This window comes from Hirundo rustica, chromosome 3, assembly GCF_015227805.2.
Source record: "Hirundo rustica isolate bHirRus1 chromosome 3, bHirRus1.pri.v3, whole genome shotgun sequence".
Classification (NCBI taxonomy): domain Eukaryota; kingdom Metazoa; phylum Chordata; class Aves; order Passeriformes; family Hirundinidae; genus Hirundo; species Hirundo rustica.
In genome coordinates this window covers 84,006,387-84,150,565 of record NC_053452.1, presented here as the reverse complement: position 1 = coordinate 84,150,565, position 144,179 = coordinate 84,006,387, and the positions used below count along the sequence as shown (strand labels likewise).

Below are 144,179 nucleotides of genomic sequence, written 5' to 3'. Positions count from 1 at the left end.
CAAGGGTTGCGAGGCTGAGTTAGGGGCAAAGTCAGTAGCCCAGCTGAGGTGCCCATATACCAATGCACACAGCATGGGTAACAAACAGGAAGAGCTGGAGGCCATGGTGCAACAGCAGAGCTGTGATGTAGCTGCCATCATGGAAACATGGTGGGATGACTCACATGGCTGGAGCACTGCACTCAATGGCTACAAGATCTTCAGAAGAGACAGGCAAGGAAGAAGAGGTGGAGGAGTTGCCCTTTATATTAAGCAGACTTTTGATACTGTAGGAATTGAAACGAAGGAAGATGGAGTTGAATGCCTATGGGTAAGAATTAAGGGGAAGGCCAACAAGGCTGACATCCTGCTGGGAGTCTGTTATAGTCCACCCAACCAGGAAGAAGAGGTGGACAACTTATTCTATAAGCAGCTAGGTAATGTTTCAAGATCACCAGCCCTTGTTCTTGTGGGTGACTTCAACCTACCAGACATCTGCTGGGAACTTAATACAGCAGAAAAGAGGCAGTCCAGGAAATTTTTAGAGTGTATGGAGGACAACTTTTTGTCATAGCTGGTGGGTGAGCCCACCAGGGGAGGGACTATATTGGATCTATTGTTTGTGAATAGAGATGGACTGGTGGGAGATGTGGTGGTTGGAGGTCACTTGGGGCAAAGTGATAATGAAATAATAGAGTTCTCAATATTTGGTGAAGTCAGGAGGAGCACCAGTAAAACTCTTGCACTGGACTTCAGGAGGGCAGACTTTGGCCTGTTTAGGAGACTTATTCGGAGCATCCCTTGGGAAGCAGCCCTTAAAAACAAAAGAGTTCAGGAAAGCTGGGCATGCCTCAAAACAGAGATCTTGAGGGCACAGGAACAGACTGTCCCTGTGTGCTGAAAGGTAAGTCGATGGGGTAAATGTCCAGCTTGGATGAGCAAGAAGGTTTTGGAGGAACTTAGGAATAAAAAGAGGATGTATCAGCTTTGGAAGGGGGGTCAGGTCTCTCAGGAAGTATTTAAGGGAGCTGCTAAAGCATGTAGGAAAAAAAAATAGGGAGGCCAAAGCTCAGTTAGAACTTAGAATGGCAACTTCTGTAAAGGATAATAAGAAATGTTTTTACAAATGTATCAGTGCTAAAAGGAAGGGTAAGACCAACCTTTGTTCTTTACTGGACAAGCGAGGGAACTTAATATCTGCAGATGAGGAGGAGGCTGAAGTGCTTAATGACTACTTTGCCTTGGTTTTTAGTAAGGAGATGACTTGCCTTCAAGACAACTGCCCTCCTGAGCTGGTAGATGGTGTCAGGGAGCAGAATGGTCCCCTCATTATTGAAGAGGTGGCAGTCAGAGAACTACTGAAATGCCTGGATAGCCATAAATCTATGGGACCAGATGGGATCCATCCCAGAGTGATGAGGGAGCTGGCAGATGAGCTTGCTAAGCCACTCTCCATCATCTACCATCAGTCTTGGCTCACTGGTGAGGTTCTGGATGACTGGAAGCTGGCCAATGTGACAGCCATTGACAAAAAGGGTGCAAAGGAGGATCCCGGTAATTATAGACCAGTCAGTCTGACCTCAGTACCTGGCAAAATAATGGAACAGTTTATATTAAGTGCCATCACACAGAACTTACAGGATGGCCAGGGTATCAGACCCAGCCAGCATGGGTTTAGGAGGGGTAGGTCATGTTTGACCAACCTGATCACCTTTTATGACCAGGTGACCCACCTGGTGGATGCAGGGAAGGCTGTGGATGTTGTCTGTTTGGACTTCAGCAAAGCCTTTGACACTGTCTCCCACAGCATACTCTTAAATAAGCTGGCAGCTCGTGGTTTGGACAGGAGCTCTCTGTGCTGGGTTAGGAACTGGCTGGATGGCCGGGCCCAGAGAGTGGTGCTGAACGGTGCTGCATCCAGCTGGGGCCAGGCACCAGTGGTGTCCCTCAGGGGTCTGTGCTGGGGCCAGCTCTGTTCAATGTTTTTATTGATGACATGGATGGATGATGGCATGTGAAAATATACTTCTCTCTAGCCACCCCCCAGCTCTCCCTAGCTCAGTTATTCAGGGGTTTTAGGGAAATATATTTCCAGAGAGACAGAATAAAGATTTCAAAAGAGTGGCTCTCACCCCCAGCTTCCGTCAAAGCTTTATTCTCGATGTGATGTTCCAGGAGGCCGAGGAGAGAGAGAGTGAACCAGGAAGAAACAGGGGTTTATCTAGTTTTGGGCCAAGGAAAGATATTGGCCCTGAGCCAACAGGGTCAGGAGTAGGTATGATAGGGAAAAAGGGTTAAACTACATAGCACAGGCTCCAGGGGGCTTCTGAGGGGAAAAAACATTCCTCAGAGGAACACAATAGGCATGGAGTCTTTCATTAGTAAATTTGCAGATGACACTAAGCTGGGAACGTGTGTCGACCTGTTGAAAGGACGAAGGGCTTTGCAGAAAGACCTGGAACGGCTGGACAGATGGGCAGAGTCTAACAAGATGAAGTTTAATAAGTCCAAGTGCCGAGTCCTGCACTTTGGCCATAATAACCCCCTGCAGTGTTATAGGCTGGGGACGGTGTGGCTGGACAGTGCCCAGGAGGAAAGGGACCTGGGGGTGCTGGTGACAGCAGCTGAACATGAGCCAGCAGTGTGCCCAGGTGGCCAGGAGGGCCAATGGCATCCTGGCCTGGATCAGGAATGGTGTGGCCAGCAGGAGCAGGGAGGTCATTCTTCCCCTGTACTCTGCACTGGTGAGGCCACACCTTGAGTACTGTGTCCAGTTCTGGGCCCCTCAGTTTAGGAAGGATGTTGAGATGCTTGAGCGTGTTCAGAGGAGGGCAATGAGGCTGGTGAGGGGCTTGGAGCACAAGCCCTATGAGGAACAACTGAGGGAACTGGGGTTGTTTAGCCTGGAGAAAAGGAGACTCAGAGGTGACCTTATCACACTCTACAACTTCCTGAAGGGAGGCTGTGGTCAGCTGGGGGTTGTTCTCTTTCTTCAGGCAACAAAGGACAGAACAAGAGGACACAGTCTCAAGCTGCGACAAGGGAGATATAGGCTGGATATTAGGAAAAAGATTTTCACTGAAAGAGTGATAAAGTACTGGAATAGCTTGCCTGGGGAGGTGGTGGAGTCACCATCCCTAGATGTGTTTAAAAAAAGACTGGATGTGGCACTTGGTGTCATGGTGTAGTTGAGGTATTAGAGATGGGTTGGACTCGACCTTGAAGGTCTCTTCCAACCTAAAAATTCTGTGATTCTGTGATTTCTGTGATTCTGTGATTCTCTCAAGGTGCCCCAAAACAGTGAGCAAGAATATTGGGATTTGGTGTCAAAAGTAGAAAAGAATCCCAACTGACCAAGTATCTTGTATTGGTTTCTCAGTTTGCCTTTCCAGGCTCTGTCATTTTGCCTTGATTCCGTTACAAGACTGAAGAGGAACATAGACTCGGTATACAAGTAATTGCTGAATCAGAGGATGTTGCAGATGGCCAAAATATGATGTGATTCTCATTTAGTATTATACAAATTTTTAATCATGCAGTCAGTAATGGCTACTAAAAAGTGTCAATCAGGACACGCTTTTGTGTATTTCTCTTCAGGAAGTCCTTCTGTAAGTCTTTATCATGAGGAGTATGGCTCTTTACTTCTGTCTGTTTAATTTCTATCTCAGCAACTAGCTACACTCAAAACTAGGAGTCTGGATGTATGAGTCTTTGGAATAACAGTTGCTAGAGCGTATTTGGATGCTTTCATGCTGACATTCTTTCTGGCCTTTTTCCTTGTCAAGGGTTATGTAACCAAAAAATATGCGTATTCTATTTCATCTGCTGAAAACTGCTGTGGAGATGTTTTTTCCTTATCTCTTTTAACTCCAGGGGGCAGGGGGGCAGATGCCTCCTGATAATGGCCCAGCCATTAAAACCAGGTGGGGCAGTGTTTCTTATCTCTTTCACCACCCCTCCATCCTCCAGGGGGACATCTTCTGATAATGGGCCATTAGGGCCCACCAATGACACAACACATTCCATCATCCCATTGTGAGATCCTCCACACAGTGGGGGAGGAGTCAGCTGTTCCTAGATAGATAAAAACTGGGACTGAAGGATGCAAGGTATCCTGTTTTTCCACTGGATTCCTGGAGGAAGACCGGATGCATCTCGTCACCACTGGAGTTTCTACAGGACCATCTCTACTCCACAGAACCACATCTCTTAACTCCAGGAGGATTTATTCGGACTGTTTCCAACACCCTGACCACCAGGGTGTCAGGTCTTACTCCTGACTCTGTCAGGGTTTTTCCAGGATTTTTGTTTGCTTGCTTACTTGCTTTTTTGTATTACTACATTTGTATGTTCTTTTTTAAAATATTCCTAGTAAAGAACTGTTACTCCTATTCCCATATCTTTGCCTGAAAGCCCCTAATTGCAAAATTATAATAATTTGGAGGGTAGGGGGTTTACATTCTTCATTCCAAGGGAAGCTCTGGCTTTCCCTGGCAGACAACTATCTTTCAAAACCAAGATATTCCTTAACCAATGCTTGTCCCCCTTCCTGGTTATTCTTTTTCTTAATTTAGACAAAATAACTATTTTGAGTGTGGGATAAGAACTGCTCAAAGAGATATGTTTTTACTGAACAGAAATTTTGGGGGTTGCGTCAGTAATCAAGTGACTATGAACTAGAAAACCCCAGTATTTAGGTGGGAGGGTATCATCAATATTTGCCTCCATTAAAGTACATTCAGATGCTTTTGTATGTCTAAAGATATATGTTGCTTCATGTTGCTCAGACAGCTCCTGACTCTGCTAGGGAAAAAATAATGTCTAGCAAAAATGGTTGTATTCCCCCTTTTACAAAAACTTTTCTCCTTCCTTCTCCTTAGGAACTTTTCTCCTTCCTTCTCCTTCTCTCTCTCACTAGTTTTCTCCTTAGGCCAGTGTATTTTTCTACTAACCATCTTCTAGTTTTAGACTATTTTGACATATATGGAATTACATCATTTCATTTGTTACCACACATCAAGTAATCAGAGAGTGTTCTCAGAAGGTTAAGGAGTTGCGGTTTTAGAAAACTTGCACATGACTTTCGTAAAAACATCTCCTATGTTTTTCAGAGGCTACCTAATCATTAAAATACTAAAATATATGATACTGATTCATAAGAGGTTGGGTATCACAAAGGGTGAAATAGGTGACCCAAAGAAATCCTAAGAATATGATCTTTAAAGGCAGAATGCAGCCACTCAATTATATTCAACACTTACAGAACACAATATCACCTTCTAAACTTGGAGACCAAATGAACAGAAAATTAAGTGTAATCTGAAAAACCAACCAACCAAACAAACAAAAACCCCCAAAATTTTCAAAATAATGCAAGGAAATTGCCAGAGAGATTTTATCAACTAAACGGCATGTTTCATGATGATACGATTGAGAGATAATAAAATATAGAAGGCTTGTGGAAAACAGTTTAAAACTATGTTTTGGCCAACCAACTCTGTCCATTTGTCTATTCAACATGAAGTATTGAGAATTTTGGTGATTCACAATGCACTTATAGAACCACATTTGAAGCAGCATGTAATTATTTTTATTTTACGAGAAGAACAGTGGATTCACTAAACTGACCCTCTGAACAAATATGAAATATATCTGTTAGAAGCTCCCCTGAAACTTATGTGTCTTTGTGAAGACTACCACCCAAAAAACCCTGATCATGCACTTTAAATTAGGTACTGGAATTGAGTTTTTTTCTTCTGGTTGGATTAAATCATTATCATATTTGTTTATAGCAAGACAGTTGTCCTAATTACACATCTTAAGAAAATTCCAATGATTTAAGAGAGTTGGACAGTATAAGGGCATTGGACCAGGTGAACATTAAAGATTCTTTCTGATCCAAACTATTCTACAATTCTATGATATCCGATCGCAGTGGGTGCAGTTGCTGACACATGAAGAGCACACTGCAAAGACTGCATGTTCCACAAAGTTAGGGCACAAGGAATTTTTCTTGCCCAGTTTGACTCTGGGTTGATGTGGTGTCCTGAAAGTAAAGCATCCTACCAAACATGGTGCATGGATTTAGCATTGATCCTTGGGCTATGTAGTGCAGTGTGTCACGGGAGTATCAGATTAGGAGGAAAAGACATTGTCTGATTTTAACAACATCTCCAATGTTTTGTTGAAATGCAGATCAAAGGGAGCCTGAAATAAAGGAGCTGAATGAGCAGAAAGTCATTAGTGACTTTTATGGAGCTGTGTCAGGTTACAATTGTACCATGTGTGAATGAAAAGGATTTGCCTGGGGTTGTGGACAGAGAGTGAATTAGCACATGGAGCAGAGTTTTTCTTTATACCATTGAATTTTTATAATGCTCAAGACGATGAACTGAGCGAAGAGTAGTCTCTCACCAATATTGTATCTGTTTGGCATTCAGCAAACTGGACAATATCTGTTTAACACAGACGAAGGAAAAATGACTGGAAATTTTGGCTCCCTCAATTTCCAAGCACACTAGTCTGCTGAGGTCAGGATATGTACTGGAGAAGACCCAGCCAAAACTGTGCTTGCAGTATCTTATACAGTAAATATCTTAAAGCAAGTTAATCTTGCCACTGCTGTACATGGGTTATTTAAATAATTTACTTGAGTATACACTTACATTTTGCATTAGGGAAAGAAGTGCTGTTTTTCTCTTAATCAGTCAAACTGGTGGAGCATTTCCTAGGGAAAGGCTGGTTTTTAAAAGGTGACTACCAGTTAGCTTGCAGTTCATTTGACAGTGCCGCCCATTACAGGCAGATTTTCTGTCTCTGCAGTACTAAATATCATCTTCCAAAAGAAGGACATTTATGTGTATCTCAAGTCTTTATTTCCTTGGTTTCATGCTTCTCTAGACTAATTTGATTAATTTCTGCAGTGTGTCAGGTTAAACATTCTGACAGGAACGATCTGAAAATTTTCAGTGTGATCTTCATCTCAATGCTCTCACAGAGACTGCAATTTTCTTCTCAAAAACTTGGCTCTGTAGCATCTGAAACACCCCCCTCCAACATAAGGCACAGTTTTAGTAAGATTTGAGAGATTTCACTGATGACAAAAAGATGGCCAGTGGCTAGCTCCAATAATAAAAGAAAGCTTTCTATGTGTGTTTCTAAGTGAACTTCTAGTCAAGGTTATATTTAATGCAAGGTCATCATTGCTTGTGGGTTTTTTCTGAGGATTGAAAGGGGAAAAAAAAAAAAAAAAAATCATTGTTTTGATGATGACCTGAAGCATGAAGGGGCAGTCTCAAGTGATCTGTGACAGCAGAATGAGGAAGTACTCAGAAGAAAGTCAGTGTCAGTGCTGAACTTGGAACTAGAAAGGTAATCCTTGAAGTTGAAAACTTGTAAAAGAAGACAAAACTAAACTCATCTAAAGCTATCAGGACTGAGCCCTAACAAGGGTTCTCATGATGTTTTTCAAATGTTAACATTCATAGGTAACCACAGAAGATACCAAATGTTGTGGGGATTTTTAATCCAGCTTTATGAATTTTGGCTTTTTTTTGCAGATGTGAAAAATAATAATTCAAAAAAATAAGACCCATTATCCTTTGTTAATAAGAATGTACAAAATATCTGCTTTAGGGTAACTAAAATGTTCCTGCTGCTCAGTTTGTATGTGTGCCTTTCTGTCTGTGCATATGTTTCTCTTGGAAAACTATGAGAATATATTAATGCAATCTGGAGTGCAATTTCTCAGTTTATGCATAAGGTAAAATTTTAATCACATCTTTTTTCAGGTATATATTTATTGGATGAAAAGGTAAGAGATCAAAAACAAAGAGTAAGAAAAAATATCTATATTACTAGAAAGTGGAATTATTCCTTTTTAGTTTTAATTCATATACCATGTCTCTCAGTTCTGCAGTAATTGTTTTTCCTTGCCATTTTTACTGCATCTCCAAACCCTTTCACTGATGGCCTAAAAACTATTGGGAATTTAAAGTGTTAAATTTGTTGTGTGTATAGCACAGGGATCAGCAAAATCAAAATCTGTGAAGAAAACAGACATGACTGACATGCTCAAACAGACCCTTGTCTTATGGCTCGTGAGTCTGCGTACTGATGTGGTGTGGTTTCTGTTGAGAATTCAGCTCTGTGTGAATACATGAAAACAATTCTTGTTGCTGTTGAGGAGAAATGATGATGTTTTGGAGCAGACTTAAGAGGACTGAATTTAAATTTGGCTCCAACAACAGACAGGATATATGACTGTATCAGCACAATGTCAAAGATTCAAGGCACCTCTGAGCGAGCTGGTGAATCTACATGTTTGATCACTTCTGGTGAATTTCTTGAGAGACTGCTATAGCAGTCTGTTATAGCTAAATGGACAGGTTCCTCATAGTTCTTGATATTCTTTTATTTACTGTCAAGAAATAAAGTTGTTTATCCTTGAACATAACTGGAGAAATGGAGCTGTCCATGTAGGAAGGTCAGCGATAGAAGGGGTACCATAGCATATTGTACCACTGCCCCAGGGAAGCCACAGAAGGATTACACCTAAAAAAACCACTCATCACCTTCGTGTCAAAAGACCTTTCAGTTAGTAGGAAAATCTGCCCTATCCTGTTGAATGTTTTTGAATATAGTTGAAAGTTGGAGACAAACTAAGAAAATATCACAAACAATTGTTAAATGTCTTATGAGTATTATTTTGATTAATTTTGGTTGAATAAATATTGGTTAGACACTTATTCAAGAATCACATTGAATTAATTTGTATAAATACGTGTGGTGGTGCAGAACTGTTTTATTAGATTTTTGTAAGAAGTTTATGTTATGGTTCGTTTCACTGTATCCCCAATTCTGTATCCCTTTTGTGTTGTCTGTATAATAAGGTGTTTTGTGTCAATCATCCCGTACCTCACATGACATGTAACATCCCTTCTGCCCCAACCCCCCTCTCTAGGGCAGCTTGCCTATCACTCCCGGGGTCCCTCCCGGATTGTGAAACCTCCGGGAAAGGGCTTCAGGTGATAGGTAGCCTGGGGGAAATTCCTTTGGCTCTGGATTTTAGTGGTCTGAAGCTTGGGGGTGGGCACACCTTGTTACCCCCTGAAACCCCTGATTTGTGGTCTTTTTTGTATCCTCCCTGGGACCCTCCCCCGCTTATAGGGGGTGGGAGGGAGGAGCAAACTCTCTCAGCCGCTGGGTTCTCAGCCGCTCGCCTCGGAGCTTGGAGATCTCTGCTAATAAACATCCTTTAACCTGCTAAGCTGAGAGCCAGCCTTTTCTCTTCTGCTGCTGTTGACTGTCACCTTTGGGTCCAGCTGCCAAGCCGAGAAGCCAAAACGAACTGGAAACTTTGTGTCTGTGTTGACCCGAGCTAGCTGGGGGTCAGCTCCCACCCGGAGCGGGGACGCAACCGGACGCAAATACGTTGATCTGAATAAATCATTACTCTTGTCTGACACAAGTATCAATTGCTCCACTCTTCATCTCTGTATTCTTTAATTTCATATTGGAAAATATGTGAAAAATTTTGCGATTTTATTTAAAACTAACTTTATTTTTAATCTATGATAGGGCACATTTTCTTAATGGTCATACTAACCATTTTCTAGTTTTCCCTAGAGTAAATCCACCTTTTCTTTCTCAATCAGGTCATGCCATTGTAATGTTTATTGTTAAACCTGTAATATTTCTTATCAATATACTTTTCAGTGCTTGCCTAAGTGAATATAATATATATAAAACTGTATATTCAGCAAAAAAGGAATTAGGAAAATCAGATATTTGTGGTGGTCTCTGTCTCGGAGCCCTCCGGCTCCATTTTTGCCTCGGCTAGCTTGAGACCAACCACAGTTGGAAGGATTTTTCCTCAGGGCCCCAAAGATCCCAGAGTGGCTGTGAACCTTTTCCTTTAGAGAGAGCAGGCACTCGCGGATGGCAAAAGGAAGGGTCTGCACTTGATCCAGGGGGAAATCAGGGCTTTATTCAGTCTTTCTCCTGTGGTCCTGCCCCCTCCTGGGTCAGGAGCCCAGTCCCTGCCCCCATCCTCAAGCCAAGAGACCGATGCACGTGCTTTTCCTGGATTTTACCCAAGGGGAAGGGGCTAAAGCTGGGGCCAAGCCACTACCCAATCAGAGATAAGGTGGGAGTGGAACAGAGTTGGGTTACATTCCAGAGTGGGAGAATGGGCGGGGAAAAGGAGCCGGGACAAACCTCGGGATGATACATTTTCCAGGGTAACGGGGGGGTACAGAAGAAACCATTACAAAACCCAATATAAAAATGAAATACAATATAAACCCAAAGAATGCACAACAGATATTAATTGCAGTTTTGCAGTCAATTCATCACAGCTTTTGTTGCGAATACATTTTTATATACAAGACATTTAATTTCAGTGTTTTGAAGGAAAATTTTAAGAATTTCATAACTTTCCACAATGAAAAAGAAATCTTACAGCAAAAGCTTTTAAACAAAGTATTTTTATTAACTTATTTATTTTCCTTTCTCATTCCTTTGCAGTACTGCCCCAATCTTATATAAAACTTGTTTCAGTCAGCGCAAGCCACTCTTTGCTGCTCAACGACCAAACTGAAACATCCTCTATTCCCTCAGCTCTGCCTGTTTCCAAATTCCAGCTTTTTATGTCAGCTTTACTTCATCAGTTCATACATTTGAAGGCCAACAGAGATCACTAGATCACTTAGACTGAGCTAAATATAACCCCAGCAATTGTACCAGCAATACAATTTCACCTAGTTAAGCTCTGTAGTAAGCCAGATAACTTGTAATGGGCCCAAGCTTGTCCCAGAACATCTGTCATTCTTGATTTGAGGATTTCAGCGACTGGGGAAATATCATCATTTTACTTGATGGTTCTGATAGTTAATCACCGCTGCAATTAAAAAATTGCCTCATTATAAGTTTGAATATGTCTAGCTGCAAGCTGCCGCCATTGATTCTTGTTTTGCCTTTCTCCACTAGATTAAATAGCCCTTTGGTGTCCAACATTTCTCTCTGTTCTGCATAAAATGTGCAGTTTTAGGTCAGTCAATGCCAGAATAATGCAGTAGTAAGCCTCAAAAGATGTCACATTGGAGAACAGTTAGCCACTGATGTTTGGATGCGCTCTTTATTATCAAGGTTCTGCAAAATCTACTCACAAAGGAAAACTTGGATGTACTATTTGGCAGCTAGCTAGAAACACCACTGCTGAGACAGTAGTTATATATTTTTTTAACCTTGCTTTCTAAGGAAAATGGGCTTTTAAAATCATACTATTTCTGTCCCTTTATCTTCTCCCCTCATTTCCCAGGGAACTTGGGACCTGACTGAATAACTCCAGCCATATGTGATGGTTCAGTAGAGACCACAAAGCTTTTGTGCTCCTTTAGTTTCTTATAGAAGGCAGAAGGAGAGAGCTCTCTCTTCAGTTTGTTGTTGTCCCCTCTTCCCTCACCCAGCAGAAGAATAGCTGCTGCAGGCTGTTAAACGTGAGTTGGTGCCAACCAGCCCATGAGGATCTGAGTGGTTCTGTTTTAGATGTGAACAGGAGCAGGATGCCTTCATCAGCTGGGAGCTGCAGGAGCAAATGATGAGGACAAAGGGTGGTTAGGGCATGGGGGAAGGAGATACTACAGGAGACAGAAATCACAAGGGTAAATGCTGGAATTCCTGAACTGGAACAGGTTGGAAGGGATTAGAGGGTCATAGGAAGTTTCCTGGAGGAAACCCATTTTTCTTTAGTTTCTGACTCAGATTTTCACAAGAAAATATAGCTGTAAAAAGTCAGTGTGCTGGCTCTGAATGTGTCAGCAAACCCCACAATATATTTGTCATGATCACAACAAAGTGTCTTTTCATTATATTCTGCAGCTTCTTATTCTAAAAGGAATTTCAGGTTATTTATATGTGCAGCTTATAGCCATAAGATAAATTTTTGATGTCCACTTGGTATGCAGCATGGTTGGAATGCATTTTTAAAAACTATTTTCAACGCTTTAATCCTGGTTTTTTGGCAGAAAAAATATAATTTGCCTTGTGCTGTCAACTTCAGAAGCTATTTTTTAGGCCCAAGATATAACTTTGCAAATAAAAAATCAGGTTTCTTGCTTTCTTATTTTTCGTCTTTTCTTTTCAATATCTTTTCTGTCAGGCTTATTTTACAGGTTTCCTTCACAACTAAAACATGTGAAAGGAAAATAACTCTTCAGGACTGATTAATAAAGATGATAACTTGGTGAGTGAAAATATGCTTAAAATAATTAACTGTGCCATTTAATCGTTGGAATTGTCACAGCTTCTTATTAAGAATTTTCGGTAAAGGGCTAGTCCAAAAGTTATGTTAGAGTATAAAAAGGTGACTCCTGAGTTCTTGACAGAAACTTATAATGACCGAATTTTACTTCCAATTCAAAGCTGTTTTCTTATCAAAGTCTTCTCCTCTGCATACATCTCATACTGAAAAAATGGCCGGAGACTTTAAACGTACAAAAAAGTTTCTTTACTGAGGGACTCCCCTTCTGTGGGAAGAGCACAGTTCACAGCATCATCTGCTATGTATAAGAGAAAGCTAAATAAGTATGGGAACTGAGACCAGGACTCCTAGCAAAATTGCTACATTGACTTCAAGAACATATCTCATACTTCAGAGTAGTATTTCTGGGGATTCTGAAGAGATCATTTCTCAAGTGGGTTTTGGGCTTTCTCTTTCTTTTTCATTCTCTAGGACCCTCATCATTCATGCCACATGTTCTTCAGTCTGATCCCTCAGAAAAACAGTGAGCCTTTTAAAACTATTTTTCAAAAGGCTATGAAATAAATTTGAAAGGAAAATTCAGATTGAACCTCTATTGTTAAAAATAATACATTTCTCAATTGTCAAAACCTGTAGACCATTCTTACAATTTTTAAGGAAACTTGAATAAGAAAAGCAACCCTCTACCCTTAATATTGTGCATATCCTTATTTCAGACATGTCTGAGACCTCAGAATACTAAGATGTGCAGAAGGTCATGTGAGAAGCATTTTAAACTGGCTTCTATTGCCCACAATCAGCATTAACTTCACCACCAGCTGCATGAAACTCTGGCTATTACAAACCAATCTAAATACTTTTTTCAGTAATCAATAGAAACATTTCTTTTAACTTCACTGATGCTTGGTCTAGTCCGTAATTCAAGTACCTCCTCATTACAGACTTCCATTGCCACAGCTAACATGAAATAACATGTCCCATGTTAATCCACATTTGCTAGCTTTCTCAGCCCTTGCAATGAAGCAGAAATGGACTAAACTTCAATACTGCATTTCTGAAGCAACCTCTTTTCAAACTGAGAAGTCAATTACACAGTTTTAGGTAATACTGAAATTATTCTTTTATTTTTACAAACCACTCTGTAATCTTTTTGTGGTGTGTTTAGCTTAGTCAGTACCTGGGTTTCAAAAGCACCTAATTCAAGCTTCTTAGATCATTAAAATTTGCATTAAACTTCTTTGCATCAGTTGCCTCTGATTGCAGCCAAAGGAGTACTGAGGGATAATGGAGCATGGCAGAGCCAGACTGCATGATGGCTGGTCAAGGAGTTTTGTTTAAAAAGGACATAAAAGCTACAATAAAACAAAGGGGAATTAAAATTTGACAGTGGATGAAGTAATATCATTAAGAAGAAAATTAAAGATCAATGAGGAAGACAGTGGTAATATTGATAACAGCAAAAACTGTGCTGCAATCCAATTAGTGCCTAATGAAAGATGGGACAGAGAGTGGTCAGTTAAACACACCAGTGTATTAAGTATTTATAAAGCAATTGCAAGACTATAGGCAACCAAATGGAAGAATTAAGAGGAGGTATGGGCAAGGTGAAATTCAGTACAGGGTGGATTTACAGAAATAGACCTGGAAAGCAATGACTGAAACAGAACTATGAGCTGTGTGCTGCTCATGAAGAATGAAATAGTGGGTTACCTATTCTCTTCTATTATATTTTATTGGCAGTATAAAACTGGAAGCATTTCCACAGTTAAAACAGAACCCCCCCTAAAAAGGCATAACTGGGGGAAGAATAAAGACTTCTCTTGAAGTAGTGAATGATTGGATCCTGCTGTTCAATGCTTCTTTCAAACCTGGCTAATATTTCTGCAGAGACGAATGCTGTTAGAAATGCTGTCCGTACAAGAAACATTAACTTCTGAAACACTTGTTAGGCAATGCATATTATCCCTAATATTAAGGTCTAACACCTCTGGTTCTAACAAGTTTTTTCATTTTTTCATTAATGAGGTCATAAGGTAAGAACAGGTAACCCTATCTTGGGCCTGCTTTAGTTAACTGATGCATCTATAATCTAACTATAAGCAAAACTATTTGGATCAACATTCTGCAAATTGATTGTTTCATTTTGATGAAAATATAAACAGGAGGACTAGTTCTGTCCAGATTTAAATTTCCAAAGAGAGGTTTAAAAAAATTCTGAAAGGACTCAGCATCCGAGTGCACAAGAAGTCCAGGGTTTCCTGAAATCAAGTGTGTTTATACTACTAAACAACTTTTTCTCAGTCAAGGGAAGAGGTTTCAGGGGAGAGCTACAGAGGAATAAGGGAGGATATTAAAAATAATTGGAGCATATTTTGAGAATAAGAAAGTCTGTGAACTATGACAGAAGACTGCCAAGTTGTCAGTAAACATAGAGATAAGATGAAATCACCAGAAGATGATTCAGAGAAAGGGAGGAAGGGCAGATGAAGGGAAGGAGAGAAGGGAGGATACAGACTGTAATGAGAAAACATGGACAAGTTTGTTGGAGAAGAGTCGGTATGGCTCCTACAAAACACTTCACAAATCTGTCAGTTTGAATTAATTACAGGCAGTGTAATCAAGCAGAATCTGGGTGACATCTGTTCTCTGAGTAGTGGCTCGAAAAGATTCTCAAAGAAACTCTGGTACTAATGAGATTATAGAGATGATCACTACATAGATAAGTAGCCCATTAAAAATTAGGAACTGGAATTGGTGGTCATCTTTCTCAGTTCATCAAAATGTATAGATGCACAAAGTTACCTGAGGTATGAAAAATTACAATCTATTGCAGAATCACAGGAAGGCATTGTAATACTGACTGACTGAAATAAAATGACAGGTGGAACTCAGCACAGTTATATTCAAGATATGGAGTAACAGGTAGTTATTTGTACTTGTTCAGTCTGTCACCATTCTAGAAAGAGATCATAGAATCACAACAGACATTCTTGTTAAAGGTTCTACAGAACCAGCCAAATCCAGACGGCCAGTAGCAAGTTCCTGGCACATACAGCAAATGGGCTTGTGAATTACAGCCTTCCCTTTCCCTAAACATTTTTTGCAAGTATTTTACACAGTCCCACAAACACTTCCTGGAAACTCATCAGAAACTTTGCACAAATTCCCTGAAATATTCCCTCTCATGTTTCCATTGCTTATCAGTTACAATGCTCAGGGCAGTTTTTAAGGCTGTGCCAAGCAGTTCCCTCAATGGTCATCAGTGACCAGATATCTTTGGTCTTAATTACTGTCCCCTTTCTATTGCAATGTATGAGGGAAAGAATCATTATATTCTTGCACTTGTGGTATACTTTTTAATCTCATGTCAGTTATTTTAGGAGACAGGACACTGGGATAGAATGACATTTTCTTGAATCTATTATAGCTAATCTATGTAATTCTGTGGAAAATGAAGATTCACTTGGCTAAACTGACAGTGAAGAATACCTCTTGTTAGCAGATTCCAAAAGGAATTAATGCATTAAATTAGCCTCTTAGTAGCCAAGATCAATGTGTTACTGGCATGGGTCTTGTCCAGAGTGGTCTGAATATTTTCATATTCAAGAACACTGCAATTCTGGGTGTGGAATCCTTTCTTAGTCACTCACCTAGAACATATACATTACTGGGGCCTGGAGAAGGCAGAAGAAAAAAAAGATATTTCTTTTCAAGTTTCAAAATCACAGAACCATAGAACAATTTGGGTTGGAAGGGACCTTTAAAGGTGATCTAGTCCAATCCCCCTGCAGTGAATAGTCAATTCAACTAAAAAGGTATACAAAGACCAGTTGACCAAAGAAGAATTTAAGCAACCAAGATGAAATCTCAAATTAATCCCTCTTCTGAATCCCTGTTACTCTACATACAAATATGCTGCTTTTGACATACTGTCAAGTGTATCCTTGCACTCTGTAAACACATTGACTTCCTTCATAGAATTGACTATAGAATTTGGCAATTTTGCTTGCTTCTTGGGCTTTTCCCAATGTTTGATTAGAGTGCAAAAGAATTTTCAACCCAGTGTAAAAAAAAAAAAAAAAAAATCTTCCAAGTACAGCACTTTTAACATGCTGAATTTTAAATTTCATTTGAAGCTTGTAACTTACTGATAAAATGTCCTTGGAAAACTTCAGTAATATTTAATAATCTGTCATTTTAATGTAAATTCTTTCAGCAGTTCAGTTCTGAACTGGATTTGCTTTAATTCAGTTGTTCCCTGAAATTCAGTAAAAATAAGTACATTAATATTAGCAGTGGATGTTGACTTTTGATTTAGAAAGCAAAGCAGATTAGTTGTACTATTTAATGAAGGATGCCTTTTTTGTGACAATATAAAGTATCTCTTATATGTAAACTCTTAACTATAAAACTGAAGTATTTGCTGATTACCCCTCATTAAAATCAGGTTTTGGGCAATCTGTCACTGAAATGGAACAATATGATCCAAACATTGATGTTGTCACAAAAGCCAGATCTTCCTCATAAATCAGCAATAGATTGAACCTGTTTCTGAAATAAAGTTGTTTTCCTATCAGGACTAGTCAATATGAACAAAACAGTGTCAACAATAACATGAACATTAACAATGGTTTGAAAGCAGCAAAAGCTGATTGAATGCATTAAGAAACTGGTAATTATATTATAAAGCTGACAGAAAAAAAGCAATAAGAGGAGCTCAAAAGGATCTCACATCCAGCTTTTTTATTGTACCACAAGAGATTTATAGTAATTTGCAGATGTTATTTTTCATCATAAAAATATTTCATGCTTAGAGGTTATTGAGCACTTTTATTTTATTGATATTATGTTTAAAAGTATGTATCTCAGAAGCAAAGTGGGACTGAGGCAGTAAGTGTGGATTTGTAGGAAGACAACTGCAGATATAGTCATGTCTACTTTAGTCTCTGCTGCTCCTTGAGATACTTTTTTGCTTTCACTCAAAGATGTTTCTTTTGTGATATTTACACTAAATCAACACAAAGCTTGTACACTGCACACACTGCAAAGACCCAGGTCTGTGTCCACAGGTGTTCACTGCCTGTAGGATATAGAGAAAAAATTTATTTTTAATTTCACATCTAAAACTTACAGAAAAACATATATGAAAGAGACTAATATATTTAAAAATATTAAAGAGAGTGTTCCCCTCTGGTGGCTGGAGAACAAACTTTCTCGACACCTAATTGAGCGTCTAGCTGGAATTTGTTTAAAGTGAGGTAATAGCCTGAAATGCCACATCTTACAGTAACCATAGGTGCATAAAATATCTGAGAGTCAGTCATCTTCCAATTGTATCATTAAACAACTTGAAAGTTATCTGTAGACCTAAGAAATAAACTTTACTCCTAAAAGAAGAATACATATGACTACTCCCAACATATGTTACCTAAATATTGTGCCAGACACGATAAGGGAATGTAATGTCTCTTGCTCTTTTATTCACAGATTTTTTTTTTTTTTTTTTCTTTTTTCTTGCAGGATGAAAGCTAGTAAAATCACAGCAAAACCTAGAATTTTCAGGCAAAAGTTGGTGTTTGTTTTCATGTACCTCAAATCTCAGTGTGATAAGAACCTCTCTGCAGAAACCTTTACATCTTTGCATTGAAGGCAGCTGGGGGCATTCCAGACATTCTGAGATTTTAGTCTTGCATTAGTGAGAGGAAGCCTCTTTTTGAATGCTAACAGGTTTTTCATGGTAGCTGTCTATGCATTTTATTTAAAACAAGTTACATTGGAAGGAGAGACAACTGCCCATTTTGCCCACTGAATTGGTTCTGTATGACTTTTACTTGATCTGGGATTGGAATTGGGATTGTAATTCTAAAAAAACTACATAAAACTTTATGAGATAAAGCAAATTAGTAGTATGTTTTATTATTATTATTCTAATTAAAATTTAATTGCTGCAACAGCAAGAACATTGCTTAAATGATGAACAGAGCTTGGAAGGAAAAGTAGCCCAAAATTACCACCAGACTGATAATTAAAATGGCTAGTGATAAGGAGGTTTATCATTATTTCGAGATGTTTTAGTGGATGTCATGAAAATTGTCATGGAGCTGTGTCATACTGACAAATGTGAGACTTTGACCTCCACAGAATCTGAGCTTGTGTTTTATTTCACAGCAGTTGATTCTCTTCTCCCACTGTTCCAGTTATATTTCTCAACCTCTTGCTGTGATACATTTTTCACCTTGAGTAAAATACAGGGGTTTTCTCCCTGCATTCAGAATAGCCCTTTGCATAACAAACCTGCATGCAGCTTCTTGTTCCTTTGCACTACAGTAATAGTTTTTCTTCTTGTTTTAACTTATACCTTCATCTTTTGTTCTTATCTGTTATGTTTAGGATAGAGTTATTAACAATTCCGGACTAAGAATAGACCAAGTATATTCTTGGTCTTGAAGCTTCTTCAAAATACTCACAGAAGTTTAACTTGTGTATCCTTGTGTTGTCATTTTGGTTTTATTATATTCTGGGGAGAGAGGAGGAGAGTTTGGTGCCTATTATGTACTTGTGATTATTTCTTATTGAAAATAAAAAAAATATCTCTTCAGGAGGGATTACTAAGAACAACTATATTAATGATAGTTGTATAATAATATATATGTCCTGATATAAAAGCTTGACATTGGTACACTTTCAGTTCAACTTCTTGATTATTTTGGTGTTAATAAATTCTTAACTGTTAGACAAATGTCATTACGTATTTTCTTCAAATCTGACTCATATATATCCATTGCCTCTCTTTAAAACTGCTACTAAGTAATCTGCACCTTAAGAATAAGATAGGTTTATTTCTTTAGACACCACTCATATAGAAGACTTTTTGAGGCTAAAGGAATGCTCACCTATGTTTCTCTGTTCATTTCCTGATTAGTAAAGCCTACAGGAATCATGCACAACATGGGTGTGGAAACACAAATATGAAATCCAGCAATGACTGTGTATTCTCTACACAAATGTCTTCCTGTCATTCTCTTCCATGAAACACAGAGGACTGAAGAAAAGAAATTATTAGGGCTAGCTCATGATAATCACCTCATACAGCACTTCCCACTGGAGTTCCTTAGGAAATCACTAATTGAAATCAATGGGGCTTTTGAAGGTGTAAGAAATTATTCAGGAGGAGCAGGGACTTAGCAGTTTACCCTTTAGCTTCTCTGAAATGATACTGTTTCCTGGTAGCTCATCTGAATGATTTATTTATAGAAAGGTTTCCTTCTTCTGAAAATGTTAAGTGTATCTGTTTTTCTTGTGATGTCATAGTTGTTATCTTTTCAATTCCTGTTGGTCTTGTTGTATGAATATATACCTGTTATTCTTCTTAATGCTGGGGTTTTTTTTCTACAAGACAGATTTGGTTTTCTGAAGCTCCCACTTTGACTAATTACTTGCAATTCAGGTTTTATTCTGATTTTTATATGCCTCTGAATTTTCATGTTCTTATTTAATTTCTTTCTGCCTCTGTCTTTTGCATTAAATTTTGGTATCAAGACAATATCTATAGTTCAGTGTTCATTAGTATAGTAATCCTTGAATCTATTCCTGTTTACTGATAAAGACTAATATTGGTAAAGATGAAGCATTTGAGCTGAACTTTTTCACCTTGAGTAGAAGGTAGGCTTCTTATGCAAAATATTGACTTATTTAATTCTGTTTTGCCTTGTCAGTAACTGCAGCAGCTGTTGTTGACCTGTCTTCAGAGGCCTTTCTCTAGTCAAATTTGGGTTTAGTTCTTCCACTACAGACATGGCTCTTATGTGATTAATATGCAAAAGAACAGGTTTGGTTGCACACCTTGAGTACTGCCAAAAGTATGAAACATGAATATTCTTTACATGGAAGTCAGAGTTGAACTTTTAGTCTGAAAAATGAGAAGTTTTGGAAGCTGAGATCTGAGTCTACTGCTGTCTCATGCAGGAGTTGCAGGGTCAGGATGAGAAGACGAATTCTCAATTTCTTTGGAGAAAAGACTGGTAGGACAGCTATAAACACAACTGCACCAACTTAAGCAGTAATTCCACAACCATGAAAAACCACATGGATGGTAAATCTACACTTTTGCAAAAGGAGGGAAGCAGAGCTTGTGAAAATAGTATGTGGAACCCTAAGGCATTGTGTTTTCTCCTGCAGATGAGTGTTCTGCGTCCTGAGACATGTGCCTTGTCCTAGAGAATAGTGTGCAAGAGCCATAATTTCCCTTAAGCTATGATGATGAATAGGTACATGATGAAAGAGATGATTTGATAGTGGGTTTATTAGCATGCTAATTTGGTCATAAATCATCTTCCAGGTTTTGTACAGCTGTCATAGATGGCAAAAAATGTCTCTAGTTTTGGTATCTTGATACCAAAAATGCTGTCTTCTTATGGCTTTCTGAACCACTTGGGAAAGGCATTATGAACAGTTTAACTCTATGATATATATATCATACAGTCATACAATCATAGAATGGTTGGGTTTGAAGAGACCTCAAAGGTCATCTACTTCCAGCCCTCCTCCCATGGGCAGGGACAATTTCCACTAGGTATCATTAAAAAATGAGTTCCATCCCTCTATTCAAGAGAATGATAAAAATCAACAAACTTTTTCAAAAGGAAAATTAATGCAGAAAGAGCAACTTCTGGCCAGGAAGAAACCGATTCTCAGACAGCTCAGTGTTTGGCACTCCATGCACTACAATACCTCAGAAGAACAGGCAATCTCGTGACTAAAGATAATGCTTTATTGAAGACATATACTTTATGAACATTTTAATGTATATTTATGACAATTCTTTCCACATTTGTTCCATTTTTTCTTGTCCTTACTAGCTAATTATTTTTCTAAACTATCTCCTTAACTGGTCTATGTTCTAGTTCAAATTCTCTAAAGAAAATCTTTATTCTGATGTTGCCCAGACACCTGCTTATTTGCCTCTGCCTTTGGACTGTGATCTGCCAGCACCAGCAAGCCCTAGAATTGTACCTGATTATTGGAGAACACTTGGTTTTATTGTGATAATGCCTTTCTAATTGCCCTTATCAGGACAGAGCATAGAGAATTCCCACTCCACTTGTAACCCGAAGATCTTATTATCCTCTCTTCAGTCAAATGTAATTTTGTTTTCACTGCCTTTCTCAGGCCACATAAATTAGAAAGTTCCCCTTTTCATTATATTTGATGTTTTTTGCTGCTGATTCTTGAGACAGACCATATGTTAAAAAAAAAATTAAACTATCACTAAGCTTGTAGGGAAGCTGCTGAAGAGGATAAAGGCTCCTTTTCACCTTACAAAACTTGAAGGACATTTGTAAGAGAGATGGGGACAGACATTTTAACAGAGCAGTGATAGGAGAAACGATAATGTTTTTAAACTAAAGGATGGTAGATTAGGTATAAGAATTTTTTTTGTGATCAGGGTGGTGAAACACTGGAACAAGTTGCCTGGAGAGGTGGTAGATGCCTGTGTTGGTTCTGGCTGGAGTGCAGTTAATTGTCTTCAGAGTGGTTAAAATGGGGCTGTGTTTTGTACTTTTGCTGAACACAGGGTTGATAATATATAGGGGTTTTTTTTATTGCTGAGCGGGGCCTGGACAGAGCCAAGGCCTGCTTTGCTTTCATGCAGCCACACTGGCAAGGAAGTTGGGGGTGCTTGGGAGATGGGGAAAAGGCACAGCTAGGACAGGTGACCCAAACAGACCAAAGGGATATTCCAGGCCATGCAACATCACGCTCAGTAGATAAAGTGGGGGAAGGAGGAGGAGGGGACATTTGTACTGATGGCATTTGTAACCATCACAGGTGACGGGGCCCTGCTCTCCTGGAGTTGGCTGAACAATGGCCTGCCCATGAGGAGCACTGAATTCACTCTTTGTTTTCTCTGCTTTCCTTTGTAGCTTTTGCTTTCCCTATTAAAATCTCTTTATCTCAACCCATGAGTTTTCTCTCTTTTACCCTTCCAACACTCCCTGATTCTGTGGGTAGGGGAGTGAGCAAGAGTCTGCTGGCTGGGGTTAAACCACAGCAACGCCCCATCCCTGGAAACACTCAGAATCAGACTGGATGGTGCTCTGAGCAGCTTCATTTAGCAGAGGATGTCCCTGCTCAATGCAGGGGGCTTGGGTTAGATGACCTCTAAAGGTCTCTTTCAACACAAACCACTCTGTGATGCTATAACTTTTCTTTAACCCATGTGAAGGGCATCTCTGACTCCCTGCCTTACTACCAGGAACCCCAGCTGCTGGAAGTGACATTGATTCTTCACAAACAGCACTTTCACCTTTTAGGTCAGTGCTGGCAACATGTTCCAGCATGAAGGAAGGAGTGCATAGGGAGGCCCTTTGGAAGAGAAAGCAAGCTGAAGCTTAAGTCTGTGGGAGCATTAAATATCTCTTGATAGAATTTATAACTGTTGCCAAAAAGAAAGATTGCTTTCCACAGCAATTTCTGTCAAAGTACTGGGGACACTGGGGAAGGGGTACCTTCAGAAAAAAAGTCCTTTGTTTAATTTTCAGCTGTTATAAACTTCAGCTTATTTAATGCATTTGAAGCAGGTTTAAATTATTTTTCTACAGAACAAAAGAAAATAACATGGGATTAATATGGAGCAAATTAATTTACATATTTTACTGGTTTGCTTTAGTTGTGGAGGGAAGAAAATATTCTTTTGCCTCCTGAGAACTGAGTTCTATCCTACTGTATCCAACTTCCTCTCATGTGAGGTAGAAATTGGATTCAACAGAAGTAATTGAAAACTGTGATTTGAATTTGGAAAGAGCCTTGCAATCTTACTTTGAAACTTATAAATGCCAACAATTTAGGAGTCATCAAAAGCTGACAATCAAAATTCTTTTTGCTTCGCGTAGCCTATGTTGCACCTCTAACATTTTTAAAGATAAAATTAATGAACTTGAAAATATTTGAAAACTAATGTGACATCAACTTTCTAGATGTCAGCAGAGTGAAGAGAGTGAATTTCTTCCCACTTTGGAAATTTTGGAGGAGAGAATAAAACAGATTAAGGAATGGTGACCCACTGTTATGTGTACTGAACACTTCAGAGGCACATTTTGTGGTATCACAATCCAGAAAGAGGAATGAAACTTATATGGTTTTGTAGTAAACAGAAACTTTAAAAATGTACAGTAGAGGTGGAATATGTCTTCAGTCCAGTGAGATAATTTATACAGAATTTCATAATGCCCATTTTAGAAACTTCTGTATGAAACTTCTGTATGAAACTTCTGTATTAAATTCTCAATCCCAAAAGAAAACATCCTCTAATATATCAGCCCAAATAGCTATGTGGATTTTTATTTTATTTTATTTTTTATTTTATGAGAACTATTAGGGGAAAGATCTGCACCTTAGAGGTAAGTGTATGTGTTACTGGAAAGATTTCATGCAAGACCACTTCAGCACATCAAAAACAAGATGACTGTTTTCAGATCTCTTTTTATAAATTTTTACCTAGTGAAGCCACTGCAGGTAATACATCCATCTGCTCCTTCCCAGCCCTTTCTCTCCAAGACATCTTTTTACTCAATTACTTACAGCACAAGAACTTCTTCCAGCAGGGTTTCACACACCATATCTTTTCCCTCAAAGCCAGCATCTCCATTGCAATTCCTACATTTCCATCCCCAAATCTTTCTTCTCTGTATTTTTCCTGACCACCTTTCCTTCCCCACCACTGATGCTACCTCCTCTCTTCTAGGGCAGTGCTCATACCTGGGAGCTGGTTCATGGGTATTTTTCTTTCTCTGTTAAGGACTGTCTGTATGGTTTAGAGATGCTGTTATCCAATAAGGCACCAACACCTGTGGTCAGCTGTGGTCAGCAAGGGACTCGGACAGTGTTGCTTTGTGGTTAGGAGACATGGAGCTTATGCTGACCTAGAAGAGTTGTAGGTCTGCTCCAGGTAAGCTGGCAACTGTACTCTGTCATCCTGCTTTAGAGGGCCAGCTGTGATTTAAGAGACAGAGAATGGGTGGGAAGTTATTGTCATCCCTCCTCTTTTTTTTGTTAATTCCCACCAACGCCTTCCTAAATCAATACTTTCCTAGTGATTTAAGCCTGTCAAGTGTGTGGCTCTTGAAAGTTATGGAAGAACAGAGCAGTATCAACAAATTTAGCATGTGGCCTCATAGGCTCACATACAGACAGACTTGGAATAAAAAGGTATTTTTCTGAAAACTTTGTTTTTTGTATAAATGAACTATTAAATCACTTGAAAACTTAGTCAGTCTTATTTTAGTCAGCTACTTATTTTGCAGAGTGATGCCAGAGAGAATTAACTAGAACCATATAGGCCTCTGTAAATGTCATTGATGGTGCACTTGCTGGAAGGTTTGTTTCAATCTGTCACTGGACCTATAGAAACCCTAGTTTAAAGGATGTCAATAAAATAATTTGGCATTATTTTTTTCAAATTAAATAGAATTAATAATTTTGTGAGGGATGAAATATTATGTACAACAGCATCAAACTTTTCTATAAAGGGTGCTTTTCAGTTATATTTATTATTCAGAAAAATCAAAGAGAGGACAGGATCAAAGTAGTTGAACTTCAGAATGACACAGAAGAAGGGCAGTGGGAAGAGAATCAAATATTCTGACCTCCTTCAAGGTCCCTGGGCTCTCTTTATATTTTTGTTGACTACATTAACACAACAATATCACATTTCTAAAACCCACTATATTTTGGGGTAGCTTATATCAATGTTCATACTTGTTGAGACTGTGATTTTCTGAAACTATATATATATGTAGGGCTGCTATAGTCACAGAAACACAGGATAATTTAGGATGTCAGGAGGTCATCTCTCCAGCCTCCTGCTCAAAGCAGAGCTTTGATGTTTTTTGAGGTTGCTTTTACATTCAATTTCCATAAGGGAGAATCTTAACAACAAAAGACAAAATTCTGGCCTAATAGTGATGAAATCATATCTTATGTTTGTTGTGAATAAGCATGTGGATATGAGATGGTCATGGAAGTATTTTCTTTTGCACTGATGTCTCTATTGCAAGCAGTATTGCTGATTAATTAATTACTGTCAGTGTCATCCAATAGTCAGGATCCGGTATATAAATGCATACTTACACTGTGATGTCTTGAAAATAATGCTGGTGTTGCCATTTGCTGACTGTGACACTTGTGGGCATTATCCCTATTACAGTTGTATTATCTGTAAGCATACTGTCATTTTTGTATCTCACATAAAATAAAAAATGAATTAATATTATTCTTCAGAAAAAAAGGGGGGAAAAGCCTAAGTAAATGGCACTAAAATCTGCAGAACTAAGAGAGATTTTCTGTAAGTTTGAACTTCCCTAGGCTTATGGCAAGGATACAATTCCATAGTACTTTTAGAGAGGTATAAAGAAAACCATCCTTCCTTTTTTAAATTCCCCTGTATGATACAAGTACAAGTCACACATTATTCTGTTTGGGCCCTGTTGATATCCTAGAGAAATTAATTTTTCTTTTCAGTCTTGACTAGAGCTTTTCTGATAGCTGACAAAAAAAAAAAAAAGAAATTGTTTAATGTGGGAAGAGGACAAATATATATATATTACAATAGCTGCATTTGATAAGATCTTGTTTTCTCTGTGATAATACACATATAATTCCCTTTCCCAGCTTCTTCAAATACTGCTATCAATATTCTCTTGATATGACCATCATACTTTTACACTTTGAATCCTTGCATTGATCCCATTGTTTTGTTGCTGACTGTGGGATATTCCTAAATTCTAGTGAAATTCTTATTGATAATTTGAATTTTTCACTCTTATCGCAAGTCCCTAGTCTTTTGTATTTTTCTGTGGATGGAAAACTTCCTTTTATGCAAGATATTGGCCTGGCTGAACCATCTGTTCTTCTGTTTCCCTGAAAAACTAGGCATAAAGAGGAGCAGATGAGAGACTCAGTCTTTACTTTGGTCTTTCCACTTCTTTCCACAAAGTGCAAGTTCTTTGGAAAGAGATTTGAGTCTGTAACTTGTCATGTTTTAAGACCCATTCAAATTTTAATAAAATAAAGAGAGTATATACTTGTATAGGATTCAAATGGGGCTAAAGTTTATTCAATATTATTTGATTTTAAGTCTGGTTTTGTGGTAAACTGTTTCCTTCTCACTGTGGAATATGGAAGTTCTGACAATTCCATTCAACTATTATGGAAGCAGAAGATTTTGTCTGGGGTATTTGCTTTGGTTGGTTGGGTTTTGGTTTTGATTTTTGTTGTTTTGGATTGGTTTGTTTTTTTGTAATAGGGAAAAATCAACCTCTTGTCATCAAGTCAAGCATTTTGCACTTTGACTTCTACAAGCAAGAAATATCTAGGCTGGAAATACTCTATATAATTTTTACACATAATTTTATTTTGTTCATTAAAAAAGAAGCTTCTTCATCTTTAGCCATGCCATTGAATGTTGCAAGGGGTTATCATGCATCTCGAGCCATGTCCTGTTTTTGTTTTGAGGGAAAAAGACAAGGTACCAAGGTCCCAAAATGGGAAGACAAGGTAATAGGAAAATTTTCTGATATAAATATTCTTAGAATAAGACTTGCTTCTTGTTTAACCAGCTGGCCATGTTTAATGAAATTTCCAGGGAGTTGTCCCTGCAATATATTTTTGACTCTATTCTTTGATCAGTCCCTTGCCAAAGAAAGCACACCACTATGACATTCAACACTGCAACAACCTCCCCCCCGCCCCCAAAACTGGGGCATGAACTAAGTAAGTCTATTTTCACCTTTTGAAACTGCTGCTTTTTTCTCTTAGTGGCGATCTTCCAAGATCAATAATGATTAGTGAATTAGTGTGTAGCAAACATTTGTGATATACATATTTTCTTCAGCTGTTTCCAAATCCAAAATGAATGCAATCGCCAAGAGGCTTGCAACTCCCTAATTAGTTTCTCCAGAATGGCTGATTTGATTTCCACAGGCTTGACTGTCAGATATGAAACTGTCAAAGTCACTGAATCCTTGAGCAGATGACCATCCAAGTCTCACCCCACTGCTTGAACTGCCAACATTCTAAGTCCATGTCATCAGTGCAGTGCAATGGTTGTATTGCTGTTACTGTTAACAGCATTTTAGCACTTGTGCCTCATACTTCACAGCTGCAGGGATTGGGAGAACAGACAAGCATCAGGAACTTCATCTCAGTGCTCTCTTCATGCCCCCTTTCCATTTCCTATATTTTGAAAACTCCCCAAAAATGTCACATAGGTCTCAGTATGCTCCTGCTCCAGGTCAGGAGGTTCCTGAATCCTTCACCCCCTTTTTTGTTTTAGCTATCTCCAATGACCCTTCCACAGCTGGCATTTTTCTGTCCTTCCCCTTGCCTATATTTACCACTGCAAAGGGCCACCTCTGGAGAATCAGGCACTGCAGGCATTGCCAGTCCTTCTGTCCGCTTGACATTAAGAACATAGAAAAGTCTAGATTTGAAAGGAAATTTGGAACTATCTTTTTCAACAGTGTTTATGAAATCTATATCCAAGTAACTCTTTTCAATTTGCCTGTTGTATAAACATTGCCTCTGATTTTGAAATTTATCAGATGGGATGTTGGAACAGACCATTAATACTGTTTGATTTCAGTTACTTGACCAAGTGAATAATGTTATTTCTTCTCATGTTGTGGAGTGGAACATGAAAACAGATTTGATGAGAGCAAGCCATTTTATTTCATGAGGAAATCTGAGTGGAGAAATTATAGCAGTGCGTTACTTGTCATGTATTTTATACAGTGACTCATAAGACCTACATAAGTATTTTTTGATGTTCCCTATGTATTTTTTTTAATAGTCATGTAAGGAAATTTATGTAATGTGAGGAGTACTGATATAACTCATTGCCAAACACCCTTCTTTTTTTTTTTTTTTTTTTTTTTTTTTTTTTCTAGTCTTGTTGATTTTTTTTGCTGTCATTATTAAGAATTTTCATTCCATAAATGGGAAAAATGCATCTACCAGGAATATCAATAATATGTTGTGGGTCAAGGACATTTTATTCAAACCATGAGGTTCACAATTACTTTGTTCTCTACCATACAATTTTAAAAAAAGAGTAATGGATACTTTTTTACTAGATTCTTTTTATTTATCATCTAGCACATTTTCCAAGCTTCAAGAAACTAATTTTTTTATTAAATAAAAGCAGAAATTCTTAAAGAATCATGTGACTTCAAAGCAAGAACTTAATATAAAATATTTACTTTTTTTCAAGACTCACTGCAAACATACAAGAGATAGAAATACTTATTTTCCCAGTAAAAGACTTTCTGCTATGGAAAAGGAAAAAAAGCTGACCAAAATTAAAATGTCTTTGTTTACATTCAGATTATTGCATCAAAAGATAACCACAGTATCTGTAAGGAGATCAGTGATATAAGAGTAACTATGATTTGGTATTCAAATGAGGGTTTTTTTATCTTCAAAACTAGTCCCACAGTATCTTCTAATGCCATTATGTCTCATGATATCATGATAATAGAATCATAGCATCCTAGAATGCTTTGGCTGGCAAGGGGACCTTAAAGATCATCCAGTTCTAACACCCATGCCATTGGCAGGGATACCTTCTGCTAGACCAGGTTGCTCAGAGCCCCATCCAATCTGGCCTTAAACATTTCCTGGGATGGGGCATCTACAACATCTCTGGGCAACCTGTTCCAGTGCCTCACCACCCTCACAGTGAAGAATTTTTTTCCCAATATTTAATCTAAACCCACTCTCTTTCAATTTGAACCCATTGCCCCTTGTACTGTCACTACATGTTCTTGTAAATGGTCTTGCCCCCTCTTTCCTGTAAGTTCCCTCCAGGCACTGATACCTCTGCTAGGGAAACACCTAAGAGGTGCCATTATCAGTTTGTATGTATGTACAAAGACATCAAGGCACTTGCTGAAGCCTCTGACAGAATTCAGTGGACATCCTGATGGAATATGGGAGAACTTGACAGAAAAAATGTATTTACTGAATGAAGCTGAGGTTGAATTTCATCCAGTACTCAGGGATGGTTTTTTGATTTCTAGGAGTCTGAAGCCCAAGCAGTTGCTAAACTTCATACTCATGCGGCATTCTTATCTTTAAGGCTTTTTTTTTTTTTCCCCCTATGAATATTTCAAAGGTTTTTTGAACCCCTATTAACTAGCAGCATCTCCTACATGCATAACTATGCACTATCAGTAAGAACTTGCCAAGCAGTAACTATATTTCATACATTTTATTTGTGATTGTGAAGATAACTAACTGTTCCTTATTGTCTGCACCTGTGTCACTCATAATGGTTTTATTCTTCTTTATTTTCTCTTTTTCCATGCCAAAGGGTCATTGTTGAAGATTACACTGTTTGTATCTGTATTACCCCTGTGCTGCCCTTCCTGGTTTAATATGCAGTTTTACTATACACATTCTGAGATACATAGATGAGCAATGCATAGAGTATTAAAGATGTTGTGGGCCTTACACCGTGTTAAGATAGTTTTTTACTCATTACCAACTTCTACATCTTGTTTGCGCTGCTTAGTCCTGATTAGCGCTGAATTGGCATTTTCATCAAACTACTTCATCCACAAGAATGCATTGTTGAGCTGCAGCAGTGAATGCAAAACCCATCTTTAGTCTGCAAAATCAAGATTGCTTCTTTACTGTGCACATTGCTTATCGTTACAAATTACAGTACTAGCATAGAAATAGAGTTTAGTTTCACTTCCCAGCTTCTTTTTATTAAAGGATATATCCATTTTTTTTTTTTTCTCATTTATTGTGTTGTATTTTCTCCTCAACAAGAGATTGTTTAGGGAGGAAAAGACAGTGCCATGTGAAACCTTACAGGTGACAAGTAGAGTGGCATTGTCTCCACCTGCAGTTCTGCCTATTACAGAACCTCCACAACAGGCAGGTCTAATACGTGCACACCAAAACACAATGCACTCCAGCAACCTAACAAATATGAGAGGTGTGAAAAAAAATCAATGTCATTTCCATCCATCAGAATTAACTCTTACAAGGATCTCATAAAGCATGTAAAACAGGAAAATACCATTTTATTATGAAACAATCACTTCTCTTGTTGATCCTCAAGGGAGAGATGGCAAGCACCTCCAGAAAGGCAGGCATAAAAAGAGCTTCAACTATATGAGATACTAAAAATCCTAGACTCAAGAGAATATTAGTATTAAAGCACATTCTAATCTTCCTCCCTGCTCTTGACAGCCCTTCCATTACCACTGGTGATAAATACCCTGTCTCACTCTCTTATCTATAGGAGGTAATCTCTTTCTCACCTTTTCCCGCTATTGTTCTCTGCTAATCCTACCCCCTGCATAATACAGCTACCTTTTCCCTTTGGTGGATGATCTAACATTGTCTAGTTAAATTCAAAGCAATTTTTCTCAGATTGTAAGTGACTTTGAAATTTTTGGTTTCAGGGCCTTTGAAACCCAAAGCTTGTCTATTATTTTTTAAACTGAACAGTAAGTTCAGACCTTTTTCAGTGGACCTTTACCACCCTACAGTCTTGAAGGCAATCTGTTAATTAGTCTCCTTCCAAACGGGTGATTGCTTCAGAAGGCACTAACCCTCCAGTGCCCCATCTCGAGGCTCCTGTTAATATTCAAGGTAAGGAGCACTGATTGCTAAAAAACCCACAAAAGTCATTAAGCAAATCAGTTACTGGTAGTAACTAATTGCACTGCTTAGTTTCAAAGGTACAAGAGTACGTGTGTGTGTGTGTGTGTGTGTGTGTGTGTGTGTGCGTGTGCGTGTGCGTGCACTTCCTCTTGTATTTTTATGAGTAATTTTAAGGAAACATCCAAACATTGTTCAATTTTTTTGTGTCTTAAGATAACATAGTAATTGTTCTGCTTTCTGAAGGATTCCTCTTAGCTATGGCTGAGTTTTACTTGCTTAAAGGGCATTTATTTCTGTATGAACAGGGTCCTGGCTGCATGGATACTCCCTGCAGACTGTGCGACAAGGGGTCCTTTTTTCCCAGGGATGTTTATTTCTTTTCGTTCTTTTGCTTTGTATTTTTGCATCTTAATGAAACACTGTGCTCAAAACAAACTAATCTTATCTCCAGCACCCCTCTCCCTTCTACTAATACTATAGATTAGTTTTAACATTTCATCATATTAGAAGATATGCTCAGAGAACTTGTGTTCCTAAGGATCAGCGCCAGAAGGCAGGAAATGGGCCTCTGAGACATATTTAACTTCACAGACTTTTCAATTTCACCAGCTTTGACGGCCTTTTGTTTACATAATTTCACAAAGAAATCCAGCTCCGAGTGACATTTTCTGGCTGGGAATATTGAAATGTTTCCTGTGTAGACTGACATTTTGAAAACTGAGGAATGGCTCATAAGTATTAGAAGAAAACAGACAGTATAGCAAGCTCAGATAGGAACACTTCAATGCAGTCTGGGGATAAAACAAATTTAATTTTTAGCCCACACTTCAAACTTCAGGTCACTGTTAGTGCTCAATCTATGACAAAGATAGTTTTCTCCTGTCTTTTCACTCTTCAGAGTGGCAGTGAAAAACAAAACCAGGCACTGCCAAGAGCATAAGAGAATGGACTGAAAATTGCACAACTGAAAAAGTGTTCAGATTGTAGCACGAACACTGAGGTGATAAAAACATGGAAAAATAAAAACTAAAGTTTAAGAGGTCTTGTTATAATTTATCTGGTATTTCTAAGAGATTCTGAAAAATCACTAAAAAAAATTAGAAAATGCAGCTCCTCAACACAACCTTTTAGGGATATTTTTTTTTAATGCTAAGATAAAGTAAATCTCTATGAAGGAAATAGAGAAATTGGGTCTGAATTAAGGTACAGATTCACAGAGTGGAAGAGCTTGGCTGAAAAGAACAGCCACACTTTTAGGCAGAAACTGGAAACAACTGAACAGTCGATATAAATAGTCTCCCGTCAAGAAAGAGGATAGTGAGTAATCATGTTCTTTGAAATATCGGAGCAAGAATGGGTATTGTGAAAGGTTTACTCAGTTATGTGAAAGAAACAGGAGCACAGAGTTTGCTGTATTGCTGGAAGAAACAGCATTTTATTTTGCTATTTGAGATATTTGAAAACTCTGGAAATGTCACAAGTGTGCAGAGGATGGCAGATTGGGCCACGTTAGCACTTCAGAACGAAACTGTGCTCACTTAAAATTCATTAACAGTCTACTTTCCAAAAAAAAAAAAAAAAAAAAATTCAACTTTTAGCAATCATTATCATTAGTTATTCACAGCACTTGGTCCTCAATAGTCAAAACTTAAATTAGCTGTGAGTTGACAGCACCAGGGACTTATGTCTTACAGTTAGCCTTGATGACTAACTTAGTGCTCTTAGTTGGTCCTTGGTGGTTTGAGTTGGTGAAACATATCACTGTGGCAGATGTCTCCAAGTGCTTTGCTGAACCACACATATGCTGCCACAGGTTTTTCTTCTCTGCAGGCAAGCAAATGTTTGGCTTAGGAGTGCAAAACATCTATCTTGTTGCTAGTTACTCACTGTTGGAAAGAAACAATTGTTATTAGAGGGAGACAAAAGCATCTCGATCTTGTTAGAGGGAATATTTAAGAGAGTAAACATTTAAGAAAAGAGTTGCTGCTTGAGATACCACAGACTAGAGTTCAACTGAGGTAGGTGAATGAGAAGATGATTTAAATGTCACTAGATTGCCTAGCTCAAATATTGTAGATATACATGTAAAAGAAGGTACATCCAGAATGTGCCACACAGAAATCATAAATATTCTTTCTATTGTATCGGGCCAGTAACCTGAAAGTCTCAGGACAACTTTCACTGTTTTACCAAGGGCTGAAGAGAACAGACTACCAGGTCAGTTGTTCTGTCAGGGAAAAGAACAAATGAAGCATGATATAGTTTTTTTTATTCTCAAAGGTTCATTCTTCTGGTGATAAAGTTAAATGCTTCAGTGACTTTAACATAGAAGATATAAATTATGCATGTGCTGATTGTAAAGCAGCTGAAAAAAGCAGGTTTTAGACATTTGATTTGGCTGACCCATGACAAGGTATATCTGAAAGTGTGCTTGCTGCAAATGCCTGTAATTTCTTTTGATCCCCTTTTCTGGAAGCTATTACAGGTTTTGGAGCCCCTCACCTGACGTTAGTTTTAACTTCTAGCATTCTAAAATTGTCTTTTTTTGGTTGAACAGATGGATTTGCAGAGCGACAGGATATTTGCAATTATTTTAGTTTATTTGCTTGTTTGAGCTCCTTTTATCTCTTTTCTATATGTAGAAATTCATGCTGAATAGTGCTAAAAGACAAAAACTCTAGTTCAAATCTGACAACTAGTGAAAGGGTATTTTGAAAACTCCCAGAAGTGCAGATCCTCATTATTTGTTTTGGACATTAATAAATTTGGGGCTTTTTGAGAGAGATCAAGCTGATCTGATTGTAGGATTTATGTTGTAAAATGTTCCTTGTCTTGTTCTTTTGAAGTTTTTTGCCTTTTTGTTTCCCTAGGTGCATATTAGCATATATAACATGAGAAATAGAGAGGCGCTCTTAATTTAAAATTTTTTTTGCAAATTGAGGAACCCTGATCCTTTCTCTGGACATTCCTGGTAAGCCTGTATACTCATCCCTCCAGTTCCATTATGCGCCTTTTTTTTGATGAGTCTTAAGGTTCTCATGAGGTGTCTGCACCATGGAGATATACTGTAGAAGACTGATTCTTTCTGCTTTATTTTCCATTCCTTGTCTAATAATTCCTATCTTTGTTTTTACAGTTTTGTTCATCATTTAGCTCACATTTTCAGTCAACCATCTACAAAGACTCCTAGATCTTTCTCCAAAGTGGTAAAATTTAATTTGCAACCAATTATTATGTGTATTTATTTATGGATTTTTTTTTTCACTTCATTTTTCATCTTTTGCATTTTAAACACTGAATGAATCTGTCATTTTATTGCCAGTTAGACAGCATTATAAGATCATCAAACAACTCTTATAGACAGTTCAAATTTTTATTCTTCTGAATTACTGTCTTTTATCCGAAAACTTTCTCATGACATTATTTCATTCTCTTTCTTCATAGTTGTTAAGGATGTAATTAAAAATGTAGGCTGCAGAGCAAATCTCTTGGACATCCTCTTGGTAGCTGCCTACAAATATGATAATTTGCAATAAATATACTCCTACCAGTGAAAGAACCTTTGAGAGACAACTCCTTTCTTATGCTCATATACCTTCTTAAAGAGAACCTGGGGAAGAACTTTCTCGAAAATAGAAATTTTATGCAATTGTATACTCCCTGAAGTAATCTTTTTCACACATTTATGGACTTCACAGAACTTTAATAGATTTATGCACTTGACTCCCTGCTCCAAACATTTTGTTGTATCCTTTAAAGGCTGTAATAATTACCCATGTATACACATTCTAATATTTTTTATTTATCCTGTTTTTTAAAACTTCAAGCTCAAAAAATCCTGTCAGTTACAGGACACCTCCAAAAGTTCATTTTAAAGTCTGATGGAATGTTTGTCACCTTCCATCCTTTGGCACAGGCTGCATATCACAGTTAGCATTTCACCAATGAGACACTTCAATTACTTCAGAATAGTCTTATCTAAGCATTTTTGTTCCCCAAGTTTTCTTCTTCTCATACTTCAGCTTGAGTCTACTTCTCATGCCCACAGAAGTAAGACCTCACCGCACTTCTGGGGAGTAAAGAGTGATATATTAATTTTGGTTTTCAATAATTCTCCTTCCTTCCTTCCTTCCTTCCTTCCTTCCTTCCTTCCTTCCTTCCTTCCTTCCTTCCTTCCTTCCTTCCTTCCTTCCTTCCTTCCTTCCTTCCTTCCTTCCTTCCTTCCTTCCTTCCTTCCTTCCTTCCTTCCTTCCTTCCTTCCTTCCTTCCTTCCTTCCTTCCTTCCTTCCTTCCTTCCTTCCTTCCTTCCTTCCTTCCTTCCTTCCTTCCTTCCTTCCTTCCTTCCTTCCTTCCTTCCTTCCTCCCTTCCTCCCTTCCTCCCTTCCTCCCTTCCTCCCTTCCTCCCTTCCTCCCTTCCTCCCTTCCTCCCTTCCTCCCTTCCTCCATTCCTTCCTCCTCTCCTTCCTCCATTCCTTGCTCCTTTCCTTCCTCCTTTCCTTCCTCCTTTCCTTCCTCCTTTCCTTCCTCCTTTCCTTCCTCCTTTCCTTCCTCCTTTCCTTCCTCCCTCTTGATCCAACTCATAGTTCTTTAGTAATTTTTTTTTTTTTCAGCAGATATAAAATCACAACACAGTTATTTCACATTCAGCTTCACAAAATTGATGCTCTTTTGTGTTTCTTCCACTACTGACATTAATCAGCTTCCATACTGCCTGCAAACATTTTAACTTCCTATATGGATAGTCTCAAAGGTAAGAGCCTTGAAATGCTCTGCAGTTGGTTGCAATATTTCCAGATTCTTGTTGATTTCTTTATTGCATTAACATTGTGACTGCCAAGAATTTAATTTTAGTAAGCACCTGCAGGTTCTAACAACACAGCTGTTAAGAATGGTAATTGCTAGAAATTGGGGGTGGAAAGAAATGTTTTCTATCTATTTAAATATAAAACAAACTTATGTCAAAATATATCGGTGACTCCAAAACCCTACTCCCAATTAATGTGCTCATCAGCCATTAAAATATTTATGGCTGTCTAAATTGTTAAAACCAAAAAGATATGGGAAACTGAACTCTTTCAAACCCTCTGTGCTTTCAGATCTAGAGGCCTTGTGTCAAATTACATTCTCTCTTCAAACAGTAGTCCTTGGTGGTATGAGCTGTTCTGCTTTTGTGGTGTTCAGATGAGAGGCAACATCCATGTGACAACACTTACAAATGCAAACCGTGTATTTCAAGTCCACACGGCATTTCCAAAACTTAGGAACATGGGGTCTCAATATTAATTTTTCTTCTCAGACCAACAACATCAGAGAAAAATTTGAATTCTCCCCTAAGGACATGTGTGACTTTCAGTAGAAAAGAATTACTTAGAAACAAATCTGAAGCAAGCCATTGCTTATTTTTTTGTCTGCTTTTCATCAAGATCAGATTCTGATTGATTGTAAAGCTCTCAGCACACATTTGACTTGAAATCCACTCTGGTAAGGAGAAGTTAGTGATTTTTTTTTTTTTAAATTGTCTTCATGATGTATTTTTGTTTCAACTACTGCATTTTCTCCTCCTAATCTCATATAACCAAACCTCCTCCAAAGTCATGCATTCATTGCTCGAGTCCTGTAAACCAGTAATTTTGTACTTTGTGTTGATATGTTTAAAAGTAATGGTGGTGTTTAATACTTGATTCACAGGGCTTGATTAGTATTTCCCAACTTACATCAAACCTCCTTTGTCTATTTTATATTCAGAATTGACGATGTTACTGACTCAAGCCTTATCTGTGGGCGTTAGCTATTCCAACGGAAACATTGTACTCCGAGAGCGGCCTCTTAAAATAAGCATTGTGTTAAATGCTCCAGGTGGCGGCAAACTGGCAAAAGAAAGGATGGCAAGGTATATCAAGAAGGCAGAAAAGTGAAATGTTATTAAATCAGTTGATAAGAGGCCTTGATTATTTTTCTAAAATATTTTTCTAATACAGTAACTCTACTTTTAAACTTTCTCTTCACAACCTAAATGGAAACTACTATTCCACCTTGACAAATTCCGTGTACTGACTGTATTTTTTGATCTAAAATTGGAGGGGATGGGGGGCAGGGGGTGTGTTACTTCTGGTATTTTTAATTAATTATAGCTAATTTTCCTTTTTTGTCGAAAATAATTTTTCAGTCCCAGATTGAAAGTCATGGCGTTTTCAAATCAAGGCGCTGTGTGTAGATGTTTCTGAGCCACTTGACTTGAATTTGCTTCCTTCTATGAGCTTGCCTGAATACTAGTGATGTGCAATCAATAACACAAGTAATGGCACAGCAGCAAGAATGTAGTCCACTATGAGAGACCAGTGCAAGGGATCCAGACAGAATGAGTTCTTCAAACTTTCTTTGAGCACTGCATTAGGAAAAACTGATGGAACCTAATTTTAAGGTGCCTTGAAACAAATTATTTTGTTTGCCCAACAGAAATATCTAGACATGATTTGGCCCAACCTTGAAGCAACCTTGGAGTTATATTCTTTGATGGACATATTTGGTTATGTCCAAATGTTTTACCCTTGCAAATGTTTCAATGAAAAATGCTGTGGGCTGATTTTTTGAAATTACCTTTGATGGTTATTTTGCTCTACACATTTGATCACTTGACACAAATGTTAACAAAATGCCTTATAGAGAGGCAGTAAACTTGCAGGAAGTAAGAACGGAATATAAGTACAGGTTTGCTATTGTTTAATTTATAACATTTGCATGGATTATTTATTTATGATCAACTGAATATGAGCATAACTCATACTCCAGTGAGCTGAGGGGATGCAGAACACTGTAAGCAAATCTCAAGCAGGAGATGGCTCCTCTTCAGATGTTCCCAGACGGTGTGGGAGGGGATTGGATGAAGCAGAAACCCCAAGGGCTAATACCACCAGACCATAAAGGCTCATCATTTCTCCCAGGGGTACATCCCATCCCAGGCCTCACGGTGCTTGTGAGAGGCACAGGAGGATCTCTTGAACTATTACTCTTTAGGTGCTACTGTGTTTGACAAGATGAGTAATAGGAATTTTATTATTTGATTTACATACAAAGTCACACTCTATGAAAGAGGTTAGCACAAGGAGTGCCAATCTTCTGGGAAGGGCAGGAACTTTGTCTGCTTGTTGTGGGAGTTGGTTTTGGACAGGTTCTGTTGGCTGAAAGGTGCTGTAAATGAGTATGTCATTCTCTTCTCACTGACTTCTGACAGCTTTTTTAGTCCTGATAATCATTACTTCCTTACTACATCTTGCTCCTTTTTCTTTTGTCTAAAAAACAGACAAAGAAAAACAAAACCAGTAAAACCCAACCACTCCTCCAAAACAAAACAAAAAACCGCAACCAAATGAAATGTTGCATTCCTTTATGCTAAAATAGTGAACCTCTGAGCAAAATGGTAAATCTGTTATGTTCCTGTCCTAAAAACTAACTGTTCCCTATTTCTGTTTATTTTATGTTAATAAAAACCTATTGCTGCATTTTAATTTCCAGAGTAATAACAAGAGTCAATGTGCTTTCAGCTTCAAACAGAGTCAGAGGAGAATTTTTATTTTCCAAAAACTTTGTAATGGACATAGAATATATATATATATATATATATATATATATATATATATAAAATACAATGAAGTATTTGCTGTGTTATCATGTTTAAGCATTTATTAGTGTCATTAGTTTATGACATTTATTGTAGTGAAATTATTACCTCATTTTAAAAACACTTCTACATATTATATATATTTGAAATCATTTGAGTTCTTCACTTTGGAGAGGTGCCTGACCAGTGTCAGGGGAATATATTGCCCATTTTACAGCTGGGGAAGATGAGGAATGCTGGTGAAAACTCCAGTTGCAGAGCTGAAAATAGAGAGGACTGGGAGCATACACGTAGGAAATGGAATGCTCTGCGTATCAGAAATAAAAGCAAGGCAAAGGTCAGTTTGGACCCAGAACATTTCTTTCTTTGTTAAATGGATATGACGGTCCTAAAACCTTTTTTTCATATTTGCTTGTGAATATAGAAAAGTGATAAGGTGTCACCCTTTGAAAGTTTTTGTTTTAAAAAGAGATTTGCAAGATTTAGTTCTTACAGCAGGTATTTGAAGATTTCTAAATTCACTGTGATCTTAATAGTGTCATAAATATAGATGTAATAAAATATGCAAATAAATTACTTTTAAACCAATTGAACAGAGTATTCCCCCATTTAAAAAGAATTTATGACCCATTTCAACTGTGAGTATGCAAATTAAATGGCATGGATTATGAAAAGATATGTGTAAGTGATTACTTCTTGCTTTCTGCAACCTGACATCTTTAACATCTCTTGGCCAATGTAATTTTTCAGTTTAATATTAGGAGGATGAAAGGCACAACAAACTGACAGCAACTTTTTGTTTTGTTAGAGTTCACTTATTTGTAAGCAATGCTAATATTCCTTCTTGACTTCCATGTAAAAACAGGATTTTTCTGTAACAGATTTAGTGCGACAGTTGAGGAAGGAACCCAGCAGAAATGATAAATGCAAACTGGGCTCAACATGCACTTAATTTAAAATGACAGCCAGCAGTGTAAGTGCTTCCCACAGTGCACGTGGATCATAAATCTTTAGCTGTCAAAATAAACCATGCCCAGCTTACATGTTCTTTTGTGAGAAGAGAGGACCTCAGAAGTAATACTATAGACTATAGTTCAGAACAGATTTTTTTAAGAGCAGAAGTGTGTCATAGGTAAGGTCCCTTTGGGGAATTTACAGTTGGGATGGTGTCCATTCTAAAGTAAGGGAGATCCCCACCATTCAAGCAAGAAGAGCTTATACTGTGCCACTGCGATTCAGACCTTAATTTAATATTTGTCTTGTTTGTTTTTGGTTTTGTTTTTTTCTTGTCTCTCTCTTTTATTATAAAGAACAGTGAATCTTTTGAAATCAATCAACATATGCTAAACTGATCTACCAAGAAAACAGCCTGCAAATTTAGCTAGTCCTCTTCATGAAAGAGATGAAATGGGAATTTTTAGGAGCAGATTCCTAACAACTCTGCACTTTCTTCACGTACTTTGATTGAGCCTTTTGTGCAAGTTTTGCAGGCTTGGAACAATAAGTATAAAAATAATCTTCCGTCTTGATTTTGGATTCTCGATAGTACACCCAACCTCTGCACACATCTTGTTCTCTCAGCCCTCCCTATCACATGCATTCCCTTTGCATCTCTGACTAACTCAGCTTTTCCTGCTGGCAGGGTTGGCTGAAAAGACCCATCCACCTACTCTCACACTCCCATCCATACTTAGGCCTGGCAAGAAATGTGAAGTTCTCCAAGAGCCATAAGGAGATGCTGAAACTTGACTGAGAATGAGATTGTTGCCTTATGGCTTCAGTCAGAACATTTTTTGAGGGGGTGTGGATTGCAAAGGAGGGGTGTGAGCAATGTCAAAGCTAGACATAGAAATAAAATGGGAAGTAAAAGTCATGCAATACTAATCAGCAATCCATTCAGCTTCATGAAACATCAAGAAACTAAGTCGAGCATGTTGCCTGAGGGAGCCAGAAGGGGATAGTTAATAAAACACTTCCCAGAGGTGCAAGGGTCTGTGTCTGATTCAGATTGTGAAGCCACAGATTCCTTCTTTTAAATACCGTTTATTTTGCTCAATGGCTCTGACAACCCCAAAGGCCTCTTAAAACTAAAGAGCTGGAAGAGAAACTAATTGCTCCTTGAACAGACCCTGTTCATGCTGGGTTGTGACTTACATCTCCAGCAAATAAACCACCATTCTTCCTGGAGTACTCGGGCCCCTGCTTAGTGTGGGTAAATGCAGCAGCAGACAGAGGTGATGAGTGCCAGCTGTAATTGGGTTTTGCATAAAGCAAACTTTATATCTGGAGCATATAAACCCTTCCAGTGCAAAATGTATTTTCCTGCAAAGCAGAAAGGAATACATGCATTTAAATAGGGAGGAAGAAAAAGTGTGAAGAAAAAAACTTAGATTTATTTCACTTACAGCACAGCAGAACTCCACTGTTAAGTGTAGAGTTCTGTGAGCTTGTATGGAGTGTCTTAGTCAACTTCCTTTAGTAGAAAAGGCCTAAGAAGGACTCTAACCTCCTCTCTATATATCTTAATTCCTTTAAATCATGTAACGGCTTTGTGCTTGAAAAAGATGTGTGCATCTTATTCCTGAGTTATCAATAGTAGTAATCTTTTTAACAGATGGGAAGTTTTAGCAAGTCCTGAAATAATTACAGGATAAAACCTTCACAGCTCTGCATGAGTGTTTGTTTAATTATACAGTTCTGACTGAAATAAAAAAACAAACCAAAATAAACCAAGAAAAGAGCTTTGTTTCAATTGCAAAAAGAAAGAGAACACATTTGTTTAAATTTCAAATCCTAAACCCTGAATTTTTGGTCACTGTGGGAAAACATAATCTTATTACTAGTTAAATATTTACACAGACAATTTTCTCTTGTTCCTAAATAAAGGTACAACATGATGGTCGCAATATATCTGAAAATCTGTAAATATATAGCTTTGGCTATTTAAGGTTAGATGCACGTTTCAGAACATTAGTGATATTGTGTAGCAGTATCCTTGAGAAAAAGGATTAGGATGTTTATGTTCTCGCCTTCAATCTCCTACTTCACACTTTGGGGATGCAGTGAATGCAAACTGCCTCCCTTGTGGATAAGAGAAGGTAATCCCTAGTACTTCTGGCAAGTCATACATATGATGGATACTTTCTAAAACTGCTATTAAAAATATCTATGCAAAGCTCCAGGTGATGAAGGCATTGCATGTGCAGAGTTCTCCCAGTTTGTAAACATTATATCTTCACAGTGACTCAGTTTCTTAAGACACATTACCCAGTAAAGCTCATTGAACTAAGTTGAATTTGGAGCCAAAATGTGACGCTAGCACTTAGGCCACACTTCCACTGATTTCAAGTGGAAATTTGGTTATTGGAACTTGACATCTAAACTTGCTATTCTTTTTGTCCTTGTCAATAATTGTAGCACAATTTTGTTACATTAAATTGCAGACACAAATAATATCAATTAGCCCTCTCACTGCTTGACTGTGTGACCCAGTCAAGATAGTGTTTCTCCTCTAGTATTACTGCCTATAATTAATAATGTGTGATTTCTTGACCATGAAAATATACTTTTAAGAATTGCCTTCAGTGACTATTCAGAATTACTTGCATGGTATCCTTTATCTGTATTTTTTTCTCTCCAAATCTTCTATTTATCGTTCATCAGGATCAGGCTCATCAGTGAATCATTTTTTCTTTCTCAAATGGTATTTAACATGGAAAGAATAAAGAATACAAAATTGAATTTTAAATCTATTTAAAAACACTCACCTATTCTCTCTTTTTTTTTTTTTTTCTTTTTTTTTTCCCCCCCTTTTTTTTGTTAAAATATAGTTTCCAGGGCAAAAAGAACAGATTGAATTCCTGTACTAAGCTATTAGCTTTCAAGATAAATTAAGTGTTGAATTACAGTAATATGAGAAGAGCAGGATAATTAAATGAGAATAATACATTAATACTTCTATGTTTCTCCTTCAGACCATGCAGAACAATTATGTTTCCTAAATCATAGGGGACCATGGACATACTATTAAAGGAATAATTCTTCTCCATTTGCTCCACCATCTATTTGCAGCTATAATAATTTGCACAGGGTACATAGAAGCCTTTATTACACCTACAGGACTATTTTCATCCCAGGCCATTTGAATTGCAGCACTAGTAGTGCAAAAATCTTACTTTCTGTTGCTTCATGAGCATCTGTACTCTTGAGAGACATTTAATAACATTTCTGCTTTTGATTCTGCCTTTTGACATCTCATCCCAATCCCATCCCAATGACAATAAGGTATGTGGATATTACTACTTTAGTATGTGTGTTTTTTCTACATTGAATAGTCTAAGACAAAGTACATAGGTTTGGTAAACATTTTACAATTATCTGTACAATCTATACAATCTGTATACAATATTTCTTGTATAAAAATAAACAGAGAATGCAGAAATATATGATGGCTTGTAACAGTATCCACACTGCACAGCCTCAGAGGTCCTACTGTGTTTTTCATGTGTAAAAGTAATGACAGACAGAGCCTCTTCCTTCATTCTGCTCTTAAATGATACTAAAGAGTGTGAGGGACTGAGCTGGAGAACATGACTGTACTGCTCCCCATCTATAGCAGGAGGAGAGTTACACTTCCTCTTCCATGTTGATCTATAAGTGGGGTCCCCAAGGCAGCCTGGGTAGAAGATGCTGTTGCCATGCTGGTTTAAGAGCTACAGAGCTTTAAAGAAATTGTCTTAATTTTAATGTTGTCTGCCAGCAAAGGAGTTGAGCCTTACTGACCTAATACTTCCTAAATAAGGCCATTTCCAATATCAATGAGATGAGGAAGGCAGTTTCTGATAGGAAGGATCTCATGGATTCCTGAGAGTCAGCTAGCATCAGTGTCTAAATTGAACCGTAACCAATCTCAAACTGAGTAGGTGCCACAATCCGCTAATACACAGCAGGGGACAACAACAACAGTTTACTCAACAACAATGGACTTTTATTGAGTGCAATCATGGTATGCGATAGACGGAGAAGAAAGAGTGCGGGTGGGCGGAATTATAGCTACCAACGAAGAACAGAACGGAGTCCTCATGGTGATGCCAATAGACACATCTTCCCGCAGGGTGATTACGAAATGGGGTTTGCTCAAGGGGTCCTTTTTATAGCCTTTTCAAAGCAAGAGGCACCTGGCCAGAAAGTGGGGTGATGGGATGAGGGTCTGTTGCTCTGGGAACAGGTGCAGCTGTTGGGCCCGTTTTGGCCCAGGCCGGTCCAGGCTCACTTGCTGGTTTAGACAACAAGCACCAACTTTCTCAAGCCCATTGTTCTTGCACTCTGGTTCCTAAGGGAAAAGCATACCACTCTTTGGTCCAGTGAACACACACCTGCAGGCAAAACTTGGCAGACATCCCACCTCAGCCAAGCCAGAACTCCTGTGTTGGGGTTTCAGGGTTTCAATCTCTGTCCTTGGCGATGGTCGTGAGGGAGATGAGGAATTTTCAGACTGTCTCTTACAGTAGGTCAATGAGTTAATATCCTTCCGCAGCATGTGAGTGCCGTCACACATAAAAGTACATCTGGTTTTTGGTGGTACCTTGTTAAGATGAGAGCTAAGTTGCTGCAACCAATTAGTGTGAGTGGTCTTCAACTGATTCACTAATGGCTAAACTATCACAGCACAGGCCCAGTTTTAGGAAGACCCATTTTTACCTGGGGCTGGAGCATGCTAAGTGAACACAGTCATGGACTCAGCAGATGGATACAAATAATTCAAAAATGTTGCCACTGCAACTCAGAAATGTAATTCTGTTTGTACCTTACCCTTGATCTCTCTACACCAAAGCATTATTCAGACTGATTTTTTCAGCTTGTCTCCAGCTCTAGTTTCTAATAGCTCTCAGCAGAAGGAGGGGAAAAAAAAAAAAAAAAAAAAAAAAAAAAAAAAAAAAAAAAAAAAAAAAAAAAAAAACCACAAACACACAACGATGAGAATAAACACTTTCTCAGTGGAAGCACATGAAGTAAGAAGGCATCAATCACTAGCACTTTCTCTTCTTTACCTGGGAGTTATTTCTTCACTTGTACATACTTACAGAGTTGAATGTTGCTGCAGGCAATGTGCGATGTGAGCCCTGACTGTGATGCTCCACCCACTGACTGTACAGCAACAAACCAAAAGAAAGTCCTTCATCCTGTTCTTTGCTACTCTCATGCTATGACACATTGTCACCCCTTTGTAAACCATGAAAGAGATCATGGAAGGAGAACAAAGCAGAGCCTTGAAAGAATCTATTCCTACTTTCTTGTGTTTCAAAGGATACACGATTTTTCTTCGAAGTAAAAAGATGTAACTGCAGCTCTCTCTAATATGTCTTCCCTGCCTCCCTTAGGAGGGAAAGAAGTAGAAACTAAAGCTTTACATATTATTTTAATTGCAGTTTAAAACAGCTTTAGTGTAATTGGTTCAAACTATTGCTGCAAGAAAACACACACATTAGTCAAATAATATTCTAAACCTGGCTATGCTCAAACTGCCTAAACTTAAATATGTGTGCTACTGCCAGGACTCTGCAGCTCATGCATGAGACGTTTCTAGGGTCAGCAGCAATGGGAGCCAAGCCCTCACAATATATAAAATAAGCCCTTAGGGAGTGCTGGTGACAAGTAGTGCTGCCAACAAGGGCATGGTGTGGCAGCTTGGGCAGCAGTTCACGTGGAAGAGTGTGCAGGAAGGATGCTGAAGCCCTGCCAGCTCAGCCAGAGGGTAATGGCATCCACCCCACAGAAAGCCATGGCCTCTATGACTCTGCATGCTCCCTGAATGACACAGCTGCCCAGGGAGAACTCCAGGGGCAGCTTGCTGACACTCAGGTGTCAGCTGCAGGGCTTGCTTAAGGGATCAGAGCAAATGCAATATTGCCCTCTATCCTTCCTGCTGCAGGGAATGATGAGAGAAGAAACAGGAAGATACAGAAGATCAATACCTGACTTTCAGCCTGGTGTCACTGGCAGAATTTAGGGAGGTGTTTTTGACTGTGGTTCAGTTTACAGACCATCAGGGCTGCTGGATCAGATGGGGTACACCTGTCTCAAAGGTGGTCAAAAGCTGCAGTGCAGGGCCTCAGGCCCCATGTGCTCCAGCCTCATTTCACAATGCTAAGGTGTGTGGAGCAGGAACCATCCATTCCTTTGTGCTTGCACAGCTCCATGGCTGGACCCTGGGGCATTACAGTGGGCAAGGTTAACAGGTGGACTGTGGCAAGTGTATTTCTTTCTTGCCTATTAAATATTCCATACTGATATAAACCTTGAAATCATCAGATAATGGAACCAGGAAAAAGATATGTTTCCTCATAATTCTCCTCTCTTTCTGGGATGTCCTGATATAGCTGTAGGATCTTACAAATTTGGGATCACGATTTTGTAGTGTAAGAAAAATAGCTCTCCAAATATTCTTTGGGTAGGTGCAAGTGAAGAAGAAGGGGCATTGATCAGCTCACTGCTGTTGTATCAAGATTTTTGATCCCATGTTAAAACATTGCATCTGAAATGAAATTAAGAGCCTATGGACACTATTCCCAACAAACCACAAATTTAAAGACTGCCTTTATTGTGTCTTTAGTCTTTAAAGTGTGAATGGATACAGTGTTTTCAAGGTTATTTTAAAGGTGTGGTGGTCTAATATATATGCAAAATGTACTGTTTAACAGATGATTCTTGCCCCATATTTAATCCCTTATGTTTCTGTCACAGCCATTGATGTGATTTGGTTTGCTGTGCTTGTAGTCAGAACTAGTTTAGTGAATTACAAATATATACAGTTATGGAAAGATAGGATTTCCCTTGTGTATATTGTCCTGTTTGTCCACTGAGTGTACATTCCTGCTGCCGGAAGAGAGACCTGCAATATGAAAAAAGCGCCCTCTGTAAATATCCATTTCATATTTATGTTTTTGGGTTTTGGTGTTTTCCAGCTAGGAAGTTGTGAAATACTTGGCATACTGTACCATCTTTATTTCCTGTAAAATATGGAAAGAATTTTACTGGGAAAATGAGCTGACCCCAGTTCAGTAAATTTGATTGCACTACTGCTAATGTATTCTCTATTATTTCCATCCTGGGTGTCTACTGAGCAGAGGCTTTTAACCATGCAGAAGGTTTGATATATTTTGGTGTATGACTGTAAAGAGTGTATGACCAACAAGCCAATTTCCTTAGATCAGCTCAGAATTGACTGGAAATTGCACTAAAGTATTGCTTCCTTCCTGCTGATCAACAGGAGTTCTTGTCTGGTACCTGGTACCATATATTCTTTGTATATCTTTCTATAAATTTTTTTACCCATTATATCCTATAAATCCTAAACTAGTATGTCCCTCATATAAGTCTTTTGCAAACTCACCTCAAGTTTCCTACTACCCCCTCTCCAAGGGTCAGCTGATGGCCTCTCTATGATATCTGCCAAGGACGTGACAGTCATAGTTTTAATTTCAAACCGGGCAGAAACACCAATTAATGTAGCGGTTTCACGTTCACTAAATTTTGGTGTTGGTACTTACTTTTCTGTGGGGGAGAGAGACTAGGAGAAAAACAAAGCAGGCTCAACCTTAAAATTAACAAATACTAACATTTATTAACATACACTAAAAGAATAGAAAAAAAGAAAGTTGGAAAAAAAACTAAAACAGAATGAAACTTCAAAAACACTCTTCCCTCCCCTTACAAACTGTTCACTTTCTTACAAAACAACATAAAGAGACAAAACTTGTAATTTTCAGTCAATTTCACTCTCTGACAATAGTCTTTCATCAATTCATTAGGGGAAGAGTATCCTTTAGGGTCATGGATCCCACTGACAACTTAGAACAGTTCTCCTGTGGGTTTTAAACTGTCACAAAAACAACTGCCCAGAGAAACCTGCCTTTGTGACCCTCCCAGGAGCAGTTTCCCAAGCTGCTTAGGGGTCATGGGTCTTAGACTTTTGCACACTGGGGTGTCACCTTTTAAAGATGATTAACTCCAAAGCAAAGGATTCTTCACTTCAAGGTACAGAGAGATCTCACTTCTTCACTAGCATAGGGGGCTTCTCATCTTTAGCTCTGTTCAAGCATCTTATAGGATATTACTTAGTTCATCACAAACACCTTTGCTCAAATCCACACACAAATTAAAACAATCATCTCCCCAAATGCATCTTTCCCATGATTTAAAGGAATTATTTAAATATAGAGTTCATTTCCATGGCTCAAGTAAGAATAGAACAACCAGCTCTTCAACGTGCTGTCCCAATAGTCTTTTCACTCTTGCCCTACTGACTTTATGCTGCTTTTTCTTTATGTTCACTCTGTCCTTTCTTACTCTCTCAAAGAAGGGCCAAGCTCTGGAAGCTTCATGTTGCTAAGAAAGAGTTAAATCTGCTCAGAGTCTTTGTCTCTGTCTCTGTAGCTTGTGGTGTTGGATGTTCAAGGCTGCGCTGGTGAGGGAGGAAGAACTCACACAGAAACATCAGAGATTGGAGCACTTGGGCAGTCCAGAATCACAAAGAAAAACTAGACAGGATCATAAATGCTTTCTTAGTCCACCCCTTGGTGTAAATCGGGGTGGCCTCGGCCCAAATGGTGCCCATAGCTCTTATCAGGGGCCCAGCAGAGATCTCTCCCTGTTCCAGGGAAGTTTAGAGAAAGTAGTTGTTGTAAAGCAGCAACCTCTGCTTCCCCCACTTCACCCGGGAGCCGATGGAATCCGGCCAGGCCTCAGGCCAGCTCCTCCCCAAGAAGGGGGAGCAGCAGGCCCAGTTTGATGTTACCTGTCTCTCTCTGGCCAAAGGAAGAAGGAAAAGGACCCACCTACAGGAAATTCACAGGTTTTTATATGGTACTTCCCAAAGTCGCAGCTAACAATTTTCAGTGGTCAGAACGGATGCCAATTTTCTAACTAACCCTCTGATAGGCTGCTGTCTCTTCCAAAGCGATTCCCAGGTCCTGACCTGGAGAATTATTCTACATTCTTCTATAACTAAAAAACCGAACTGTAGTAACCCATGACAGACAGCAACAAAGCCTGCAGTCAATCTTTAAGGCTTTGGCTTAAGGATCCACACAGAAAACTGAGTGACTCTCAGTAGTGAAGGAGCCTTTTTCAGTCTCAAGCAGTGAGTTTAAAAAATGGCTTTAAATTAGCAGAGCTTTGGCAGAGTTGAGGAAGAGAGTAACCCATCCTTCTTTGGAGCTGTCAGAGAGCAGAGCATGCACACCCCACACCAACTCAGTAGCAGGAACAGGATGGTCCTGTGATGTGAGTGGCTACCAGAAAGAGTTCACCTCTGTCTCTGATAGACTGTGCCTATAAAGTTAAGTAAAGCAGTGCCAGAGGTGGCCTTCAATTAAGTGGCATAGACTGACTGCATCCACGCTCCTCTGCAGTGCTTCTGAGTCTCCTCATTGCCTCTGTACAATATTCTTGTGGCTCTATGATCCTATGATGCACTGCTTGTTGTCTGTGTATATATTTTAGTGGGTTTTTTTGTTTGTTGTTGTTGTTTTGTTTTGGGCTTGCTGCTTTTTTTTTTTTTTTTTTTAATTATTATTATTATTCTGAGGCTCTGAAATAATGCTGAAGCTACATCCAGCCTTTCAAACGGGTTTATGGTGATTGTTTTCACAGCATGAAACTGGAAGTATTTGGGTTGTGCTGGAAGACTGTGAAAAGATGAAAATCTGTCTTGTCTACACTGCATTTGCACACACTGGCCCTTAAACTGGACCCAGGGATTGGTTCAGAGTGTGCTAGTTTTAGTCTAAACTATTCCTCTGGGTGACACCCAACACTAAGGCAACAGTGTGCTCTCAATCAAGCAGTAGGGATGAATAAAGGTGCTCCTCCCACACTCTGTTTTATTTAGCTGAATAGTCAGAGGAGTCCAACTGCTGAGCTGTTTCCCCCTTAGTGTGGCCTGCTTCCAGGTCTCTGCAAACCTGCTTTAGGATCACTAGCATCAGTTTGTCCTACAGAGGTCACAGTGGCTTTCCTGTGCTCAGCTGCTAATGGCTGTGATGCACAGGTCCTGCTGACACTGTGTGCTGCTCTGTTAGCCACTGGCTTGCTGATAGCCTGCAGCTGCTTTAGGTGGTTCTTAATTTTTTTACTCCAGTTTGGGGATAACAAACACTCTACACAAACCACATTTCACAGAAGTAAGATATATTTGGCATAATTTCCTTCTTCTCAAATAGCCTGTTGCCCCAGCATGGGGTCATCCTTAGTGAGGCAGATTCAAACATTTGCCTACTGCATAAAGATGCCCTTACTGTTTGTTTCAATTCAGTTTTATTTCTATCTTTAAACAGATTGTTCTATAGTAATGCATCAGAGTGCTACAAAACCTACATACCCATGAGAGTACCCTTAGCTTGAGTCAGCTGCTGTGCTCTCCAGCAGATAGCTTGTTTTATTCGCCTTCATTCTATCTTCCTATAAGAAGTTTCCTCTTTCTGTCCTTCTTCCTTGTCTGCATGCCTCCAATTTTGTATCCCCTACCAAAAATTCTTTTAAAAATGCACACCTCATATTTCCTATGAACACAAATTTCCTCTGAGATTAACATATTCTTGAACAAGCATTCAATTCATCAGGACTATATGAATTCTTGTTGCCGTTTCAAATTAATGAGAATATTTGCAACATTTTATGATGAGGAGACATGGCGCATTCCTTGTTCCATACTGATTCAAATATTTGCTGTATTGTGATTGGGCTTTTGGCTCCCTGAGGTTTGCTGGGTACTCTATACAAGTTCTGCTGACAAGTTTTCTTATACAGCACCTGACTTCTGTGGGAGTTCTTGTGAAAATTGCATTGCTCAAACAAAAAAATATTAATTATCTGCACCCTTAGAATGTCTGTCTAAATTAGCATGGCATTCTAAGCTTGCCACCTTCTGCTTTTACATTTTTGTTTTCAATAGGTATGGAGATTTTTGTCCCTGGATCTCAATTTTTTAAGAAGCTGGGAACAAAAGAGAGAAAACAGAGGGAATTCCCCTTTGAGTACATGTAATTTTCCAGATAATAGCAGAGGCTTGACATTTTTCATAATCACTGTACCTTACACAGACATTAAAACTTTGAATGGCCCCATGCAGTGCAAAAATTATACCCCAGTCTTGCTCCTATGTTCCAAATTTCAGTTAAAACCTTTTATATGGAGCCCATGCAACCCTATCATCAAAGCTGAAAAGGCAAAATCTTCATCACATGTGATTTGAAAGAATATTAGAATTTAATTTTCATTGATTCAGAACTCCTTTGTAAATTACTGGTTTAGGGTAAAAACCCAGATTTTCCATTAAATCCGGATTTGTGCGAAATCAAGATCAAAAAGAATGTGATAAAATGTTTTAGAATTTCACATAATTTATGAATATTTTAGCAGCATCTCTGTTGAACAGTGACCTTCTATTATTCTGTATTTTAGGCTCAGGGAGCCCTTCTATTCATGTGTTGACTACTAAAAGTATTATTAACTTTGAATTTTTCCTGTTGTTAGTATTGTATCTTTGCTATGTTCCTGCTAACTACTGCAGGATCTTTTTGTGGGGATTTTGGTGTTAGTGGTGTTAGTGGTGAAGGGAGGGATTTACTTTTAGTAGATGAGCTTCTAAAAGAAGTCTGTTGCATTACAATTGATAACTGCCATAACTAGTCAAATGGGTGGAGAAATTTTAGTAAGAGTTGTAATTTTCTTAAAGAATAAGAATGTTACTAAAACATGCACATTTAAAAGGATGAAGGCAGCCTGCTAGGATGTTTACTTTCAGTAAACAATAATTTCAAGTAAATAATTTAGTTTTCATTCTTAGTGGGCATATTTCTTATCATTTTCATAGTAAAGGCAACATGAAGTCAGCAAAGAGAGATCTGAGAACTGGTAAAGCTAGGAAAATGCTTTTTAGAGATTTTTTTAGTCAGAGGCAGATTTTATTAGGCAAATTATAATTAGACCTCTATGAGTGCTTGTGGCATGTCTGTTTGGTCCCATGCCTTTTCCCTGTCCTGTATGAAAGATGATCACTGGCTGTCCCAGCACCCCAACAGCAACAGTGGGAAGAGATCATAGCCAGCAATTCTGCTTGCCCTAGCAGAGGAAGGGCGGGCCACAACTCTGTCTTATATAAGACCAGCTGTGGGATTCAAACTGTCAGACAGTCTTGTCATGCAAAATATGTCAAAGCTGCCACATTCACATCAACTTTCTCAGTGAGTCAGAGCTTATCTGACATCCCCCACCGATGGTCAGAGTCTGACTTATAGCAGACTGTGTGTTAAAGTCACCATAAAATCCCATGCAAGTTTTTCACCAGCCGTAGTGCCACGCCTGACAGAACAAGCTTTGAATAAGGATTTTTATTTTCAAACTTATATTCATGCCCATGAAACAAGGTCAACAGAGATCATTGTGTTTCTAGAAAGAGCACTGCTCATTACCACTAATCACAAAAATGAATCATCTGCAAGCTGCCTGCATTTACAACTGTCTTGCTTAGCTTATTGGATGGCACAGTGCCTGCTCATGTGTTGTTTAGATGTAGTATAGGGAATAGGTGTCAGAAAAAATGATTTTACCATGATAATTTAAATAGAACAACAACTGTTATCTTGTTAGCAATAATTTCCCTTTTGGTGACAGAACAAGAAAGTATTATTCTCCCATGAAGCTTTCCAGCCTGCTGGCACCTGCTCCCTGCTGCAGCATCATGAAGTTTAGTCAGTCAGGCTCCTGGACTACTGTCTCTGAGATGGAGCCCATCCTTGCCAGGGATACCAGAACGTCAAGAACATGTTTTTATCTTACTTGAATTGCAATTTGTTCTTTGATATCAAAGACTAGGAAAGTGCAGAAGAGGAAATTTCCTAGCCAGCAGTTTGGGGTTTTTTCCCCTTCTGTCTCTTGCTGAAGCTAATTCTCCTCAAAGTACATCTTTTCAGCAGGACAAAATGTTTGAATTTTTGCATTAAAGTTTTTGGGTCTTCTGTAAGATCCATCTAGAAGGGGATTTCTAAAGAAATCTAAGCATACCCATTGTCTCTGGTTTTAAGTACTCTGAATCAGTTATGAGGGATACACTGATTGTCTCCTTCCAAAGGGGTTAAATAATTGCAGGAATTTGAGCTTAATTAGCCCTTTCTGTCTGTTTTCTTTTTTCTTTTTTTTTTTTTTTTTCCTATTCAAGTAAGTCAGAACTGTAAACATGAAAATAAACAATTCTTGCTCAGCTTCACATCATAGTGTGACACAGTCCAAACCACTTCTCAACTCCCACTCAACGTTCAGCAAACAGAGCATCTCACATGGAGCACCTGCCATCTTGCAGAATAGTGCCATATGTGATTATCCACAAGATTTATGTAGAGATGTAACACCAAACTTAAGACAGAGAGGAATGTTTCCTCTTACTTGCAGCTCTGGTTAGACACTGCATAAAAATTGTGCAGGTACCTCCATGATCCCTTTTTTGTCTTGTCTCTTATTTTAATTATTGAGAAAGCATAAGTAAGATTTGTCAGAAAAAAGAAAGACTGCAGCAAGGTTAAAAATATTTCAGCGGGGATATGAATTATTGCAGTGTGCTACCACTGCTTTGTTTTTGCCTTCATAATCCAATCACAGGTCTTGAAAATGTCATTTGTTTTGTCATTTTAAGCATGTTCTGATTTCAAAACCAAAATGTGGATTTTTATTTTCTGTATCTTAGAAAATATGTTAAAATTATTTTGCCAGATTAGTATCCATTCCATTAGCAAATTTGTCTGTAAAGTACTCAGGCATCCAAGTTTGTGATCAAAGCCCATCTAATCAAGTTTTGTAAATTTTTAAAAATCCAGAAAGAGGACAGTATGTATTTGTTTCACAAACTGCAAGATTAAATGTTCTAAACTATATGTATTTAAAGAACTGACTGAAATACAGGCGAATTCATGACATTTTCCTATGAATCATTTAATTTGTTGTCGTTATGTTGAAGAAAAAAAACCCACTAAATTTCTTTAACAGTAGCTGCCACCAAAACTTACTTCTAAGGAGAACTCATTAAAGTTTTTCCTCACACTTATTCCAAAGAAAATTAAGGAAATAATGATGCTATACTTAGTGGGGATAATAAGAATGAATAGTACTATTCATAATAATCTTCATATCTATCATGCATTAGCACATGAACAATAGACATCTAATATTATCAGCTACTTTCTTTATTCTTTCTCTTTCCTCTGTGTACGGGACATGCCATTGTTTTGAGTCTTTACATCTCAGCTAACTATGATGACTAGCTAAATAACTAATCTGAAAAATTTTAGAGTTCTGGAAGTCAGATGTATCATCCAACTGACCAACTGGAGAATTCTTTGGAGTGATTGGATAACAACCACAGAAGATTTATTAAAGAAAATAATTTAAAAATAGAAGATAGGTACAGCTTTTGCTGTAGTGGCAAAGCTGCAGTAATTTATCAACTTAGAAGTGTTAACAGGGACCTGAATTAATTGACTGAACAAGACTTCATATGCATCTTGAAATGCATAATTCTCTAGCGCTATTCATCTCGGTGACAGAGAAGAACTTTCCTGATGTTCTGCAGCTAATAAATACTATTTAAGTAATCTAAAGTTATTGCTGGTTAAACTTAATTTAGAATGCTCTGTTTCTAAATTTAAAGAGCTTAAGCAGATGTCCTAAGCACAAAGGAAGACCTGCTCAAATATTGTCAAATGAGAAGTCCCAAATGTACAGCTACACAGATTCCTTAGCTCAGGGAGAGGAAAATAGTACAAATGGGTCTTTGAAAGATTAGAAAAGTAATATGGTTCCTGACCTGTAAAAATAACAATATTTTTGATTTTGATGACAATTTTAATGATATTTGTGTTAACACTACTCTTACTCTGCTTGAGACTTGTCCAGGCTCGACTCCCTTAAGCATACAAGAGCACAGGGCTTGTAAGAGAAAGAGAATTAACAAAATCTGTAAACTACATCAGTGCCAAATTGAACTGGTAGGTGGCAACATGAATCCAGTCTTGCGTATTACAGAGGAGGTGAGAAAGGCAGCACAGTTTCTTTAATCTCACGCTTTCTCTTCCTGCTCGTAGGAAGATCCCAAGTGGTTTTTTTCACAAAAAGACATCCAGCTCTTCCCAACTGGTTTCTATTTTTTTTTTTTTTTTTCCCTAGGGAATGAGGCAAGTGGGAGGAAAGAATACAGTATTGTTCTGCATGGACTGTAATTTTTTCAGAAAAGCTGTTTTACCTCATAAAACATAGCATCTTTGAGTCTAAAGCATTTTGTGGAAATATACCAGTCTAGAGCCAGAGGTCCCCCAGGATCCACAGGAAGGAAATAAATTTTCATAGGAGGTGAATTATCATCCCAAGAGATAAGGGGCAAGTTCCAATGGGAAATTTATATACTGCAATGCTCCATGCTGCAGTTGTTGGTGGCCTGGTGCCAGTCCTAGATGTAGAGTGGCTTCAGGTATGGCATTTTCACCACTGGCTCAGGCACATATGCTTTCCTTGTACTGAATGTTGTGAACCCAGGGAGCTGAAGATGCTGAGGAGGTGGAAGTAAGCCACTAAAGTTGCTGGAAAGGCATGTTTCTGAAGGTATCCAATTCTTTAGGACACAAGCGAAGATTCTCACTTATTTTTCTCTATTTTTGGGGGGTTTTTATTAACCAATTTCCCCTTCATGACAGTACAAGAAGAGTAGACTTCCTGAGTTAGTCTATATGTAACACAAAACATTTAAAAATGTTTAAAAAACAAAAAACTTTAAAAATATGGCCTTCAGCAATAAAAACCTACATCTATGTCTTGCATAGTTTCTGGGTGTCCACCAGGTACCCCCCTACCCATTCTTTCACTCCGCTTCCTCAGCTGGAGAAGGAAGAAATTATTACGAAAGCATCATGGCCTGAGCTACCTAAACCCAATATAATCTGCCATGCCAAAGCTAAAGGAGGCAAGAGAGGGGCAGGTTAAAAAAAAATAATAATAAAAAAAAGGAACAAAATTAAACCCCATAAACAAATAACAAAAGCAAAGAAACAAAAAGTACAAGAAATGCATCAAATCTGGGGAGAGCAACAACCATTCATTTGACCATCTGCTCTGACCACTGAAAGGCTGAGGGCTTGGAAAGGATGAGTAGATGAAGCTCTGCCTTCCAGCATAAATTATCTTGTGTTTCTTCAATCCTCCCCACCAGTTTGCTGCATTCCAGTCTGCTGGCGTGGTTGAGGATTGGAAAGGAGGAGGTGAGTCACCAGTGACATGCATAGAAAGTGTGCAGTGAGGAGTGGCTGTGCCACGGAGTAAATGCACTCTGTTCTCCCCACATACTGGTGCCCCAGCTGCCCACAGCACCCCAGCTCACCTCCCCAGCTCTGCACGGCTGCCTTAGGCAGCTCAGGCAAGGACCTATCTCTTGTGTTGCTTTGGAGTTAGGTGATGGCACAATCATGGGGATCGGGATGGTGGGACATACAGGACTACCTGGCCAAGCAGACACATCCACTGACAGCATCTGTCTGAAAATGGAGAAGCCAAGTTTGGATGGGGCTTTGAGCAACCTGGTCTAGAGGAAGGTATCCCTGCCCATGGCAAGGGGTTTAGAGCAAGGTGATCTTTAAGATCCTTTCCAACCCAAACCACTCTTTGATTCTATGATTCTACAAGCATTTCTCACTCTGAAGGTGTCTGCATCAATCAGATCCTGAGCTCTGAGGTGAGGTGGGGAGTGAACATGTATTTGGAATTTATTTTCACTTCTGTCAGCAGCTCCTACGTCAGCAGTTTGACATTAGAAATCAAGGTTTAATTGGTGAATAACCTGCCAATCACATTTACAAAATGCACAGGAGGCACTTTTAAATTTTTGCATTCTTGAAACATTTGTGATCTTTTTCACGCATCTTTTAGCCTATCTCTCTCTTATTACTTGAATAAAAGAAGTGGGAGGATGAAAAAGAGAACAGCAAGGGCTTGAGAATCTTGTTATAAAGATACAGAACATCATCTGTAGGTGGTGATATAAAAAATTACAAGAAATGTTCCTCTCTGTTACTGTATATAGATATGCCTGGTCGAAGTCTGCCACTACAAACACCAGGATATAACCACGTTTCTGAACGTCATTATGCTGCTTTCTCCCGTAGCTTCATTAGTAAGTCTGACGTTGAATTCCTTAAGTCTTTCTGAGTGTTTTTGGCTGTCTCGAGAATTAATTTATCAGTCACTGGGTTTTGCAATCACATGCTTGTTCCAGCTAAAATTGCACTAGAAAGTTGTTGTCTGAGTTACTTTATCTGTATTTTAACTCCTCTTTCTTGGAGTCAGTTGGATGTCAATCTGAATTGTGATCTAGTGTTTACTTTAAATGCAGCCACCTGGATGGTTTTTGGTCTTACTTTTCACCCTGGCTTTTTAGAGCATTGCAAAATTTCCTCATCCTGTTTCTCATTTTGGGGAATTTTTGTCCTGCTTCCTTTCTATTTTTTTTTTTTTTTTTTTTTCTCTCCTCTCTTCTCTCCTCTCCTCACCAGTTTGGTGACATTCTATTTTCAGAAATAATTTAGTCAGAAGTAAGAACACAACCCTTCAAACAGTATTTCATCAGGTAAGTATCTGAAAAAATTTACTAAAACATGCTACCAGTGCTGAAATATTCATCTATCAGTTCATATAAAAGAAAGCTTTTTCTGTCACTTTAGGATTATCCAAGAGAAAATAGGACTGTCTGGAAATATATTTTTGCAGCGAGGTATTGATTTTGAGGAAGTTTTTGCAATAGAAATGTTTCTGAGATCCAAGGCAGCCTGGTCACTTCTGATGGCAGATTGGAATAGAGATCTGAAATGAAAACCTGGTATTGATCTGAAAAAGATGTCTTCAGTAGGGTGCCATTTTTGAAAGCAAAAAGATAGTGTATTGTTCCAATGCAAAACACTAACCCATTTCCAAGCCTTAAGAGCTCATAAAATTTCCAGACTGTTAGTTGCTAATGAGTTATGTGTCAAGAGGCACTCGTGGTTATGAAGATTAGATGGGTTTTTTTACTCATTTTTTCCTGTCAGAATGTTCTCTCTAAAGAGGAGAATCCCTGAATGGCAAGAAGCAGTGGTGTCACCTCTGTCACAGTGCTTACAGAAAATGGTTGAAGCATCGTCCTTGTTCTCAAGACAATGGCACTTTGAAGGCAGTGGAAGTTTACTCCATCTACTAAAAGCTTCCTAAAATTCAAGGCTGGCTACGAGCCTGGGCAACCCACACTGCTCCCCATGAAGACAGACTGTTGGGGCATCAGCACAGCACAGGCACTGCTCCCCAATTCTCCCATTTCCAACCTCTGGGAAGCCTGGCTGGCTGCTGCAACTGTCCCTGCAAATGCAAGGTGTGTGCAGAATAGGCTGTCCTTGGAGGAGGGTGGGGACACAGGATGGGAGCACACTCTTTCAACAGCACCAGCAATCTCTGTGTCTGCATCCCTGCAGGTGTCTGGAAAGAACAGGACCAGCAAGTTGGATTTCTCAGGGCTCTCACATCCTTTCTGGTTTCCCCAGCTTTTCCTGTGCTAGGAGCAGGTGCATCATGGCTTTGTTTCAGGTCAATGAAATCCAACTTTCCTGAGAAGCCATTTCCTGACCCTGACCCCTTGGCTCTGATGAAGTCCTAACATTATCATTAGAGACAAAAATATTGTGGTGAGCTGACCCCAGCTAGCAGCTAAGCCTCCACCCTGTTGTTTGATCATGCCCCTACAGCAGAAAGGAGGAGTCAATCACAGGGCAAAGGGGTGGAAAACTCATAGGTTGAGATAAAAACAGTTTGATATGTGAAGAAAAATAACAAAACCAAAATCAAGTGATGCAAAGGCAATCTGTCACCAGCTCTCACCAGCAGATTGGTGCCTAGCCAGTCTCAGAGCAAGGGCTACTTCTCTGGGCTGTAATCCTTAGCGCGGTGCTACAGCGGATGGAACATCTATTTGGTCAGTTTGGGTCACGTGTCCCACCTGAATCTCCTCCTGGACACTTGTGCATCCTCAGCCTACAACTGCTAAACCACTGTTGTGCTATCAACACTGCTCTGGCCACAAATCTCGAAACACATCACCCCATGGGCTGCTTACCCAAAGGTATTTCCTTCCCAGAACTCTTAGGAGCAGCACTGGGAATTTTCAGGGAGATATTTATCAAGGCTAGTAGTAGAAAAAAGGTAGTTTAGGGTAAAAAGCTTAAAATGGAATTAAAATAAAGTTGAAATATGATATGGTTTAGATTCATGTTTCAATGTGGTTTTTACTGCATATAGCAATACTGAGTCCCTTCTATGGTTCAGAATATCACAAAGCATTTTTGTAAATCTTTTTCCTTTTTAAAGTTGGAATGTACTGAAATATACTTTTGCTACCATTTGGGAATTGGACTAGCAAGGACCAAAAATTACGAGCTTAATTTTGTGTTCAAAATATTCATGTTTCTGGGTTTGCAAATATTTATTTTGTTTCCTTTACTGATATGGCAGATTTTTTTCCTATTTCCTCTAAGATGAAAATATTCTCACTAATGAAGATCCATTTGTTTTTATTTTGCATGCAGTTATTTTCAATTTATTTTCAATTTTTTTCTTTATATATTTTTGATCAGCGTGATAAAACATTTGGAAAACTTATCTTTTTCTCACTCCTTAGATTTTTTGATGTGTGTTTTTCTTGGGGTTTACATCTTTCTCCAAAGCACTGGAAGATGTACTGTGGGCATACATCACAGTAAATAAATGAATAAACTCTTTGCATCAGGCACTTAACATCACAACAACCCACTCACTTGTCTCGTGAAAAATTCACCAATAACATCACTGACATCGTTATTTCCTTTTCCCAGTAGATGTTTAAGATGTTTGCTGAAAAAAGAATCCTGACTTTTCTTACATAAAGGAAAGAGCTTAAAAAATTCTTATGCCCCCAAGAAACATTAGCCCCTGAATTTGAAGCCTGTGTAGGTGGCATTACTCTCAAATTAGGCTTTGTTATTTAAAATGTGTTTTAACAGGAGCTCTTTTTGGGGTCTTTTTTAAGGCAATGAAACCAAGTAAGGCCTTGACAGCAGGTTCACTAAGTATGGATGGGCACATCCCAGGGATGAAGGCAATTCTTTCTGTTTAGTCTATCTTCTGAAGCTCTCTCTTTTTCTAATCTTCTGGCACTACTCTAGCTGTTGCCTTTGAGTAAACCCTGCAAAGATTTTTTTCCCGTAGTAGAAATAAAACCTCGTGTTCCTTAGGAGTGGAGAAATGTATGCAGATAGGCAGCCAGGCAATCTCCCTGGCTGTGCTGTGCCGTGGCTCAATTGAGGGATGCTGCATGCTCAGCGACTGTCAGTACAGCTTCTCCAAGGAGCTTTAAATCGCTCTCTTGAAATCCAGTTGCAGCTGTCTTCTGTTTGAGTATGCAAGCCGAAACAAAGCACATAGCAGAAGGCAGAGCTAAGCTCAGTCACTCTTAACTTCAAATCCTAACAGTTATGTGGGGTAGATTTAGTTAAAGAGAAATACCACTCAGGAAAATTTGTAAAAATTGTACCCATTTGTAAAAAATTTGATGCTCCAAATACTTAAATGAACTGTAAAACTTTACCTGTTTAACACTCTGCTTTATCTGGGTTCTGAACCTCATCCCATGTAATTTCATACCTTACCAGGCCACTGCTTTGTAGAAATCCCTTGAGGAAAATCTAGCTTTTTATATGGTCTGTTAGAGACCCTGGAATTTTTTCCTATGTTTTTAAGGACTTCATCAGAAAAAGTATTTTGCCTTTCTTCTTATCTGTAATGAATAGTTATTCTGAGGATGATTAATCTACTTTGCTAATGAAATTTCAACTATCTTACTTTGATAAGCATTAATAACATGTTTGTGTTGTTACTAGATATCCAAGAAACATTTTATTATTTGTCATATTTGTATGTATTTTGCTCAGTTTGTCCAATTGAGCTACTTTTAGTCATCATGAACAACTGACTTAGCTGTGGAAAAAGGTATACTTTTAAAAATGTGATGGTATGTCAGCATAGAAACATGAGGACATTGTACTGAGACATAAGTTTTTCATGTTTTAAAGCCAAGACAAGATACTACCCATAGCGTCTACATTATGGAACAAGGCATGTTTATTTGTTATGTAAATTCTTTCCGTTTAAAGTACCTCTTCAGAATGGCGGTTATGGAAAATGTACTAGAAGAAGAGAATGAGAAAAAGGGATCCCATTTCTTGTCACAGCACTGAGAGGAAACGTGTAAAGGTAAGTGGTGGAAGTTACATTTTACATGACATGCCTGAGAAAAGGAACAAATCTGTGTGAATCCTCCCTTTCCTGTTTCTGGCAGTCACCGGCAGCTATGAGATCTAAAAGAGTGCATCCTCTTTACATTTGATGTAAAGGGGTTCAAAATTACTAGATTCTTGATAAGTGCTTGGCGAGTACACATTTTTCATATGAAAGCCTGAAGTTAATCAGAATTGCAATTCTAGTGCTGGTGGATTTGCTAAATTAGTTAAAAGAAAAAAAACAAACCCAGACAAAACACAACCATTGACTACTTTTTTTTATTTTCTGGCAATGGGCTGTATGAGTGAAATACTAGTCCTGATTGTTAACTTCATCATAAAATGGATTATGAACAACTAACTGGGTGGGTTTTACTGCCCTTTTTTTTTTTTTTTTTTTGCCCCCCCAGTAAGTGCCTTCCAGAACTTTTCTAACTGGGAAGACGAGAATTTAAAATTACTCTGTAAACAAAAATCTTTGTATATGCTCCCTACTACATATTTATTTTATTTTCATTTTTATTCTGATGCTTGTTTAACCACTCTGTTCTTGCACTGTATGATGTTACTCAGTTATCAGTGAGACCTGCAGCATCAATGAAATGGGGTAAACAAAAACACCCCAGTTCTGTCGTACAAAAAACAAATTCACCTGCAAACCATCAGATCTCTGAAGACTGTATAAGTGTATACAAGCTATTCTGGAGTGGCACTTTTACATGTGCAACACAATTACCACACCAGCTTGTCACATTTCATTTACTATTACTAGGATTCAATATTTAGACTGTGGCAGTGCTTAGTCTGCAGAAGAATTCTGCTAACACAGGGTAGAACAAGGCTGTAAAAAAATTTAAAACAAGGGAAAAAATAAGTTGTCTTATAAATGCAGGTGACACATAGCAAATGGAAGTCTGGAACAATATTAATTTTGTTAGGAACTAAACCAATACTCCATGTCTTAAACATGGATTTCGCCTCAGCTATTCTATTTGCCAGAATCATTTGGTATGACTTGAGAGCAATTTGCTGTACAAATGGATGCTTTATCATATTCTTTTTCATATACCTGTAAGACTTAACATATCTCTTTTAAAATGTCCCTTGCTGTGTCTTCTTTTATAGGTGTCTGGTCAGCTTATGTGGCTGTCAGTACTCAGGCTGTAAGCATAGCTGTGTCCCCACTGTTTCTGCAAAGTAGACTTGGATTTGGGATGACCCCAGCCTTCTAGGCATATCCAGCCAGCAGCCTTATCAGCTGGCAGTCTTCAGGAACATGGGTGCTGCTCATGTTCCTTTTTAAAACCAAAATCTTCTGTAGTTTGTTCATGTTAGCATCCTGAGCTTCATGTGGGTTTTCCTTTAATTTTATGATTAATGTACAGATAAGCAGTTGCATATTTCAAGCAATATTGTACTAGGTTGATTTTTTTTTGTCCTTAACATCTAGATTTATTCCCCTATATATTCTTCTCCAAATGTTCATATTATAATCATGAAAATTACAACTACAGGTTCGCCATCAGTCACTCAGTGTTAGATACTGACTTACTGAAGGTTCACAAAGTGACTTTTTAAAAATTTTTGCAATGTATGTAGCTCTAGTGGTTTGCAAAAATTATCAGATCTGAACAAGGGGTAATAGTTTCAAACTGAGAGAGTGTAAGTTTAGATTAGATATGAAGAAGAAAATCTTTTCTGTGGAGGAGGTGAGGCAAGGAGCAGGTTGCCTGGAGAAGCTGTGGACTACCCATTTCTGGAAGTGTTCAAGACCAGGTTGGATGGGGCTTTGAGCAACCTGGTCTAGTGGAAGGGGGACTGGAACAAGATGATCCTTAAGATCCCTTCCAACATAAACCATTCTAGGATTCTATGATTTATTTTTTATAAAAGACTTGGAGAAAAATAAAGAGACAAGTTGCTCCTTAATGTATGGAAAATTTAGTCTTGGATAGGCAGGGTTTTTTGTGGTTTGTTTGTTTGTTTGTTTTTTTAATTATGGAATGGAAGAATATTTTTCAAGATCTCCAATTTTACCTGGAACATTATGAAATTTCAACATCTATTAGAAATGGTTATTTCTCTTAAAATACACCAAGATCCTTTCTGTGCAGTTCATAGGTTTCTAACTATTATCACTAATATTATTCATGGAATAACGGTATAATTCATGGAACAATATTTTTGGAAACATTATTCACAGAACAGGAACAACTGATGTGCAATTGTTTTTGCTCATTCAAGGAAAAGTGCCTTCCTGATTAGATCCCTAACAATGTCACAAATTTGCATAATGGTGCATTGCATGGCCACATTAGAGACTCGCTGAAAATAACCAGAAGACGGTGTTTTACTTGCTCTAACTTTTGTTTCATTAGCAGGCTTATAATTTTAAGGCAAAGCTAGAGAGATACATGGACATATCCACTATTCTTAATTCACTTGCCAAACTAACCTTTTCCCATCCTGTTTAAAACCTGGCAAAGTTGTGCAGAAAAATACTAGGGGACTTCCTTGATAGCAAGCTGATCATGAGTAAGTAAAGTGTCCTTGCAGCAAAAGCCAAGAGCACCGTGGGCTCCATGAGGAGGGAAGTGTTGCTATTAGGTGGAGGAAGGTGATCTTTCACCTCTACTCTGCACTGGTGAAACACATGCTGAGTCCAGTTCTGGGCTCTCCAGTAGGAGAGAGACATGGACATACTGGAGCAAATCAGTGAAGGGCTGGTAAAATCATGGAGCAGGAGGAGGCTCAGACCACTGGAACTGCTGAATACCTATGCAATGTGACTCTCAGTTGAGACAGAATCGGTTTGTTTGGACACAACACTGGCACATGCCCTCACATTGATGCTATTTTTTACATCTCTTCTGTCCTTTTTTTTCACCCTTCTGATATTTCCACAAATAAGATCATATTCACTGAAGCTACAGAGACTGAGTGTGGAAAAAAGTATTTTAACAGGAATGCTCCCTGTCCTTTCTTGAGTATTGCATCTAAAGAACAGATGATATCTGATTCACTTCTCTGGGATTAGAAGCTGCCTTCTTCCAGCAAGGAAAACTTTTCACATAGAAAAGTGTGTACACATTGTGTCTCTAGCCTCATAATTCCCTGATACTCTTCCTAGATTTCGTAAAATTATTTATATACTATACCATGTATAACTCCTTTTCACTTCTGCTTAACATCATCAGTGTTGGTTCTGATGCCAAATTATATAGGGTAGATGTGTCACATTTTTCTCTGGACCTCTTCTTGGGCCCTTCCAGAACTAAAATGCATAATATGACTTTCTGATTTGGGAAGGGAGTTATTTTATTTTATTTTATTTTATTTTATTTTATTTTATTTTATTTTATTTTTATTTTATTTTTATTTTATTTTATTTATTTTATTATTAATCACTGAGGTGATGCTGGGATTTTGCTGCAGCCTTTAGGAAGAGATTTGGTTAATGTAGTACATCCAGGTCATGGCTGAAGACTGGATAGATGTTTGGTAGTGATAAACTTCCTGCACTTGTGCTGCAGGACTGTTTAGGGTAGAGAATAAGACAAGAGACAATGGGCACAATCTGATACACAGGAACTTCCACCTGAACATGAGGAAAAACTTCTTTATTGTGAAAGTGACTGAGCACTGGAACAAGTTGCCCAGAGAAATTGTGAAGTCCCCTTCTCTGGAGATATTCAAAAGCCATCTTGAGACAATCCTGAGTAAGATTCTCTACGAAACCCTTAATTGAGCTGGCAGATTGGACCAGGTAACCTTACCCACGGTGTCCGGTGAAACCCTCTGCAGCTCCTGATGCCTGCTGGAAATAGTTCTTAATCCATTGTGAATAGTTCCTGATCCTTTGTGACCCCCAGACTTTGCCTAGCAGTGCCCAGAGATTGCTAGTTGTCTTGGACCAAAACTGCCATAATGCAGGAGAACAAACCTTCTGGAAATCAGTAATTTGAAGACCAGTTACACTCCCCAGTCTTGTTTTTATTGTCAGCATAGATGTTATCTCAACTACTGAGTATTGGGAAAGGGATTTTTTTAGAGTGTATCTTTCAATGTTCTTCTGCATTAAAAGGGACTATAGATATTTTCCACTGCATCTTAAAGGTACTGCGGTTTGGTAATGACTTGTAACTCTTGTGAGCTTCAGACTAGTTTCGTATTCAAGCTGTAAAATGAAACAGCCTCAGTTTTTTTTTCCACCTGCACTCCAGTGGTGCAGGTAGAACAGGGATGTTGACTGTTGTTGTAATTAAAATTGGGGTTTTGTCATTTATCAAGATATGTTTCATAATGGAGTATACATGAGACTGCAGAGATATAATTAATGGAAATTTAGTTACATCTGAATAAAAGTTTCAAAATCAAAAAACATAAAATGGATCTAAGCTCAAAATTAGTGATTGGAGCTATTTGTAATTTGAAGGGTACTGACAGTACTTATTCCAGTTGAATTTGATTTTCCTCTAAAATTGCTCCACTGACTTTATAGATTGACTTTCTACCAAAACCTGAAACCATGTCCACACATCTTACTTTATAGATTTTCCCTTCAAATTGTTGTATCTGGGCAGATTTAGCTGTTGAGCGTCTGATGGACAAGTTTTGCTTCTGGTTTTTTGGAGGTTTTTTTAAAGTAATTTTCACTCCATTTTTAACATTTTGAAATATCATGAGACACACTTTGAAAAAAAAGGAAGAAATTAGGTATCAGACAAGACTGGTTTAAATAAAAAGGGAAAGAAAAATAAGCATAAGTAAAACAATTTATCTGGCACACCTAACTAAACTAAATTGCTTTATCATGTTGATTAGCAGCTTTAGAATTCAGATGAAAGAAATTAAGAAATCTCATGGTTTACATTTACAATTATAGCTTTATTCTGAAACATAACGGACCAAACTTGCAGTTGTCTTAGTCATGCCTTCAAAATGAGTGTATCATTTGTTTAGTATTTTGATTTGATCACATGCTTATATTTTGCTATTCCTGGCCTGAAACCCTGCTCTTTGAACAGTAGTTCAGCCTGTACCTTCCTACCCATAAAGTTGTGCTGGACATTAGGTAGTTGTAACTGTGATCACTCTGTGTAAGTATTAGCTTCTTTTCTTGCAAAGAGACATACTTTCTCCCTTGGTAGTTTTAGTAAGACTGGAATGGAAAGCTCAGACTGCAGAGTCTCAGCATGGCTGTGCAAATACTGGACTTGAGGATGTTTCTCTTCTGCTTAGAGCTCTGCCAAGCAGTCAAAACACCTACAGCAAAATCACATCCCAGACTTCTGTTGTTGCATAAAGGGGTTGAGTTCAGATAAGAGTAAAGGAATAACAGACAAGAAAAAGTGATAAGAATTCTACAGGCTTTAATTTCCTTTCAACTTTTTTTTTTTTTTTTTTTTTTTCTTGTCCAAACTGTTGCTAAATTTAAAATTCATTAAAATCCAACCTAGAGTAAGGGACTCATAGGTCTGACTATATTGTATTGCTTGAGTCTTCAAAAACTGATCGGGAACAAGCACTCTAATAAAGAAGCATTATTTATATTGTGAGAGGATAAAAATATGTATAATGAAGACAAGTCCAGCCCTTGTGAAGTTCTTGTGGGAAAAAAAAAAAAAAAAAGGATGCCAGATTTCTAGAATTATTTTAAAATATTCAAAAGAGTATTTACTTTAGAAAGAGATAGGGGGGAAGTCAGGGAGACATTTCAGACTCTGTTGGTTACTGCTCTCCCTCAGAGACTTTGTGAATATGTTTAAGCTGCTGGGTTATAGCCAGACTGGCAGAGCATGCCTAACTTGCCAGAATCCTGACTGTCTGGCTCTTCAAGATCTATGCAGCTCTAGTTGCCAGTGTTTAGGAAAGGTGAATTCAAACCAAGGTGGGTATAAAGGCGGGCTATTATGATACTTGTGTAAATAGGGAGTCTAAGAAAAAATAGTAGAAGAACTTGAATTATTCAACCAAAGAAAAGAAAACCTGAACAGATATGCTTATCATCCATCAACATACTGAGGAGGACAGATAAACACCAGGGAAGGAAAAGAGCTACTTAAGGACCGTTTTGCCACAAGTACATATATATGTTTAAATGAGCCATGAATAGATTTAAGTGGGAAGTTCAACTGACATTCCTAATTAACAGAGTATTGTAATACAAAAAAAACCTCTTTCACTTTGAGAAGCTGGGGAAAAAAAAATAAAGCATTTTAGAGTGGAGTTTGATCAGTTTATGAAAGGGATTATGCAATGTAATTGTCTGCAAATCCATTTTTAGGCACTGGCAAGAATAGGCAGTTCCTTAGATTATCAGATTTAATTACAGGGATTAGGAAGAAGAAAATTTGGCTTCAGCTCCAGACCTAAGCCCTTATTCCATACTGCCTTGGCCTTGGGCTTTTTATACCCTTAAATACTACAAGCTTCCTGACATGCAGAAGCAATAAGTTAGTGCCTTAAATACCTGCCACCAGTTTTGTTCTCAGAGGTGTCTGACAAGGCCTCCAGGTATAATATCACAGCACCTCCAACATACAGCCCAGGCTTGTCTTCCCTCACTCCCATGATTTTAGCACACAACTCAAAAACATATGCGCAGTCTTTCCGCTGCAGACCTCAGAGGGGTCTGTTGAGATCAATGTCTACTTAAGTCTGCCTAAAAGCAGTGGTGTTCATGCGTGTGCTCATCTCTCCTTCAGCCACCCTCTGTGTTGTCTCTGTGTTGATGAGTGACAACTCTTCACTTCTCCAGCAAAACAGGATTATCAGCTTGAGCGACACAATCATAGGATCCAGAGAGGGCCAACTTGAGCTGCAGCTGCCAGTGTACACGCCCACAAGTGACAGTCTCATTGCGGAACAAGATCATACTAATTTGGCAAATTAGATTGCTGTCAAAGATTGAAGATATTCCTGTCCCCATTCCAGATCATGTCTATTTTGCATGACTTCAAACCAGTCTCATGTTAGGTAGCAACTCGGGCGTCACGTCAAGGAGTGTGTCACCACAATGTCTTGATAGCATGTTTCTCCATCCATTGATTTCAAAATAGTTTGGAAAAAAAAAAAAAAATCCCTGTGAATTTCTCTTTTCCTACAGAATTAATTTCAACCCATTTTGTATTATTTTGTTTTTTAGGCAAACTCCCTAACAATACTGAAGTATTCCCATATGAAGGGCCTTGAGGGGAAGCCGGATGAGGAGTGGATGAGGTCGCTTGTTCTGTTCTGCGTGGAGGAGACTGAGGGGAGACCTCATTGCAGTTACAAGTTCCTCATGAGGGGAAGAGGAGGGGCAGGCACTGATCTCTTCTCTGTGGTGACCAGTGACAGGACCCAAGGGAATGGTCTGAAGTTGTGTCAGGGGAGGTTTAGGCTGGATATCAAGGAAAGGCTTTTCACCCAGAAGGTGGTTGGACATTGGAACAGGCTCCTTAGGTAAATGGTCCTAGTACCAGCCTGACAGAGTTCGAGAAGTGTTTGGACAGGGTGTGACTCTTGGGGATGGTCCTGTGCAGGGCCAGGAGCTGGACTCAATGATCTGTGCGGGTCCTGTCCAATATTCTGATTCTGTAATACGGCAATATTTGAAATGTGTGTAGAATAGCAAGGCGTGCAGAAGTAATAGAATAAAGAGTAATGAAGAGTGCTTCTTTTGGTAGAAAAACTTGCTCCTTGGTCATTAGCTCTTGGTCACATGTCAGTTTATACTGGCCTGGCTGTTGGGCAGGTGCACATGAGTCAAGCTGGGGTCTGAGCAGGGTTAGAAAGAACATTTGCTGAACTGTTTCACTATGTGGCTGAACAAAACTGGTGTAGGAAGGCATAATAGCTGCTTAAATGAGAAAGAATTAGTTGTTAAGATACAGCTTGAGGTGTAACTGAACTTTTCGGTATGAAAATTATCTGGGGGCTGAGAGAAGTAGAACAGTAGACAGTCTGCAAAAAAATCCTTATTTATGGGGAAAAGGGTATGATAGAGGCTAGTTAAGTTGACAGCATATGTAGCAAGAAGGGTGCTGTAAAGGGTAAGAAAATGCTAATAAAAGATTAAATTATTGCCAGAAAATAGGATACATCAGTATGCACAATATTTATATACACAGGTAAAATGTTATCCATCTAGAAAATAGAACGAAGAAGTAGCAACTGAAAGATGTCTTGAGGATTCCAGATACAGCCTACTGGTGAGTATAAATTGGGTAATGTCTCATGTATGGATATTTAGCCTCAATGCATTTCACAAGAGAAGAACATTTACTGTTAATCATATGACGACTGTCTCTGGCGTTCAATTTTATCTATTTCTTCATCTGCCAGAGAATTATTTACAAAGTACAGACTGGTATTTAATGCAGAAACTGAAGATGACAGGAGTTTTCAGTACCAGGCTTGGCATGAGCAAGATACAATGTTTCTTTAAAATACGTATTCAAGGAGCCAGGGAACAGTTATCAGATTCACTGTCCCTTAAAAATAACTATTCTGTGAATAGTACTTAAAATCATCCTTTATAAAAACAGTCACTTCTTTTGTGTAAACAGTTCTGTGAGACTAACTGCATGTAATTCAGCAGTAGATACATAATTATAACTATACATCCCACGATGACTTCATGGGTGGTAAATGTCATGCAGGAAATGAACAAAGAAATAGAATTATATTAGAAATGAAGTGTAACTACAGTGTCTTAAAATCACTTTCTCAAATCATGGCTCTCTGGTCTGTACATTACAGGAGTTTGACAGTCCAGGTTATAACTTGGAAAATTATTTCTATGCCTCTGTTTTATGTAAATTACATCCTCTTCTGGGCTCAGTAGTTTTGGCACATTTTATCACCCTGAGTAGGTTGGAGTTTGTTATTTTTCCCTGCTTAAACTAAGGCTGAAGGTTTTTATGAGTACTCCAGTAGTACATTAGGCTGGCTCTTTTTTTCCCCCCTGCTTACTTTAAAATGACTTTTTATAACAAAGATAGTAGTGAAATAGGTCTCTTGTAACTGTGCAAGGGCTCCTGAGGACTAGAATATCTTATCAAATAGTTTCTGAAAATCTGGTACATTCTCAAGGACGAAGAAACAGCATGAACCAGCACCCGATCTAAGTGCCTAGTTGTTTAAAGTACTTAGAGGCATTAACCAGTTAGTGCACTGGATTTTAATCCATACCACACATTTTGGATTTGAACTGTGGAGAATGCTTCAAATAGGAACATCTTAAGGTAATCAGCACTTCAGACTGGAAACATGTTAAGCTAGTTAGCCAGGTCCTAAAAGGGTAGTCCATTTAGAAATAGTGTTAGGCTTGTGGGGTTACCTTTTCGGAAGTGATTTTTAGCCTAGGGATAATAGGGAAAGCCTAAGAAAACACAAGTTAGGAGTTAAAATAAAGGACTTAACACTTTTAAAGTGTTACATTATTAATTTGCACATCCTTCTTAACCAGTCTTCCCAGAGAGAAGATGGTTTGGAGCTATATTGCAGCAGACATTGCAGAGCGAAGAGCTCTTAAGATGTCATTGAGTGGGGGATGTGCTGTACCAAGAATGGAACACAGTTTGCATACCCTTCCACTAAATCCCTGTAGGGATGAACCTTGACAGCTTTGTAGAAGTGTAAGAACTACCTGAAAATGTGGCAACATCTCCTATAGTAAATAAGGCAGGGCAAGGGCTGGTCTCTGTCCAGGAGCCACCTGGCATAGCATATCCACAGGAGGGAGTTCTCTTACATCCCAAAACAAAGAGACAATACCCATACCACCTTCAGGACATGGTCACCTGCTCATTGTAAACCTAGGATACCACATAGGAGAAATGCCATTTGGTCTAGGGCAAAGCCATAGAGCATGATAGCAAATTAATGGTGTGAACAGCTACATGCCAACACACTGACAGATCCCCTGGCCCTGATGGTTTATCAGTACAGACTTCACCAAAGACTACAGTGGAGCAGATGCCTAGAAACTGTGGAATTACAGACGGCAAAGAGGCATCTGAAGCAGTAGATATATTTAGGTTTGTTTTGGATAAGCCATTTCCTCACTGAGGTTCATAGGGTTAGGCATATGTTTAAGATTTGAAAAAAAAACCCAAAAAACCAAAAAAACAGGGTTCAAATCTTAGATGATGTTCAAGAAACCTCAGAAAAGTAAGTAAGATCCAAGTGTCCAAGGACTTATTTTCATTTTTAATAGGAAAGATTGATTTTGTGAAGTGTTAATGACATTTAAAGTGAGAGATGACTGCTGCATTTTCTTTCTTGGCTTCTACTGTATGTCTGCTGAGATATATGGTATATAATTGGCAAATACCTTCTAAAAGCAAGGTGATAAGCAAATATATGTGAATCACCAACCCACAAGCAATCTATCAACAGGATAGTGATGTACAGGATCATTTTTCAAATCCTGCTGTATTTCACAGACATCAAATGATCATGACAGCTTAAGGGTATAGGGAGTTTTGTCCAAAGCTGTGGCCAATTTCAAAAGCATCTTTTCCTTCAAAGGTTGTCTTTTCAATTTCCATTTTATATCCTTATTGTAATATTACTGTGTATTAATGTAAATTATTACACAGTCTGTGGAAAGATCTTTCTATAAATGGAATCTTGAAATCTATTCTCCAACAAGTATTTATGTAGTTTAGTGGAAGTGCGTTAGAGGTGATGGTTTGCTCATATGATGTTCCTAAAGAATTTGATCAGACTTTGGAATAGATTATGAATATTCTGCATGGAATACTTAAGAGGAAATATAAGAAATGTTAAATGAATTATTTTTACAGTAGCCAGCATTAATTTATATTTACAGTTCTACAGATCCTACTGAAGTGCATTACAAAGTTGTTATAAGTGCAGAGTTCAAAGAGATATTTTGAGAAAGGCAAAAGCACTCTTTGCTCACAATATAAGGAATAAATCTCTAGTGCCTTTAATTTAAAAAAAAAAAAAAAAAAGGAGAGAGAGAGAAATCAAAATACTTAAATATTTTGTGTGTTTACCTACAATTTTATATGTTTAAAACTTTCTGGTCAAAATTAAATCCAAAGGTGGCACAAATTTCTGTAACAGACCAAATGTTGAACTTGTCATGATGGCAAAGTGGGTGCTTGTGCCTTATGCCAGAATGAAATCCAGACTGCTGTGTTTGGCTACCTGAAGAAAAGTCGTGCCTGAAAGATGGTCATTCAGACTTCTTTGTACTAGGGGTAAATTCGATTGCTTTCACTGAATTACTGCCTTATAAGAAAAGTTCAGATGTCTTCTAGGGCTGAATACTTTAGTAGTTCTAATATACATCTACTAAAAATCATGATCATCAATGAATTTCATATAGCTTCCAAAAAGGAGCCTGTTCTTTTATCTGGATCAATTCCAAATGTGATTGATGGGTAGAAAGAAATATCCCAGTATATTCATCTCCTCATGAGCATGTGCTGTGAGTTGTTTATCAAACAAGCTTCCTTGTATTGCTGTGCTTCAGCTATTGGGAAGGACCACACTACTCAAATTGGCATAGCATCTGTTGGGTTGTGCAAAACCCTACATACTTTTTATTTTTGTCATAGAGCTGCCAGCAAAATGTTGATTTTATTTGCATATAAAAACCTGACAGGAGGTTTTTCAGGAAGTGGTCATGTTTTCAGCGTTGATTTGTATCTTTCTGCCTGTGTGAACTGTGTGAGTGTGAACAGCTTACTGAAGACATCTAAATTAAAAAATACTTTATATTTATATATATATATATATATATATATATATACACATCTCACAAAAAATGTAAAGGCTGTGGTCAGTTCTTCTGTGTTCTGTTTTGCATAAGATGGAAGCTGGCACATTTTTGGTACCTTTTTTACAGAACCTTCCAGCAATGCTGCATTCAGAGTAATCTAAAGAGTGAGAGTGAGGCCACCTCCACAAGCAGAGGGCAAATTCCTGCGAGATATTTTAGCAGCACATACCTGTTTGGTATGTTTGGCCTGCTCACCAGCTGTCCAGCACACGTAAGAGAGTGAAAGGCAGGTGATGCATTTTAACTTATAAACTGGACTGAGCAGCTACAACACATTCTGAAATTTAACTTCACCACAAACCTTTTATAACTAACAGGAACTTCAAATGTCTTGACTGTGCAAAGAAACAGTTTATTTCTAGAATATTTTATTTTTTTTCCTGCTTATTTACTTTTAATATAATTGGTAATGTCTAGTGAATAAAGTGACACAGTTTTAGCAACATTTTTTTTCAAATTTACCTCCAAAATAAATAATTCAATCTGGAATGGTAAGTTTGGGTTGTTTCAATAGATAGTTTGGAAAGATACAGTAAGATTTGTAAGTAGCAGTTTCCAGCTATGAAAAATTACTAATATAAAACACCATCTTTATATTTTGCCAGGTATTGAATTTTTATCAACATTACAGAATTACAGATTTTTTTTCTTTAGTTTATTATTTTAAGATCAATACTACGAAAGAATGCAAAATATTTGTTTTCCAAAGCACTAAAGAATTTGAAAAACTGTCAATGAAAGGCAGAAAGCAAGCTTTGCTTCATACACATCTTTATTTCTTTATGAATGAAAACAATTCTCAGATTTACTTTTAAGAGAAAGTTATTCATAACAGTTTCCCATGTACATTATTCAAAATAGTGTTATTCCTAACATGCAAGCAAGCTCATTATTTGGAAACATATATAACATGCATTTCATTTGCATTTCAAGGACTGGTGACATTCCAGTGTTCCAGAGTGGAAGGTGATTCCTTTCTCAGCTGTTATAGACTGATCTTTACACATGGCTTCTTCTCAGAAAACTGTTGAAGGAACATAAAAGCCCCCAGTCACCCTGAGTCACTTGTTTGTCAGGCCAGTAATCTCTGTTTCCATCAATGCTAGGGATCATCATGTAGCATAGGAATCCTCCAAGTGTTAATCTGCAAGTCTGATTTGCTCAGTCTATATTTGATTTCAGTCTCAGTGTGGTTTTACCCTGTTGATACCCTGTTGAATCTCCTCACTCTCTTGATGTCACAGGAATGACTCCCAAATCACACCAGATTATCCCAGTAAATAAATAAAAATAAAAATAAAAATAAATAATAATAATAATTAAAAAAAAAAAAAAAAAAAAAAAAAAAAAAAAAAAAAAAAAAAAAAAAACAACACCACCAACCCAGTCAACCTCTCACAGTGAACATGTTGTGAACCTAGGATTAATCCAGTATAACTTCTTTTCATTTACAAGAATTGCCTGATTATTTATGTGTCTTTCATACATGAACATGTGTGAGACATCTAACAATTAGTGCTGTAGTTAATTTTTCTATCAATTTCTTAATCCTTCTTCTTTTTCTTTATTATTCCTATATCACTTGCAAACTGCTAACCTGTAAATATTGTTGTAATATCTTTAATCTTTCTTGTACAATATTAATACTTCTTGAATCATTGAGATTTATCTGATGTTCTAGGATTCACTATAAATTAACATCAGAGATGTTTTCAGATTGCTGGATGATCCAAAACTTTTAGGGGTTTGGGGCCAGTTCTTTAATGTTGATCTTTAGAAGATGTTTCTCACTGTTCGTGACAGAAAAATTTGTATTCTCAGATGGAGAAGAATTTAATACAAGGCTTTGGGTGTCACCACTAAAAATCTGAACAACAGGCATCAAAAGTAGGCGTAAGGATTGAATCTGTCTGTGGAGCTGATTGTAGCAGGTTCTGCTTTGGATGCAGCAGACTGGCTTCCACCAGCCTTGGACTGAGTAAGTGAAGACTGTCCAGGAGCCTGAGTGGTGCTTTCGTCCACAAGTGCTCAGCACAAGAGACTGCCACCAGATATTCTTTCTCTTGCATGTCTCTTAGAGCCAGATGTCTGCTATTTTCTAGGAGTCTCAGTCTGTTTTCTGTAGTCAGGTTCATTTTTCTGTCCCTGGAATGTCTGAACAAGCAGCTGAACAGAGAAAAAGCAAGAGGAAGTAGCAGTATAAATACATTTCAAAGTTATGACTTAATAGACCTAATAAAGACCTGATGGGATGATTCATCTAGCAGGAACATTAATATAAACAGTGGAATTTGTTCAGGGCATGTAGACAGGAATTACCTTATATGATAATGTACACGCAGGCATCTCTTGCTCTGAGGTTAATAATAAAGAGACTCAAAAGTTGTCTCATAATTTCTGACTACAATTTAAAGGACAAAAAGTGTTGCTATCCTGATGGGAGTCAATAGTTGGACAGCTATCAAGAAGATGACATGATGAGACTTTTGTAAAGCAGAATTATCCAAACTCCAGCATTCAAGTGACAGCATACTTTGATTTCAAAAGTCTGTACACGGGGGAAGGAATACAGCTTCCCTCAGGCAGCTGGCTAATTTTTGAAAAGTTTTAGTGGAAATTTTCTGTGTAGAAGTTGGAAAATGCAAAGAGAGGTGACATTTTCCAAATACGATCCTCCTAATTTGGTAGAACCTAAAGGAAAAAGTAACAGTTAAATGCAACTCAGGCACTTTTTGAGCAACGATGAAGCAGCAGAATTCATGACAAACAGGAAGAGATGCAATGTGCTTCAGCAGAGCAGATTACAGGAATTCAGAGAACTAGGAAGTGAGATCCTGTGGGAGACAATTCTGAGAGAGAGTTAAGTGCAGTAGGCAGATCTTTAAAAGAACTATGTTAAATGCAAGTTTATGCAAAACTATGCAAAAGAAAACTATGCAAAATTGCAAATTATGACCGTGCGGAGGAAGGGAAGGAGCTGTAGATCACTCACCAAGGAAAAGAATTTAAAGAAAGATGAATGGATGAACATGTGAGACTAAAGAGAGAAAATCAAAAGCAAAGAGTGAAACCATGTGGTACATAGGTGATGCATGCTTCTCAGCGTGTTGGTGCACCATCAGGCAGAGAAAGCTAAAGAAAGACTTAGCCCACTTCTCTGTAGAATGAAGGACCTTTGCAAACAATGCCTGGAAAGTTAATACATTAATCTCCTTCTTTGTTTCACTCAAAAGGTCTGTTGTAAGCAGACTGGTATCATGACAAAAAGGGCAAGAACTTAAAAGGGGAAAGAAAACACTTGAAGTTATGCAACCAAATGAACTATTTTATGGACAGCTAGTCCAAAATGATATTCTGAAAATCCACAAAAGAAAAGATGCCTATCTTTAAAAATAAATAGAAGAATGAGCTTAAAATTATAACACATAGAGTTAATTTCAATTCCTGTAGAAGTAGTGGAAAAAATACTGGTTCTGAACATTTAGAAAATAGTATATAAAGAGAAAGGACTGGTCAATAAAATCCATGGCAAGACAAAATAAACTCAATCTGTCATAGGATAATGCTTCACGTGACTTCACAAAAACAGTGGATACCACATCTTGATTTTAGTGAGTCTCTGGACACTGTCTCCTAGAACACTCTTGTAACTAAGCTGGGAACATATGGTCTGGATGAAAAGGCTGCAAAGGAAAGAAACCAAACTACAGCAATATATTGAGTGGGGTTTTTTCAAGAATAATTTGTGCTTGTTCCAGAATTAGTTGATATTTTCTTCAATGACTTGGCTGATGGAAAAGTGCGGGTGCCTTATATATTTGCAAATGATACCTAGTTAGGAGGAAATTCAGGTAGCAGGTAAAATTCAAAATACTCAAGACAATTTAGAGAAGAGATGTAAGGCAAACCAAGAGGAACTTCAATAGGAAAAAGTCTGTGGATCTGTACTTGGACAATAGCCATCTATCCAAGCACTGGACAAGTGTCCTCATGTGGCTGTTGTGTGTTTTCTCAGAAAATGAGTGAGGAGCTCATAGAAAATGATGACATGAGCATGAGTGGGTAAAACAGGCGTCTCTAAGAAACCGCTTGCCAGCTGCATTGTGGTGGAAAAGAAATCAGTTTCCCTGGGCTCAGTGCCTGCCCTGGTTTGACCCCACCTCCCTTGCAGTTTGGTGAGCTGGGCATTGGTGAGATCCTGTGATGCCTCAGACTGCAGATATCCTCAGGAGCAACCTGTGCACTTTTTAAAAAGTGTATAATTTCACTATTAGAACTACTTAAAACTTTTGTATAGAATTTACTCTTTTTTTTTTTTTTTACGCTTTGTTCTTGAGTAGTTGTTTACCATCACCTTCCACAGCTATATTCATTATCCAAACCTGCCCAGTAAGTAGTCTCTGGAAGCAGATTTTGGTTCAAAGTCCATTTCCAGACATTCCAACTCCCAAAATGCCACCATGGCTGAATGTTATTTTCAGAGAGAGGGTGGGACAATGAAAAATATTTTCACAGTGCAATTCAGTAATAGATAGCTGAGCTGTCACTGGGGCAGACTGCATCAAACTCCAGCAAAGCCTTTCACCAGATAGATACAGTCTAAAAAGATGAGAAATTTTGAACCGTGTTGCCACCGCCATTTCCCATCTATATCATAGTAACAGCAGTGAGATCAGCTTTCAGAGTATTGCTGATATCTGGAGTGTTTACTGTTCCACACCAAATTGGAACATGTTCTGTTTGTGAACTATAATGTACAATAAATGTTTTCAGGAAAGTTTTGGAGGTTTTTATGACTTAGGTTGGAATAATTTTGGATTTCCTTTCTTTCTCTCGAAAAGATGGTTGAGTTGCAGCACAGCTAAACAAGTCCATCTCTAAAGGGGAAATGTGAAAGTGCTATAATAGGAGACAGCATTTCTGCTATGTGACCAAGTCACTGTATAATGCATTACCTTATCCACCCCCAACCTTAAAAGTCAGGAATGGATTTAGCTTCTAAGTTCTAACAAAATAGGGCCTTAAAAATGGATTTAACATTAATAGATCACATTAAATCCTCCATTTCAAGTCCTCAAGACGTGATGACTTTGGGAAAAAACATATATTTGATAAGAAAACAGAGAAATATATTTTATAGCAAACTACTCCTCTAAATTTGTCTTATTATTATCATTTTAAATCTGGAAGCATTTGGAAGCTGCTTAAGAGGTTAGGATGTTAAATTAATCAGAGATGACAGATTGGTGGGCAGATGAGAACAAGTGCTATCATAAATTGGTTTCATGTGACCCTGAAATTTAGGGTACTGTCAAATTGTGCTGTTAGTATATCTGAAAGATGCTTATAAACCAGAATTTCCAAAACAAGCAGATGTTTTAATACCATTTTCTTCCTCCTTTTGATGTTTTCTTTTAGAAGGACAATCAGAAACATTCAGAAACATTCAGTAACTTTATGAAAGACTTTGAGGAAATCTATACATTTTTCACAACTGTGAAAATCTAGTTATTGTTTCAGAAGGTGTTCAAAAGCAGCACACTCGCCCAAACCTTCATGACCTCTGAAAGTCTACAGCCTACCAGGCTGGTCCTCTGAGATGAAGTCCATATAATGAACCTGCCACCTAGGGCCAACATAGCAATTTGTGCAATGGGCTTGAACCTTCCACTTTTATTTTTCTTCCCAATGTCTTTCTGTGCATTTTTCAAACTAGAAGAATAGTTAATAAATGGATATGGTGTATGGGACTGAACAAACTTGCTGAAGGAAAAAAGCTACACTGAGATATTTTTATATTTTGAAACAGGTTGCAAATAGCCAAACCCAATAAGAAGCAATATGTTAGATAATGATAAATAAGAACTTGAGTTACACATTTTATTAAATAGGCAAACATAATTGTTTTTTTCTCTGGTTTAGGAGGCCAGATGGAATGTAAAACAGGGCAGGTGAAGAAGTCTTGAACACAAATTTGTAACAATACCTGAAAAAGTCAGATTCTAACCTGTAAATATGAGCCATGAGACATAAATAAATGGGAGCTGTGTGGCACATTTGAGCTAGATATTGGATATAAAATAGCAATCAAATGCCTGGAGAGCAGCTGTTTGCCTGTCTATAAGACATCTGGCTCTTTTCCTCAGCTCAGAAAGAACTTGCTGCTGCAGCCAACTGTTGTGTTTCAGAGACCTGTTTTATTTTCCAGCATAAAATGCAAGTGCAATGTGACACAAAGCAATTTTTCCTTTTAAATTGCTTAAAATTTTAGGGGGTTTTTTTGTGTGGATTTATACTGCATAACCCTCTGCTTATTTTGCCACTCTTTCCTGACGCCCTTCCTATATACCCCAATCTACTAGTCAGGCACGATCATTACAACCGGCACAAGTTCCCAGTCTTTAAAAGGCCCATGACTTTGTCTTAATGGCATTTTTAGTATTTAACACAGGCCGGGGAAAGATCACTTTAAATGTTGCTTTATGAGACAAATACAGCTTCCTGAATGCTGTGGAGTCAGGAGGCTTGCAGCTACTCTTGTGTGCACTGCACTGCCTGTCAATGTTGTCTCCTGGTGTGCCTTACAGCCTCGAGCTATAGGGCAGTTTTCTTTATGTCTTTACTGATTTCTCTCCCTCCAGAGGAATGCTGAAGTGTCTAGAAAGGCAACACAGAGGTATTCTTTCTCTGAGAGACAAAGTATACAACAAAGCTAGAGTTTAAAAGCTAAAATCTTTCTTTTTTCAAGAAATATAGAAAATTTGATTTACTTTTTAATATGAGGTAAATGGAATTAATTTCTGTCTCTTTGAAAAAACACTGAGCTAGCTGAAAAGTCAAAAAGCCTTCCACTCCTATTTTCTACTTTCCTTTTCCTGTTTTCAAGTGTTTCCTGAAGCACCCACTGGCAGAAAATTAGGATGAACCTAAAGATCACTCTGTGCGGCACCAGGGCGGCTGGTGAATATATAGGTCAACTTTTCTTGTGAATTTTTAGGCGCTATCTGAGGTGTAGTCTGGGATTCTATTTATCTGTGTAGAAATCAAACCAGGTTTTTTATTTGTTGGGGTTAATCCTCTTTCTTTCTTTCTTTCTTTCTTTCTTTCTTTCTTTCTTTCTTTCTTCTGTCGTCGTTATTAGTTTTGATGTGGATTAGGTTAGTGCGTATTTCTGCGTAGGACTGCCGGCTGCCGGTAGGGGGGTGTTCGTTTGATTTTTTCTGTCATTTCTTCGTTTTCTTCTGTCTTTCTTTCTTCTTTCTTTCTTTCTTTCTTTCTTTCTTTCCTTTCTTCTCTCGCTTTCTCTCTCTTTCTTCTCTCTCTCGCTTTCTCTCTTTCTCACTCTCTTCTCTCTCTCTCTCTTTCTCTCTTTCTCACTCTCTTTCTCTCTCTCTCTCTTTCTCTCCTTCTCTCTTTCTTTCTCCCTCCCTCCTTTCCTTCCTCCCTTCCTTCTTTCCTCCTAAAAAAGGGTGGGAACCCATCCATTGATGATTTTCTTTACGTAATGGCATGATCCTTAATATGGCCTTTTACACTTGCTGGCAACTTCCGGTTTATGTTACAATTTAGCTCCAACACAGATGAGCAGACTGTATTCTTGCAAAGCAGTACCTTGAGGACATTCCAAAGAACATGCACCAAATTCACTATTAGCATTGCTAAAATGAAAACCTTAGAAAATTCACTCCTGAATTATCACTTTAAATTTCCCATTAAGTTATAATAGCAAATGAATTCAGAGAACGAGATAACAGATTATATAAGGAGTTATTCAACTGTGTTATGTTAGCCTATAAGTGTTCCTTTAGAGTGAGAGAGAAGCTGTAGCTATAGCAGAAAAAGGTTTCTCCTTTCGCAGCATTTGGTCTGAAGCCTGTTTATTTTGGAAACTTTCTCCTTGATTGTGGTGCAGTGGGAGGAGTTTTCACAGTGGGCAATTCATTTTAATCAAAACCATCATCCATTTTAGCTAAAAAAAAAAAAAAAAAAATAGTTTGAGTTGGTTTGAAGGAAGCGTGAACCCTTTTGTCCTTTAAAAATACATAATCTGATTTGGCAGGACACATTTGTAGTGCCTCTGTGGTAGATTTTCTATTAAATTTGGTTAAATACTCCCATCCCTGAGAAAATAAGCTACATGAGTTGGTTTGAGACCTTCATTATAGGCTACTCCAAAGCATGTTTTATATGAAAAATGGCTTTGCTGCTGAGAATGATTGGTATGTCAAGAATTTCATTTCAGCCAACATTTTTGTTATTAGAAGAAGCTTCTGTTGTCTACAGAGGGGTTTTGTTCAGAAAGATATAATGCAAGATACGAAAAAAGCATCCTTCTAGTGTTCTTATCTACTATGCAATACTTCTATTGTAAGCATAGATAATAACAATTCTAATATTTTTTTCATTTCCTTGGGTGCTGCTTCTTACTCACATCTTATAATGGTACTCATGACTTTACTGCTGGTTCTCTGGGAGCTAGAAAAATAATCAAAGAGTTTGTTTTTCAATGTGTTTATTGAAACCTTAGAACTGTATGCCTTAAAGGTGATCTTTTAAATCCCTTTTGCCTTTTTGTATTTCCGTGTAAAATACAAAGACTATCAAATTAAAACAGGTTTTCTCTATTGTTTTCTGCATCATTAAATTTTGACAGGCCCATTTCTCTTCCATTTCCTTTTGAAAGAGCACCAGTTTCTGAAGACTGGAAGGAGGGAGGATTGAAGCAGGTCACAGCCTTTGGTGACATAACCATGCCAGTCCTTTCAAACTATCCCGACAGCCAGATCATCCATAGATTGGAGGGAAAATAAGAATACAATTAAAGCCAAAATAAACAGACCAATACTTTGTTCAGTAGGTTTCTGTGGTTTCTGTTGTGCCTTGTTCTTGTTTATATCCTGTCCCACCCTTCCCCTTCTGGAAACTTTATTACCTTTTTTGTACAGTGATAAGGAAGGTTTAAAATTCTCTCAAATCAGTACAACTCTGCAGCAATTGACTCCACAGGACCATAAATTTCTCTGAATAGCGGAAACAAATTTTTCTGCACCTTTGAAGACATCTACCATATTTTATTACTACTGTGACTATTTTTACAAAACCCTTGCTTCCTTAGCAGCAACCACATTCCCAGGGACCGTTTGCATATGCCAGCAACAGATAAAGTTAACACAACTGAAGCAACTCAGGAATGGCAGTAACGCACTGAATGGTGCTTGCTCTCACATTTCTATTTTGGTTGGCTTTTTTTAAAAGTTGTCCTTCCCCATCCTGACGAAAATCAAACAAATAAAACCTGACCAAAACACAAAATGGAAGTGCGTGATGCCTTCTGGGAGATAAAACACCTGATTATTTTATGTTGCCACTGACAATGGTCTGACAAGGTAGTGATTATCACAAATTCATCACAGCCGTTGGAAGGGGATCACCATGCTTTCTTACCTGACCTCATGAGCTCTCAGGATCAACTGTGTAACCATTACATGGTAGCCAACAGCAACAAATTATTTTCTTTATGCATTTTTCGGCCTTGTCAAGTGTAGAATGTACAAAGTATAGTCCATAGACGAGGCATCCTAGAATCAAAGGATACAAAACAGTGATGAAAGGAGAAGCTGGGATAAACGTGCCAACAATGTCTGCCCTCAGGTCAATGTTAAACACAGCAAGGAAGGGCATAGAGACAAACTAGAAATATTCTACACACCAGCTGAGTGGATACTGCATCCTTGAGAGTGTCTGAGAGTTTTTATGTTTTAAATATTCCTCTATCCTATCTCTAACCAACAGGATCCTGTAATTTCCAACCACTTCCTTGCTTGCCTGCCGCTGAATGTCAACAGTAGGTACAGTTGGCAAACACAGAAGTTGAAGTATTTAAAGGATGTGTCATATTTTGCTGGAAGTTTATTATAGTTTGCGATTGAATTTGATTACTTAAAGGTCATCTCACAGGTCTGTATATAATCATTTTTCCTTGCTCCCATTTTACTTAAACAATTAAGGAAGAATTACATATGGGGAAAGAAATTGTTTTCATGCACCAAAGACCACAGAATAACTAAACAGTTGAGGTTGGAAGGGACCTCTGGAGTTCATTGGTCCAACCCCCTTCTCAAGCAGGTTCACTTAGAGCAGGTTTCCCAGTACCATGACCAGCTGGCTTTTGATTATCTCCAAGGATAGAAAAACCGCTCTGTGCAACTTGTTCTCGTGATCAGTCACTCTCACAGTGCAAAAGGGTTTCCTTTTTTTAGATTAAATCTCCTATTGCAGTTTATACTCATTGCCTCTTGTCCTGTCAATTAGATAATGTAATGTCCTGCACTGAATCGAGTAGATGGAAGCTAATTCATGTATTTCATTGTAGTGTCCCACTGAAGTATGTAGTGATGCCTAAAGATGAGAGTCTCTGACAAAATCATTGGTGCATTTCTGGGAAAGAAATGAAATTACATGATGAAACCCCCTCAGCAGTGTCATCCTCTCATAGGCAGAGGTTTGGTGTTGGACACGTCTTTAATTTGAAAACTGTAAAATATTACCTTCAGTCAACCTGACAAGCATCATTCTTCCAACATTTAGTCTTCAAACCTACAAATCTCAGCAGCAAGTGCCCCATAAATCTTCAAAAGTGAGCAGTAGGTAGGACTTGCTTCTTTTAATTCTCTTTCCACCTTCATTGAACTGCTGTCCTTTACATTTCTGCTACAGCTACTTTATTTTCCTCCCTAGTATTACTAGTTGCCAAGACCTTACTATAATGATTATTCATCAATTTTTTTTTTTTCTCTTGAACAGTGAAAAATAATAGCCATGTCACAGTGATGCAGCACTAATTCCAGACACCAACCCCTTTGATGCCACGGCTGAGTCACTGCAGGTAGAATGCTGGTGGTGGCTGTGTCACAGGGGGCATGGGTGACAAGGGAGGCCCAGGATGGCTGCCTGGGCTGGCAGGAACTGATGCCTACGGCATCAGTGGCTGCTCCTCCTTTGTTGCTTCTCGTGTCTGATACATCTGGGTGCCTAGACAGGGTGAAACCAGACTGTGTCACTCTTTTATCCTCTACCTCCTCTGACTTTCCATTGAAGAATGTTACAAGTTTCTGAAAGGGTATTGACTTAAGGATAAGAAAACACACACAGTCCCAGTCTGTACACTATCAGGGTCCTACAGGCACCTGGAAAATCTTTACAATCCTGGATAAAGGGAGTTCCACCCTGTTCTCCTTCTCTGTACGCATCCTGGTCTTGCAAGGAGCTGGAAGCTCCCCAGAGCCACGGATAAATGAAGCTCGTCAGCACCCACCTTCTCTGAGTGAAACTTGCCATAAAGTTTCTGATTCATGAACCTATTGGCTGCCTTTGGTTTGTGCTGTCTTTTTTTTTTTTTTGTTTTTTTTTGTTTTTTTTTTTTTTTTTTTTTTAAATTTCAAGCCTTTTCCTTTTGCGTAGCAATTGCATAAGCCTAAAGTCTTTAAGAAAAGATGCCCCACTGCCAGGCTTTTCCATACAGACCAGGTCCTCAAGGGTGAGGACCCCAATATCTTTCACCCCAATTTCTATTTTCCTTTTTAGTCATATCTTTCCAGTTGGATAGAGCAACTTGCTACCTGACTACAAAATTTTTATCCAATATGGTAAGAGACTCTTCCCATTCCCTTTTGATCATGCTCTTTATTTAGTGAGAAAGAGCAGGTTAGGGACTCTGATCTGAGTAACTCAAGGCTATTTTTGGAAAATCTACTGAAGATAGAAAACAGGCAGGCTATTTTGTTCTTCTTTTATGAATCCAGACAAGAAATTACTTTCTTATATAAGAAAGCACTGTCGTGGAACTGAAGATCACTTAGAATATAGTCATAACATGTGGAACTTTTCTCCCCTTTGTTAAAGAAGGGTATTCAATAAATGGCATAAGGTACAGTGCTGTAACAGAGGCAGGGATATAACACCCTCTTGGAGATCTAAAGTAAGGCATAGTCATTTGCCCTAATTGCTGTTGTATTTTTGTCTTCCTTACTCATTTTTATGTGATTCCAATTCTATCTAGGAGTTACAACCAAGGTTAGGGTTTCAAAACTGTTTATATGCAAAACATATAAAATAGGATTGTCCCTTCTCACTCATTGCAAGTTTACATAGGAGTTAAACACAGAACTGACATTAATGATAATAACACAGAAAGATGTTCACCAGTGGTCCTTATAACCAACCCCTATCCTAGCATCCTGCAGTCTTAAATTTAATAGAAGAATTTGGCTCCAAAGAATAAACAGTCTTTATCCAAACCTATCACTGCACTAAATGAACCAAGATTCCTGTCTTTAGACACAGAGGTCTTGGCCTGCTTTTTTTGGCAAGATACTGCCACGAGTAATATGGAGTTAAAGATATAGAATTATAAGAAATACATCAATAAAAATAATTGAAATATAAGAGTTTAATTTCACCAAAACTGATAAACCTTTCTATCTTTATGCTTTTATGTAAAGAGGGGTTTTTAAAGACAAATCACTTGATATTTTTGAGATGGTGTTAAGAAGATAATAATTGCCTTATAGGGAAGAAAAAGAATGAAGGTAATTTAGATAGACTAAATCTGCTCTCATCTTTTGCCCTTGTAGTCCTGCTTCTTTGAAGCCAAAGCAGTAAAAATCTATGAGCAAAAAGAAAGGAAAAATTCCTGCAAAGCAAGAAAAAGAAGCCCTACTTTTCTAATGTCTCAGGGAGAACGACTGTATTGAAAAAATTCTCAGGCTACCACTAAGCAACCAGCACAGATGTTAGAAGTGCTTTAATTGTGTTAGCATAGTACTCCCCCAGGTCTGTTCTCCTGCCTGAGCAATACCATAAGCCCAGGGAAAGCACCTTATTAACACAACTGCACTTCTCTCAGGCTGAGGCAGCCTGTTCACATTTAGCTGATATTTTACACAATCTAGGCTTAGACTGACACTGACTTGCAGTTGGAGAAGAAGTGCAGAGAAGCAAAGACACTGATAGATTTTGGCACTGGGTGGGGAAAACAGACTTCATAAACAAGCAGGCTGGTTGCAGTCTGGGTGGTAATGAGAGTCTCTGTTGCAAGGGTCCTTCCAGCAGCACCTTCAACTGGATCAGGAGACATTCCCCACAATGCTGTTCTGTTCAGTTGTTATAGTCAGCTGAACCACGGTCCTGAGTGACTGCTCCAGCATGAGCACGATCCATCACTGAGTACCTTAAACTAAATAAGAAGCATATCCTAGATATTCTATCTGCATAAGATTGCCCTACACAATCATTTCAATAGCTGAAGGAACACTTTCTACTATTTTCAAGTATTTTATATTGTATAATTTGACCAATTCTGCAGCAAGAACTTCCCAGGGAGTCTTTGGGATGGCCAGATGCTTCACACAGGATATTAATCTGCACCCTGAAGATGTGTGCACACTAAGAAAATGATTAATACAAATGGCTGCTACATCTCAGAAATCAACTTTTAGTTTGTCTCTTGATGTTTTCATGCTACTGTTAGTTTCATCATATCTTACCCAAAATACATCTTGGTCCTCAGGCACTGCCAGAAGTCAGGGTGTTTTTTTCATATGGCTTTAGGAAAACAAATTTTCTTAAAAAAAAATGTTTTTTAAACCCTACATTTGGATAGCACTGCATATATGTCTTTAATTTCTATTGAGTTTGACAATTTGATGTAGGAAGCTGTGCTATGATCTGCCCCAGGCCTCTTCTCAACAGTATTTACTGTTCTTTACCCTGTCTCCTGTGTGATAGAAGTGATCCCTCCACTTGAATATGAACATTAGGTTCAGAAAGTATTTTAGTTTTAGTAATATTTAGCAGTCAAACCCAGAAGTTGGAAAACGGATCTCAACACTTCCTTTCCTTGAGTTACTCAATGGAGAAACAAGGGTATATTGTCCAAAACTTGCCTGTCAATTTGCACTGTTTCACTTGCACTTAAGTCAGAAGGAATCTGTTCAGTTGCCAATTTTTTATTTTCTGTTACTTCTGGCTTCTCAAATCTATTTAAATTCAGATATTTATTTCTTAGCTTTGATATGGATTTATGATGTTTTTCTTGTGGCAAAATTTGTAGGAGAATAATGTTTCTCTTACCAATTTGGTTGATACATATTTGATGCAAACATTTTGGCAATCCACAGTGAAACACTTGCATTAGATTGAATTGGCTTTCGAAACGCTGAAGTTCTTCAAAAGATGTAAATATACTATTATGTGCTCTTTCCCATATCCCTCTACCTGGGACATACTCAGCATGTCATTTTAAAAAAAGCACACTGACATAATTAACTGTGTAATCTGAATGCCAAATGTATATCACATACTGAATCACAGGATAGGTGAGGTTGGAAAGACCACCGGAGTTCACCTGGTCCAATATCCCTGCTCAAGCAGGGTGCCCCAGAGCACCATACTCAGAATTATGTCCAGATGGCTTTTGGATGTCTCCGGAGAAGGAGACTCCACAATATCTCCGAGCAACCTGTTCCAGTGCTCAGTCACCTACACAGTAAAGTTCTTCCTCATGTTTGGGTGGAACTCACCATGTTCCAGTTTCTGCCCCTAGTCTCTCACTCTTATTGCTGGAACCATTGAGAAGAGCCTGGCTACATCCTCTGGGCACCCTCCCTTCAAATACTTGTATAAATTGATAAGATCCCCTCTCAGTCTTCTCCTCTTCAGGCTAAAAAAAAAATGGAGTTCTTTATGAACTTGCATACCATATTATATCCCTAATGTTACATTTTTCATCTCCTGGTTTATTTTGGCTTTGTCCTGGAAAAATAAGATGGTTACAGTCTCCACATAACTGGCATTTTGGTTGAGAAGTCGCAGCTGGATCCTCCCTAGCCTTTTCTTTTTTTGTGTCACATGATAGTAGATGTGGTTTGCATCCAGCTGATTAAAATTACCTTTACTTATATAGTGAACCTATCAGTACCTGTATTTAATGCAGAGAATTGCCATTAAAGTATATTAACTATACAATACACCTATGCAGAATTTCAGAAGGTAATGTGCTTCCTGCCAGTTAGGAAAATGAAAATACATTACTTCTGTTTCCACTGTTTTACTAACCTATATCAGTAAAGCTACTTAGCAGCTTTGTATGGTAGAAATCAGACAAGAACAGATACACAGAAAAGCTTTATCTGTAGCTGCCTTCCAAATGTAATCCTAGACAAAAGGGGTGAAATTTACTAGTCAAAATTATATTTAGCATAATATTAAGACATCCTTCCTACTTCCTTCTTCCAGAAAGATGGAAGTCTCACATAGGTCATATATTATCTGGCAAATTATGTGCAGGTGTCTCAGATACTCCAGGATTTCTAAAAAGCCATTAAAGACCTATAAATTCAACTTCAAGTGCTCCTTGTACGCTTGGTATTATATTACAACATAATTAAAATTTAATTGAAAATTAAGTTAAAAAATTATTGATTATATTTTCATTTTTCTCTCAGTTTTCACATATTTTGTTATTTTTAACTTCTTGAGATACAATATTTAGGGAAAAATTGATGTGTATAATGCTGAGGCAGAAGATACTGGTGCTTAAAGCCCAAAAACCAGAGCAGAATACTGGCAGCATTTTGAGAAGACCATGCGTGTCTGGCCTTCTGCTGTAGTCATTCTTGAACTTTGTTTTGCTCAACAAACTTCAAACACCAAGACATGTTTGAAAAACCTATTCCAAAGTTTTTCAGGAAGCCTTAAACACTTTTAATCATACCCTTTTGGATTTCCTTCCTTGAACTCCTTGTCTTTTTTTCCAGGCAGGTAAATGAGGGCATAAGACCTTACTTGTTCATGGTGTACCCAATATACTGACTTGGACTCACTTTCTTTATAAAATTTATAAAATGACATTGATACCAAGCAGTGAAGTCATAATAATAACCTACGAGACTTCATCCAAATAAGCAAGCAATTACCTTTCCTTGGGTTGCCCAAAGTGGATCAGATGAGTAGCTCAAAGAGGAAGAGGTGATATCCAGCTGCTCAGAATTTCTTTAACTCACTATCAGTGTAGAGCAGCTTCCTGTGGTTCTTGAGGAAGAATGAAATGAGGCATCTAATTGCAATGTAGAATTAATTATCCACTCTTTCTTCAGAGCACCACAAATTATCCAGGAAAGGCCAATGTCAAATCATCTGGGGAACTTAGCAGAACACCAAGAGTAAGAACAATTATCTGAACCAAAGTAATCATTAAGAAGTTTGCTGAATGAAGAATGTGTTACCTTAAATCAATTTCAACACTCCTTTATGTAGACAAAATTTTAGATAAAACACCTGATTATTATGTGTTGCCATAAACAGAGTACTGAGTGCATATAATCCAAAATAATGATTTTCAAATAAATTTCAGTTATTTGTTTTTGAGGTTTTGCACTAACTGCCAAGAAAAGAGCACTTTCCTCCAGGATTTTTAGGTGCATCTGAAGTGTGGATAAGCTCTGCTGTGTGCAAGTCCTTCATATAAATTAGCAATCACTTCTAAAACCAGTGGAGTGAGAGAGGACCTTTTAAAAAGGTATTATTTATTTTACCAGCAAAATATTATCTCAATTGTCAATGAGTTTAAAAGGTATATGATGAAATTTATCTATTATGTGTTTTTCTCATAATTTTTGTGGGGGCAAGTTGAAATAACATTTTTTCTCTACAGCCAAGATGGATGCATTTTAAAAGAAACAAAGCTAAAACCACAAATTTTATTGACTTTCCCCCAGTTCCCCAGATAATCAAAGAAGAAAGAAGAGTGCTGGAACTCACAAACAAAAACACATTTGGGATTGCCCAGGAGAACAAACTCACAACTGTGGTTTCATTGTTGGATCATTTGGCTCATGCTGCTGATGTGGTCAAAGCGCTCGGCTGCACAAGTGAATGTGGGGAGATCCTGAGCTTGATGTTGGTTCGTTCAGGGCACCCTTACCCAAAGCATGTCTGCAATTACCATTGTGTCTTCTGGTAGCACCTCACTCATTGGTGTGCCATGTGGACAAGATTGTGATAGCCCAGCTATCAGAGTGGAGGGGAAGTGTGAAGGTGTGTCTGGAACACAGGCTTGACACACTGGAGAGAAGGATTGTCCATGGTTCTTGTCTTTTTCATGAGGCTCAGGAGAAAAAAAACAGTCATGCCTTCAGCAGAGAGCGCAGGCAGCCTGAGTTAGTACAGACCAAGGAACAAATGACAAGACATGAATTTGCCTGTCAGCACATGCATGGTTTGGGCAGGCAGTTCAGCCTTCCTGAACATCACCCTGCTAAATACATAACAAATCAAAAACATGCCCCAGGATGTGACATGCAGTAATTGCAAATGAGTGAATAAAAAGGCTACATTTATATTTCTTCTATGTTGTAACATTTCTTCTCTTTTATGTTGTACAGTTCTGTATTTTACAAGTTGTCTCTTTCTATGGGAATCTTATTTTCAGTTCATTTATAAGCACTACATGAGCAAGCAGTAAGCACAGTTAAACATGTAAATCTATTTAAAATTGATTAAGATTATAGAACATCAAAGGAAATATTTCATGAGTAAAGTTTGTCATGGTTTAAAATAGGAAAACACTCTACATTAAAATTTCCAGTTTGATTGTTTTGCTTTTAGTCATCAGAATACACACAAGTTTTTCAACTTGTAGAGCAGCCTTAAAATTAATGTGTTATGAAAGTAAAATTATTTTGCTGAACTTTGCATCCTTTTCTTCTTACCCAAGAGCCTTCTGACAGCCACCTAATACCAGCCAGATTTTTCAAGTGTCCCTTCTCCTTATTGCAGATAATTGGAAGCATCTGCTCCATTGTTAAAATGTGCACTCCTGTGCTTACAGCTGAAAAGTGTGATCTCAGCATATCCAAACATCTCTTCATCTTCCCAGCTTCAATATAATTTTCTAGTTCTGATCATGTCCTAGTGTAAGGAGTTGGTTATTCTAAGTAGTTATTCCTTGATTTATGTCAATTTGAAGAAATTGCAGAACTGCTGTAATTTTCAAGTCAATTGTTCTTCCTCACACCACCTGTGAACTAAAAAGGATGTGCTTTCCAAAGGATATTCAGTGCCTGATGCTCAGTTGTTGGTTCCTTGGCCATTCCTGAAATTTTTTAATTGTTGTATCTTGGCTGATACACCTTCAGCAGTTCCGTGGTACAGGAGATGCTGAGTATTGGAAACTATCAGTGTGGGTTTCTGAGGACCCTCTCAGGCTGACTGCCCTACATACAATCCAAGAAAAACAGATTCTTACACATTGAAAGGACTCAGCAGGTTTATCTCTGGTAATTCTTTTTTCAGCTCTTGCTGGTTACAAGGGCCAAGGACTCGACTACAGGGACTGTCTCGATGAGTGTGTCCAGCTTGTGACAGGTTTAGTAAAAGTGGTAAAGAGTGGAAGAGGGTCTGCAAATCTTCAGGACAGGTATTCCTGTCTCTGAAGGAGACTTCTTTTGCCTATACACAGTAGTTCCTGTTCAGAAAAGTTCAGATACAAAATATATGAGTTGCTGGTGCAGGACAGCATTGTGCAAAGAAAGCACTATTAAATTAACTTGGAGACTAGTGTAGCTCTTGTTTTCCTGCATTTGATAAGTATTATAGACATTCTGACAGATTTCAACATCCCTCAAGAAATAGATATCTTAAGTCTAACTTGATAATGCAGTTTTTACATTGAGAATCATTCAGATTCTTAATTTTTGTCTACAAGCAAATTAGGTGTCCAGTGTCCCATAAAAAGCCAGTCTCCTAGAAAACCAACTGGTCTAGTAAGTGACTCTGCCCAGCCTGAGGTCGAGTCTCACTCCCTAGGCTCTCCCTGCTGACTCTGAAGAGAGCTCAGACATCTGTGTCTGAAATCATAACACCCATAAGTAGATGGCTGGGATGGGTTGTCTTCATTTGCAAACTGAAAGACTCCCTGAATCTCTTTTTGCCATTGCACTGAAAGATATATGCTTTTTTAGGAGTTAATGGTGCTGCACATGAGTGCTTGGGGTACTCTTGTTAAAAGTAGGGGACACTGTGGGATTTCTTAATCCTCCTTCCTACTACTGGTCAATCATTCATGAAACAAAGATTAAAATGCCTTTTCCTTTCTCTTTCCCATGATCCTTTTACAAAACATAACCCTCTCTACCATCCTCTCTTTCTCTTTAAATCACCATCATTTTGAAGCTGCTAGCACATAGGGAGTTGTTTTCCCTAGTTTGCTTAATGACTTTTGTGTTGCAAATTGCGGTTTAAAGGGTGAGTGTAAACACAGTGATATGGCAGCCTGAACCCCAACCACACCCCTTTTTGGCAAGCATCCAATCTTGGACTCCCATCCCTCTACAATCTTGGAGGTCCCCACTACTTCCCCCACAGCTTTTGTGCTTTCTATTTCAGTTTAAACACTTCCACTATTCCTTCCACAAGTATCACACTTTGAATCCAACACCCCTTTGAGCTCTTCCCTTGTAGCCAGCATTTACTGACACAATTGCTCTTTTTCTTAAAAATAATACGACCCCTTTTGTGAACTTCCTCCTGCAAAAATATTTCTGTAAAATAAGATTTGTTAAAAGCTTCAGATTTTAGCAAGTAGCTTTTTTTTCTTGGATACTTTTGCAACAGTCGTGCCTGGTGCTGGGCAAGGCTGGGTCATTGATTGCCATACATAACCAAAACCTGCATAATTAATGTAAATTAGGGAAGACAAAATGCTTTCTGGTGAGAAAGGTTATGTCTACACAAGCAGATGGCTGCAGGTTCAGTACATGTCCAGTCTAAAAGTTTTGTCTGATACATTCTGCTTCTTTGAAAGCCCTGACATCGTATGAGCTTGAGTAGCTGATGTCCACTAAAACAAGGAGTCTCTGTCAAAAGAAACTTCATCAGTCCACACAATGAACAGAAAACCACATTCATCTATCAGTTTTATTTTGTTCTCCTTTTGCGTTACCTAAGTGTGCTGCTGTCCATCTTCAGCTCTTCCTTTTATTCTAGACATGAAATAAAATTTTCTATTCTGAATTTTCTCTGCCATTTGATGCTTGTTTTTGACAAAAAGCCTCGGCAGATCTAGCAGCCACTTTTCTGAGAAGTAGGCTAGTACATATTCAAGGTATTTTAAACTTCAGTGCACCAGACTTTCTAATAGCCTCTGCAATTTGAATACGGAAGAGGATAAGATGTGGTTAAGCCACCAGGCTGATGTAGACCTGGTATCAAATCAAGTTCAAAGGTGATTAAAAAATAAAAGTAAAGACTAAGAAGGCCCAGAATTGCAGTCCTTACCTGTCCCCAAGCCTGCTAATCACTTCCAATTTCTTTTTTCACAGCTTGTCTTCGCTAACGGTTGGCAATATCAGGCCACTGGTCTTAGTTTGAAGAAAATGTCAACCTAACCCAAGCAGAGCATTTAATAGCTAAGTAGTTTTTCTTGAGTAACAAGTCTCACCTGTAAATTAATCATGCTGCAACAGTCTCACTCTAGGCTAACTTCACACACCAATTTAACTCATTTTCCTTGTTCTGAATGTGGAAACATTAAATCTAGGTCAATATTTTCAGTAAATTCCATAAATTATTCACTGAGTCAATTATTTTCTCGAGATATTTTGTACCACAAATTTTCTACCTGATGCCATGGAACCATTTTAGCATTCAAGGAAAGAAACCATTCTTATCTGCAAAGGAATTGTGCAGTCATGCATCTTAATTCAGGATTTAACATGACTAGGTATAGCATAGCAGGAGGGAAGCAAATTTCACCCCACCACACACTTGATTATCTTCAGACTGAGATGTACTTGTGTCTATATCTGCTTATTCATAAAGTCAAGAAGGTGAAAGTCCTCCATTAATGCAATAAAAATGGTATATTCCTAGAAGCAAGTCATTAAGCAATTTGTCTGACATTGGCTGGAAAGTATAATATAGCTTTAGACTTGGCTGACCCTGTAAATCAAAATGTACTCATGATTTAACAAATTCTATTTTTTTACTATTTTCCATTTTTATTTTTACAGTTTATATGTAGGATTAGTAAAATCACACTGAAGCATAATTTGGAAGCAGAAAGAAGTTAAAAAGGGATAATAGATTCCTGTCTTCTAGGCAGAAGCTTCTGACAGAAGTGAAATGTAAGAAAAAGTTGAATGAAAGATAATGGACATTTGACATGCAAAGGTGAATAAGCAGTTCTGGAAAAAAAAAGGCTGGGCAGAGGAAAGAGGGACAAAAAAGCAGGCAAGACACAAAGAAATGGTTTGCAGAGAGCATTGGCAATCCCACCAGCATGAGGAGAGGTGGATTCAGACACAGTGTCATAAAAAATTCACGGAGCTCAACCATAGTCAATCCAAAGTTAAAAGGAAATCTTCTAGTGAAATCCTGTCAAAACTGACATGCTCAATATTCTATTCCTTACAAAGCCAAGCTGTACTGGTAATGACTGGCTTGAAGCAAGATACTGCCGTGGAAGTTTCTGTTGTGTTGGCCAAATGATGCTCATCGGCTGTGGCAGGCAGTGTGGAAAGTGGCAAAGGTGTCCCACTATGTCTGTCAAATTCACCTTCCCTACTCCCTTAAGGGTTCCTTTTGTTTTTTATCACTGTCACAGCCATACTCCCAAACAGGTCCTCTTCCTCAGCTGCACTCTTAGGGAGAACTCAGGAGTGTCATGCATTGCAGGACCACACAAAACCTTCACTCCCACTCACTTCCAAAAATTAAACCTTTCTCCCTCTCTGCAGCCTTGACCTGATAATTGTGCTGGTGGGAGGAATAAACTGTTAGTGCTGCTCCACTGAACTTGGATTTTAAATCTTCAGCACGCCATTCATTAAAACTGTAATTATTAATAGTTTTGGTTGTTTTTTTTTTTAAGGCATTGGTGTCACACTTTTTTTTTTTTTTCGTTTTTTTTTTTTTTTAACAGCTTTACTCTCATGACTAAGGAACTGTCAGATAGAAGAGAGACTCTTTTACAGTGGAAAGCATTTGGATGTGTTTAAGCAGAATTCTTTATTTTCAAGTTGAACAAAGAGTTCCAAAGAACCTTGTTTTTAATGGGTTTTCCATTTATATTGACTAATGTACAGAGGAGAGAGGGCACGTAACAACTATTTACAAATAAAATTAGATTCTGCTGAAATCAGAATCTATGACTTAGCCTGGAGTCTTTTTCCCCAAGCCATTCACTATCAGAGTTTATCTAATTATATAATATTTTACACAATAAATGCAAGCACTGTGGTTTTTTGGCATCTTTTATATCTCTATTAGAAAATACTAATTAGACCATATTTTTCATGTGCAGGATGAAGATGCACTATACGTACGCAGATACATGGTGTTGAATGTTAGGGTGATTATCAGTAGTTCAGTGTACAATTAGATATCTTGGATTTGAATGTCATTGACAACAATGCTAATAATATCCAAGGTTTTCCATTAACCCACTGAGATTTTGGGACAGTGAACCATTAACTCAAAGATGTTTCCCTTCTGAGGACCTAAGACCATACACAGATCCTAGTGTGGCCTCATTCTTGACTGTCACCCAGTGCTTTTCTAATGCAGATATTAATCTCTGAAAGAACTCAGCTGATGCATCATGTACCAATTCTTCCTGAAGCATGGACAGACACATCATGAGCCACATGGCAAATACTTAATAGGATTTCAAGTACATTTGCAAAGCAGGCTATTAAAAGCAGTGTGTTGCATTTAAATGGCATAAAAGGTTGAGTTTATTCTAAGCTCTATACTATCTATGACATTTGGAATTCAACACAAAAGAAGAACAAACTAGAAGATAGTTCTGGTACATATTTTTAGCTGGAAGAAGTCCTTAATACATTGAAGCTTACATGACAGGGCCATTTCCTGTTGCAAGACACTCCCATCAATAATGAGAGAGAGACTGGGAAAACCAGAGATGAGAAATTAAATCCCTGAAACACTTCTTTTGGAGAGCAGGACAGGAAGTGGTGAGAACAGACATTTATTTTTATACTGACTGTCTCGGTTCTAGGGAAATGAGAAAACGCAGTGTGAGTTGTATTGGCAAGCAGTGAGTCATTGATTCACTTTGTTGATAAAAGTATGGAAAAAGTATCCCTCAAGAAGGAAATAAACTGTTGCATTTGGAGCTTTACTGGCAGCAGGGGCAAAATTCTTTTTTTTGCAGATCTATTGTTGCACATGTCCATGTGAAACACTGTAAAAAATACTAATTTAAATATATAATGTAAAAGATATAATCAGGGAATGACAGCTGATCAGCTCTATTTCCCCGATAGCCCTTTTTATTTTATCTTTGTGATGCCTGATTTACTGTTTTTACCAACAGCAGTACACATTATACCAGTTTCCCAGAGTCATTCTACTGAGAGCTGAAAATATTTGCTGAATATGTTATCTTTTAGAAAAAAACATAAAAGTTATAGGCACAGTCCCCCAATGGCATAACTTGCATGTAAAGATGCCTCTTATTTGCTTTTTCATGCAATTACTTGAATCTCCTCCAGCTCCTTACAACCCTAATGTAGTGCTTCCTACCCAAGAAGCTCAGCTCCAGTCTTGCTGATTAACAACTTTATGGGCAAACCAAGAAACATCAGGGTGCGATTTTCTCCCTATAATCTGCCATGGGTTTGCACCAAGGATCCCTGGTAAGGGAGAGGCACAGCTGCCGCTGGTTTGCCAGAGGATCAGGGAAAAGAGAGTACCAAATTGCATCGATGACCGACCTCCTCTTGGAACCTGGGTCTATCCTTTCTCCTGTGTGGCTGAAGTGTGGCTGTGCTAACTCTGTCACCACAGCCTGGGGTCCCGCTGGTGTTTCATCAACTTTATTTGCAGCTCTGAAATCCAGAGCATGCCATTAGATTATCCACTTTGAACCTTCTCAGGGATTTGAATCAAGAAAGAAAACAAAATGGCTTCTGCCCCACCTCAGGCTTAGTTGGGTGGTATTTTTCAACATAATTTCAAAGCAGTTGAGGACTCAAAATTTGAGATGAGGGTTATTTCTTCCTCAAAAAATGTTTATTATTAATGCTGAGGACTTTCTTTAACATATAACAATAGTGAAAAGTAGCTAGAAATAAAGAGAAAAACACATCCCAGAGACAGAGAGAGAGAGAGAGAGAAGGAGCAGAGAAGGGAATTATCGATATAATCAGTGCTGCAGAGATGGACCTGTTCCAAGCCTGTATCAGGGCAATTGGTCATTCAGCTTGAATTTGGATTTGTCAGAAGCACAGAGCCTAACCCATCATTCACTGAGAATTCACTGTTCCTCCTCCATTGACTGCCTTTTTAGAAAAGTCAGCATTTTCCATAAGAAAACTTTTACAGATGCTCCAGAGTATTGAAGAATACCAGCCTTGCCAAAAGTCTTAGGTTTCTTGTTATTCCCAGGTTCTGACTCCTCAGAGTCCCATCTTTCATCTTTCAAGTAATTTTCTTGTCAGAATGTGACTTTTTTTGAGTAGGGTTTTTTCCCCTTCTGTCCAGTTGCTTTTACATTTTTATCCTTCATACTGAAGGAAAAAGTTTTCTCTTGGATCAGCACAGGTCCCTTTATGTCTCGCTTTCTATTTCAGCAGCATGTTGTATTTAATAGGAGACATTTCCAAAAAGGCTGGGGGTCAGACTTTCAAGATTGCACTTAACGGCTGCATGTGTCTGAACTGAACATCCACTCAGCCATAGACGTTCCCTTCAGCAGGCTGAGCACGGCCACACAACACAATGCTGCCTTGCACATTCCCGCAGAAAATCCTAGTGAGAGGAGCAGCCATTTGAGACTCAAATTCAGGATTTCTGTGCCGGTGTCTGGACAATATGATCATGGCCCTGCCACAGCAGTTCAGCTCAGCATTGCACTGACACCGTGGCATTGTCCCTTGCAGGTGAGGAGCTTGTGTCCTGACCTAAGGCTAGCATGGAAGGGACACTTTTCCTTTGAGCTTCCTGCACATTTTGAAAGAGTGTAACTTTTGTAACAAAGCTATCATTCCAATCTCTCATTCTGGTCTTGAAGGTTGCATGGCAGCTGTGGTCTTTAAACATATTTGGTTAGCATTTTAGGCACAATCTTTCTTAGATGTGACTGGAGTATCTGTTAAGGTCAATATGCTTCACCAGCAGCCTAACTTGAAATTCTCAGTTCCTAGTTTTGGATACCTTTATTACTGTTTTGATTAAGACTGAAAGGGAATATTTTTACTGGCATACCAGAATCAAACTCATCACTTGTAAAGTAAACAGAGATTTTGGGTCCCAAATTACTGAATTAAGTTCTCCTCTGGGAAGCTTTCTTTGCCATTTCCTGAAAAATATTCCAAGTATCTTGTACGTTTTGCAGTGGATGCCCTGTCCACAACAGATTTGTTATCGCATATTCTGAATTTTTCTACATTTTTGCTGCTATCCATGTAAAACAATCAACTTATTTTGCACAATGTATCCACAAATAAAAGCAAAACCTATGCATTTTATAAATCATCTGACATTCCAACAGTGTGCTGTTTTCTGACTTCGGATGACTCACTGTCATATTCATTTGTTAGCTTGTTCAACTATTAAATGTAACACGCTCTATGACAAGTGACCCATTTAATTCTCAATTCTAATTATGCCTTTTTGGACCCCCCTAGTTCAATTTTCCTAGTCTTAGTGCCAAAGGTTAATGCCTTAAAATTAGATATCTAAACAGAAGTGGGACATAGGCACTGCTAAATGAGTAAAGCAATTATAATTGTGCAGCTTTAAGCATTTTTTCTACTAACTTTCTATAAATAAAACTTTCCACAAAGGTTTCAGCACAGATCAATTCTAAGCTAATACTAACTATAAAAGTTATTGTCAAATTTAACTAATTCTGGAGTTATGAGTAACAAGACAATTACCATGGAATTCTATAGAAATGCAAATTTTTTAGATATTTTGTTCAAGTTAGAATACCTGACCCAGGTATTCTACACATACAGGCACAGAATATAAGCACAAAGAACATTTTTATATAATATATTCTTGCTGATTAGAACATCTTGAATAGCACATATTGATGGAATGTGATCACTGATGCTATTACAAAACACTTTAATAGTGTTCAAGACTGTTGATGTTTGGCAAGCTCTATAATTGCTTTAATGTTTCATAATAATAGTATTGCATTGATTTCTTTTTAGTATTTTTCTCTTCATTATCCAACTTGTGGATCTACTACAGCTTCTTTACTCTTTGTGTCCAACACCTTTCATGATCTGTGTGCCTTTCCTCTCATTCTACACATTCGGTTTTCAGCTCTTCCACCTCTCTCCCAAGGCCAGTGAAAACAAATGATTTCTGAAGCCATGGAGGCTGTGTAAAATGTCTGAATGACAAAGTAATGAACACTCTTTGTGACTGGAGTCAGCACAAGTGTTTATTGCTAAGCAACAAAGACTGATGTCAATGAGTTTTGCCAAATGCAGATGGTGAGTAGGTTTGTTGAAAAAATGAAATCACTCTAACATAACTCTTTACAGCAGATACTAATATAATAGAAATAAAATGCACTCAACTGGTCGGAGTGAAGCGCTCCACAGAGAGGAATGAGGTTAATTTAATAATACTTTCTGATGGCTCAGCCTGTGTATGGAGTTGCTCAAATGTGAAAATATTCCTAACTTATCTCAGCAAGATTAAGGAAGGAAAAACATCTGCAAAGCTTTCCTAATGATCTCCAAAGTTGTGGTTCAGAATGCTGTTGTGAACAATACACTGTACCTGGCTGCTGGGGAGGTGGTGTTTGGAATATGCAAATACAACAGTACTGGACACTTTGGACTCTCACAGCATAAACAACTTTTAGTCCTGTTCAGCAAATGCCTTTGTGTTGTCTCTCTGAACAACTCGCCAGGTGTGACTGGTGGGCTGAGATTGATGATTATGTCACTGTAAAGCTGAATCTCTTCCCTGAGGGGAATGTCCACCAAATTCCTTTTATCCTTGTTTGAGACCAGATCTGTCACAACGGAGAACGCACTCATTTATCTGCTTTGAGCACCTTCATGAAAACACAGTAATCTTTATGCACATCCTTTAGGCAGAGCTCAATGTCAAAATCACATACAATTTTCCTTCTTCCCATAGACAGTGCAGTGCACAAAAGCAGAGCATGAAACTAAATAGGTGTTACCACGCAAAGAATATGCAGTGCATTCTGTTCTGGTTGAGACAAACTGATAAAGTAATTTACTCACCCCTGGTGCAAACCACACCAGAAAGCATCTACTCCCTTCCCTGGAAGTCCACATACCTTGCTCACCCTCCCAGAAGCAACCTGCTTGAACTCAGCTTGGAAGATCAGTTCTGCTGCCTTTCTCCCAGGTGCCAGTCATGTTCTGTACAAAGAGACCCAATGTTCAGCCCAGAATTTCTGCTGATTCCCTAAACTGGATGGTACGGAAAGACAGGCACATTCCAATGTTCTCAGCCTCCACAGCGAGTGAGTCACCCTTGCTGGCCTGCAGCAATCCTTACATTGGTGCAGAGCCTGGAATAGTAGCCTGTAGTAGGATAAGTACACACAGCAGCGTGGTGATGGCAATAAAGTAAACACACACACACGCACACAAAGCCAACCCCACATCTTTTTGTAGAAAGTGGCTTAATTTGCTTCAAAGTAAAGGTGTGGCACCTCAGGCAACTCATTAAACAAGTCTCTTGTGTCTGAATGAAAAATGTAATGTGCATGAAAATTACTATCTTAAGCTGAGTGAAAGAAAGATCAGCCAGAGCTCATGTGGGACTCAGTTGAGAAAATTATTTTACTTGAAGCTATTTTTATTTCTTTTAGCTGCGTTAGACAATGAATCAAATTGTACTGTATGGTTACAACAGAAAGACATGAGTGCCTGCTTAGAACTAGGTAAAATCACCTAAAAAAAAGCATTAATCCATTTTGAACAGTGATTGCATCTGGAAATGATTTTAGGAAATGCTATCATTTTTGTCACTTGCTTTACTATTTCTATGTGTTGTATGTATCTTGGACTTTTTCAGGGGTTTGGATCTAGTTATTCAAGGTCAGTTGCTCTGCTTGTAAATGTTCATAGGATGGAGAAAATAAGTGATATTTCAGGACCTGAGTTATTCAAAAATGGTTCACTTTTGCAATTCACTGCTGAACATTTGACCACATGGTAGGCTTCTGGTGTCTCATCAGGCAAGCAAAAATGGTGAAGTGGTGAAAGTGGTAGTGACAAGTGCAACTCAGACAACCTCTGAATTGACTTCTCAGTTTTTAGAGGCTTTAAAGGTATGTTCAGGAATACAGAGTCATTCAAGCATTCAGGATATTGTGAGAAACATCAGTTGAGCAATATAAATTTAATTTGATTTCAGTTCTTTAGTCAAAAATTTCTTTATGAATTTGCTTGGACTGGGGGGGGGAATCCCCATTTTTTCAAACAGTGCTAGTCACTGTGCTTTTTCTCTTGATTACTAAGCTTGTACAAAAAGCCACAAAATTATATTTTCTCAATCTCTAATGCGCTGCTGAAATATCTAGCACTCATGTCATTTAGCCTTAAAAGCTATTAATGCACTTGGTAAAGATGAAAAGTTAAATATGAAATCTTGTCAAGCCTATTGAAAGCTGTAGTTAAGTTTTTTTTTTTTAATAAATGTTTTTCAGAAACTCAATTTTGTCTATGTTAAATGCACTTTTTCAAGTATAGCACAGTAGAATTAGTATTGAGAAAAATCTGTTTACAGCTGCTCAATTCTGAACTTTTTATTTAACTGCAGAACATCCCGAGTACACACAAAGATGGCAAAAACTTTCCAAGCCCATCAAAGTTGTTTGCCCTTGGACTGATGAGACCATCTGTAGATGTGAGAGGGCACTGCCTTTTCCATGTCCATCCTGCTGACCCTGGCAACAAATTAGTGTCAAAATACGACAGTGGGTATTAAACATTGCACTGTGGGCTTGGATGTTGAGTTCCCACATGCCACCTGAGTCCCTAGACTGTAGAGTGTCCTTTGACCCAACAGATAGGTGCTGGTCGTTCATAAGTAAAGGAGTGACTCCAACAAAGCCCCGGAGACCCCCACAGCCCAGCCACCACCAACCCTGGGTGTCTGCCTTTGGTGGGGGTGGGGGGCATGTGCTCACAACTCTGAAACAGGCCTGAGACCCAGCTTCCTAAACCCCAGACTATTTCTGCAGCCATGGGGCTCCTTGAAATGGTTTCTCACCCAGCATGCCCAAAGCAGTCTCTGGTTTCAGCTCCCTATGGCTGTGAGAGGGCTGCAAGCCAAACGGACACAGTAGGTGGTAAACTCTTTGAAGCTAAGGACTTAGGAAGTCTGTTGTCACACAGGGTGCCCCATAATGTCCCACTGACTATAGTCCTTCTCTAAAATGGGTTTATTGAAGTAAGTGTGGAATATTTTAATCTACCTTTTTCCCCAGGCACATTCTCCTATAATTTGAAGCCCCCATCTCAGGCATATGGGTTGTAAGATGGTTATCAAAGGACCTTAACAGCTTTATGGAATACAGAAATTTGCTGTCATTGTGCTCTGAATTTTGAAAAAAATGGACCTAATTTCACCTTTTTAAAAGGCAAACCCCTCAGTCCATAGGGATTTAAATTTAAATTACTATACTATTATTATTACTACTACTACTACTACTATATTAAATAGATTTCAGAAATCAAGAGGCAAGTTGAGATGAATAACCTGTCTCAATTTACTAACTTTCCAAACCTAACACAGAACCAAGGTCTTTTTAATTGCACCTACCCACAGGATTAGTTGCAGTTTGAACTACACTATAGATCAGGCAACCCTTATCTAATCAGGTCCCTTTGTATTTGTGTGGTAATATTGCCCCACAGCTAATGATGTCTCAGCAGACACCAGAGCTCTCTTTCAACCAAAAGCAAACATTGCGAAGGCCATTTGAAAATCAAATCTTCCCTTCAGTGAAAGGGAGAGTCTGGAAAATACCACTAAGTACAGAAAGAGTAAATGCAAGGAAAGACTATTGCAGAGGAATATATTTCTTAAGTGTTAATTAAGAACAATGTTGGTATATTATAGGACCCTTATAATAATTTAATATATTAAAAGACATTAAAATATTATGAGCTATTAAAGCTCTGACACTGATTTGGCATAAGTATCTTTTGGCCGCCAGCCAGTATTGTTGAAAAGCTGAAAAATTATCCTGTACTGGTGGGAAGATGGAAAAGTTTGAAAGCTTTATTTTATTCTCATTTTTTTGATGTGTCTTATCCCCTATAACATTAATGAGGGGCTGCAATACAAATGGTAGTGCTGCAAAATGTGAACACATCTTCCTTGGAGAAAACAGAGAAGATAATTTGAAAGTAAAGCTGTTAGTTGCTCCTGACTGTAGCCCCAGAAGCCTTCTGGTAAAAATCTGACTTTAAAATTCAAACTTTCAGCTATGTCATGATGTATCAAATGAAGTGCATTTATTTGGCTCCTTGGATGTGCTGTATATTGAAATGTCTGGTAACTCACTAACAAATTCATGTCTTGTCTTTTTAGAGAGATGCAGGAAAATAACGGGCCTCAAAGGAACTACCTTTCAGAACAAACATGTTCTCTCGTTGTTTACTTAGAGAAGGAAACAAGGAAAATTAAGTAAAAGCAGATGGCATTTTATGTCAGAAAACCATCTCACAGAATCATGTAATCTAAAAACTCAATAACCTAGTTACATGTCTGCTACAGAATTTATGTTTGCTATTAAGCCCAAGAGATCCTGTACCTATTGCTATGAAAGGTTTGAGGGAAATGAAGTCAGCATGTCAACAAAAGTGGGAGATATTTAATAATCTGTCACAACAAATATTTCCCACCATTTCTTATTGAAGTCTTGCTTGGCAGAGATCTAGAGATCCTCTTTGACACTCAAGTCAACTTCTGAAGGAAATAGAATACCATAAACAGAGAAGGATGGCAGTATTGATTTTTATGGTGATGAAAATTAGAATACCGAAATGCCAGATATACTGAAATGCCAAAATTTTGATTGACTTAAAAAAAAATATTCTGGGGCTTAAAAACTTCTTAATTCAATCACATAAAAAGGTCAACAGAATTTAGCTGGTTTTTTTTTAAAAAAAGACAAAAAAATGTCAGTGGGTCTTTTATATCTCCCCAAGATTCAGCCTTTAAAAATAGGCACCTTGTTTAATAATTAGACAGCTATATCATATGTTTATATCCTGTTTGTATGCTGACAGGCACAGCTGGGTTTAAAGTTAATCTGTGTGCGTGCATGATTTTTCTGTGTGTCTTCTCTCATTTTCCAGCATGCAGAACTCAGTGCCTCTGAAGGTGGGACACAGGTCTACCCTTGCTGCAAGAAGCAGAGAGAGAGGAGCCAGATTTCCTGCTGCTGCGGGAAGGAGGTCCCATGAAACCCCTACCAGCCTTTCCCTGGTCCAGGGACAAAGCTTCAGGACAGATGAGAGGGGCAGATTGGATGTGGCTGTTTGACTAATCTGGCTCTGCCTGCTTTGCCCATAGTTGGAGCGGTCCCTGCTAGCAAAAGGGGACTCCAGGCACCTTGCTACACAGTTCTGCTAGTTCTTGCAGAAATTACCTCAGGACTTCGTGAAGAACTAAGACAAATAATCTATTGTTGTACTACTTACATACTACTTACATTGCAGTAGTTGGGAAGACTATACAGAAATAATCTCTGCTTCAGCTCAGGAAAGATCCAGAGAAAACTGAGGTGATGGCAGGTTTTTATCCAAAAACAGCATGTGTGAAGAGTGATGTGCTAGGGTGCAGTTTGTTCAGAAAAGATCTATTTTTTCCATTGACGTTAGGAAAAAAAAACCCAAAAAAAACTGGAGGAAAAAACCCAGAATCTTAATATTCCTTTAATAATCTGAACTTTGGTATGACAATAGAACAGCACATAGATGATGGTACAAAGCTCTTAACAATGTCACGAAACTACCAGCACAAAAAACCCCAGAGCAACTCTATTAACAATAAGCACTACTCACTGCAATAGTTCCAGTAACACATTTTCTGAATTGCATGCCTGCTAATTTTGAAAAACATCTCCATATGAGATGAGAATAAGACATGAGATAAAGTACACAGTTTATACCAAAAGGAGGGTACTAGCTGCTTCTATGCTTGCCTGAAACTGTCTCAGCTTACAAAGCAAGATGCAATCATGTTGGTTGCTGAGACTGGTTATGGCTTATATAATGACATAAACTTAATTCTGAATTTTCCACTCTGTTTATGGTGTCAAAATAGCTAGTTACCTGCCCTTACAGAGTCACTGAAATATCAATACCTCTGAAGCCCACCATCACTCTCTGTCCTTCTTAGAAGTAACTGCAATGGGAGTCTGCCACCCGTGCTTAGTAAGAAGCTTGTTGGGACCACATCACCCCGAAGTGATTAATCACCATTGTGCCTGCTTTCAGTCAAGACCCATTTATCATGGTTAGATATTTGTATTGGACATTTTTGACATATACCTAATGTTAGAGAAAATAAAGTTCATGATAATTTCACCATGCCAGAGTCAAAAAGGAAGAAGGAATAAAGAGAGCTTTCCCAGCTCGTAGAAGTTATTAATTAGCTAGTCAAGGACTTTGTTCTAGCAAGAGACATTTGCATCTCCAAGGAGCTAAAGTAAAAATACTTGTTTTAATTGAGAGGAATGATCAGATGGTTTCTTAGATAATGAAGCAAAAGAATAAGTTTCAGGAAGATTATATTTATCTGGGCTCCCTAGAATGTTTCAAAGGAAAAATTTATTATAAGAGAAAAAACTTGGTCCAAAGGGAGTGAAAATATAAGTATACACAAGTGACTAGTGAGCTAGTCACACCTCAGGGTGTGCTGAAGTCCTGCTCTGCTGGATATGCCCTGACCATGTTCCAGCTCTGTTTTGGGAGACCTAACCACCACTCTGGTCCCCTTGGAAGTTGTGGGGATGTCCCCTCTAGGCTCAGAGAGATGAGGTTGTTTCTGAGGGTAGCACAGAAAAGGTCACCAAAAGGACAATAGTATCACAGACATTAAGCATTTGCATGTCTAGGACCATGTAGAACCTCATATTTATGCTTCTCCTTTTCTGTGGCATAGAAAATACTGTTGGTGTGAGAAAAAGCCTACTTCCTGAGCAGCATCACCAGCTCAGTTCTTCCTATCTCCCATGAGCAAAGCAGCATGCCTAAACCCCAGAGCTGTCTTGCTGCCACTGCTCAGGCTCCATCTGACTTCCACAGTAGAAGAAACCAGGCTCCACTTGCTCAGCCTTAGGATGTCAAAATTAACATCTGCCTACTCCACTAATGAGCCTTAAGCTGGTGATTGAAGATGTATCAGCATCCCTAGTTTCTCATTAAAAAGGCTGCTTTTGCAGATATTAAACCCTTTATGCAGCTCTTGTTTGAATTTCCTTCAGTTCTGCATCATGCTTTCGAACGGCAGTCAGTCTTCCGGTACTGCAGACAGAGTCCTTACCACCCCTTTATCCCTCCCCCATATAACCAAGGAGATTTTGCCTTTACCTTAAAAGAGTATTAACCCCTTTTTGTCTGGATTCAGGCAGGGCAATCATGCTTGTTTTGATAATTTATTGATATATCACTTTCTTAAGTGCTACCTCAGTCTGTATGTGGATGTGTCCTGTTTAAAAAAAGGTCTTTTGTATTTGTTCTCGTGAGGCTAATGCTGCCAAGCCCTTCTACCAGACAGGCAAAGAAGCAGCCTGCAGAGGGAAGTCCTAAGCAGTGCAAAGGCCCAGCAGTTTCAAAGTGGGGCTGGCTGGCTCCACAACATATATACCTGGCACAGAGATTGTTGCAGAGTCCATGAGAATAACAGCTCAGACATTGCAGTGCTGCTTGCTAAGCACAGTATGGTCCAAAACTGCATCCCGTCTAAATAAAAATGCAACCATTTATTGGGGGTGGGGGGGGGGGAGGGAATATACAATATGTCAGGAATCCTCTTTATTTGTAGTTATATCAATAGTTAAGAGATAGCATACCAGGAGACAGAGTTTACGAATACAGTTCTTAGGGTTAAGATCAATAAAGCATGTACATGGTAAATAGTGCTGTCTATGGAGATCTTTGTACCAGCTTCAGTGCTTCCTCTGAGAGCTGAGAGGTGCTCCAGAATATCTCAGCAGTCAAAAGCAGAGAAAAGGTAACAAAGCAGTGGGGAGGGCAGAGATGGTTCAAAGCAATTAGGAACTTCCCCACTATTCAGGAACTTGACAAAAGTTTCTTGGAGCACAGCAAAACTCCCAGTAGGAACTGTTCTTTTCTAGCTGGGAATGGATTTCTGAAAAGCTGAATAGCTCTGTAAAGCTGGCTGCACAAGGTCAGAGGAATAAGAGATATCTCTGAGGAAGGCCCTGATGTTCTGTCTTATCTTTGCTTACCGTATTTTGTGCTCAGGCAGTGTCTTCCCAAAACACTGCATGACAACCCCAGAAAAGCAGCTCTGAAGACTATAGGAAGGATGTGCTTTTGGAGCTCAACTGACACATGCTGAATTCAGCATCTGCAGATAGCTTTTTTTATCCCCTCCAGCTAATTATCCATGAATTCTAAATTTAACCACCATCAAATATTTTCATATTTTGATTAGCTCCCTTTCAAAATAATTTAAATTAAAGGTGAACCTAAACATGTACCCTTGGGACCTGAGCAGGTGTCCTCCTACAGAAATGGTTTAAGAATAACCTACCTTGGTGATTTAAGCTGACCCAGATGACTTTCTGCTGAAATAGGCACTCACATTGTCTGTTCTGGCATCTTGACTTTAGGGAAGTCAACTTTCCCTGAGGGCAGTACTTCCTACAGGGCTTCAAAAAGAATCCCAGGGAGAGATGCCTCAGTGAGTGATCGGCCACAAGACAGAGCTTTTTCACAATCAGCCACTGCTTAAGTGAAAATCAGTTTAAAAAAAAAAAAAAAAAAAAGAGTAAATAAAAAAACCACTGAAACGTCTTGTATCTAGATCCTGAAACACAGGACCAGAGGACCAGGAGCATACATAGGATTGGACAACCCAATAATTCAAAATCTGTACTTGCAAAATATTTGGACTGAAAGGTAGGTTCCTCAAAACCAGTATTTTAATCCCTTGAAATCTCATTTATAGCTCTACTGTCTTTGTTAAGGATGCTTTAAATATTATCAACTTATGCTATAATCTTGGTTTGTTACTCTTGTAACATGCTCTTGTTCCTTTAAATCAGAAACAGAATCTGGCCATTTATATCTCTATAGACATGATTGTACGCAGGAAATTGGTTATTAAATGGGTAATATTGATTTAGGATGCCAGTTGTTCTTTGTGGTTGGATCATGTATCATATGGAGTTGGCATCCAGTTTTCAATTCACTTAACTGCTCCTCATGCACTTGCAGCACATTTGGATTCAGAAGGGCCAGACTTTGTTTAGAAATGGTGGTGAAGAAGGTGTGTGAGGAATCCTGCTCTCATCCCCAGTAACAGTCAAACAAAGCAGCAGTCCAGGTTGCAGTCTTCCACAGGGACTGAACAGGAATAGGCACCATTGATGCGATGACCTTTTCCTCTTTCTTGAGTGCCCAGATGCTGTGGCTCAGATGATCATGTTGCAGATCTGTGTTGCCTGCCCCAGCAGGTGCAGCTGGCAGGCAATGCAAGTCATCCCCAAAGAGAAAGCACAATATGTTCACCTTCTTGGTAGGCAGAGGCGGCAGGAGGAACACTATCTCCTTGCACAGGTTAGTGCTGATGAGCCATGAAGCTGTAGATCTCTGTACTTGTGGTGATAATTTCTAAGGGCTTCACAAAACAACATTTAAGAAGGACAAACTTGTTGACAATACATTTAAACTCAGTAAACACAAACCATGGAAATGGTAGCATCTCCACTCAAACAAACAAACAAACAAACAAACAAACAAACAAAACCCAACAAAAAAGTCATCACTGAGAATCACTGAGCTAGGAGCCCCCTCAGAGCAGAAAAGCATTTCATTCTTTCATGGCTTCAAGTCAGAAAGAAGAAAAGGTATTGCAACATTCCTGACACTATTGAACTTTCTGAACAAGCGATCAATACGGTTTCAGACAGCTTCCCTGCCAATCTGATGCCACTGGGGAAGGAGGAAGAGCTGCTGTTCCAACAGCCCTTTGACCCTTCACTGATGTTCAGGAGCACAACAGCTGGGTCTGCTTTTCCCATTCCCAAAGGACTCTCTGCCCCAGCACAGGATGGTCCCTTTCTGTGCACTGCTCCTCTGTAATCCCTCTGCCTCTCTGAAGGGGAGAGGTGAGCATGCTATCAGGGAGCAAAGGGAAGAATGGCCAGTGTGCAGCCTTTGCTCTCAGCCTCAGGGAGTTCTTACAGATACTGCTGACCCATCTTTGTCAGTGTAGGAGAGTGGCAGTGATCACAAAAAGTTCTGTCCATGCAGAACAGGGCATAAGGCTGTCATTGCAGATACCCAAACCACAGCAGTACTGAGGCACAGCTCTGCTGTTGTTTGAAGTTCTGTGCCTTTTGATATTATGGTGTTACGTTCATCACCCATCATTGAGGCCACATCTAGAAGATGTCACTGATAAAATGATATAATAGAACTTGAGAGATTAAGCATTTCTTAAAAAAAAATCTTTAATTTTGAAGCTACTCAGATGACAGCACATAAGGTAGACAGTTTTTTGAGGTATGAAACATATTTTTGGTAGTCTCACTATCAGGCATATTAGAGCACTATCTAAGATCTCAATTTAAGAGACATACATGCATAAGGCAAGAGACCTTTGCCAAACAAGCATATGTGTAACAGAGATAGGACAGATTAAAAAATGTGCTGTTGCCTCTAATGCTTTAATCATTTTCATTTTAGGGAAAGTCACTCTTTACTCCAACATTTTCATCACTAGTGCACCATTATTTTTCAGTGCTGTCTACAATATCTAGATGAGATTCCTCTTCCATACAAATTTAATTTGTGCCTTTTGTACTCCTTTCACAATCCTTTTGAGACAACCTCTAATCATTTTCTTGATCAAATGGCAAACCTGGTGTTTAACCCACCCTATTACTGTCTTCTTCTTAGCAGCAGAATATTCTCACTTGATGTCTGTAACTTAATCTTCACACAGTTAACCTTCTCCCTCTGCAATCGCTTCTGTAGCAGAGCTATGAAGGTGCTTATTCATCTTCTCCATGACCCAGCACTCAGCAGAAACTTTGCAGCCTTATTCCCTCTATGGTTTTGCCCATAAATAAGCCACACTGGTAAATAAAAAATCGTCTATCATTTTTAGGTCAGTGGCCAACAGATTTATTATCCATCCATGGACATGACTCACTTAACTTAAACTAAACTAATAGTCTGCTGCACTGACATTTCCTCTTAGCGCTCTGACTTAAGACTTTAAGATTAAGTGAAAATGTTCAAAGCCAAATCCTGTCTATCTTCCCATTACCTTTAGCCTTACTATTGGAAAATACCACAAAGACTTATGATTGTGAATAATCTTAGATGTGACCTCCTTATCCATGTCTACCTTTCAATTCTCACTACACAACACTTCTTCACAGCAGAAACTTACAACCACATCACTCACTCTCTCATTACTTGCTTCCCACAATATTTGTTTCCCTGGCTTTGACAAATACGATCTTGCCTTGCTTCTAGCCTGTCAGCAGCAAAGTTAGTTTTCTTAGCTCATTGTTTTGACTGTGCCATTCTTCTCTTTGTATTCTGTATCAACAAACATAAGTTGCTCAGAGTGCTTTCAAGGCTGTGTGACTGATCTATCCTCTCCCAGTTACTGTATTACCACATTTAAAGGCCACATTCACGTAATTAACCTTCCCACAGATTCTCACCCCTCCCCTCCACCTAATTTAAGTTATCCATTGGTAACTGCAGACAGATCGCTGGCAGCCGAACTTCAAGGCCCAGCTTGCTTCCTTGGTCTTTTTGGCAGGCTGAAGTGTCGAACTACCTTCTCCACCTGAACTACAAGCCAATTGATAGGAGACTGGTCAAGCAAAAGGCTGTGATGAGGATGATTAATGGATGATAGGAATGCTTCAGTAGATCAGTCATAGTACCATTTGCTGACCTCAAAAAACCCCAACAAAACAACCCCAAACCCAAACTACATATACTACAATTTCCAGTTATGTTCATTAGCACAAATTCATTTCAGTCATTAGAATTCCACTCCTCCCCACTAGCTATCAGTTTTCAGTATTTCCCGTGGTTTAGGTACAAAAGTGTCTTTCCAGTGATACAAATCAAGCCTCCTGTTGACTCAGTGGGAACAGCAGTTTCTCTAGGTGACAATCCCAAAACCAAATGGTGAACGCAAACACGAGACAAAAAGCTAAAATAATCTTATTATTAGGTGGAAAAAATATAAGAAAAGCAAGAGTTCAGCTGAAACAGAGTTATTTATTAAAAGGTATGGTTTAGAACAAATTTGAAGGAAAGATTTAATTTAAGGATTGTATAAAGATAGAAAGAAACGACTAAATGGGGCTAAATGCAATCAAAGACAGATCAGAAAACAGTAAACTGTAGGTACTGATACTAAAAAAACCAAAAACAACAAAACAACAAAACTGTATAAACCACCTGTTGCTTGCACCTACTCAGGGTTTAACCCATGGGCAGAGGTTCATTCAGTCATATCTTACTCGTTCTTCTCTGCGTCATGCTCTTCTAAAATATGAATTCTTCACTACAGATTTTTTTTTTTCTTTCATAGATTTTCTATAGTAGTTTATCATGGGTTGGCACAGTTTTGTTTCTAGTTATAGAGAAATATGGACTGTTTTTCTCTGCCAGGACGTTGAAGTTGCTTTAGGGGGAGAGGACAGGGACCTAGAAGAAAGCTAGCCAAGATATTGGCAGCTAGTTTAACCAATGAAGATGCCAATGCAACTTTGGGAAGCACACATTTAAAACCCTCATCCCCAGGACGTCTCCCTCTTCCTAATAAGATAGCCGTGAGGTAAATTCATGGGTGTCAGGGGGCCCGGGTCAGGCCCCGCTGCCCTCTGGGCGGTCGGGCTGGGCCCGGCCAGGCCTCCGGGAGCTGCTGCCCGCACGGGGAGCGGCCCGGGATGAGCCCTTTTCTCCCGGCTGCCGGTGGGAAGAGGAAAAAGAACAGCTCAGCAATGCCACCTGCTTACAGCTTTGTGGCGGCTCCGCACAGGGACCGAGGGGTGGAAAAGAGAACTTCCACTGATTTCTTTCATCAGCACAGCTTTACATCTCTACAGCCCTTCAGCCCAGTCAGGGAGCACATGGCCACTGCAGGCCTGGGCGGATTTAACTCTTTCTTTGCAACATGGAACTTTCAAAGCACAACCCTTCCTTGAGAGAGAGCAAACAGAAGGTACGTAGAACAGACACTGCATGAAGTCAGCAGATTAGAAGTGAAAAAACTGATGATATTGTTGGAATAGGATTGAAGAGGTGGACATTTTTAACCAGACTTCTCTGGGGTAAACTATGGAGAAATGGACTGTTCTTTGTAGCGTCTTAATTCTGTCACGGGGAGAATGCTAATTCTAATCAAAATTGAAGACTGATGTGATTGAGATTTAATTGAGAACTTTAAAGCCCTCGTTCCTGGGTTAAAAGGAGATCACAGCCTTTGAGACGAAGATGATTTTAGACTAGAAGAAGTTTTTGTAAAGAGTACCCCAAATACACTGAGAGGCCTATAGGTAGTCAAAGAAAAAAGGCTGCTAATAGATAGAATGGTACAGCCTGCAAAAAACTCCGAGTGGTTGCAGATGTGTGACATTGAGAGCCAATGGACTATTTTGTCTTGTAGCGAATGTCTCCATGAAACTCTAGAGAGGCTCTTCTCCTAAGGTAATGAATGATTATGTTTAAATGGTGAAACTGACTGAAAATCACAAGTTGTGCCTTTTTATGTTGTTTTGTAAGAAAGTTAATAGTTTGTAGAGGGAGGGAAGAGTGTTTTGAAGTTTCATTCTATTTTAATTTGAGTTTGTTGTTTTGGTTTTTTTCCCCAACTTTCTTCCTTTTTTCCCACTCTTTTGGTATGTATTAATAAAATTATTTTGTTCATTTTTAAGCTTGAGCCTGCTTTGCTTTTTCTTCTATTCTCTCTCCCATGGAAAAAAGAAAAAACACTAAGACCACTACACTAAATTTGGCAACCAGACTTTGGCGAACATGAAACCACTACATTAATTAGTGTTTCCACCCAGTTTCATTAAATTAAAACTATTACATAGTTTTTGAGAGAAGTATAGTAGATAGAAAAATCTGAGTGCTTTCAGTTGGCAGCACCGAAGTAAGATCTTTTATTCACTAACAAATATTTCCTTTTTGTTTTACGTATGTGTCTGCAGTCTGGCTGCAATATGTTGTTGTCCAAGTAATTATTTTCAGATGACATCCTGAATGTTTTTTAAACTGTCATTTATTCTTTCCTCTTTACCAGAAGATAAAATGTATTTTCTTTTTTATTTCTTTTAACCCTCATAATCTGCACAAATTGTTACTAGCATTGTTCTTCTGTCAGTGAAAATGTGAAGTCCTCTTGACTTCTTTCTGTGGATCCAGGTTCATGAGTTCTGGCTCTTTCCAAGAATGCACAGTGTGCACTCAGGTGACAACAGACATGGCCATGCAAGTTGTGCAGTCAGGGGGATCTAAGCATGATTCTGGCTCAACACTGTTACATCACCACTCACTGGAAAACGGGCACACCACATCAACATCTCAGTACACAGCCCTTTGACCTTATACTATTTTGGTCCTTAAAATCTCCACTTGAAATTCACTCCTCAGCTGGTGTAATCTCTGTGATAATGTACAGAAGAGGACTGGAAGTGTCAAAAGATTTTGCAGTTATAATAAAGTGTAGAAGAGAAAGAAGAGATACAGAGACAAACGTGATGATTTAGAGTATCCTCAGAGGTGAGAGAGAGAAAGAGATTGGGTGTACAGTTAAGCCCAAATGCACCATTGCCCCAAAGTTACAGGTTACTGTCAAGTCTAGTCTCAATTAAAAGCCATTAAGGAGCCCACCAGTCATGCTTCCAGCTTTTTACTGCTGGTCAGAGAATTTCACTAGACATCACTGGTCCCAAGAAAAAATTTTTTTCCTCTCCTAAATCTTGTGACAGATTGCAAAAGAACCTCTAGAGGGATTTATCCTACTGCTCTTTAGATAAGAGAAACATAATGTACTGTGTAACTCAGCAATTTTTAAAGGTACCCATGCCACAGTTTTCAGATTTGTAACCAGCCAGAGTAAGGAATGCTTTGCTAAATGTCAGAGAACTAGCCAAGTTTATTTCTTGACATAAATACTGATTAAAACATAATTAAGAAACATAGGTTTTCAGTCATGAAATAAAGTCACAAAGGATAAAATTACAATGGCATCATTAAGATTACATTTAACAAGATGTTCTCCCTAACTGGATTCTCCCTAACAGCAGATATATTGTGCCCCATTTTCTCTTAGGTTTAATTGAAAACTTACCTACCCACTGCTAGCAAGTTAAGATGGGATGATTTTGTCACGATGGTTCTTGCATATGCCACAGACCTTCTTTCCACACTCACATCCACTTGCACATGAAGAGCACAGGACAAAGGCTGAGGACCCCTTTCCGACTCATCTCACTTTCCGACTCATCTCACTTTCCAACTCATCTCAAAGCAGAGTCTCTCATCTCTGGAAGAAACTTTTCCTCCTCTTTGCTTGTGAGTGATGCCACACAACACTGAGGAACAAGGAATTACTTTAATCTTTCCCCATAGTATTTATAGATACTATTCATTTTTAGCTCTACTAGTCTTATTCTAAATGTATAGAAGCAGATAACAATCTGAGTTGCACAGATCCAGCTTCATGCTGTAGGTTGCATGGATTTTCTTCTACCATATCAATTGTATTTGTATTGCTGTGTATAGTATGATGGTTAATATACACACATGTATATGTAAGAAGAGCAAGGATCAATGAATGAAAAGATTTCCTTCTTTAGATGACTGTTCAATGGGAGTACTCTCAGCAGATTCATGATTCACTAGTGGTTTAGCCAAGCAGAGAAGTCCCAGTGAACTTTACTTACGGTCTAGACCAAGCAAAGAACTGAAGCAGCTCAACACCCAATGCAGAGTAGCATTTCCAAAGCTAGAGGGAACAGACAAGAGCTTTGTCAGGAAGAAAAAGGGAGTCAGGACTCTTTCCTGGCTGAGTTGAGAATGAATCAACTGCTGGAAATGACGAGCATTTGCCGAACTAGACATGACTGCAGAGTCCAGGTGTGTGTCTGGAATACAAAAACAAGTGGGACCTGACACTTCTGGAGTTTGCCAAAAGGCAAGTGGATGCCAGCCCACAGCAGGGATAGTTATGAGTCTCCTGTCTAAAACATGCAGGGTAAACAAGAGTGTCAAAACTAATCAAAGAGACTGGTAAGTGTGGAGTTATTTACTGGCACCCTATACACTTGCACTTTATTTCATTCTGTTGCCTAATGTTGACACATATAGATATATTCTGTTAAAATTAATTTGACCTTTAGAGTTTAAAATGTAACTCTTTAATGGTAACACATTTTGTCCCTCTGTCATTGACATGCCTCAAAGTCAGGCTCCTGGCATACTTCAGGGATGATTTGAGAGCTTGTAACAAAGAAAACATAGCCAAAAAAAGCTTTGGAGAGGAGAGCATGCACAAACCCTGGGAGTTCTGGAAAGCAAGTGTCACTAACACCTGAAGATCAGGGGTATTCATATGGAGTTGCAAGCTAGGGGACTAGTGGACTGCTCTGCTCTGGTATTGAAGTCAGGCTGAACTTTCCATCATCACTTTCTACATTAAAGATGGATATTTGTGCTCAGGTTTGGGTTCTGATATCTCCTGTATTTTGCTGTTTCTCAGTCAGATTGTGGGCAAATTACCAGCATCATTTTGCACTGTATCATGAAACATGGAAAAAGGTAGCTCTCAGCAGAGAAACTTGCTTTGAGGTACTGAGAAAAGGGATGTGACTTCTGAACCTTTAGATCTGGCCTACAACAGGCCAGAAAACAACATCATCTGATTGCAAATCTCTGCTGTCATATCACATTTTCTGGAACTGTGGGTGGGGTGGGAGGCTGCAACTCATCATTCTTGTTTCTGAAACACTAAGGGCCACATCATGTGAGTACTCTGATGAATTCACACTCCTTTGGAAAAAAGCTCTCCTAGGACTGACACAAACATGTTCTTTAAAGTAGAGGATGATAATAATACTTATTTTACCAAAAGAACATTGGTATCATTGGCTTCCTTAACAGAGGAGATCTAAGGCACCGAGTTACTCAGGGACACTTAGCAAATCAAAAACAACCCAGTGTTTCTTCTGTTTCCATGTCTAGTTGACAGTCCCTCTTGGGCAGCAAACTGCTCCAGTGCCTCCGGGCCTCCATGGCATGGGGCAGTGCCCACGAGATGGGTGCTGTGGTGGCTGATGTGGCCTTGGTGCAAGGGAAGAGCACTGCAAAAATACAGCTTGGGTAGCCATTGGGGTTAGCTAATCCTTGGGTCCCCTTGGGAAGATGAAGAGTAGCAACACACACACAAATTATTTTCCTGGGCTATGAGGTCTCAGTGGTTTGAGGAGAGATTGCCTCACACTGAATTTGAGTATTTCAAGGAAAAATGGAATTCATTTAATATCTTCTTAGATGCAGTGAGGATGGAAAAGTGAGCTGTTAGACTGCTCATCAAGGTCAAGCAACATAAAAGTACTTATCTATTGTTTCTTTTGATCATAACATTTTGAAGTGTCCAGACACTCAAACACAAGGCTTGTTTGTACTAAACATCAGCTGTCCTTCAGACAAGCCCCATACCCTGCCTCTGCCAGATGCTGACTAAATGAAGGAAAAAGCATTTTTCTCTGCCTTCCTTATTCCTGGGCTACTTGCCAAGTGCTTTTCCAAATCCTCGTGACTGTCTCTCTGAGAAATGGGAGCTGAATGTACCTCTCCCCCAGAAGCAGCAGGAGCCACCTCGGGCAGCCCTGATGACCCATGGGCTGCCATGGCAGCACCCTCAGTCCCAGCCCTGGCCCTGCCAGAATCTCACAGGCCCTTCCCAGCCTAATGTGGGGCTGCCTGGCTCTGTGGAGCAGCTCCTGGACTCCATTAGTCCCAGAGAATCTTGCAAGCCTCTCCATAGTGTGTAACGTGCAGCTCAAGAGCAGCTGATTGGAGGCTATGGCTGCTTTCACCCCTGAACACCCAGAGCTTTCCGGACAGACTGATTTACAGATGTCATATCACTGTCTGCTGGCAGACAGGGATCTAAAATCCTTCCCAAACAGTGATGCTTGGTCACTAATGGAGCCCATGATCCCTCAGTCAAAGGGAGTGGTATATCCTCCTCTGCCTCCAGCAGCCTTTCATGCAGCACATGAAAGTAAAATTGCAGCAATTTCAGATATTAAAAGAAATAAATACACGCCAACATGAACTCTACAGCAGTACTGAACAACTCTACAGTGGGTCTGAAAATATGAAGTTTTGAGCTAAATGAGATTTTTAGCCCTGAAAGTTTTCCGGGGGAGTTCAGAAGCATTCATGTTGATACATGCAGGTCCCTCAAATAAAGAACTGCTGCCACATTCAGGGAATCTTTTAGAGAAGATATAATTTTCCTTGCCAGTATCAATACTACTTTGTGTTAGTAATTTCTTAGGAACATATAAGACATTTGGGAAGGGAAGGACACAAATCTTGGTTTTGAAAAAAGTAGCATCAAAAACTTCAACCTTTCAAACAACTGAAAAGAGCATTTAGGATTACTTTATAAACATTAAAAATCTGCACTTTTTTTTCCCTACAAAACTATCTGCATCTATATAAACCCATTTTGCTCCTCTGCTTAGGAACAGCTGCTTCATTAAACACCAGGGGAAACACTGCATCATTCTTTCTACTGTCTTTTTAAGGTCTAAATTCTTATAAGCAGGAGTATTGTCTCCAGCCAATTAGAGGATTTAACCCACTCAGGCAAAAATCACACATGTAAAGTAAGTTGAAAGAATGTGAAGAACCTCCTTCTATTAAATGAACTAGTAACCATGCAGCTTGGAAAAAGCCTGGAGGAATCCCTTTAGGATCTTATCCTAAGCCTGATTAAAGGAACTCAATGATATCTGCTGACAAACCACTCAGAATATTTTGTGAACTGCAACTGAAGTGTGACTGAAACTTGTCATTCAGGCGGAAATAAATTCACCGTTCCTACAGCAAAATCTAAAACTCCCAGTACTAGTAACTTTTATTTAATTGAAATAAATAACTTCAATTTTAAAGACTAGCTAGGCAAGAATATCCTACAGGGTGTTGACATCCAACTTTTTTCTGTGGAAGATGAGTTACAGGAGTGCCAATTTATGAACTAGTGAGAAGGGCTGTGATTGAATTAAAAACAGAAGAGATAAAACCTTCCTTCAGAAATGAAAGCTAATGCCCTCTAACTGTGTATAGCTGAGTAAGAATACAGAGGAGCACGTGTGAGCCTTCTTACAATACCCTGGAGTCTCCAGTTCTGGGAAATTGCAGAATGACTACTTTTTAAAAAAAGTATTTCATTCTTGTGTACGTGTAGAGATCCGCTTAATAATCCAGAGTATCAGTAACTGGGCCCTAGATTTTCAAAGCAATCTCCCAGCTCCAGAAACCTCATCATTGGATGCCCACCCTGCAAAACCTAAGGTGATGCTTCCTTTGAATGCAATCATTATTGTACCATCCAGCACCCATTTTTTGGCTGCAACTTTACATATAATAGAGGAGTAATGGTTGGAAAATTGTCAGAATAGTCAAGTGTCTTAATCCCTCTCCACCTAATGCAGAAGCAGGGCAGGATGGGCTGGGGAATTGGCATTCGGCAGTACAACGCAGGAGAAGAAAAACATCAGAAATGCTTCCTTCCTTTGGACTTTCAGACCCAGTGGAATCAGACCAAGCAGAACTGCATTTAGTGATGTGCTGTTTCCAATAATAATGGTTGTACTCTGAATGTGCTTTCCCTTGCCGTGCTGTTGAGTTGTCCTTGCATGGTACAAAGAGGAAGCCTCAAGTACCATCTCAGCTATTTTGGCAGATGGAAAATGAGATTCCTTGTGTCCAAATGAGGCTTCAGACACACCGTGAAGACACTCCCTGTTTTCCTGAATGTATTCTATTCTGCTAAATTATTTCTGAGGCGGGTTTGATCTTCTTGTAGCATGCAGGATACAGGACACAGAATTCACAGGCTGAAGCAATGCTGTCTTCTGCCTTGTTTTCTATATGCAATCTTTTGTTTGCTCTTTTGACTGCAGTTGTTTTCATAGAGGAGTGTTCCGAGCGTGTCTAAAAAAAAAAAAAAAAAAAAAACCTTCATGATTTCATTGCGCATCCAAAGTGGAAATTTTTTCCTCATATAACATTATTTTGCCCTTCTCAGCATCACTTGCCTTTGTTCACTGATTTTCCAAGCCTCTCTGGTGAAAATGTTGAATATTCTATGCCTCATATACATCTGTGGGACATGGCTGTTGTCCAAGAGGAGGACAGTGCTTCTCCCGAAGGTTCCTGTGAGGCCCCAGATCACATACTTGAGATCAGCTCTTGCTCTTTTTTGAAAGCAAGGAAGTTATTGGTTTCTTGTTTTAGCTGCATGTAAATAATAGTGCTCAGAAGTATATTTAAGTATGTAAGTACATTATCCAGGCACCAGTACTTAACGGAGCCCAAGAAACTCATAGCATCTCCTTCTAAAATTTTAGCCAAAGCACAAGTATATATAAATGAAAAAGACTGATTAACTTATCATGATGACTCCTTCAATCATCTTCTCCATTAGTGTAGATCAGAGTACAGAACCTTGTACAAAGGCACTTCAGATCTAGCTGTCTGATATAAAGGATCTAAATCTGGGAGATGAAAACCTTGTTCTTACCTGACACAAAAAGACCATTATTCTTCAAGGTCCTAAAACAGAGAATAGTTCTGGAATGCTCATTTGTGAGCTGCTGAAGATTGCTTAGTGGCCATCTAAATAATCACACTTTGCCTATGGTGTCTATACATCATTCAAAATGAAGACTTCACAAGAGATTTTTTAATTCTCTTGCTATATTTCGGTAGTTTCTGACATTGTAATTAGTTCAAATTAAATTAGACATTTAGTATTCTGACATCTGGAACAATGGCTGCCAGCTATTTTCCTTCTATTTCTTTCCTGAAAGAAAGAAAAAGTTAGGTTACAAGGTAAAAAGCTTATCTACAAGCTCACAAAGGAGCACAGGGACAATGGCAGGTGAGGCAAGCCAAATATCCTACCTCAGCTCCTCCCAGACCCATCATGGAGGGGCCAAAGAGACATCAAAGACCCATCTCCACAAGCCCAGAAGAGCACAGAGGCACAGTGGCAGGTGGTTCTAGGGGACACAAGCTCCTGTGTCCAGACATAAAACTCCTAACAAGGAGTCAACAGGAGCACGTTTAGGACTGAAGAAGATTATTCCCCATGGATATGGGATGCATTATGAGACACAAGGGAAGAACACTGGGGGATAACGTGAGATTTAGAATTCAATTTTCGGTAGAGAAACCAAAGCTGAGGAATGGGAGGGCTCAACTCCATTTACAGAGGAACAAGTTTAGGAACAAATGACATGATGAGTGATAAAAGGATAAATGGGGCTGGCCTTATGTAAAGGACGGCTGTTTTGTATGAATTGTCTGGACATACCCTGTGTCTCGTACGCACATGTGTAGCTGGAGGTCTAAAAGCCAGTCACTGCAGTGGGCTCGTGAGTGGGAGGAGCTGTGTGTCTGCAGTGCAAAAACTGGCAAGGACAACTTGATTAAGTGTGTGATGACTTGAAAAGATTAAGTCAGAGTAGCCAGGTGCCCTCGGAGCCAGCTGCATGTGTGTGCATGTGTATGTGCTACTGTGACATCCCTACTGGGTGTATGTGCACATGTGTGTGTACGTGCGATGACCTGTACCAGCAGCTGCAGTGGGGCTACAGCACTGGGGACTCATGTGTCCAGGTGAAAAAAACTGGACAGTAGGATTTGGTGCTTGAGCCCAGCTGCTGGAGGGGTCCACCCTATACATATGCAAATATGTGTGTGTGTGTGTGTGTATGTGTGTGTGTATATTATTACTAGTGAACCTCCAACCTGGTTAGCCAGAGAAGTGAGGACCATGCAGCCATTGGGGCTGTTTGTGTCGGTGCGTGCACTGAGCACTTCTGTCAGTGCTGATGTGTGTGGCTTGCAATACATGTTTGTGTGTGTGTTTTGCACACATATACATGTTTGCATGTGGCTGGGGAAACATGCTCAGCCTCACTACTGATTGGACTTGGGGCATGGAGCAGTGCAGCATCATCTCTACGAGGCTACTGGATTTGGCTCCTCTAACATTGTTCTCCCAATAGCCCGATCCATGGCCACATAGTTCCCGTGTCAAAGCTGCCCTGAGCCAGGGCCATGCACACCCAGGGGGCTTCCAGGGAATGCATGTTCCTTCACCATCTCTCACCTATATACCACTCCTTTGAATCTTTCTGGACCCAGTTAAACACAGAGTTTTGGTACGTCCCTTGTGAGTCACAGAGACCTGTCCAATGTGAACTTAGCACTGATGCTTTCCTTCTGCTGCCCCAAGACCTGGCTGCTCTCTATATCTGCGCTGGTTTATGGCCCAGCTTCCATCATAGCTGCATCTTCCATCTTCTGTCAAATCTACCCTAGATTATTCTAGGAACTGATTTCAGGAAAACAGCCTTTCCCTGTAGATAGGAACAAGGAACCTTGCTTGCTTTTGCACTAATTCTCTAAAATGTACTTATCCCGATATTCCTTTTGAAAACAGTATTTCTCATCTTTTCAGGGACTGGATATTAGAGGGCTGAGTCTAAATGAGATTTATGTTCTAAACACAACATACAGGTAGGAAAGGGCATGAACTGAAATTTTAAATCTACAGGAAAAAGAGTGGATGAGCTTGGGAAGTCTATGCCTTAATGTAAAAGCAGATGTGAATGTATTAAAAAATGTTAATTTGAACATATTTGGGAATATAAAAAAAATTAGAAAGGGCATTATACAAGTAATAGTACGAAAGTGGGACCCCTGAGGTATCTGGATGGAATGAAAATTCTAATTTAACTTCTCTGAATTCTGGAAATATATTTATTATTTTTGCCCCATTCAGCCCTAAACGTGTTCCTGAAATTTCATGAACATCATTAATGCCTAGATTTTCCAGATCTTGTTTTTTCCTGTTGTTCTTATTTTTGCCTTGGTTCTGCATAAGGAAAGAAATACCAAGAAGTGGTTGTTTTACATAATCACCCCCTGCTCGTGTCTTTCCTATTTTTCTATTACTATTCAGCCAAAAAGATAGAACATACGATTACTCAGTGAAAGCCCTGCAGCCATGAATTCCATCTGTTTGTAGCCTTCAAAGTATTATTTGTATAAAGACAATAAAAAAGTCTTGTTCCTTTATAAGGATGACTGCAAGTAGTTTGATCTCTGAAAAGAACAACAAAGGTTTTCTTTCTCCAGCTCTTGAAAATGACTCAGTATGAGATTCTGATCTCTATATTGTAAATATGATATCCTGTGGATCTCCTCCTCATCTCACCTATCGAGCTGCTTGTATTACATCTTTCAAGCTTAGCACGTGATTGATTAAAAAGCCTCATTTTCTGCTTGTTTTTCTATATGATTATTCTGTACTTAAATGTTTCAAGCTCATTATCAGCGAGACTCAATGCTGCAGAAGGGTTCACTTAAACTGTTTCTGTGTTTTAGGTACTAACTGCTGGAATGTAAAAGCATCTTAATATGAACCACTAATCATTGTGTACTGACATAGACAGGTGTTTAAGGATGTATCTCAAATATGTTTGGTTCCTCTAATGACAAAAAGGTTACCAACACACAAAATGGAGTAGGCATCTACTTCATTTCAAAAATGCACACCTGTAGTTTTCTTACATGTCTCCGGGCATGGTTCTTCATTCTGATACTGCCTGCTCACCTGTCTGCTGGAGTCCTGAGAGGCTGGAGTAGTAACCTTGGTTTTTTTCCTTAACCCTGGTCAAGGCTTGGAGATTTTGGATGACTTCCTTGAAGACTTTCTTTGCTCCAGCCTCTCTTTGGTGGAGAAACCTGTTCTTCAATCTCTGCTATATTTCAATTTGAAAGGAATTTTACTGTTTTCCTGCAGAATTGCTCTCAGCCACATTGCTCAACCTGATTTGCTGCTACAAACACAAATTCTCATTCTCCAGTGTTAATTACTCATCATTTTCACTTTGCTTCCAGAAAGAATAGCTTTAGACTGCTCTGGTTTTTCATGTAAAAGTGCTTACTTCTGACAATATCCAGGCCTTTCTGACCAAGAGAACCCAGGGGCAGCATTTTCAAGTCAGAAGGCACTTGGAGTGTTCTCCTGATGGAGTGCAGTGGCTTTTTGCAGGCAGGAGCAATGGAAGGTGGAAATCAGCTGCTCCAAATAGAGTTGTTCCTACTCTACATGGCCCTGCTGGAGGCGGAAGGCTAGGCCAGCTTCCTCAAATACTTTGGCAGGGAATATGGTGTGAAAGTCCAGATGTTTAATTGAGATCCCTTTTATCACATGGAGGCTTGGCACATTAGGGAAGGTATTTTCTTCTTCCTATTCATGCAGAGAAGGCAGAACTTTTTTGGCTGCTGCGTGGTCATATGAAGGTAAATTACAAGGGATTTCTCCTCTTGATTTCTATATTCAGCATCTGTGTTTTATTAATTTGAAATGTGATAAATGCCTCTTAAATAAAACTGAGGAATACTAGGAAAGTAGTACAGCTATGGTGCTGCAAACAGCTACTCCCACAATGGCAACTGCTGTTGAACTGTCACGTGTCTCACAGCACTTGGAGTCAGCAACACCATCACACACATATCCCTTACCATGAAATGCAGGAAACACAAGGTTTGCAAGTGTGTGTTCAACTTCAAACCTCAGCGCCCGGCAGAGATTTGTATCAAAAGTATCATTTGAGTGTCTGAACCCAAGGCAAGAAATAGATAAAAGAAAGGCATGCTGCTTCTGTAATGAAAGACTGGAACAGCATGGGCTTAGGCACCTTTGGAGTTTACCTGCAGAGTCATGAAGATGCTCCCATGAGAAAACGCCCAGAGGCAGGATTCACTGAGCCATTTCCACAGGAATACAGACATGGGGTGGACAGAAAGCACAGCCCCCCCTACTAAAAATTTCAGATGCTTCATCCTCCCAGAGGCAGAGTGCAAGTGACCAGGCACAGCAAGGGAGTGGAGAAGCAGGACAGCAACATTCGCAGACCTCTTCAGAGAGAGTCAAAACTTTACCACCACCCCCCTGAGCATCTTTTAAAATCTAGGTTCAACCAGGACACGCTCTGCTAATCACAGAGATGCTAAGCTCACACGGGACACTCTTCCCACCCTAAAACACTCTACATGAATCTTAGAACAGGCTTTACATATTTATATTTTCCAGCACTGAGCAATGTTTGCCCTACATCTCTTCTGCTGTGAACAGACGCCATGTCCTCACTCTACCTATCCCACAGTGTGAATGGTTTTCTGAAGCAGATGCTGCTGCCCCAGTAGCACAAGGCCTTTAACTACCAGGTAGCTCAGCAGGGCTCGAGCCAGCCTCCTCTCCTCTGTCCCCAAGTCACTAAGGGCAGCTTCCACACTGACTGTCTTCCCAAGAGCGAGCATGGCCATCTAACTGCTTGTGCAGAAAGTTCAAAGCTTCAGCATAAACTTAGAAGGATCTTTTCCTGATGAATTAGCTTCTCAGCAAAATCCTCACATCACAACAGGGAGCTGGGAGTATTTGCTGCCCAATGCTGAAAATGAAGCAATGAAGCAATTCTTCCAACAGTGTGAGGAATGCAAGTCCAACTCCTGAACCTTCCTGCTCTCCAAGCCCCCTAGCTTTGTGAAATTGACAGAAAGCTCAACTCTCTGGAAATGCTGACAATACTTTAAAACTCTTTTTCCATTTTTCACACATGTAAGAAGCTTAGTGAGAAAAAATTTGGGGTAAACAAAATTCATTCTACAGGATCAAAAAATGACAAATGAGAATTGGTTAAGCATTGTTTTATGTTATCTTCCTTGCTTTTTTCACATCATACATGGAAAAACCCCTTAAATTTAAAAATATAGGGACTTCAAACAAGTAAAACAACACTTAAGAAAAATCCTCTTATCCCATTTGTCTTTAGTAATTTAAGAGGGTACTTTCTAGACCCATAGTATAGTAGTTCTCTTTTTTAGAGGTATGCAATTTCAAGGCAATTATTTTGGATTTCTTCAAGTTACTGAAAATGTTTGTTTTTCACTACTTCAGTTTGTATCTTAAAGATTTCCTCCTGCCTATGACCAGTAGAAGCACAAAGGGTCACACACTTTCATTACTATCCAGTTAACTAAGTTAGTTCTTATTATTTCAATAACTCTCTGAAGAACATTGGGCAGATAAATCTGTAAGATTTTTCCCAGTCTTTTAACAGCCCCCATCTAGAATATATACACACAGCTTTAAAAGAACATTGATTACAGTACCTGCCAAATGCTAAAGTAAGTTTTGTTTGCTCTTAACGGAGTAAGAAAAATCTGTGAAAATAAAGAAGAAACTTTTTTCTGACATTACATGAAAATAGTAAGAATTATGCCTAACAGAACTAGCTACAATGAAAGTAAAGCTGCCTGTTAAAAAACTGACCACTGATTGCAGCTAGTAATTTCAACCTTCATCAGTTGCTTTCTTGAGTGACTCATCAAATCAGTGTTACCTAAAAAGTCAATACTGAGAAAGAGGGTAAACCAATAAATACTCCTTTCAGTCACACAATTGCTACCACTCTTGAGAACACAGTCAAGCGTTTTATTGTTTATACTCATTTTCATTTACACATAAGAGGAACAATCAATGCAGTTCTATCACAGCAGGTGGACCATATCCTGAAACTCTGCTGAATACGCATAGATCTGTCTTAAGGTCCAATCAGGAGGGGGAAAAAAAAAAAAAAAAAAAAAAAAAAAAGAGAAGAAGAAAAAACTAAAAAAAAAAAAACCATAGGGGGAAATAGGAAGGCAAGAAATTTCACTAACATCAGTTAACTCATGATTCATGGGTATTTATTTTGCAGGTAAAATAGCTCTTCTGAACGAGCAAACTGCTTCACTTCTTTACAAAATACACTAAATAACGTTAAGTACTTAGAGAATTCTAAATTTCGCAGTGGTTCATGCGGTAAGGGTGTGCAACCGACACAAAATGGAAAACATAGTTACAGCATCAAACTGCTACTTCTATTCCCAGCTGGTTTATGGAAAAGGTCATTGGACTTCTTGATTTCTGCTCTTAAGGAGTAAAAGCAAGAAGTATTTCCTTTCTAAAGGCAACTATGAGGACAGACTACAGATATGCAGTGCAGTTAAACAGGTCTACAACTCTTGTTTCTAGAGCATTTGCATTTACTATTGTTTTGAAATACAAATATAAAACTTTTGCACACTGTCACTTCTCACACATGTTCAGCTGAAGGAGTCATTTACAGAATTTACTGACACTCCTAATTCAAATGTGATTTTTTTTCTCCTCTTGGCCTCGTGGGTGAAGAGAGCAACTGTTTCCACTGAAAGAAAGAAATTACAGGTGTGCAGAAGTACAACTATACTACCAACACAGACAGAGACAACTGTGCTCTTGTGCACACCCCTAGAACCGGTCGGAGAACAAATTAAGAAGTTAAGCCTGCAAAATAAATGGAGTTTACTCTCAAACTTTTTTTCCTTCATTCCAGATGAATTATAGACCTTGATTCGAGGCTGCCCTCTTTTTTTTTTTTTTTTTTTTTTTTTTTTTTGCAACTGATCTGCGTGCCTATTGGAACAGCATCTCTGCCAGAGTCATTACACTGAAATGCAGAGCTGAGCAGTTTGGTGGCAGAATGTATTGACGTTTTTGCAGCATCATGAGTCTGGCAACTGGGCTTGGGGAAGTTTCAAGCAGTGGGTCTTTACAATAGCAACTTGATTCTGCAGACAAAAAGCAAAAGATTGGCAGAATTATTAAAGTATCACAATAAAGGCATGTACGCATCCTGCAGAACGTGGCGCTGAGTTTAGTGATGAGCTTGCAGACACTGCTGTCAAGAGGCGCGGAAAGGCAAAGCCCTACCGCGTGTGAAGAGACACATCGAGGTGTCGAGCCTCCCACGGTGGCTAAGGGGCAGCTTTCCCCTCGGGATGCCTGCTCGCAGCCGGCTCCGCTCCCGCAGGAGCAGCCAGAGCCGAGAGGAAGGCAGAAGGAAGTAGGGCTGCACTTTGTCAGCAGCCTTCCTCTGGGGCATATCCTACCTCCCTTCCTCGCCAAAAAAAAACAACCAAAAACCACAAGAAAACCAACAACAACAAAAAAAAAACCAACAAAACAAACCACCAACAAAAAAACCATCACGCCGCTGGTTCTGGGGCTGCACCGACTCTCTTCCAAAGGGGCTGCACGTCCAGCGGCGGCCGCAGCTGCCGGCGGGGCCCGGGAGGCGGCACCGGGGACGCCGCGGGCGGGGACCGGCCCGGCCCGGCCCCGCGCTCTCCGGGGAGCTCGGCTGCGGGCTCGGAAAGCAGGTGCCGTTTAGCGCTAATTGGCCGAAACACGGCATTAGCATACGAAATGGCGGCAGATTGGTTTAATAGGTGGAATAAAAAGCAGATTGCCGTGAGTCACTCCCTGCGATCGGGGTGGGGGGGAAGTGGGGCACACACAACGCGTGCACACACAGATTGTGAAATGTCAGGAGCGCGCAGCATCCCCAGTGCTCGCCACCACTTGTGAGGGTCTGAACTCAAGCTCTTTGCGGGGTCGAACCCACCACCCCCCCCCGCCCCATTTCCACCCCCCCGCCGCGCCCCGAGCACCGCGGCTCCCCGGGCGGGGCGGCGGCGCGGACCTACCTGTGGCGCCGGGCGCGGGCGTGCATGGGGGCTGCCCCGGGGAACACATCGCATTCAACATTTCAGCCTGTGCATCGGAAACGTATGAGTTTGTGGAAAGCTTGTTTGAAGTCTTCATTTGACATAGTATAGATGACGGGGTTGATGAGGGAGTTGAGATATCCAAGCCACGTGAAAAAGTCAAAGATGGCCATGTGGAACCAGCAAGCGTCCTTGCAAATAGGCATCACCAAGCTGATGATGAAAAAGGGCAGCCAACACACGATAAAGGCTCCTAAAATAATCCCTAAAGTCTTTGTAGCTTTCCGCTCTCTAGCGGCCGTCAGCTTCTTTTTCTCCAGCAGGGCGTCCGAGACCTTCACCTTCACCTGGTTCATGTACACGGGGGAGCCCGTCTCGCTGGAGCCCTCGGGAGCCTTGGAGTTTATGGACGTGACGGAAGAGGTCGACCCCGGGGAGTCTGTAATTAACTGTGCCCGCGTTAGTCTTTTACCTGCTTTCTTTGGCGTCTGCTTCAAAATCCGCGACCTGGCTTCCACGTAGATCCTCCCGTAGAGGGCTATCAGCAGCAGGGTGGGGAAGTAGAAGGCTCCTACTGTGGAGTACACGGTGTACAGGACGTGGTCCGTGTTCACCACACAGTTAGATACTTCCTCGGCCTTCGCCTGCCGCCAAAACAAAGGAGGCATGGAGATGCAGATGGAGAAGATCCATACCAGCGCGATCATGCCCGCTGCCCGCTTGGGAGTCCGTTTCGTGGAGTACTCGACGGCGTCGGTGATCGCCCAGTAGCGGTCCAGGGCGATGACACAGAGGTGCAGGATGGACGCTGTACAACAGGTGATGTCCGAGGACAGCCAGATATCGCAGACGATCTGACCCAGCGTCCACTTGCCGGTCACAGTGTACATGGTGCTGATGGGCATGACAAGGATGGAGACGAGGAGGTCGGTGACGGCCAACGAGGCGATCAGATAGTTGGCCGGCGTGTGGAGTTTCCTCGTCTGGTAGACCGTGGCGATGACAAAGGCGTTGGAAAGCACCGTGGCCAGGGTGACCAGCGCCAAGACGACGGCGAGCACGATCTTCCCGGAGAGAGGGGTGGCATCCTGGTAAACCACTTCCTCGGCGCTACAGTTTCGGTAAGAGTCGTTGGCGGAGCCCAGCTGCGCCCGGCAGGGGCCGGCCGGCTCCATCCCTCCGCGGCCGCCGCCCCCGCAGACGGCGGGGCTCGGCGCGGCGCGGCACGGCACGGCGGGGCCGCTACCCCGGCAGGGCCGCTACCCCGGCAGGACCCCGTCGGCGCCGGGGGAGGGCTGCAGCATCGCCGCGCCGGCACCACCTCCCGCCCGCCTGCCCGCCCTTCCGGGAGCTCCGAGCGGGCTCCGCGGAGCCTCACTCCCTACGGGCGAGGGAACAGGGCGAACCGGGAGCCGGGCGCGCCCGCTCGCCCCGGCAGCTCATCGCCCCGCCGCCTGCCCGCGGAGCGCGGCGAGCCCCGGACATGGGGCCCCCGCCCCGGCCGCCCCTAAGCGCAGCCCCGCCGCCCGCGGCTCCACGGCGTGTCTCGACGGGCGCGGTGGCAGCGCCGCATGCCCGCGGGCGGCGGCCTGGCCCCCCGGGCTGCGGGCGCGACGGCGGGGGCTGCGGAGCCGCCCCGCCGGGCCGTGCCTTCACACGCAGCCCGCCGCAGCAAGTTTGCAGCCGCCGCCGCGGGTGCGGGTGGAGCAGGAGGAGGAAGAGGAGGGTCCGCGGGAGGCAGGGGGGGAGACCTCCTCCCATTGCGCCCCGCCGCGGGCCATGCTGTCGAGGCCCGGCCTCCGCCCAGCACCGGCAGCCGCGGGCAGGGGCCGGTGTGAGCGAGCGGCGAGCAGCCGCCGCCCCTTATATAGTGGGCGGCGGGGCTCCGCCGGCACCGAGCAACCGGTGCCGCTCTCGGGCGGACTGCCCGCCCGCCTGCCCGCGGAGGAGGAGCCGCCGCCGCCGCCTCCCTTGGCCCTCCCTCCCGCACCCACGAGCCGCCCGACGGGGGGGGAGTTCGGCCCGCTCCGGCCCCGCGCACCGCCCCACCGCCGGCCCCTCGCCCCTGCGTCTGGAGGAGCCCGAGCTCGTCCCCCGCCCAGGCGGGGAGCAGCCCCTCCCCTGCCGGCCCGACGAGGGATGCCACGGCACGGGCGGATGCGGGTGTTCCTCGGTCGTGCCGCTGTGTCCACCGTATCTGGCACCGTGTCGGCCACGCCGTGGGGTTGGGCGATGCCACGCTCCCCAGGGAGCGCGGCGGGGCCGGAGTGTACTGCCCGCCGTGCCTCGGCGGCGTTACAATTGCCGCTCGGTGCCGGAGCTGGGCGTGCGGAAGGGCCAGGGCGACCAAGCCTGTGCGGGACAGGGCGCAGCTGGAGCGGACAGGCACCTCGGGACCGCCCGCCCTGACCGCCGGGCGAGGGGCTGCGCAGCGCGGCCAGCCCCGCTGCGGTAGAGGTGCGCGGCACACCGCATCACGTCGCCTGCTTTACACTTCTAGTAATCCCGTGTCTTCTGGGCTCGGGCTTTCTTACCCTATTTCCCCCCTTCCTTTTATATTTTTTCCTTTATTTTTCTGGTGTGCTTGGAGGGGCGCGCCCGCGTCTGAGCAGCCCTGATGTGCCCCACAGGCTCCTCCAGCGCTCGGCAGGCGGGGACAGGAGCAGCGGGAGCACACGTTTGTCCAGGTCCCGCAGCTCCTGCCAGCGTTTGTTCTCAGCAGCCGCAGGAAAGTTTTGCACACAAAGGGAGCGCGAGCTTGCTTTTTGCTGGGTCAGGATTATTCCAAGCTCGGTGAAATGTCTGTGCTCCAGCTCGATTAAATCTCCGGAAGATATCACGCCGAATTCAGTTAAGAGGAGACAAGGGTTTTAAGTAAGTCTGGGAGCATGTTTGTGCCCATCTCCACGTGCTGCTACATGCTTAAATCCCCTGTAAACTCTCAGCACTTCCCTCTTGGACATCTCCTCCTGGCTGTTTTCCTCTGTGATGGGAAAGCAAACAGTTTCCCTGCGGCCCCGTCCTTTCTGGGCTATGCTCAGCACCACACAGGGACAGGCACTGCAGCGTTCTGCCTGGGACATCGAGCTCATGGACAGGGTGAGAAACCACTGAGCCCCGTTGGTCACCTTTGAGCAAGAGGGACTGGCTCACCTGAGAGGATGCAGATCAAGGAAGCACCACAAGAGGAGGCTGGAGAGGATCCATTGTGGCCCAGAGGGGCTAGGAAACTCTAGGAAGAGAAGCACTGAACTGAAGAAGAGCCAGGGCTGCACAGCAGTGTGGAAAAGTCAGAGTCCTGCAGGGACAGCCCCTTCCTCCCCGCTTCGGCACAGGGCAACGTGCCGTGATCCTGAGATGTGCTAAGACCCACAGGTCTCCTGAGATTTAAAAAAAAAAAAAAAAAAAAAAAAAAAACACACAACAAAACAGTGGTGGTGCTTGAGATTTTGTAAAATCTGTTCCAGATCTTTAGTTATACTCTCAAGAAGTGAGGTGGGGGAAGATCGCCTTCGATTAAAGAAAGTGTGGCAGTCAAGGTTTGTCTACATTCACTGAATTGACAGGAAGATATAATGAGCCTTTCTGTTTTCCCAAAAGGACATGGGGATAGGGTTTGGTCTGTTTCCACGTTTTTATTTTGTGGTGCCTCCTTGCGTTCAAGCAGGCACCACCTCCTTTTCGTGCCTGGTAGTTGGTTGGAGCCTCCAGACTTCACTGCATTAAAAATAATAACACAAAGCTGTCTGCATTCTTCTTCTGATCTCTTTGATAGGCAGAGATTTTGTAATCCTGGCTTCTAATACCGTGTGATATTGCTTTCACTTCTGCTCAGCATTTCTGGCTTAATTTAGTTGTGCTTAAGTTGGCAACTGCCCTCAAGCCTCTGTAGCTCAACATTCTTCCCAAACACGGTTACGTATCTGAGAGGAATTTAAATTTAAAACGCCAATAATAACAAGAGGAAAACCTCGTCCTTCATTCAGTTTTGGAACAGCTTGCCTCTTGTGCAAAGGCCCTTCTGATAAAATTATAGAGCCTCCAAAGGCAATGTTCTAGCCCTTGCCACTGCCATTAGCCATGGAGTGTAGTGTAGACAAGTATTATGTGGATGGATAATGAGTTCTGGCCACCCTACTAATGTCACTGTTTATCCTCATTCTAAAATATTTGTGTTCTGTGCACAGCTTTTGCTGTTGCCCTCTCCATTAATTCTGGGTCATTATTCATCAGTAATCATTGTTCATTGCTTCCCTCTTTGTCTTGCCAAGAAGATGGTTTTTTTTCCTCCTTCAGTTTTTTTCTTCCATTGTGCTTGCTGGTTTCTCACTCATTTCCGTAGCACTTCTGCGAGTGGTCAGCAAAATGTTCACCCAGCATGTGACAGGTCTAGCTGTGGTGATCTCAGCTCACCTGACTTCCTATAAGGACCACCTGGTCTTCTTTGCAGGCCCAGTAAACATTCCCCATGCTTCTCTCTGAGGCTTCAGACTTGGGTTACCAACAGCAGCAGGAAGAAAGTAAAGCCTAACAGTGGTCCATGTCATGGTGCTGCACGTCACTGCTGGAGGGGCATGCAGAAAACATGTTCCCACTCAGGCACTGGAACTGCTGCTTGCTTTAGGCTGTGCATGCTGGTTTCAAAGATTTGTGTCACAACAAGGGGTCCTCAGGTTTTAAAAGGCTGCTCTTCCTCTCTTTCTCTTCTCTGCCAGGCTGCATGTGGTCCCCTGTCACAACTGGACTCCCAAGGGCCAAGGCTCTACCTTGATCATCAATAAGCACTGGAATCTTGGAGTGCCGGTCAGACACATATTGTGAATCATATGTATTATCACATGAACGATCATATCTCTCTGCTGTTGCCTGGAAGCTGGCATTTCATTGTTTATTTTCTCCTCTCCTAACTGGATCTGAAAAGATGCTTATGAGAAGAGATCTTATTTCCTGAAGCTTTTGGCTTCTGTGCAGAGGCAGGCATAAAATTAATTTCTTTCTGCTGGCATAAGGTTGTTAATACTTCCTATATCCAGATTTTCATGCACTAAAAAACCCAAATATAGAAACTGCAATGAAAACTGAGCCTATTATTGGTTTATTGCTTTACAGACTGCCCATGTATGGCGTAAATATCTTACAAATAAATTAGAAAGAGAAGACAGACCCAAAAGACAGAAACAAACCTAAGTACAGAAAGGACAAGTCCTCATTGTACACTCAGATCTGTCCTGGCCACAGATAATGTGTGGGTTTTGGCTTTTGCATCTTTTATGTATATTTGAACACGGAGCTCAGTGCACAATATAAACTTCACCTCTGCTCTTGACTCAGCTGGTAAGTTGTGTGTAATGGCATCTGTAGCCTCCTGCACTGTGATGAGATTCATGCTCATATTTTAAATAATGAAATTCTGAGTCCTTCTGTTAGCAAAGACAACCTTCGCTATGTAAATCAACACAGTGGTATTTTGTTGAGTTTGCCAACAGGCAAATAACACTAAAGTCTGTGTGGAGTTTCTCAATGTTAACTTTGAAACGCAGCTAAGGCCATTTAAATGCCATCACTTTTAAGTCACTAGTCAAAATAAAATCACCCAGCTTGAATTACTGAAATTTAATTATAAGGAGCAGCCGGGCCTAGTTTTGATTTTTACTCTAAGGACCCAGACAAAAAAACAAGCTCAATGGCCTCAGAAGGCACACGCTGAGTTTCTCGACCCATACTGTTCAGGCACAGTTGCTGAAAAATGCACTCAGATGATCTCCAAAGATCATTCAGACGTCAAGCAAAATCAACCCCTCCCTTACAGTGTTTTCAGCAGTTGACCTCCATTCATTGCACTGATCCTCACACATTTCAGTTCATGGAGGTGGAAGTTGAGGTTGGTGTCTGTTCCTCATTCATCTACAAGGAATTTGATTTTTAATGATGTTCCTGTATATACTCCACAGGAAACCACTTCAATCCTGCCCCGTCTCCTCTCCTTGCACACTGGCCGTAATTCTCCTGCTTTGTTACAAATCAGAAGAATTGACTGCTTGTGTGAAAAGGGCTGTGGTTTCTGTCTGAGGCTGCTGGAGCCTCTAATTCACACTAAAATCAGTGCAAATGCCTGTTTTGGTGCCAGAGGATCTGGCTCAGTGATCAGCCCTCCAGGTCAAGCTGTCTCCAATTATATACCTGAAGGGATTTTAACCTACCTGTTATAATATAGGTGGATTATAACCTGCTATAAAATGCATGCATATCCATTGGGGAATGATCTGTGGAAAAAAGCTGTGACAGTATGACATAAAGGTACAGCTGTCTAGAAATAAAAGTCAGTGGCATAACCTTTAGCACCTGTTCAGCATTAAGGGATTTAGGCTTTGTAGAGATTCAGATGAAAAAAGGTCTCATTTTCTCATCTGCTCAGATCTGGCAGAAAATAAATTCTCTACTTTCAAATATGGACTTATATCAGTTTTAAAGCATTGTCCCACTTCAGTATGTTCCAGTCTTTCTGTCTGATTTAGTGAATAGAATCTCTAAAGGTCTCCCTTCAGGATCCAGAGTTGATTTCAAAGGGGACCCAAATATCAAGTTTTCATAAAGGAAACACTGAATTTTGTGTTTTAAAAAATAAAGTCTACACATGTTTTAAAGCAACAAGCTACTAATGCATAAACCTTGATGGAAACATGTGCAATTCAGTGAATCACTGCAAAGAAGTAAAACTGCTGAAAATTAAGAATCAAATCCTTTCCTTGTGAAAATATCATCTCAGCATTGATTTAAGGGGAGCTACAAAGATTCCTTCCTATTAGAGATCTGCTTCTTCTGCATGGATAATTAATATTTATCTAGGAAAGAAGGTAACATATGCTAAGCCCACTGCCACTATTTATAAGCGTGCTCAAGTCTTTGTTCCCGGAGGTAATCAGAAGCTAGGAGCTTTTGCTGGCATGCAGATTTGGGCTGCTAATTTAATAAAATGCATCATCCATTAATTTGAGTCCTTTTAAGATGTTTGCTAGTTGACAGTTTCTTTTGCACTATGAGACTTAATTGCAAAATTCAGTTGTCTGTTCTGCTTAGCAAGAGGCTTAGGGAGAGATGCTGCTTACAACCTGCTGAAGTTCAGGAACAGAAGCAGTTTTGAAGGCCACAAAGGTCTTGCAGGCCTACTTTCATCAGCAGATTAGTGTAGCAAGACTAAAGCAGTAGTGAATGATCATAGTATCATCGAAGTATCAGAGCTTTGCAAGGTCAAGAGGCCCTTTGAGAGATTCAGGGTATGTACAGTTATTCTCAGCAGCACTTTGCAAGGTAGAGCACAGTGGAAGATCTCATTCTGGTCACAAGGGATAATTTCTGTAAACCAATTAAGTCCAACATAATCTGATCTTGGAGAGAGGCTGTTATGAAACTGATGGTTTACTTGTTGCAAAGTGTGAAATCCATGTGTGAATCTACTAAAAAATAATTTGAGTCAGCAAAGGCCATCAGTATCCACCAGTGCTTTATGGGTAGCTCTTTAGGGAAGAAAACAAAGGCTCAGAAGAGGTAGGCAAATAAAACTGTGTCACTTGAGGCTTCTTCCAAACACAAGTTATTCATTCATCCTACTGCTTGGAAGCAGAATATGTCTCATCTGGCTTTTCTTAAAGTAACCAAGCAGAACTACAGAGCCAGATCAGCAGCCTGGATTGCATTGTCCCAGTTGTAAATAGTTTCATATTTTTTTTTCTTATTTCCAAGTCTTTTCTTTTTCCAAAGATTGTTTAACTAACCATCCTAATAGAAGCTGTGAAAGGGCATGTCTTTATGTCTCATGTTTAAGGTTGTTTATTGGGGAAGGGAATACTTAACTGCAAAAGATAGATGGGGTCTTTATCGTATTTAGAAGGGTATGTCTTAATTCTCATTAGAGGAAGAAGTCAGTCTTAAAGGATTCAGATCTCACTCAGGTAGAACATGCCCATAAAGAGGTTTTGAGGTGATCTGAAAAATACCTTAGCTTCTAGATGTAGCCTTTAAAATGTTAGTGGATTTTTAAAATGTTGAGATATGGACTTTTTCTTATTTGCCAGATGGTCATGTCTGTGTTTGTGGAAGCAGAAACAGATAATTTTCTTTCGTAGCTTTTAAATTCCAGTTGTGAATTTCATGGGTTTCTCTTTCTTTCCTTAGGCAAATCCTGCTATGTCCCTTTCCCAGTTCTTACTGTTCCCCAGAGTTCCATCTCTACTCTAGGAGCTCTTCAAAGGTACACTGGGTGCACAGTTCACCTCTTTAAGAGCAAACCAAGGCTTCCAAACCTAAGCAATCTGCTTCTTACCAACTACTGTAAATATATGCATCTATATTAAAAAATAAAAAACAACTAAAAAGCAATCTGCAGCTCACTCTGCGTTTTCCTTGGTTTTTTTATTACTCTCAAAGATTCCTGGACTTGACCCAGATCTGTCCCCACATTCCCATTAAAGTTAATGATTTTTCGTCCTAGTGATGAACTTTCTCCCCCTCATTTCAAAACTGCTTTACTGCCTTCTCAATATCTTGCTCCTGCAGCTTGGCACACATCTGCATGGGAGCCTGATCTTCTGTTCCCTCACTCTGCTCCCACTACTGTCCTTGGGAAGGAGAAGGGAGAATATCCTTGTGTATCCCCTCAAGACTCACAGCCTCTGTCATGTTTAAAACAGAGCCCTAAATCCTAGGTGATTTTTATGCTCCAAAACCATAACCCCCCATCTAAGAGTCTAGAAAATACTCAGGTGAAGTTATCTCATTTGCCCAAGTTGTCTCTGCTAAGAGCAGCTTGAAGCTAGGGAGGTTTAGTTGCTAAAACTGCCATCCTGGTTTCTATAATGTTTCATCTATGTTTTTCTGTTCTTGGAAGTTGCATTATACCTACCTAAGATGCAACCACACAATTTCAGAGCCTGCCATTCTCTCTTCATCCCTTCTTTGTGCATCCTTTCGCTTATCTCCTTCCTCAATTAATACTTCACTAACAAGCAAATTTTCTTTACATGACTTTCAAAGCCTTTGGTAGTTCATCTACTTCTCATCACATATTCAGGTTAATTACTGCCTCCCACTAGCCTCTGATGCTGGCCCCTCCCAGAGTATTATTCAATTTCAGTCAGATATCTTCATGCCCTCCCAGGCTTGAGACAAGTTTCCTGTAGCAGGTACAGATAACCTCATTATAAAGGATAAAAATCCTCCCTTGCTGTGATGCCAACGAAACAGACTTTACAAGACACAGGCTGTTGATTAAACTATGACTGCCACCTATTATTCTTCCTGGTAATATTTTGTTTGCTGATTTTTTCCCACCTGTATGTCTCTGCTAGTTCTAACCTTAGACTGCAATTCCTTCGAGCAGAGACATTGTATTTGCTACTATGAAAACAGCTTTGAGGGTCCTGATTCTACACTTTGAGTGATTTGGAATAAACTCTCTGTCAATAGTAGCTATTAATATCTTCTCTTGTGTTGTTTTTCACCTGTACAGTTCAGAAATCACTGCCAAGGTCTAAGCTGGGCAGGGGAGAGAAAATACAATGAAAGGCTTGTGGATTGAGATAAAGGCAGGGAGAGTTCACTCAAGTAGTTACTGTCATGGGCAAAACAGACTCAACTTGGCAAAATTAGTTTAATTTATTGCTAATCAAATCAGAGTAGGGTAATGAGAAATAAACTCAAATTTAAAAAACCTCCCCACCACCTCTCGCTTCTTCCTGAGCTCAACTTCACTTTTGATTTCTCTACCTCTTCCCTCCAGGCAACTCAGGGGGATGGGGAATGAGGTTGGCGGTCTGTTCATCACACATTGCCTCTGCTGATGCTTCTTCCTCAGGGGAGAACTCACACTCTTCCCCCACTCAGCGTGGCGTCCCTCCAATGGGAGACGGTCCTCTGTGAACTTCTCCAACGTGAATCCTTCCTATGGGATGCAATTTTTAACAAACTGCTCCAGCATGGATCCCTTCTGCAGAGTGCAGTCCTTCATGCACACCCTTCTCCAGCATGGGTCCCTCACAAGGTCACAAGTCCTGCCAGCAAACCTGCTCCAGTGTAGGCTTCTCTCCATGGGTCCACAAGTTCATCCAGGAGCTGGCTCTAGCACAGGCTTCCCACGGGGTCCCAGCCTCCTTCAGCTGCATCCACATGCTCCAGTGTGGGGTCCTCCAGGGGCTGCGGGTGGGTATTTGCTCCAGTGTGGACTTCCGTGGGTTGCAGTCTCTACTCTGGCATTTGGAGCACCTCTGCTCCCTTCACCTTCACTGATGTTACTTAATGTAGGGTTGTTTCACATATTCTCTCATTCTGCTCTTCTGCTACAGTTGCAGATACATAGGGATTTTTTTCTCCCTCCTTGAATAGGTTATCCTGGTGGCACTGCCACCATCAGTGATGGGCTTGGCCTTGGCCAGCAGTGGGTCTGTCTTGGAGCCAGCTGGCATTGGCTCTGCCAGACACAGGAGAAGCTTCTAAACCTTCTCACTGAAGCCCCACTGCTACCAAAGTCTTGCCATGCAAACCAAATACAACAACAAACGACTGATCCACATAAACTGACATGATTAGCACAGTGGACACTTCAAAATAAGATCAAGAACCTACAAAATATAAAGGTTCCTCATTTTCTTTTTGAGAAAACCAGTTTTGCTATACGCTTTGTTATATTTTAAAGATAAGAACTGTCCCTTGTTTACCTTATGCAAGCAGTGAGAAATAAACAAAAGTAAAAGAGCAGACTATTAAAATGTAATGTGCACCTGGTGGTTTGCTTCTATTGCAGCTCTGAATTCTGAGCTATCGAGATAAAAGGGAGAAAACCACCAGACCTGCTAGAAATTATGTTCTTAAAGACAGGGCTTTTGCAAAGTAGAGAACATGATTGCCTTTTCCCTTCTGTATCTGCTTCTTACCTGCCTTAAAAGATTAAGTTCTCCAAAGTCTCTCCAAAGGATAATATCTTAAAGTTTGTTTGTAAGAATTGGGGGTTTCATCTCAAGTGAATCTACCTAACCTCTGCCCCTGCCTATATTATGCAAACACTTAATATATTAACTTTAAGAACCTGGTCATGACAGACAGGACTTCTATTATCAGTGACTTTCCAGCCTCTTCCTCTCTCCTTTGGCTGTAGTGCAAATATTGGCATTTATTGTTGGAAATATCTTTTATTGGGCTACATTTCTTGCCTCAGCAGACTTTCTTACTGGCTTAGTACCATATGTAACATTAGGAGTTAATTTACTCCTGTGTTCTGCTGTGCTGCCCTATCAATGACCTTTGTACCAGTGGTGACAAACCCAGTAATGTAGATTGCTCTTTTACGTGATTCTGAATATGAATCTGATAAAACCTCAGCAGTGCTCCCACTTCCTACATCTCACATTTACATTTACACTTTGTAAATTCCTGAGAAAAAGAATTTTTAGTTTCATGTTCTGAGAGAGACCTGCAAGAGTTCAGTAGTTCCCTTTTCAAAAAAAAAAAAAAGCATTTTGGTAGCATTGTTCAGTCTTTGACATTTTGATTGCCAGTAAGTACACAAGGTCCTCTGAGACATCATCCTCTGAGGAGCCATGAAACATGGGTCAGACAGTTGTTGACAGCCTAATATTATCTGGCTGAAACAGTATGAGGAAAGTTATTCCTGGAAGCTGATGGTTGTGTGCACTCCCTTTCTTGGATTTCTTTCATGAAAATTATTAGAGCAATTTTAGATAGCCTCCTTTCTTTAATGAAGGGAGTGTGTTAAATTTGTTTTGGAGATTTTAAGCATGCTCTAAAATCATCTGCTGTCTTCTCACTCCCTTTTCTGTACTCAATTCTGCTTTCATTTAAAAGGGTCAGACTGCTGCGTATCAAGGATCATTTGGGCTTAAAAGAATTGAGTCTACCTGTTAACTATTTTCAGCCCCTCTGAAATTCCCTCATGTATCAGCAGTTTCCAATTGATTGCCAATCGGATTTCTGAAAAGCCAAAGAAATGAAGTTACTTGGATGTCTAATCATAAGCATGTTTAATATGACCTTGAGACAGAAGGACTTGATGAAATGGTTCTAACACTCTTTTGTCAAAGTCTCTGTATTTGGATAGATTTGAAGCTAAAGCAGACAGTTTTACTTTTTGTAATTTTAAGAATACTTGGTGCGCACAGCCAGATAAAGGAAAGCAACAGACAAATTTGAGGATATTTATCAAACAGTTTTAGATAATTTCAGTCTTTGCATCTTGATAATAGTAGCTTATACAAGCAACAGCTTCACTAAATTATGCAGTATTCAGATGGAAGTGATTTGCAAATAGATGTGTCTCTAGGAAAAGTTTTGTGTGGGTTACTCCAAAAGCCAGAAATGTGAAAATATAGAAAATTAACAGCAAATGATCTCAGGGATCAAAACCAAATCTTGACAAAATAAGGACTAAACCCTGTTGTCATTTAAGCAATGTAACTATGTACATTTACAATTAAATTCCACCCACACTACTTACATACTGGGTAGCATTTTTTGAATATTTGAAACTTGTTAAAGAATTTGAGCATCCACCTATTGCAGGCAGAAAAAAGTAACAGATTATTTTAAAGACCCAAGAAGTGTTAGGGATCTCTACCAGAAACTACAGGCCACACAGTTTTACCCACCAGTACTCTGACTCAAGAATTTGTGACTGGAACAAGAATCAGGTCAGAGATGAGGAAGGCAACCAATATATTTTATCAGCCCAGCTGAGATAGCAAGAGAAAAAGCAGAAAAATTCTCAGGGACACAAGAGGTCTTCAGCAGGTCACATATTCTGACCCATCCCAATTCATTCTTCCAAATTCCTTTTTAGTCTGTTCCACTGGAGAAATGTTGGTAAAAAATCTGGTACAAATTTCTATCTTCTTTTTAGCATGAACTTGTATGCCTTAGGTGTCCAACAGTAAGTCCTTCCATTCTTCTGTCTGTTAAAGAGTACTTGGTATCAAATGACTTCTGCCAGTATAGTTCTTTATAGCCTTCAATCAGATAGTCTGCAGTCAAGGGTCATGCTTAACCTATTTCTACTTGTTAAACAGATTGGCTGTCTTTAAGGCTTTGTGCTCTCATGCCTCTGTTTTCTGATATTTGACTTCTCAGTCTCATTAATTCTCCCTACACTATTCTCCTAAGCTGTTTCTCTTGTGTTACTTGAAGTTAGTGTAAGAAGACTGAAAGATACAGATAGATATCAGATATATGGTTTATATATCTGATAAAACACATAAACATATATGTGTGATATCGATATATAAATATATGTGAAAGGCAGTCACAAAAAAAGGGAAGGGAAAAATCTATTGTTCATGATTATGATGGTTAGTATAAGAACTCCTATAAAATCAGAGCTGCACACTGCATTTTAAAATATACATATATAGCCTAGCTGGTCTCGAGTAAATTGCAGATGTAGTCTATCATTTTATAAACTAATCCATGGAAGCAAGGTAGGGGACAATTTCAAAGGGAAGCTGTATCTACCTTTGCTGCATTGGCAAGGCAAAGCCACAGGCTCACCTGACCCAGCGCTGGCGCTGCTGTGCTCCCCAGAGGATGTCAGGCTGGATGACTTCCAGAGCATCCTACTCCTGCCAGCATTTCTGTGCTTCTTTGCATTAATGCAGAAGGATTTCTGGACACAGCCACGAGGGATTAATAAATAGTGATGACTGAATTTGGAAAGGTAGCTTTAGTTATCAAGGCAGTGAAGACATAGACCTGCCCTTTTAAGTACTGTACATAAACGGGAGCAGGGAGAATCACTGTATGTATTAAAATCCCAGCAGAATTTGGATCCTGCTTTGTCATGCCACTGGCCACCACCACGTGTTAACAAAATAAGGGTGACCTGATTTCAGCAGTGTGCTGTTTGGCTTTCAGAATGAATTACTGTAAAACACAGTATTAGAGAAACAGAGGAATTAGAGAAAAGAGGGATTGGACAAAGGAAGTAAGAAATATGAGGGGTTGCCAGGAGTGTGGAAGAGTTCAGCAGAAAACATTAAGAGTCATCATGAATAGAAACAGCAAGCTTTTCACTCGTTCAAGGAGGGAAGCAATGTGCAAAATTTTGCAAAAGCAAAATTGATGGACTAAAACAAATCTGGTTAGATTTAGGCAAAGTTTTGCCTTAGCATGCATGAAAGCAAAGTGTTGCAATTCTGCTACTATTTTTGTTGTCCTATTAATTATGCAATACAATTCAATAAAGATTCCTTTTGTGCTAGGCAAGCCCCATGGATCTTATGATCTTCATAAGAATTTTCATTTAGCAGGAATATTCCATGCCTTTTTTCCTAACTAATTGTGTTTTTTCATGCTAATAGAGTATTCATATGACAGTACAGCTCTTACTAATCTAAGGATTTAATAAAAGGTTTAATTGCAAAGGCATTTTTCTGAAAAGCGGAAGGATATTTATTTGTTCCTCAAATAGCCATGAGGAAAGTTAAATTAAGAGGTTTATAGTATGAGATTTATATTGGGTTAAAGGATACCTCACCACTTCAGCAAAAGTGGGTTTGGAATAATCAGTCATGAAGTAAAGAATTGCTTCATTTGTTGCAGACAAGCCAGAAATTCGAGGCTTTGGGAAGCTTGGAAATCAGCCTGAAGTAACATTTGAGTTCAGGTTCTACTTGATAACTACCTCTCTGATGGGTGATGTGACTTTATGGTGGAAAATGCATTTTTGTGATGTGGGAGTCTCAGCGAAGTCCCAAACCTGTTCACCCTGTCTTGCTCCTCATTAGTGAGAACGAGAGGCTCACAACCTCTCTGATAAGGGGAATGTGGGGGTCAACATCCAGCCAGCAATACATGCAGAGAGCCTGGTCTGTGCTGGTGAGTGCTGTCACTGTCTGTGCTGGCGCAGGACACAGGACTTGGTGCTGCACATGTCAGAGTCTCTGCTGCAGCAGCAAAAACCAGGGAGGCTGCCTTAGTCCAGTTGCCTCTGCAACAAAATATTTGCGGCAGACATTAGATTTTCCCTATGAAAATGTCTCTGTTGTCAGAATGATATAAAGAGTCCTAATGCAAATGAGACTCAACCCACATTGCACACTACAGTAATGCTGATTTGCTACAAAAGGAAGCACTGCTATTCAACACTGTGTTAATGAATGGTGAGATGTATTCATTTTGAAGTGGGGAAAGGATGCCAAAGCAATTGATTAGGGAACAAGGAAAATTAAGAAGACATATTTCTTATAAAGCAATGTCGAATAGGGGAAGTAGGCTTTGGCTGCAGCTCTACAAAATTCAGATTTACTCCTTGTTAAGGAAAGCAATATAAGCTTTATTTGTTGTCACCTAACTTGATAGCAGAAGTGTCATTTAATGAATCATAATTAGGTTTTCTTAGATCTAAACTAGAAAGGAAAACAAAACCGCAGAACTTCAATAGTGTGGGCCACGGAAACCTGATATTTTACCCTACAAATTCTTAAGATTTTGTTCTGTTTGGCAATTGTCATTCTGTCATTCTGTTCTCAACTGCTTTTGCAATGCAAGTTGCACATCCCAGCCTTATTTTTATTTAATGTACGACTTTCATATGGCAATGGCAATCAGAGTCAGAACTATGCCTGTAAGACCAGCCAAAAGTAGGAAGTCATAGCATACTGCACTTGAGATTTACATAGCTGATAATAACACGTTACTTGTGAATCAATGAATGGAAATAAAGGCATTTCTTATTATGGTGACAGTAAGATAGTGATGGCTTTGAGAACCTGGATATTTCCAATAATTTGAAAGAGTCAGAAAATATTTCAAACCTTTGAAATAATCTAACAAACGTGATTTCCTCATGTAAGGAAAATTGAGACTATCATAAATCATTGTTTTTCTTAATCAAGCTATTTGTTTCTTTCTTTTGAAACTTCCATTAAGAAAAAGGAGCTGACACATGATTCAGATGTCTACTGTTTTGTCAATATGGACTGCTTGGGGATCCTTCTCTTTCAGAAGAGCAAATTGAGCAGATTTCTTTCTATATGTTAGGAACCTCTACAATTCTGCACTCTCCTTCATCTCCTCCATTTAAGCATGTACTGTTTTGCTGAAAACTCCTCCTTCCTCTAGCCATCTCACCAACACCTCCAGGCTACAATCTCCTTGTTTCACCTTTCAGCTATATCTTTGATTTTTTTTTCATCCTCATTGGCTTTTTTGCAGTCACATTATTGCTTTTAGGAAAAGCACCTTGGCACATGCCTAGGGTGTTCTTGAACTTTGCATCCTCTCATGTAAT

At 39.6% G+C, this 144,179-nt stretch overlaps 2 protein-coding genes across 5 annotated transcripts; one reads left to right on the top strand and one right to left on the bottom strand.

The window, feature by feature from the left end:
• The first annotated feature begins 103 nt into the window (after positions 1–103).
• ENOSF1 (enolase superfamily member 1) lies at positions 104–3,332 on the top strand. The gene is given in 6 exon segments (XM_058419694.1): positions 104–268; positions 1,035–1,902; positions 1,905–1,993; positions 2,330–2,595; positions 2,597–2,723; positions 3,267–3,332. Coding segments are annotated over 6 exon segments (1,581 nt in total).
• Positions 3,333–74,126: 70,794 nt separating this feature from the next.
• HTR1B (5-hydroxytryptamine receptor 1B) lies at positions 74,127–129,702 on the bottom strand. 4 transcript variants are annotated; one of them, XR_005699885.2, is made up of 4 exons: positions 93,042–93,134; positions 88,682–91,230; positions 82,152–82,285; positions 80,070–80,676 (listed from the first exon to the last, which is right to left on the bottom strand). XR_005699885.2 is itself a non-coding variant. In XM_040057941.2 (3 exons), the coding sequence occupies exon 1, from the start codon at positions 129,064–129,066 to the stop codon at positions 127,933–127,935; it is 1,134 nt and encodes a 377-aa protein (XP_039913875.1). In that variant the 5' UTR covers positions 129,067–129,702; the 3' UTR covers positions 74,127–74,873; positions 82,152–82,285; positions 127,871–127,932. The 4 variants fall into 4 exon arrangements, 3 of the variants coding, with proteins under 3 accessions (XP_039913875.1, XP_039913873.1, XP_039913872.1); XM_040057941.2 differs by lacking the exons at positions 80,070–80,676; positions 88,682–91,230; positions 93,042–93,134 and adding exons at positions 74,127–74,873; positions 127,871–129,702; XM_040057939.2 differs by lacking the exons at positions 88,682–91,230; positions 93,042–93,134 and adding an exon at positions 127,871–129,702 and having other exon boundaries at positions 80,089–80,676.
• Between the last annotated feature and the right edge of the window lie 14,477 nt (positions 129,703–144,179).

What these genes read in the sequence shown, in the direction of transcription:
- HTR1B (XM_040057941.2), bottom strand. Translation starts at nt 129,066, where the DNA reads ATGGAGCCGGCCGGCCCCTGCCGGGCGCAGCTGGGCTCCGCCAACGAC.